This window comes from Ptychodera flava, chromosome 11 (genome assembly GCF_041260155.1).
Source record: "Ptychodera flava strain L36383 chromosome 11, AS_Pfla_20210202, whole genome shotgun sequence".
NCBI lineage: Eukaryota > Metazoa > Hemichordata > Enteropneusta > Ptychoderidae > Ptychodera > Ptychodera flava.
Window position 1 is genome coordinate 34,141,580 of NC_091938.1, and position 144,179 is coordinate 34,285,758.

At 37.6% G+C, this 144,179-nt stretch overlaps 4 protein-coding genes and 1 long non-coding RNA gene across 5 annotated transcripts; 3 read left to right on the plus strand and 2 right to left on the minus strand.

Moving 5' to 3' along the window:
- The first annotated feature begins 15,383 nt into the window (after nt 1-15,383).
- LOC139144507 (tripartite motif-containing protein 2-like) lies at nt 15,384-18,136 on the plus strand. Its single transcript, XM_070715205.1, has 2 exons — nt 15,384-16,265; nt 17,540-18,136. The coding sequence occupies exons 1-2, from the start codon at nt 15,384-15,386 to the stop codon at nt 18,134-18,136; spliced, it is 1,479 nt and encodes a 492-aa protein (XP_070571306.1).
- A 6,755-nt stretch (nt 18,137-24,891) lies between these two features.
- On the plus strand, nt 24,892-26,349 carry LOC139144508 (uncharacterized). The gene has a single exon (XM_070715206.1). It carries the CDS (start codon nt 24,892-24,894, stop codon nt 26,347-26,349), a length of 1,458 nt encoding a protein of 485 aa, XP_070571307.1.
- A 1,729-nt stretch (nt 26,350-28,078) lies between these two features.
- On the minus strand, nt 28,079-100,587 carry LOC139144136 (disco-interacting protein 2 homolog C-like). The gene is made up of 38 exons (XM_070714801.1): nt 100,107-100,587; nt 81,255-81,497; nt 62,154-62,276; nt 53,884-54,006; nt 50,646-50,951; nt 49,979-50,113; nt 49,341-49,454; nt 48,887-48,966; nt 48,486-48,609; nt 47,925-48,016; nt 47,374-47,484; nt 46,803-46,926; nt 46,336-46,439; nt 45,652-45,819; nt 45,119-45,212; nt 44,040-44,159; nt 43,725-43,839; nt 43,126-43,265; nt 42,493-42,629; nt 42,095-42,175; nt 41,776-41,903; nt 41,290-41,374; nt 40,761-40,859; nt 40,008-40,099; nt 39,571-39,724; nt 39,009-39,089; nt 38,330-38,495; nt 37,554-37,693; nt 37,136-37,297; nt 36,589-36,719; nt 36,033-36,124; nt 35,574-35,650; nt 35,064-35,234; nt 34,413-34,532; nt 34,131-34,205; nt 33,403-33,577; nt 32,598-32,721; nt 28,079-31,805 (listed from the first exon to the last, which is right to left on the minus strand). The coding sequence occupies exons 1-38, from the start codon at nt 100,189-100,191 to the stop codon at nt 31,553-31,555; spliced, it is 4,944 nt and encodes a 1,647-aa protein (XP_070570902.1). The 5' UTR covers nt 100,192-100,587; the 3' UTR covers nt 28,079-31,552.
- Nucleotides 100,588-115,511: 14,924 nt separating this feature from the next.
- Nucleotides 115,512-118,908, minus strand: LOC139144137 (adenosine receptor A2a-like). The gene is made up of 2 exons (XM_070714802.1): nt 118,579-118,908; nt 115,512-118,092 (listed from the first exon to the last, which is right to left on the minus strand). Exon 2 carries the CDS (start codon nt 117,957-117,959, stop codon nt 116,949-116,951), a length of 1,011 nt encoding a protein of 336 aa, XP_070570903.1. The 5' UTR covers nt 117,960-118,092; nt 118,579-118,908; the 3' UTR covers nt 115,512-116,948.
- Nucleotides 118,909-131,680: 12,772 nt separating this feature from the next.
- On the plus strand, nt 131,681-139,872 carry LOC139144138 (uncharacterized). The gene is made up of 3 exons (XR_011554756.1): nt 131,681-131,813; nt 136,652-136,738; nt 139,255-139,872. It is a non-coding gene; the product is annotated as an uncharacterized lncRNA (long non-coding RNA).
- Nucleotides 139,873-144,179: the final 4,307 nt, after the last annotated feature.

Genomic DNA, 144,179 nt, shown 5'->3' on the forward strand with positions numbered 1-144,179 from the left:
CATGGCTCATGTCCTCGAAATCGCAATAGGCCTACATGTTGATCATACGGCATGTTTTGTTTCGGGCTTCAAGTCGTCCTTGTTTACGCAATGCATTCATTCTGGTTTTGTCGCAATTGATTGTGTCGTTTGATCGAATACGCATGAATGTGACTGGGTCCCAGGACTGGGTCTGACTGTCTGTGACGTATTGTATCTCCTGCCCTAGAAAGATCTGCATTATGTAGATCTGCATGCAGGACTACGTTGCGTGTTGTTGGGTCGGTAACATTCAGCAACACGGAGTTTATGACCCGAATGCATGCCGACAGATTGTGATGAAAAGATAGCATGTAGGCCCTACTATGGATTTTAAGTTTTTTGTTCGTTGAAACGTAGCGCCTACCATATTTACCATTCTAACGAAAGCTGGTGACGAGCTCGAGCATATAGCACATAGGCCTATTCCCAAAATCTAACAAATAAATAAACTTATTATGCACGACTTTCTTTACTTTATACCCGTATTTCTACTACATCACCATCTGTATTAATTATTGCAATAATGAACCTATCATCTTATCTCTGTATTTACTTAGTAAACAGGGCCTATCTTACATAATTTTTGGTTGTTGAGAAACGGAAAACGTGTATGTTAGTATTTTTCGATTACAATTTATCCCATAGCAGTTAAGCTGAACGGAAGAACTGGCATCAACTCTACGAAATCAACAAAGCCAAACAATACCTTCATTCTGAACTAAAAATTTTTAAATTCCATAATGCATGTGGCATGCGACAAATCCCACAATCCTCTCAGTAATTATGTATATCTATAAATGAGCACGTGTGTTCTCTCTCTCTCTCTCTCTCTCTCTCTCTCTCTCTCTCTCTCTCTCTCTCTCTCTCTCTCTCTCTCTCTCTCTGCAGGGGTGATGTTGGTTTTGTTTCTGAGCGATTACAATCAATATATCTCAATACCATGAGCTTACCAATGTGAGACATTTACAACAATTATAAACGCCATTATTTCGCATGATACTATGCATGTAGTATGATTGCATTAGAAATGATGTAAATTTGTTTTGAGGAATATCGACCAACCCACGCCAATATTCTGGGCTCTATGATACTTACACTGCATAGGTTTTCAAACTGCGGTATTACTCTGGCACGCGCATAAATATTTAATAAACGTATGCTTACACGTCTTTCTCCGGTATTTTGACAGCTAAAACTTTTAATGGGATTCTCAAAAATGTGTTTGATTTAAACGAACGCGTTGTGGTTCATGTGTTAGTAAAGAAATCTCGTTATACGAGATTGTTTCTCGTGATTACGAGTTTTGATTATCGTAATTACTTTGAATTCATTATTTGTCATATTTTTTTGCAGAAAAGCCATTTTCAATATTAGTTACCGACGAATGACTGCAGGGTATCTTAGAAGTGCCCTCTTGAAATCGTGAAGAACAGGGACTTTTGTTTTTACGTGGTAAGTCATGCAATAAGAAACACAGTGACCCTGTCCTAACGGATCGGCCTCCCAATTGATGAAAGATATCGATACAATATTCCGGCTTGACATGGCAAGATTAGCATTTTACCTCAGAATTTGGGATACATCTATATTAAAGCAATGATAATTGCGACTTTTCACAATGTTGATATTTTCACGATGGTGTTTCCTAACTTATGTTATACCATAATTATACTTGTTACGAGATGTATGCCGCTTGACACACCTGCAAAAGTAATGTACGGTTACATTTGAAAGTATAAGCAATAAACTTATAGTAATGCACTCGAGGGTATGGATGTCAATATACAGCTTAATGTATAATACAGACATTAGGCCGCGTTCACAAATAACGGTGGGGGTGGCTGGAGGAATCGCAATTGAAATCTTATTTTTTCAGCCCCCCTCTCAATACCCTCAAAAAATTTCAAGTCCCACCCCGTCGTCTATATGATCAAAATTTTCAAGACAGCCCCCCATTATCATATATTAGGGATTCACACAAAGACAGAAAAACATGTATTAGACAGTTCTACTTGCAAATGTTCGACACTACCTCTTATCAGCAGTTTGAAAAGCCAAATTCCTATGGCAAGTTCTTAAATTGATTCATATTTAAACGCATGCGCATCAGTGAAATTTTTTGATTTATCAGTCAAAGCCAACTTGAGTTAATCCAACTCCGAGGGTCAATGTCACCTGCTGAAGAGCACACAAAATGACGATCATGAGTGAGTATGCAAATTTGGAATTCCTGGCTACATTAGATGCTACTTATATAAGTTTCACAAAATTGACATTACTAGAAGAATAAAATGCTCTATCAAAAAACGTTTTAATCTCTGAAATTTTGGTATAAAATGGCAAATTTAGTAAAATAAAAATAATTCCATTTAGTCACATATTTTTTTCATTTACTGTGCAAAGTTTTACTTTTGTGTTATTTTACTATGAGAATGTGAAAATGTAGAAAATCAAGCATGGTGACCTCATCTTTCTCTTCAATATTAAATTATTCTCATATTCCAGAATTCGAAAACCCTTGATAACTTTCAAGTCTCGTTGTCTTCCATGTGGTTGCTCTCTGGCCTGATATTGTGTACAAGTATGTTTCACTATCATGAGCGTCACATGACCCGAACTCTTCTTCAGCTACTTCATAGTCAAAGCTATCTCTGTCACTGCCGGTATGCAGTGACAGTGACACTGCCCGTAGAGGCAGTATAGCTATAATTTTGACACTAATTTTGTTCAGTTTACACAACTGCGTTCTTGTCCTACTCCGTACAGCACGTGTCGAGCTGTCCAGTATTCAGCTTGCCGACAGCCTGTGAATATGTACTGCGCAATTTGTATCATTGACAAATGACGATCAGTCTGGACTCTAACAATTATGCACAAAAATTTACATATGAAGGCTTTTGTTGACAAACTGAATATTGTGTGTATCAGCATACCGTAGGGAGACAGCAAGAAACTCTATTTTATACATTGCATAGATATATTGAAAACAATATCAACAGTTGCAGCTTCTGCCCCGATACTAGGCTTACTTGTGTGTTTTAAAAAAAATTCATACATTTTTAGATTTTTCGAGACAAAAGAAATGAAATGCAACAAAATATTTTTAGATCTTGTTTAATTATTACTATTATTAGAACAATTGGATGGCATTAAAATGTTATTAAATTTTCATTGAATTGCCCACCAAACTTTGGATTAAAGTAAACGGAAGCAAATATTTTCAGGTCCCCCATAGACAGAACAAAACTTTCAAGTCCCCTCTATACTTCCCGCAAACTTCGAATCCCCCTGAATTCCTCCAGCCCTCTCACTTTCTTTGTGAATGCAGCCTTATATGCCTACTCAGTGAATAACACAAACACTATGTGAAAAACGAATACTCCTCAATTCTCTAACCAACACAGTAATAAAGTTATCTCCGTGGAAAAGATTCTTATGCCAGTTTTCTGGAGCGGTTGCTCACGATGCTTCCATGTGTCAGTCATTCGAAACAATGAACCCCACGAAGGTAAGCTGCCTTTTATACCCAAGGAATGGCTTTAATGCTGTTATTGTATGATGGGGCTCCACGTATTACAACAGCGCTTATAAGTGTTTGAATTTGTGCACTGTTTTCATCTGACGTCTAAATCACGTCAGAGTGGGCCTGGTTGACCGGCTCAACTTACTATTGCTAAACAGATTACTTCAGCGCCGGTTAGAGTAAGAAAAGATGGTGTCTTGAGAAGGAAATGCATAAAGACACACATACTTTTGTTTTAAACGCATTTCACCCGATAGATTTTACTGGTCGTGACGTCAGTATCGTAACATTGCTAATTTCTATATATAGACCTGCATTTACTCAACTTGGAACCAATGCAAAGTAATACCAAGGGGCAATAGCTGTGACTTTTAATAATATTTAAATTATTTTTGTTTTTGGAATCATTTAAGGGATTGAAACCGCTAATTGAACAACCCACATATGCAGTGAGTTCCATAAAGTGCACAGATTTTGCGTTTCGATCACAAGTTTTTGCTATGCTGAGTCATGATTGTCAAAATTTGATTAAATGAAAGGGTAAAAATATTCAAATGCTGCTCTACGGGTATATCGACTGCTGGTTTAAGGTAGTATGCACCTCGAAAGTGAAAGACTTAAACTTTTGCTCTAACTTTCCTCAAGGAATATTTCAATCATTCTCTTTCAAAATCAAGAATAAAAATAGGGGTCACCATGCAAATTTTGGTACTACAGAAACAAATTACCCAAGATTTACCGACATTAGAATTCAAAAATGGTCACTATCCCTGTGTAAACTCCATGGAGAAAAATAAAAATTTTCGAATTTCGAAAAACTAAGCCTGTGAAAAGTTTTCTTTCACCAAGAGCTTTAAAATGAACCCCCACATGTGGTATAGGCCTATCAGAAGAGAATTGTAAAAGTTTGAGAGTCCGAATGTTTGTCCCCGAGGTGCGTTCTACCTTAAGTAAACACTTTTGAGCAGTTATTTTACATTTTTTATTCGAATTTTAATGATTGATGACTTGGTAAAAGTTGCATGAGCAGAACCCAAAACACCAGGCAGTTGATGCGAGCGGGGAGTGTTACGGGTGTGACATCGACAGCGCCACCAGTTGTATACTTCATGTACATGTGACGTCAACGACGAGGGCCTATCAGTGGGATCAGTTGCACGTTCTCAGGCTGGCAGTGGCGCCCACGTCTACAATTTAAATCCCCGTTTTTCCTTCCAAAGTTTCGCGAAGAGAACTAGGACAGCATCCAAGATCATGGCAGCCGCTTGTTCAGAAGGAAACATTGACCTTGACGAAAATCTCCTCGTCTGCGGTATCTGTTCGGAAAGGTATAAGAACGCAAAACTACTTCCGTGTTGGCACAGTTTTTGTGAAGAATGCCTGCGCAAACTGATCGAAATCAGTAACGGTCTGACGTGTCCGTATTGTCGCCGCTCACACGATGTTCCCGAGGGTGGAGTGTCGGATCTTGCTGGCAACGATTTCCTAAATGATATGGTAAAGTCCTGCAGTGGACCAGAGAATGTCACCGGCGTGCAGAAGTCGACTTGTCAAGCATGTGATGAGGGACGTGCCAACAAGATATGTGTCGACTGCCCTTTCGACTTATGCAGTTCCTGTGGAAGCGCACATGCTCGTATCCCCGCAACTAAAAACCATCGTTTGGTGACCATTGAAGAATATCAAAGTTCATACAAGGACAGTATTTCTGAATGCCCGTCACCGCGCTGTAAGATTCATCCGGCCAATCATGAAACATTTTACTGCGACTCGTGTCATATGTTATGTTGCGCAGAGTGCATCATGGCAGCCCACAGGGAACACAAACACGAAGTCAAAGATTTACAAACGGCAGCAGACGAGTGGACAGAATTATTGAACGGTAACTTGCAAAAAATGGGGTTGAAAGACAAGAGAGCTGCCGGTTTAAAGAAAACACTGAAAGAGATGATAAAGGCTGATGATGAACTTTACGAGAAAGGAGAAAATAAGATAAAAGAGTGGGCGCAGCGTACACTTGACCTTGTGAAAAAGAAAATTGAAGAGAATGAGAGAGTGCTACTAGAAGAGTTGAAACAGATACACGATTCCAATAAGACAACGCTGAATGCAAAAATCAAAGAGCTTGATTGCATCGAGAGTGATTCCAGTAGCGTTAAAGAATTTGTTGAAGCAGTGAAGCATCATGGGAATGCAACACACTTAATGTCAGCCAGGAAGCGCTTGACATCCAGAATCGAAGAGCTTTTATCTGTATATGATGACGTGAGTCAGATACAGCCATGCAGCATTTTCCAATTTCTGCCTTGTGGTGATTTTCTAGAAGAAGGCAAACTTGGAGAAGTTGCAATAGACAAATTCCAGTTCAAGGATATTCCAGAGTTTGTCAGAATGGGAGATGAGGTACACATCAAACTGGTCACAGTCGGTCAACAACAAAAACTGAATGTATCTGAAGAAGACATCCAAGTTGATGTTACATCATCCACTGATGAGACAGTTGCTACCATGGTAACCGGTAATGAAGATGGAACATTTTCAATAACATGGCAAGCCGCAACAGAAGGACTTTACAATGTGTCAACATCTGTGTTGGGTAAACCTACTGGGACTGTGGCAGTTATTAAAATTGTTCCAAAGAAGGGTTTACTTCATGTTTTTGAGGGAGATGGTAAAGGTGTTTTTGAAAACACAAGCGGCGTAGCAATCTTAAGAGATGAGGTGATCGTGGTTTGTCATAAAAGAATTGTATTTTTAGGATTGAATGATGGCAATGACATTACCATACCCATTGTAACATTGTCAAAGTCAATTGTACCTCTCTATTCTGCAGTATCAAGTAATGGCTTGATTTTCATCACCTGTGGAAAAATAATAGCTGTCATAAATGGCAACGATACCAAATACTTTGGGAAAGGTATACTCATAGAGGCAGTTGGCATTGCTGTTCATCCACTTAACAGCTATGTTTATGTAGTAGATAATGGCGCACACTGTGTAAGAGTGTTCAGCCAAGATGGCGTGTATGTTTTCTCTTTGGACATGACCTTGAAAAACCGAGATGCATTGCTGTTGATAACGATGGCAATATCATAGTGTCAGTTGACCAGATACACAGTTTGCAATTTTACAAAGCCGATGGTCAATTTCAAAGCGCATTGCCAAGTTCTCTCGGCTTCGGTGAAACAGAAGGTGTAGCTGTTGACAAGGCAGGGTACATCTATGTGTGTGGCTATTGCGATAGTATAGATACCTGTAAAGTATTGAAGGTAGATAAACATGGAAGTATAATTTCCTGTATTGCCAATGTAAATCAGCCTATGGGAGTTTGTGTCACGCAGGAAGTGCCACCTAAAGTAATAGTTGCTTCTGGTGATAACAAAGTCAGAGTGTTTGCACAGTGAACTCTGGAAAAAAGTCCACGTTTTTACACCAATTGAAAGTAGTTGTAACGAAGTGACTCACAATGAAAACTGAATCATGTACCTATAAATAAAGGCTCTGTGAAAAGGCTACTATGTGATCTTGATCATTATCTTTTTAATGTAAAATGTGGAATCCAAATGGTGTGGTTGCTCATGCCCATTCGTGTAAATCTACTTCATGATTATCATCGTTGCCAAAACAATAACCGTCGAGTGTTTTGTTGTATACATGATTTATTTGAATGAAACTATCCCAAGCAACTGTATTGGCACCACTCAAGTGTCGCTTCAAACATATCCTATATCCTTTGAAATGTGGCATATTTCCACATTGTAATAGTTGGTTATCGACTGAAACTATGTCGACTGCACAGGACGACATACTACATGGTGGTATATTCATATGGTAAATATAGTTTTCAGTGAATTGTGAAATTTCGATCGATGAAAAAAAGGGAAAACAATTAACACATGAAATTACCGACGTTGACAATACTAAGTTATTCAAGAAATTCACAAGTATCCTAATATCCTACAAAACAATATAAGTAGTTTCATCTTACTGAAAAACGATTTGACGCATATCTACTAGAAATTCGCAAGAATATCTCTAGCAGAGACAATTTCTTGTTCGGGCTTCTGATTAAAGAACAACAACCATCGTCGTAAATATTCCCTGTACTTCGAAGTTCACAACTCTTCGTGAAAGGCAGGGTATGGAACACATCGTCCGGGAAAGGCAAAATTTAAGGCTTGGTGGCACAGTGGGTAGCCTTTGCAATGATGAGAGGGATAGCGGGAAGGTTTTTTGGTGGGGTGGATTTCCAAATTGTAGTTAATTGCAAACAGCTATACCCTTTGAAAGTCTGCGGGACAAGAAATCAATCAACTGCACTGTTGCTACTGTGACAACTTAAAACACGATAGCCCAATGGTACTCAGCTGAAAACGTGAGTGGTATTCCCGCCGTAAATTGGTTAAAGAATGTCAAATTCGGAACGCGAAGCTATAATTATCATCCCAGCATTTTGACCACCACTCCAAAGGTCTTATGGCGCATCTCTAACTTGAACAGCAATCAGGGGATCCAAACTCAACGCTATGACATATCTAGGTTCGGAAACAGGAAAGTAGATTGTTACTGCAACTTACACGATCAAGATAAAACAAGTTAAATTGTTGCCGGGATGTGGACTTATGAGGAAGAAGCATCTATGCAAAGTTTCCTGTACAAAGTAAGGGAGCTTCATGTTTTGCGGAGAAGGGGTATCGGTGGAAATGGAGGGGGTGACTTTTACAAAACACTTTTTTGGGAGGTCAAATTTACAAATAATGGTTGGGTTGTCATATTTTACAAAGGTTTGTATGGCAAAAACAACATAATTGACCGGAAAATATATAAAACAGAATACAAGCATAGCTTTATTCTGTCTTAACAGGTAATAACAAGTAGAAAATAGCAATTTTTTTATACAAAAATAAAATTTTCAAGTTGACCAAGAACAATAAACGTCATGGCTGTGTTCACGATATAACTTTTATAACATTTTGAATACTCGGAAAAAAGCTCCATTTGAAGATACAGTGTGTTATGTAGTGTTTACAATGGTTTTTGGACTTTGATGATTTAATATAATATATATTTGAACGAACAAGATTAGCCAATATAAGTAAGAACACCAATGGGACAGGTGCTTTTTTAAATCAGTTATTCTGACGAGTCACTTTGACTGTCAAGTTCACTGAGGTAAACTGCATCTTTCGTACTACTCGGTTCTGATGAGTCACTTTGACTGATGGATGGTAAGCCAGTCTATTTTCTGTCAACTATTCATTCACCAGTCAGAGGACAATGGTGTGCCAGTGACTGTGTATCAGTATCAGATGAGATATTGGGACCATGTAAATGCTCCTATTTTTGTCTCCAAGTATAAAGTTGGGGGATATATTACAGACAGAGCTTTACACAGATACTTTGAAACAATACGCTACAGCATTTTTATTTTATTTTCTTCAGAGTAACTGTTTGGCAGTAAAAGATGCAAGTGAACACAGAATGAGCTTTATGTATGTGATTTGTAATCAAGAAAACAAAATAGGAAAGCAAACAAAATTTATACATACAGTACTTTGAATTGAAAACAAAATATCCTGCAGGCATTTCTGTTTTAATTTCTTCAGAGTAACTGTTATCAGATGGAAAAGGAAGGCATGGGGACGAAATGGATACCTCAGATAATAACAAAAGACAGCGGCATCGTCAATATCGACAGTGTTGTGTTTAAAGACAACTTTTTATACTCAATGTCAGGCAACAAAAAGGGCCTTTGTTTACATCACTTCATAAGCCAGAACAAAAAAATCAGTGTATCTTCACATTTTTTTACAATTTTATGTAAGTCTGACAGAAATCAATGTTTGTGTGATGGAGAATGATGAATTAGAGATCTCCTATGAAAATAAACATGTGGAAAAATATACAAATTTTTATGCGTTGGCGGCCATTTCGAATAATTAATGAAGTCACGTGACCCTAATTTGCATGTTTTGGGGACAAGTGATTTATGGTGATTGTAAAGATATAAGGTTTTGCTGCATAGTCTTTGTTTATTTCAGATGTCAAACGTCATGCCACATGGTACTTCCAAATGTCAACTCCACCCCAGGGCCTTGGGTGCAACTGATTATCAATCCAATAAGATAAATAATTGGGGGTCACATTTTACAATTGATGAATTGGGGATGGAACATTTGTACAATAATAATTTGGAGGGGGTCGCTTTTGGCATTTCATTTGTAGCAAAGTTCCATCGCCCCACCCTACCCCACCCAGTAAAAAATACCGCAATTATACGGTGTCGCTCACATTTTATCAGAATTGGTACATACCAGTATGGGTACCAAAGATCAACCAGAAAAACAAGAATGACAAAAGCAAGTAAGGTCTGCAACGTAGGTACTGGAGGTAAACTTTGAAACATGCATACCAACTTCTATAGCAATGGGACAAGCAGATCCTACATACATAAGCAAATGTCAACAAAAATTAGCTAGAGAAGCTTGACAAAACGAAAAGGTTGGAGAGGGGGAAAAAAGAGTGGGAAAAAATATAAAAGGGATCTTTTAAAAAGGAATGCTACCTCATCAATCTTCTATCCCCTACCCCCTCCTGAATATCAAATGTTCCACCCCTTGGTTGACCATGTTTACATAAGACCAGCTGGCAGTATATTTACAACTTTGGGGATGTTTTAATTAATGCTATGAGTGCTATCATTCAAATGTAAACAGCACTTAAATCAGTTACAGATAGTGAAATTCCTTCCACTGTGGGGGGGGGGGGATTATGACATCTGGAATTATCCTGGATCCAAATTTCTCATCAGTTCTTGTGTGTCTTACATGCGAAAGTTGCAAAAATTGGTTCGCAATGAAAAAATTTACCTCAGCTTTGTTTTCTGGATCAAATTTTACTACAAATTGATATTAAACATGACAAAATTATGTTCACAGCCTTCGAAACTGTCTCACAACAAATCCTTGGTTGGTGTAGGTCATTTAAGGTCACAAAAGAAAATTACCTAAAATATAAATATTCGGGGGTTTCCCAACACTTTGAGCATAAAATTTATCTAATAACATCCCTCGGGACTTTTGTACCAAATTACAAAGCTATCAGACAAGTAATTTTGAGAACAAGTTTTCTTGACCAAATATGACAAAATTGTCTTAAAAATACAAATTTGTATATTTCAGGACAATTTCCACATATCTGACTATTGTCATCCCTGGACATCTGTACACCAAATATAAAAGCCGTCTGTCCAGGGGCTTTAAAATGAAAATATTTTTTACGATTTTTTGACCAAAAATGACAAAAATTGCCCCAAAACAGTAATATTTCCAATTTTGTCGTGATTTCAACAATTAGAAGGGTAACACCCTTGCAAACGTCCAATCCAAATTTGAGAGCAATTGGGCTAGCGGTTTCAGAGAAGAAGAAATTTTACTTAAAATGAGAAAAATAACCAAAAAATTCAGCAAAAATATAAAATTCAAGATATCTTCACGATATTCATCAAACTGATTTTGATCAACCAGATTAGTTATTCTTGAATAAAAAAATCGACCAAAAATTCGGAAAATTGCCCCAAAATTACAAATATGAAAATTTCAATTCAATTTGTATACACTTGACTAAGGTCATCCTGAGGAACATGTATACCAACTTTCAAAGCAATCAGATGAGTGGTTTCAGAGTTAAACATTTTTGACTAAAAAATGAAAAAATTACCTGAAAAATAGAAACTAGACACAGATTACTTTATAAAAATCGGCTTGAGCTGTGCTTTTTTTGCATTTTAAAAACGCCGGTTTATTATCGGCGTTTTTCAAAACAAATTGATTTACTTACACAAATTTCAAAAGAGAACAAGAGATTAAATACATGTAAATAGTCAAAGTCATCATGGATGTCCCTTCCTTCCTCTTTGACGTTGAAAGGAACCATGCTCGACGACCTGATAGTTCATGTGTACGTAATGATGAGGACAAAAGTACACTATCTGCGGTTCCACATAACTCTGACAAAACTGGCCAACAACAAGAAGTCATGTCGCAATACCGACTGACGTGAAACATGTCAGACAAGATTTTGTAAGAAACATATTCGATGTAAATAACACATGAAATTCACAAATATCCAAAACAACTATACAAAGTAATGTCAGTAGTTTCATCTTACTGAAAAGATGATTTGACGGATATGTAGAAATCTGCAATATTCTTTTTCGGGTCAGTGACCAATCGTCATAATAAAAATCCTGTACTTGGAATTTTACATCTCTTCGTCAAAGGAAGGGTATGGAGCAAGTCGTTCCTTGCGTGATTTACCGAGTCCGTGAAAAGTAAAAATGAGGCTTGGCATAGTGCGGAAGCTATGTAACGATGAGAGGAATAATTGAAAGTTTTTGCTGGAATGGAGAGAAAGAAATTATTTTTTCAAATTGTATTTTTAGCTGCGAACAGTTAACTTTTAATGTTTGTGGGGAAAAAATAATACATGGCCTTGTTGTTACATTGACAGCTTAAAACAAAATAATCACATGATACTCAAGTGAAACATGTCTAGTGGTATTTCGAACTCTTCTTCAGCTACTTCATAGTCAGAGCCAGCTCTGTCTTTGCCAGTGTGTAGTGACAGTGACAGTGCCCGTAGGCAGAACAGGGCAGTATAGCTGTATTAACTTTGATAATTTTGACAATAATTTTGTTCAGTTTATACAACTGCGTTCTTGTCATACTCCGTACAGCACGTGCCAACACAGCCTGTGAAAATGTACTGCGCAATTTGTATCATTGACAAATGACGATCAGTCTGGACTCTAATTCAATTATGCACCAAAAATTTATATTATGGCTTTTGTCGACAAAGGGAATATTGTGTATTTCAACATACCTTAGAAAGACAGCAAGAAACTGTATTTGATATATAGCATAGATATATTGAAAACAATATCAACAGTTGCAGCTTCTGCCCCGATACTAGGCTTACTTGTGTTTTTACAAAAATTAATACATTTTTAGAGTTTTCGAGACAAAAGTAATGAAATGCGACAAAATACTTTTAGATGTTTAATTATTAATATTATTAGGACAATTGGATGAGATTAAAATGTTATTAAATTTTCGTTGAATTGCCCACCAAATTTTGGAACCATAAAAAGTAAACGGAAGCAAAAAATGTTCAGGTCCCTCATAGGCACAACAAAATATTGAAGTGCCCCTCTATACTAACCCCAAACTTTTCGAGTCCCCCCGAATTCCTCCAGCCCCTCACTGTTTTCGTGAATGCAGCCTTATATGCCTACTCAGCACAGGCGCTCCTTAGCTGGGTAGTCTGCTAAGTAGATCGATTTTCTGATCGATTATTGATCGATATGACCGCCACTGCAACCTAAATATGGCATATCGACTACGGGATCAATCGATCGATCCGAAAATCGATCTACTTAGTTGACTACCAAGCTAAGGAGTGCCTGTGCTACTCAGTGAATAACACAAACACTATGTGGAAAATAAAATAATCATCTATTCTCTAACCAACACAGTAATAAAGTTATCTGCGTGAAAAAGATTTATGCCAGTTTTCTGGAGCGGTTGCTCACGATGCTTCCATGTGTCAGTCATTCGAAACAATGAACCCCACGAAGGTAAGCTGCCTTTTATACCCAAGGAATGGCTTTAAGGCTGTTATTGTATGATGGGCTCCACGTATTACAACAGCGCTTAGAGTTTGAATATGTGCACTGTTTTCATCCACGGTCCCTCCACCGTGCTTCATCTGACATCTAAGTCATCAGAGTCATGTCAGCGTGGGCCTTGTTCATCGACACAACTTACTATTGCTAAACAGATGATTTCAGCGCCGGTTAGAGTAAGAAAAGATGGTGTCTTGAAAAGGAAATGCATAAAGACACGCATATTATTGTTTTGAAAGCATTTCACCCGATAGGTTTTACCTGGTCGTGACGTCAGTATCGTGACATTGCCAATTTCCATATATGTACAAGTTTGGTAAATGCAGGTCTATATATTATATAGACCTGCATTTACCAAACTTGTAACCAATGTCATGTAATACCAACGGGACAATAGCTGCGACATTAATAATATTTAAATTATTTAAAAAAATTAAGGGATTGAAACCGCTAATTCAACAACCTTCATATGGAGTGAGTTCCATAGAGTGCACAGATCTTGCGTTTCGAGTCATGATTGTCAAAATTTGATTAAATAAAAGGAAAAATTAGTCAAAATGCTGCTCTGCGGGTATATCGACAGCTTGTTTAAGTAAAGACTTTATTTTTCATTTCTTATTATTCGAACTTTAATGATTAATCATGACTCGGTAAAAGTTGCATGAGCAGAACCCAAACAAAACACCAGTAGATGTGAGCGAGTGTTACATCGACAGCGCCACCAGTTGTATACTTCACGTACCTGTGACGTCAACGACGAGGGCCTATCAGTGGGATCAGTTCACAGGCGTGCTGTTTTCTGGGTAGTTTCTATAAGTGTAGTCTATTCTACGTTTCGACGTTCTCTTCCGTAGCCTAATCACCAAGGTAAGAAACAGAATTATCCGGCCTGCCAAGAAACTGCACGTTCTAGTCGAAAAATAAACACAAATCCTTCATAGAGTTACCTAGTTAGATGCGGAAGGATCTCGGCTGTCCAAAAAACACACTCATGTCACGATAAAATGACAACTTTCGAAGAAATCTGCCGCGTTTTGACAACATCGGCGTTTCTGATGGCCACCGTTGTAATAACGCAACTCATTAACATAATGAACGGTTGTCTGCACATAGAAAGTGGTGCATCTCAGTCTGATGCCGTTGATGGCGTTGCTCACGGACCAATCAGCGATGCGGACGGCGTACAATTATGATAATGAGTTGCGTTATTACAACGTTGGGCGCCAGAAATGCCTAGTTTGTCAAAACACGGCAGATTTCTCCTGAAGTTGTCATTTTATCGTGACATGAGTGTGTTTTTTGGACAGCCGAGATCCTTCCGCATATAACTAGGTAACTCTATGAAGGATTTGTGTTTATTTTTCGACTAGAACGTGCAGTTTTCTTGGCAGGCCGGATAATTCTGTTTCTTACCTTGGTGATTAGGCTACGGAAGAGAACGTCGAAACGTAGAATAGACTACACTTATAGAAACTACCCAGAAAACAGCACGCCTGTGGATCAGTTGCACGTTCTCAGGCAGGCAATGGCGCTCACGTCTACAATTTAAATCCCCGTTTTTGCTTCCAAAGTTTCGCGAAGAGAACTAGGACAGCATCCAAGATCATGGCAGCCGCTTGTTCAGAAGGAAACATTGACCTCGACGAAAATCTCCTTGTCTGCGGTATCTGTTCGGAAAGGTATAAGAACGCAAAACTACTTCCGTGTTGGCACAGTTTTTGTGAAGAATGTCTGCGCAAACTGATCGAAATCAGCAACGGCCTGACGTGTCCGTATTGTCGCCGCTCACACGATGTTCCTGAGGGCGGAGTGTCGGATCTTACAGGCAACGATTTCCTAAATGATATGGTAAAGTCATGCAGTGGACCAGAGAATGTCACCGGCTTGCAGAAGTCGACTTGTCAAGCATGTGATGAGGGACGTGCCAACAAGATATGTGTCGACTGCCCTTTGGACTTATGCAGTACCTGTGAAAGCGTACATACTCGTATCCCCGCAACTAAAACCCATCGTTTGGTGACCCTTGAAGAATATCAAAGTTCATACAAGGACAGTGTTTCTGACTGCACGTCAGCGTGCTGTAAGATTCACCCGGCGAATCATGAAAAGTTTTACTGTGACTCATGCCTTGTGTTATGTTGCTCTGAGTGCATCATGGCAGCCCACAGGGAACACATTAACGACGTCAAAGATTTACAAACAGCAGCAGCCGAGTGGACAGAATTATTGAACGGTAATTTGCAAAAGATGGGGTTCAAAGAGAAGAAAACTGCCGGTTTAAAGAAAACCTTGCGAGAGATGATAAAGGCTGTTGATGAACTTTACGAGAGAGGAGAAAATAAGATAAAAGAGTGGACGCAGCGTACGCTTGACTTTGTGAAAAAGAAAATTGAAGAGAATGAGAGAGTGCTACTGGAAGAGTTGAAACAGATACACGATTCCAATAAGACAACGCTGAATGCAAAAATCAAGGAGCTTGATTGCATCGAGAGTGACTCCAGTAGCGTTACAGAATTTGTTGAAGCAGTGAAGCATCATGGGAATGCAACACACTTAATGTCAGTCAGGAAGGGTTTGACATCCAGAATCGAAGAGCTTCTCTCTTTGTATGATGATGTGAGTCAGATAGAGCCATGCAGTATTTTCGAATTTCTGCCTTGTGGTGATTTTCTAGAAGAAGGCAAACTTGGAGAAGTTGCAATAGACAAATTCCAGTTCAAGGAAATTCCAGAGTTCGTCAGGGTGGGAGATGAGGTAAACATCAAACTGGTCACAGTCAGTCAACAACAAAAACTGAATGTATCTGAAGAAGACATCCAAGTTGATGTTACATCATCCACTGATGAGACAGTTGCTACCATGGTAACCGGTAATGAAGATGGAACATTTTCAATAACATGGCAAGCCACAACAGAAGGACTTTACAATGTGTCAACATCTGTGTTGGGTAAACCTACTGGGACTGTGGCAGTTATTAAAATTGTTCCAAAGAAGGGTTTACTTCATGTCTTTAAGGAAGATAAGAAAGGAGCTTTTGTATATTTTTGGGGTGTAACAATGTTAAGAGATACAGTGGAATTTGATCGAGTGTCCGTTTTGCCTTGCAGAGCTCGACAAGTCTACATGTTGCTTATCCTTAGAAAAGTAAACATTTGCAACAAATTGAGTATTTGGTGTTAGATTACAGCGCACGCGGCGAACGTTTCCCAGACACTGTCTCGTCTACAATAATGACAGTCGTTTCAGCATGCCACTCATGCACAAGCTTGACACCGCACTATAGCTATAGCACATCATCAAAGTTTTCTTTCAGCTACAGCTTTGTGTACTTTGATTTGGGAAATATAACTCAGACAAAACTCACTGGCATATTTTTCGAGGATCTATATCTCGAGGAAAGTCCTCAACATCAACCGGACTGACTCTCGGCGTTTTATTACAGTGAAACATTGTATTTTTTCAGCAAGGTAAAGAATATTTTGAAGGCAGAGAGATATCATCGTCCCCTCCATGCTAACCCGTTGCCGTGTATGATGCCGTCCGGGAATTAAGTGCCAAAATACGGTGAATTATTTCAGAAACACTTGGTGTGTTATTCAATGGCACAAAATGTACCGTGTTGATTGAATTGCACTTGCCTGTGCAAAATCAACACTTTTCTTCAAGTCTATTTTGTAGCTCAGAGAAGTGTCAATTCAGAGAGAAGTGTCAATTGAGAAAGTTTCATTTAGCTGAGACAAAAGAGAAAGCGGGATTAAAGTTTCATTTAGGAGTGTTTTAGCATTTTCTGGTTGACAATATTCAGTGTTGTATCGTGTCAAACTTGTTGATAGAGTAGACTGCACTCGCAATGCTACAGACTGCATGCTGAAGGAACTGTTGTCGTGATTGCTGACATCGAGAGGAGAAGAAAGGTTTTTTTTTAAAGAATTTACTTGTTTCTTCATAAAGTTCCCAATTTAAAGTAAACACCTAAAGAAAACTGGTGAGGTGCATGTAGTGCAGTGTTATGCTTGTTGTCAGTGACATGCTGAAACGACTGCAGTGATCGTGACGAGACAGTGTATGGGAAACGTTTGCCGCGCGCTGTAATCTAACACCAACCAAAGACGAAGACTCAATTTGTTGTAAATGTTTACTTTTCTAATGATAAGCAACATGTAGACTCGTCGAGCTCTGCAAGGCAAACCGGACACTCAATCAAATTCCGCTGTAATGTGATCATGGCTTGCGATACTGGGCTGAAATTTGTATTTTTCAGGTTGAAGGATGGAAATGACATTATCACTCCAACCTTTTCATTGTCAAAGCCAGTTGCACCCTATTATTCGGCAGTGTCCAGCGATGGCTTGATCTTCATCACTAGTTCAGATAAAATAGCTCTTATTAATGGCAAAGATGCCAGATACTTTGGGGAAGGTATAATTGAATCAGCAGTTGGTATTGCTGTCCATCCACTCAACAAGTGTGTATATGTAGTTGACAAAGGCGCTAGATGTGTAAGAGTGTTCAGTAATGATGGTGTTTATATCTTCTCGTTTGGACGTGAGCATCTTGAGAAACCAAGGTGTATTTGCATTAACAACGGTGGCGATGTCATGGTGTCAGATGAGGGGAAAAACAGTATTGAGATATATAGAGCTGATGGTCAGTATCAATACACATTGTCTAGCAACCTCAGCTTGAAAGAACCAGAAGGTATAGCTGTTGACAAGGATGGATGTGTTTATGTGTGTGATTATGGTAACAGCAGAGTTTTGAAAGTGGATAGCAGGGGGAACTTGATCTCCTGTATAGCCAAGGTAGAACAGCCAATGGGCATTTGCGTTACAAATGACACACCACCAAGAGTGATAGTTGCTGACAATGTTGAAAGCTTAAGAGTAGTCAGGGTGTTTGCCCAGTAAGTACTACAAAAACAGTATACAGTTTATGATCTTAAACAGTGGAGATAATGAATAGAAATGTAAATAAAGCCTCTATGAAAATGTTACTGTTTAGCGTATTCGTCTTTCAATAATTTGTAAAGCAGTTGGGTGTGTTTTCATTATTTGTATTTGCACGTTATTAAAAAATGTGTGAATGCGTTGATGTAACTGAAATTCGGAATACAGCTGTAATTTATAGGTATTTATGACTTGAGTTGCATGTGAAAAGAACAGTCGCTGCTGAATCCACCATGGCTGCCTGCAAAGAAGTGGTGGTTGACCATTGTGAAATCATGCTTGGGATAAGTCCCATCTGCGATGCATTGTTGTGTCCTGGGCTTTTGAAGTGTGCAGCGATACCAAGTATGTACACTTGTACTGCTGCAGTTTCTGGCGAGAGAACAAAGAGTTTTACAAAGGAACTGAAATATCATGAGATGATGCACAGTGCAATAGTTGCGTTCCTTTCGCCAATCCATCTCGAACACAAATTTGTAGAATTACTTCGATAATAGTAAAACAAAAGTTACGTACACCTGCGCCTGAGTTGGCGGTATACACGCTACATAACCTCCTCGTCTGATAAGATAGTTTCAGTGTTTGAAAAGTGAACGTAAATTTGATAGTTAAGTGTTAAGTATTGCTTTTACATCAGTGAACACGAGAATGTTTGAAGACCAAAACTTGAAAAACACTGTCCAAGTTTATTCATAGATAATTTCTTATTGGGTTTGAGATTGAATTCACATGGAAATAGTTTCATGGAATTCCTTTCTCAAAAGAACAAACACGTAAGCACTCATTTTCATGCCTTTGTATCATGTGAGAGTAGTTAAGAAACGACAAGATATTCTTGGTTTGATATTGATGTAAACGTATTTAAGCCTCATGTACGCATAATTGCTATTGTTAATTAATGTATTTATTTTATCTTTGGACTTGCCCCAAGTCTGGGGGTTTATTAATATCAAAACAGAGAAACATTAAGGAATGAACTTCAGAAGATTTTCGTGTTGATTTTGAGGTGATAGCTAAATTGAAGCATAAAACTTCGGCTGAGTGTCGCGTAGAGATGGTGGAGTGAACACGAAACCCACAAGTCGCAACGCGAGCCAGTAACTACAACGTTTGCTCGAGAAATGCCAAACGACTAAAGTGTTAGTCTATTTATTTATTTACAAAATTTCCATTTGATATTTATAAAGAGTACATTTATTTGCGGTTACGCACCTATTAACAACTTTTGTAATGCGACGGACCGAGGCCCTGCATTGGAATTTGTAATGAGCTTGATTGTGTCTCACAGTGACAAACACGTGTCCGATTATGGTCATCGCTGCCCGTGTCACTTAAAGACGTCAACGTCATCATGTCGACTATTTCTCTCATCCTGCAATCACTTACATGAACTAGTTTTCCTTTGAAAGTGAAGCCGGAAAATAATGCAAAACGAACAGTTCATGCAAAAGCCTATTTTAACCTTAACTAATGGGTTTGCATGTCAGCCGTCGATTTGTTTCTGGTCGACAACACTCCAAAGCGTGCGTTATCGTCGCTTTTGTATTCCCTTAAAGGCTAAATCACAATCTATGTGACTTGTAATGTCATTAAATTCAAATTCATAGCAGTCATAGACTCGATATGTGGATCTGCATTACCTCCAGCCCCCCTACCATCAGACCTAGATACAAACAAGGAAAAGGGAGTATCAGTCTGAAAGAAGTCTCAGCGATTGAAACTTATATTTACAACAACAAAAGTCGTAGGCAGGGAAACATGATTGCACCAAGAAAAATATATTTTCGCTTATTTGACTTACCCTACTGTGTAAACCGGCCCAAGCTGGTTTTCCCCCAGCATTTTTAAAGGGGCAGGTTAGTTATCAGTGTTATCGCTAAATCAAATTGATTCACTTGACATACTTTCAAAAGGGAACAAGGGAGTCAGTTGTCATGGATGTCCCTTCCTATCATTTTGACGTTTACAGAAACCAAGCTCTGCCGACAACCTGAATAGTTCATGTGCACGCAATTAATAAGTGACAGGTACCTATTTGTGGTTCCCCAACAACATAGCTTAGAACTTATGTCCAAGCACCGACTTACATTCAAGGTATCAGACAAGCATTTATAAGAACATTATTCAAATGTAAAATAACGCTTGAAATACACAAATATCCTACAAAACAATATCGGTACTTACATCTTATTGAAAGAACATATCTAGAATCTGCAAAGAATATCACTGCCCAGTGAGAGCGGTATTTCTTCTTCAGTTTTCTGAACAAGAAGAACAAATTGTCGTAAAAATTCCCGTACTTCGACTTTTATGACTCTTCATAAAAGTCAGGGTAAAGAGCACGTCCTTCCTTAGTTCGGCAAACCAGTGTTTTAGAGAAATGTTTATATGTCGGCATACGCTGGCTAAATCTTCAAGGTGTGACAGGGCCCTAAAATGGGTTCCAGACTGCATCATCATCATATGCTACGGTTTCGTTCATGATATTTTAATTTAAAATGCTTTCACGGTGTTGCAGTTATTGTGCGAACACCAGTCATGTTCTTATCGTGTAGGCCTACTAGTACTGGAATGACAAGTGTTGTGTCCGACCCGTACCGGTTATTGATAAAATACTACGAATCCAGAGTAGAACTCATTTGCCAACACATGTATTGCTTTATGTTGTGGTTCTGTTGTGTTGTCAAGGTGTATAACTTGTGTTTTCTAAATTTTAGGGAAAGATAAAGAAAACGTTATTTTATGGAAGAAATAACGCAATGTTCTAATAGGAGCACGTCGTTCCTTGCGCGGTCTACGGAGTCCGCAAAGGGCAAAACTGCAGGCCTGGGGAGCACAGTAGGAAGGCTTAACACGATATTGGAACTAATTTGGGATAATTAGATGGTGAAGTAATGTCTTTAAAATCTGCAAATGTAAGCTCATCTGCTTTTCTTTGTACGTTACAAACTTGTTTTTATGGGTAATTTGTAATATTGAGACATTCAGCTATAGGGCACCCAACATTTTTTAGAAATTTAAAAAATACGAAGATCCAATTATCCCAAATTAGTTCCAATCGTGTTGCTTTGGAATGATGATGGCGAGAGGGATGGCGGAAAGGTTCTTTGCTGAGGTGAGAAAGGGTTGTTTTCAAATTGTAGTTAGGTGCAAACAGCTTAAATGTCTTTGAGTTAATATTAATAATATTAGCAGTGTTGCTACTTTGGTAACGTAAAACAAAATAACCACATGATACTCAGGTTGAACATGTCTGGGCGGCACTGCGACCGTATATGTCAAATTTGGAACTTGAAACAATATATTAAAGCATCTGGGCATTTTGATCACCCCTCCTAAAGTCTTGCGGCCCATCCCTAACTGAAACAGCAATCAAGTGATCCGAACTCACCCCCATGACATTATCATATCTGCCTTCATGCACAGGAAAGTAAATTGTTACTGCAACCAACAGGAGCAAGATAAAAGAAGTTTTATTGTTCCCAGGATATGGAGTTAAGATAAATGTAATCTACTTGCAAAGCAATTTGCCCTGGGCGACGTACCTCCCAGTTTAGAAATGACATTATCGGGATTGCGCCAACTGGTTTCTTATATATTCATTATCAAATTACTTTTTAGGGGTCACGATAGGTCAACGTATGTCCAGTCACTTTGGCAAGTCAAAACAATAAATTGAACGGTGATGCCTTCTGGCTTCATGTTACCCGTAACATACAAAAATGTATGTGAATAAGAGACGACATGTAACAGCGTTGGTGAAATAGATTATGAAACCTGCCTACTTTTATATTTTTGAAACGTGTACTCATCTTGATCACGTTTCCTTTATGAATAGTGTGGAGACGATAGTATAATGGGATAATTGTACGATGTTTTCGCGTTGAAGGAAATTCTTGAACCACATTTCTCCCTTACGAAATTTACAAATTGTAATATCATCATGAACAATGCAATAAACATTATTGGTGAAAACGCCACACGTTAAGGAGTACAGTAACATTTCAGACACTGGGTCGTTATTGGATAGTGATCAGTGCAATTCGGTTCAAACCAAAACTACAACAAAAGGTATCGAAGCTACATTGCCCTGCACCTACTCACTACGCTCTACATATTAACGATGATAAAGAACAAGATATCACACGGTTAGATTGCGATAAATAGTAATTGCAACCAGTACTGTCTGGAGAACTTGTAAAAAGGAACACGAACGACTATGTATAAAAGAAGAAATTGATTCCCGAATGAAAGTTGGTGTCTTCTGTATGCCCTTTGAAGACAGGACTTGGGTAAGCGGGTCTAGTTTTTGCATTAATATGTGAACAGTTTCCGGTGTGACACAAATTGAAACGTTCCAGGTCAACACAGCTTTCAGGTCGCTGGAAACATGACATTTCCACTTAAGCGGGATTGTCGTTTGCCCTTATCCCATTCCACACACATAATAAAGTAATACTTTCCCTTCGTCGCTCCTCAGGATCACCATATAGCCTTCGAACACAGTTCGTAATCTTGGTGTTACCATGGATACAGTCGGTAGTATGTCGGCCCATGATGTTAATATATGTAGGTCGAGCCTCCCATGCGTTGTGGAAGATAGGGAAAATTCGCAACATCTGAGATCAGGGCACTAACCGAGAAACTTGTTCACGCTTCCATCACGTCTTGCTCAGATTATTGTAACATTTTGCTTTTTGGCCTGCCTGCTCATGAAATTCAAAAGCTTCAAACTACTCAGAATTCTGCAGCTCGCTTAGTTACTGGAACAAGAAAAACCGATCATGTCACACCTTGTCTCTATAGATTACATGTTTCCGGTTAAGCAAAGGATAGAATTCAAAATTCTTAGCATCACTTTTAAGTTCTCAATGGTCAAGCTCTAAAGCATTTAGGTGAAATGCTCACAGTCCGTGACACTTCGCTCTCATTCCAGTGTTGTAAGTACAGTATATTGCGGTAAAAGGGCTTTCTCAATTTGTGTACCTCGCTGATGGAGTTCTCTGCCATTACGTCCATTACATATTCGAGCTGTTCAAACTGTTACATTGAATGTTTTTCAAAGTAAACTGAAACTCACCTTTTCAATTTTTTTTATTCGTAATTTTCGTAGTTTTTATGGTGAGTTTTTATAAAATGTTGCTTTTTTTCTTTGCTTTTTACTGACAAAGTTATTGGTATATTTCATGGTCGTGACATCGTCTGACGGTCGCTAAAATGGGTGTCAGACTACATCATCATCATATGGTACGGTTGTGTTTATGAAATTTTAAATACTTTCACGGTGTTGCAGTTATCGTGCAAACACCAGTTATCGTGTAATGAAATACCGGTAATTCAGTTAAACAACATATCAGAAAATGAATTGTAAGATCGATGTAGTAGCTATAGATTAACAGCCGTTCGCTGTCGTGAATTCAATTGAAATCATATCAATGAAAGTTACAATGTTTCGTAAAATTCAAAACTCGCTTTAACTTTCGATTTAATTTTCTAATCATGTTCTAAAGTCGTAAAATACAGTATATTTTTCAACTTCAATGATTATATTGAAATACACTGTGTTCGTGGTCTAGAGTCAACACGACGTGCACTGGCGATTATGTGTTTTATGTCCGATCCGTACTGGTTGTGGTTTTGTTGTGTTGCCAAGTTTATAAATTGGGTTTTTAAAAGCTTTAGGGGAAGAAAAAGAAAATGCTGTTCCATGGAACAAAAATAAAGGAATATTCTAATAAAAAAATACAGCGGTATTAAGCTAATCATCCTAAGAAAGTCCCAGATTAACCCGGGCTCCTCGGTTTTGCCCGGATGAGTTGATTGCTACAATTGAAGATTTGAAACCTTCTCAGTGATCAGAAAAATGTATAGCTCTGGTTTAATTTTTAAAATCACCTGGCAAACCTTACACAAAAGTTGAAAGCCGTAGGTATCCGCTCATACTTTTCTGCTTGTCCATTCAGTTTCGATAGCGTGTGACAGCGCCGCCATAGCCTAGCGCCTGCGAACCAAGGACCATGGGGCAGACCAGGGGGCGCTGTTCCCTAAGCAGTCCTACTCGTGTGAATGACCACTGCACATGCACTGGCTCCTTCTCATGCGAACTTATTAGAACTGTGGAAGTCCTTTAGGAAGGTAACGTGGCCATTGTAATCAATACAATGGCAGCCGCTTGCATAGAGGGCAATAGCCGTGAAGTCGATGAAAATCTGCTCGTCTGCGGCGTCTGCTCAGAAAGGTACAAGAATGCTAAACGACTTCCGTGTTGGCACAGTTTTTGTGAAGAATGCCTACGCAAACTGGTGGAAGTCAGCCACGGTCTTACTTGTCCGTACTGTCGCCGTTCACACGATGTTCCCGAGGGTGGAGTATCAGATCTTGAAAGCAGCGAATTTCTTAATGATATGGTGAAGTCGTCGTGTGAAGCAGAGAACATCGGCAGTTTGCGAACGTCACATTGCCAGGCGTGCAACCAAGGCACCGCTGACAAAGTGTGTGTGGACTGCCCTTTGACCCTGTGTGGTACATGTGCACGCGCTCACAGTGGTATTCCATTAACACGAAGCCATCGTGTATTGACCCTGGAAGATCATGAACTTTCAGAATTCAAGGCTAATAATTCTGAATGTAGTTTACCGCGCTGTGATATTCATCCCGCCTATCAAGTGAAGTACTATTGCGCCACTTGCGTTGTATCGCTTTGTTCCGAGTGCATCATGGACGACCACATGAAACACGAGTGTGTGGAGTTACAGGCAGCGGCGGCTGAATATACCGAATACTTGAACAGTCAGTTGGAAAAAGTGAAAGCGAAAGAGAAGACGGCAAGAGATAGAAAGAAAAGATTGCAAGATATGCTGAAGGATGAGGATGAACACTATGAGAAAGAAGAAAATGAAATCAAGGAATTGATGAAGCATACACTTGAAATGATGACGACGAAAATCGAGGAAAATGGAAAGATGTTACTGAAAAGCGTAAAAGATGTGTACGATTCCAATAAGGAGATACTGAATGCGAAAATCAAAGAACTTGATTTTATTGAGAGTGATTGCAATAGTGTCCAAGAATTTGTGGAAGCAGTGAAGCATCATGGGAATGCAAAACAGTTGATGTCTGTAAGGCAGGGTTTGACATCCAGATTTCAGGAGCTGCTCTCAGTAAATGATAGTGTAAGTAGGATGGAGCCATGCAGCGTTTTTAAGTTTCTGCCAAGTGCAGATTTTATGAAAGAAGGCAAACTAGGTGAGATAGCAACGAGCCAATTCCAGTTCAAGGATATTCCAGAGTTCGTCAATGTGGGAGATGAGGTACACATCAAACTGGTCACAGTCGGTCAACAACAAAAACTGAATGTATCTGAAGAAGACATCCAAGTTGATGTTACATCATCCACTGATGAGACAGTTGCTACCATGGTAACTCGTAATGAAGATGGAACATTTTCAATAACATGGCAAGCCGCAACAAGACATTATAATGTGTCAATATCGGTGTTGGGTAAACCTGCTGGGACTGTGGTAGTTCCAAAGAAGGGTTTACTTCATGTCTTTAAGGGAGATGCGATGATGGGGGCTTTGGAAAGTTTAACGGGTGTAACAATGTTGAAGAACGATGTGATCATGGTTTGTGATATCATGATTTTATTTGTAAGAATGAATCAAAGGAATGATCTCACCATACCAGTGATAATATTGTCAGAGTCATTTTTACCTCTCTATTCTGCAGTATCAAGTAAAGGTTTGATTTTCATCACCAGTTCAAAGGAAGTAGCTCTCATAAACGGCGAAGATATCAAATACTTTGGGAAAGGTATACTCATAGAGGCAGTTGGCATTGCTGTTCATCCACTTAACAGCTATGTTTATGTAGTAGATAATGGCGCACACTGTGTAAGAGTGTTCAGCCAAGATGGCGTGTATGTCAGTTGTTTTGGTCATGAACAACTGCAGAAACCAAGGTGTATTTGCATTGATAACAATGGCAATGTTATGGTGTCAGATGAGGGCTTAAACAGTGTCGAGCTATATAAAGCTGATGGTCAATTTCGACGATCATTGTCTCGCAATCTCAGCCTGAAACATCCAGAAGGTATAGCTATTGACAAGTATGGATATGTTTATGTGTGTGATTATGGTAACAGCAGAGTTGTGAAAGTGGATAGCAGGGGGTAACTTGATCTCCTGTATAGCCAAGGTAGATCGGCCAATGGGCATTTGCGTTACAAATGACACACCACCAAGAGTGATAGTTGCTGACGACAAAGACGACTTGTGTGTTGTAAGAGTATTTGCCCAGTGAGTACTACAATTAAGTTCCTTGATGGTGCTAGAATGATGCTACAAAATGAGTGGATACATGTATTTTCAATAATTTGTGTCATTATATATATTCTACCGATACTGAACAGATCCAGCATACATGTGAGAGTGCATATGCATATTCTTCAAAAATTGTCATGGATATAACTAGACATTACTTAAATTCTTTAGGCTGCTAGGATTTTTATTGGTGTTTATGCCTTGCATGATGAGTTTATTGCAAACGAATTTCCACAATGGTTGCCTATAGAAAGGCTGGTTGACAATTGTTATACCATATATGATATGTACAGTGAAAGTCTTACACGTGCGAAGACCGATACTGATCAATGAAAAGAACAGATATATCTAACTTTGGCCTTTTTACAGCCATCAACCGATGAAGGAAGACAATATTCCACTTCATTGATATTACTTTCATTAAGCCTTTCACCACCATGGTTTGTCCCAAATCCATTGTTTTCTATGGTAAAGTTGGACCTGTACTCAGGGAACTGGGGGTGAAAGGGTTAAGCAATGAGATGACAAACTGGCATGGCAGCTGATTTGAAAACAGAAACTGATGCCTATAATAAAGATGACTATGAAATAAGATTTTCACACATAATTTTATACAAAAAATGTGTGGTTTCCTAGGGATTTACGATTTCTATTGGGTTAAATTAATGTTCTGAAGTGTTACTTTATGTCACTATTGGAAGTGAAAAATTGTATCAACTCACACAATACATGAACATGGATGGAACCAGTACAATTTTCCAGTGTTAGTGAGGGTTAGATAACCATTTCAAATGATTTCATACAATCATATGAAGGAGAAGGAAAAATGTTTTGACAAAAAGGAAAATAAAACACAAATTTTTGTTCTCTAATTTAATATCTGCCGTTTGTTTTTTTGATGCATGATATACTAACTCCTATGTTCTAACTTCTCCTAATTTGTTTTCTCTAGATGTGGCCTGTACCAAGTAATATAGCAACACATCATTTGCATTGATAGAAGCATGAACAATGTGCATCATAACATTATGTAGATGCAGTTCGTGTTAACAATTTGCGACACAGCTTTGAAGGGTTGTTGATTCAGACAGGACAGCAATAAACTCGAACTTGAGGTCCATGCTGTGCTCTATGACACACCAGGATAAAGAGAAACCAGTCCTTACGGTCACATCTCACACACGGACACCCCTCTTTTAATCTGTTTGCATTCTCAGTTCCATGAAAACATGTCAAGGGCCACCATTGACAATGGGTTTGAGGTTGATCGCTGTGGTGAAAGAGTTGCTCAGTAAGGGCTGAAAGTTGTAAGGGGAATGAAATTTATGTCTGTATGGATCAGAGCACTTCACCATAAAGGCCAATTGCAAGGGAAAGCCTAGTATACGCCTCAGACTGAAAGACTTCCTACATGTTAGAGTTCCACCTGCAATTGCTAGACAGTTTTTTTCGTAAACTCAGATGCCTTCTCTCAAAGCTGCAATTTATCTACACTTCATGGGAGGTATTCTAAAGAATTTCTAAATTGTGTGTCAAGGTAGCTGTACAGGCAGTTAGCTGATAACAGACACTAACAAAGGTATGATGGAAACATAGTACCTCCAACATGTTCAGTTTTTATTGCATGGTAAATCAAATTACAAAAACGATAGCTTTTGAAACGTATGGAATTGTGTCATGGAAAATCAAATATTTTGGCAATAACCATTTCACGTGTTTGAAATGGCAAAAACAAATAGGTATTCCTTGATGTCAAATTGCATGCCATTTCATGTAACAACTTCACTTATCTATTGGACTGCAAATATGAAGCATATAGTAGCATCACCAGAGGATATAAACGAGCCCTGTAGGCAACTTAATATTTTGCGATATATGTTTAGTATTGAAGAGTTTATACTTCACGTTTTCACTATGATATTTCGACCCAAACTAAAAGTGAAAACAAAGTTCAAATGATAGGGTCTTTTTAATGCTATCAGAATTTGCTACAAAGCCCAACAGCTGATTTCGCCAATGAAGGTGCATCTAAACTATGTATCTGTAACACACATTGAAAATAAAATCAGACACAGAAAGTTGATCAAGAACTGAGAAATAGTATAAGTCGGTGTATTGACTTGTTGCAAAGGAAAATTCACAGGCCGGGAAAAATTAACATAAATGTTACAAAGTATTCTTTAATTCAAATCTGCATAATAAATGGGAGAAGACCACACACAGAGAAACAAAGGATCTTCTGAAATTGTTACAATGTTTGATTTGCATATCAATAGTTGACAGACACAAACACTGCATGCTGGGAATGACGTAAATACACAATCAAAATGAATACTATAATGTGTTTTGTTTGACACGGATTTGCACAATACCTAATTATTTACATTATGCCAAAAAAAAAGCAGACTTGCAATCCCGAGAGAGATGCAGCTTTATTAGGAACACAACTCTTTCACCACCTGTGTGGAAGAGCTGAGATAGCTGTCTCTTTGTGTTGTCTGATTATTGTCATAAAAAAGGTATTTCACAATAAGCTTTCTATTTTTGTAACTGCAAATGTTAATGTTGTTTCCAGTGCTGTATGCAGATAGAAGTCAAGTATATCTATATACTATACTGTCCTATTTGGTTCTAAATGGAGTCTACATCAGGACTTTTGATTCTAGCTTTTTTTGAAAAGACCCCTAACAAATTAATATTTCCCATCTTGTTTTCTCACTCTCTTCTACAACAGCAACAACTTACATGGCTTCATCTAAAAATCATGATCTACAAAATTCTCATGAATAATTGAATTCACATTTAAAACTACATTTGTATCTTATCCTGTCTGCTCTCTTTGTATCCGTGTTATCATTTTCGACTTCACAATTATCTGACATTTATCTGAACACTGCCCTCTAGAGCCAGGACCACGCCACACTGTATGCCCGCATTGGCTGAGTACTCATCCCTGGCAGTACATGTATTACACCAAAAAAAATTTCTCATGGAAAACAAAATTAAAAATTTCAAGCTGGTATCATGTAAATTATGTTGTATCATTCAAGAATTATAAAATAATAAAAAGAACAATAAAACATTCATTGCTATGATTATATCTTAGCTGTCAATTAATGTCTAGTTTGTGTACAAATATTAACAAAAGTACAACCTGGCACAAGTCATAATTCTTCAAGAGGTCATTAATTAAATACATGAACAGGTCAATAACACTTTCTCTCACAGGTCAATATCTCTACAGTGAGGTCAATAATTTTCACTAAACTAACTCTAGTATTTACAATAGTTTCTGTTAACTCAGTTTGCTATTTTGTCAACATAAAATCGTTTCCTCTAATACACTAAAATAACAGAGTAAAAATTTCACCTTAAAATTCAGCTATATTTCTCTTTTAAATTACTCAGATGAGTAGGCTTCAGTCTTAACATAATTCAGAAAGTCTTTAAAAAAATTAACTGTACTGTATTTGTGACAAAGGCGGTGAGGTTTAATTTGCATAAACAATCTGAATATGACTTATTTTCTTACAGACAGCGTAATTGCGCAGTTATCAGAGAATCTTTGAAAATACAACTTTTGCTACAGCATATTGAGTTTTGAATTTGGTAACGGTCTTTTCTATCAGAACGCAGCAATGCGACAGATCATTACAGTGAGTGAGTTTTCATGAGACGCTGCATCATCGTAATGAAACATTATCTGTCCCTGTTGTCTGCGATATCATTGAGTGAGCACATTATAAACCCAAACAACAAAAGTGGTCAAAAATATCTGAAAATAAAAAAGCAGTGTAAATAAGTTGAAAGGAATCAAAAGGCAAGTGTTTGATTTTAGAAAGTTGGCACAGTCAACTCAGCACAGCTCTTTCAAATCTTTAGAAGTTGACATTGAATATTGAAAAATAATATAGCACAGAATAGAACCACTTGCACACACACCAGTACAAAGTCATGTACTGGTCTTCATCTAAATATTTCCATAACAACACAAAAAAAATCCAAAAAAGGAGAAAGGCCCGGAAAATTTAGCATATTGACAGTAACATATAGCTAGCATCTTACACATTAAAATTATGTCAAATAAAATTGCTATTGAGTCGCAGACAATATAGGAGAGTAAAAATCTTACAATAATGGATACATATTGCAGTTTGGAATCTTCAGCATCACATATATCTAAAGCATCACAAATATGTGACACATACACATCCTGACTGTACATTTATTGCATGGGGGGAACCTTAGTTTACTTAGGAACAAGATTTGGAGCAGAGAAAGAGCTATGACAGAGTGAAAAAGCCAGAATTTTATTGATGTTCCTTGGAGACTAAAACACTAGTGTAGCAGGCCTTATCTTGGTACACAGATGTGGACTTTACATCACAGACTGAAATTTCAAAAGTTAGCCTGCAAGGTATTTGCTGACAAAAACTACGTTTTTTAGCAGAAATAGTCTCTTTGACTTATAAACTGAGTGACCATGTGATGCTGTTTGATTCAAGGCCATGTTTCTGCCCACTGAATGGCCTTCACCTTGTAATAGCCCGCAACAATGTTAAACTTGACACAACACATGAATATGGAATTCACTGTAAATATTAGACAATAACATTTTTTGAACACAGACTCAGAGAAAAATGGATATTATCAGTTTATGAGTAAAAGAGTTAAGAGCAGATGAAGAGGTTTTGTCCTAGTGGTTCAATTTGATTGACAAAGCAATACACTGTATACAACCAGATCAAGGAATTAGCATTTCTAAGTGAGTAGTCATATTACTAATATTACAAATGAAAATTGCACAGGTCACTGGACAAATTGTACTTACACAGTAAAATTCATACATACTGTGTCAACAATAACACATTCCACCCTGCACCGTCCTCCAAATTGGAATGTTCTGATTGTTCTCTAAGGTGGCACATTCCATTTTGACTGACATACAGGGGGTGGTTGAAAGAGGCAATGATTGACATGGTTGGTTAAAGTTTATATTAAAACACACGCATACAAATCGGCGCTCCGAACACGCAGGAAAACTGTACAGAATGTTTTACATGTTGTATGCAACATAGATAGGATCCAATTGGTCAGCTAGAAATCCATCTCTGAGATGCATCCTTTGCTTTTCACCCCTGGAGTTGATGGGAACGACTGCCGGGTCCACCACCACTACAACACCTACTATCAGGTAGTGTTCTTCCAGGACAACGTTGGTAACCAGTGGCACCAGATCCAGTGCTTCACTCTCTGTCCCATCTAACTCTACCACTACTACCAATAAATTGGTCCACGTAAATACAGCACTGAAATGACAAAATGTAATATGGAATCTTCAGTGATATGAATCATTCATGCCATTGTAATGGGTATGTATTCTGTTTGCTGAAATCTACTTGTGGTTACTTAGTAAACTGATGACAGACGATGCAGCTACAGCATTGAAGGAAAAAGTTTTGCCATCTACTGGTATCACTTACTTTGGTGGGTTTTTTGACAAGACGTATCCCGTCTAATGATTGATTACTCAATGTTACCATACTATGTCAGATGCATGGTTGATCAACTCAGTGATGACTCATTATCAATGGAGGGCATTCATGCACTACATCAATATGTCAAATACCTTTTTGTAATGATTGAAATATGACTTGAAGCGTGATGTTGACTCTAAGAAAATGCAGAATGTGCCTAACAGACAGTATTTCTGACACTCATCAATTTACTCTAATTTCTTCATTTCTGATGTGCTGTTTGTACTGGTTTGAAGCCAGCAAAGTCAACAAACTTATTACTATTATTGTGAAAATTTACAATTAAGACAGAGTATAGCCTTAATTTTGAATTTCAAATATCAGTAGATTTTAGGTACTTCGTTTCTCCTTCTAAACCACTCATTTCTATTTTTGATTTTGAAAGAAATTAAAGAGAATTGTTTTCAGTTTCCTTGAGGAGTTGGAGGGAAAGCTAAAATTTGCTGTTTTGAGGTGCACATTACCATGACATCCACAAAGTGACTACAGAGTTACTACAAACATGCTTTTATGATATCTGGCTATGCCATTTCCAAGGCTAATACAATTGTACCTGATACTCACCATTCACAGATACTTTTGTGAGCTCTGAGTACACTATTTTCAATATCAATAGGATGGTATCTCATACCACGTAGTATCATGGTCTCATCAAGAGAACCTACAATAAACAGTGCATCATGGCGTCCTGTAACCAATCAAAACAATGTAATCAATCAAAACAATGTAATTAATTAAATGTACTTACACTTGATGACATTTACAACAAACCTATTAAATCCGTAGTTAAAACAAGAATTTACCAGCAGGTTGACAAATCACTGTCTGATGGCCGATAGTCACTTAGATAAGCAACGTCTGGCTTCAACTTCTCTATGATTTTGAATTCATTAGCCGATCAGCTGTCACTTCATTCCACTATGTACCTTTTATCCCATACCTTGATTTTGCTCTTCTTTCAAAACATTTAGTATTCTCCCAGCTAGTATCACTTCTAATGCTCTATGTCTGAATCATTTTCATCACATTTTCTAACACTACACTGCCTTCTCACCTCACACCTACTGTCAACAGAATTTCAGCCTGTATGCCTCATACAATAGCACCATCTTTCCTGTCAGTCAGCTTCTGTACTTGTTTGCCTTTTGCAATCTTTTCATTTCACTTGTTTGATATTTTTCTTTTTCAGATATAGTGCATGTGCACACACACACAGACACACACACACAGACACACACACAATATCCTAAATTGCAGTCTCTCTAATTTTTCACATCAATATTCCTCTTCAAAGGCCAAACTTTGCCATCAACAACAGGACTGTACCATTATTTTTTGAAGGGGAGGGCTGAGATGGTCAGTGGCTTACCTCCATCTGCCTGTGTAAGTTCAGTTCTTTTAATAAATCCAAGATACCCAGTCCTTGCATAGGTTGTGTCTGTATCACCTGTAGTCAGTTTGCTGTCAAAGTGATCGGCATGCAATGAGTCATCTCCATAGATGGTGTAGTAACCACATGAATTGTGTGGACTGCTCACCCACACCTACAAGACATAAAGTTAACGTATACGGGTTAGCAATGCTGACAGATTAGCAGCTGAATGTGCGTTGACCCTGTATTCCAATTTCACTGTCTGAAGGTCTAACTTCACCACTGAAAAAACTGGACTTGGATTGGATTAAACCATGGTGGTATGGGGGTAAACCAGGGGTAAACTACACATATAGTGATAGTAGTACAGACACTGCCAACAGTTACTGCCTGATACTTTCTTTGTTCGTAATCTATAAACCCAGACAATCTACGTCACATTAATTTCACTATAGCTGAAGTAATCCGAGTGATAATTCCAACACAGTGCAAAAGATATTCTCATTTTGATTTCTTTATTTGAACATTAAATAATGGCAAATAACACTCATGCAAGTGAGGACTGAGGCTCAAAGTATGGGCTATGTTATTCAAAACATTATGTTACTGTAATGCTGCAGTCTTGTCACTGTCTGAATTCTGATTATGTCAGTAACAACATTCCAATTTGTTGAGAGGAGCCACCACCACCAGCAGAGCTTACACATCAAATCATGTCATCTTACCTCTCCAAGGTGAGAATCAGCACACTGTCCCTTGGTTTCAGGATTTGCTATCACTACCTTCACACCGGGAAGAATCTGATGAAAAAACATCAAAAGAGACTTTACAAACTGAATTCAAATACACCTGCTGTAGATCTCTTGTAAAAGTTTCTGTTTTACTGAAAGTAAAGCTGGGATACCAGAGGTTTTTCTTCAACCATATGCTTACAGACATTCAAGGACAAACGATCAACGTTTATTACAACTTCCTGACAAACAGCCACCATGACGTGACATACTCACCTTTCCTGATTCCATAAGGCATATACTTCCAGGACTGCCTTTCTCAACCAAGGTTACTCTGTCATTGCGTAAGGCTCTGGTATCTCCATACACTACAGTTGGATCTGGACTTGAAGCACCCTGTAAACACAGATACACAAATCATAGGGTTGGTTTATGTAGCAGATGAATGGGTTAAAACCCAGAAATCAAATAGACCACAGTACAAACAAATCCATATGCACAAACGCACATACAAGTATGTGTATTTCCATACACGTTTACACATGTGGGTTTGTTTAAACCATTATTGTGTGATCTCTTGGGTGTACTTGGTGTGAAGAACACAGCGTGTAATTTTTATTACAGAGTGGAATCATTGACATACCCAGAGCATTTTATTATCACTGGAAACTGCAACAGGTTCATTCACAAAAAGATAGATAACAATTTACTTCAAGTAACACATGTTAAGCAACAAATCATGTTTTCCATGTCAAGCTACACAAAGTGATTAACCAATCAGTAACTGCCATTCAGAACGTTGATTAACTCTCATTTAAAATCATTATGTAGAATGACCTGTGATTGTGTTGCTGTTGGGAACATCTTATCTGTAACATTGAAGAATGCTGTTATCTTTATAGCATTTGAACATTGTTGCCAGCTTACCTGAAGACATATAGCCACATTGACTCTACATCCAAATGAGGTACTGACAGCTCTGGGTGACAAGCCCAATGGTCGGAATAACTTACTGAAGGAATTACAGAGGGCAATGCGAGGTCTTTCCTCTGCCACAACAACACAGGTACGTACGCACGTCAGATCTACACTTTTGGCCTGAGGAAAGAGGTAAAAAGTCAAAATTCCAGTCAGAATAGATCAGCAAAAGAATATCTATAACCATGTAAATGAAAATCACTGTAATTTATGAAAATAATTTGCTCTTATACATGTGTCAGAGTGCCCTTCAATTTGAAACACTTAACTTATGGGGATGACATCTACTACATAGTAATATTTACTAAAGACTAGAATGTGTTCATATATGGACTTGACACATCATACAGATATTATTCTCTGTATGTTTGTGTATCTAAGCAAACTTAAAGGTTTTCTTGTTTTGTGATGAGGTCATGAGATCAGATATTTCTGACTGACACAGCAGCATGTACTTACCTTGAGTTGAGTTGTAGATGTTCCAAGACCCTTAGTACAAAGTTCCATCACCGAATATGAACAGAATGTGTCTCTCACTGAAATGGGTTAAAGAAGAAACAACTACAGTCAGAAGATATTTCTGAAAATTGCTGATGTACTGGGGTATTAATTCAACATTGACTTTGTGGTCAAGATGCACAGTACAGGTTGGAAGGGTAACCTTTGTGTTTTACATGCGCAGCAGTGCTCTCATCAATGAACTGGGGCTCATACTTTTTTACTTTTTTAACTATTGTTGTTGTAGTGTTGTACAAAGGTGAAATGACTGAATATATGACCACAAACTATGACAACACTTCTTACTTTTTGAAGCATATAAAATTATGGACATGGAGAGCAAGAAAGGACAAAATCACCTTCACATTTAATATCAATGGTTTTGAAATGGGTGTTTAACAATGGATTGAAAATACTCACCTTTGAATTGGCTCAAAGATGTCAGCCACAGACCAGGATTCATTTCAACTTCAGAGGGAGGGATTAGAATTGACTGATGCCCTGAGTAAACACTGCATAAACAACACAGAAGGATAATTAAGTATTTGGGAAGTAAGGATCCAGTAATTTGGTGTTTCACAATCTTTGTAGGACTTAGAATCTCAGACTCCAAAGTGTCTGGATATTCTTGCATCAACATACAAATTTTCTGTCCATAACTGCTCATTTACCAATAGTTCAACATTTTGAAACTGTAAATGTTAGAAATTTCACAACTTACTGGTTGTTATAATTTTCCCTTGATATCTACATATTTCCCCCTCTTCTTATTATGAAACAGCTGCCCCTTTTAGCCTCAGTCATGGATTGTGCATTTCAGATATTTGTTGCTTTCCCCCAGTTTGTTGGAGTGTAAAATGGCCCAACCCTCACACTCAGCACCTTACTTCTTAACAGGTCAGAGAGTATGTCTAGTCCCTACCCTGGTAATAGCTGAGACTACTGAAGACACAGATGCATGATGGGATTGCCATACCTGCTTAGCACCCACAAGACAAAGCCAAGGCCACTGTATGGATCCAGACACAGTGCTACAATCCTTGATGGATACAACTCACATTGTAACTTCTGTGATCTACACAATGCTGTGGCTGATGAGTGGGACATCTGAAAATATAGAGTGAAATCAAAGTGAGTGGTAATCATTAAAATGCCAGATGAACATAATTAGTTACTAACACTGTCCATAGACATTGCAGCATCCACTTTTGATCGTCCTGTTCCTGAAAGCAAATTTGCTAGCATTGCCTCAGTTATATGAAAGGCTCCCTTTGTGCAGGTACGCTATCTTTACAAAATATTGTTATCATATACCATATTTGAGGACAACAGGAAGAAATATGGCCATATGAAAAGTAACAGGCAGCATTGAAATTTCATCAAAATTACAGAGGGTTTTTTACTACTATGATGTTGCGTTGGCATGAATACATGTAAGGTAGAAAACCTGTCACATATGTTTAACTGTCTTTTTATGACACAGTTTCATACACAAATATCTTGTAGTCATTGAAATAGCTTACCTTGATACCTGCCAGCATTCCTGTAGTTGATACACTAAAATCTAGATAGGCTAGCAGTTCTGGTGTTGGTGCTCTGTAATAGTTGGTCAGTTTTTTCTTGGGGACATCTTCTGTGTCTACGATTGGTGGCCAGGATTTCACATCCACTGCACCAGCAGCTTCCTACATCAAGTAACAATAGTTATCTTTTTAGTTCATCAGTTTCTTTTCAATTTAATCATTTGCTACATTTATTTCAAATACCTGACATTTTTAGGGTTCTCAATACTTCTTGTCATCTTTAACTAAAACGTAATTTCAAACCAACCAATCAGAGATGTAACATAATCCCATGCTGCTTTCACAGATAACTTTCACCAATCACAACAGCCAAAAGGGTAGAAACAGCCAATCTCATTCAGTCTTTCAAAGGTCTCACCTTTGACTTGAGCAGTTTGATGATAGCTGATGTTGTGAGGACAGCTCTTGATTTGCTGACTTCAACAATCATCCTGACAGTTGGAAGGGTTGTCAGAATATTCTGAGCATGGGGAGGACGAATAGCAACTGGAACAGCACCTACAGTGGAATAAGAAGAATAATCAAAACTCCATTTTGATTTGACTCACTGTATGAATGTCAACCATTTTCAAGATCCTATAGCTGCAACTTTTGGTGTCTTTTCAAGTATTTTTGTTATGTGTAAAATCAAGTTTCTCCGTCTCCTTTCCAGATCATGTTTTACTGCCTAGCATTCAATTTGAAAATACAGCCTGTAATTTCTAGTTGTGAAATGAGGTTATTATTGACAAGTGAATTATGTCAAGACTAGATTTCATTTGTCAACAACAACACTGCATATAATACACTTTGTATTGCATTGACATGGCAAATACTTGTTATTTCAACACACTTCAGGGAGAAGAATATTGAAATGTATTTGGTTTAAAGAACAAAAATTATGGAAAAGTTATGAAAACTTGAGTATTTGTCTTTTAAACTATGCCTTTGGGCTGTGTTAAGAATTTATAACATTATAAACTTTGTTGTCAAATCTTGTAAATAGCCTGTTACGTCTGAAGTTCTCATCAATCCACACAAAATATATCTTATTAACATGACTTCAAACCTGGCAATAAGTTGAATTTTTGTCTTGCCTTGAGCAAAACATTCTTATCACAGTATCATATTTCAAGGACGACAATGTTGACTTACCGATATAGAGACATGCATAGAATGCTACAATCAGCTCAACACCAGGTGGATATATCAACGCTACATGATCTCCAGTATTGACCTTGACCTTGTCATGGAGGAAAGCAGCAACTCTTTCAGATTTCTTATGAAGTTGTAAACATGTCAGAGTACTCCCTATATTGCCCTGTCAAGACAAAGTACAGAATTATTAGTAGATTGGATTCACTTTGTGCATGCATTACTTTATAGAAAACTCTGTTCACTACCTGAGAACTGTCATTGGGTCACATCAATTTGTATGGATACAGTTCTACAAACCCTAATGAAAACAATGAGGATATACCAATAACTGATGGTGAAACTGTAAAAGTTAAAGCATTGAAAGAAGAGTCACCTAGATGATAGGAAACACTGGTCCTAAAGTTTGAATGATTTCAACTCTGTTTGTAACAAAGAAAGTTTTTCCACAACATGACTTCTTGGACACTGACTGGCAAAGCTGTGATAACAGTCCTCTGCATGGGATGTTGTCTCAATGTGTCTTTTGTTGAACTTACATGTACTATCTGTACATGTAACATGTGATATTGGAAACACAGATGCCACATTTGTGTTACTTCTTGTGGTGCTATGATATCTTCTGTAACTTGTCAAGAAGTCTGCAGGTAGCAGTAAGTTAAAGGAACGCCTGGCTTACCTTTGAATTCAGTAAGTTAAATAGTACATGATCTGGTGTTGTCTGTGCTCTCCATCTCAGCACCTCTGACAAAAATTGGTACTGTGGAAAAGAAAATGGTTAAAACTTTAAGTGTTATAGTTTGAGGTAGATTAAAACTACTTGCACTGATAATAGTCTGAAGTTTTATTCTTTTTTAGCATATCTCTGGCAAGAACTAAAAGGACAACATCAATGTCACCAGCTGTACATGAACATGATGTTTGGTTTATATGTGGTATGCTACAAAATATGCATCATTTGACAAGAGTGTGCATGGTTCAGTTGATCAACCACTCTGTCAATACATAATCTGTTAAAATATAGTTGTGTATGTAACTTTCTAAAGTACTCCTCTTTTCAGGGCAAGGAACAACTTCTTTCCAACTGTCTAACACATGTCAATCAAAATTGCTGACTTTGATAGTTACAATATCAATATTATGTTAATTGCTTTATGATAAAGTGCAATTGCTACATGGCTATGGTATTTGACATAGGCTATTGACTCATGAATATGCATATTTCAAATCTGAATACATACCTTCCTTGCAGTATCACTGTCTTCATCTATGAGACCAATCTCTCTACCAGATGCACCGGCAATTCTGCTACCACTGACAAGGTTACCCATGAGAACGGAAGCCGGCCCAACTTCTGCCGGTTTGATCCTGGGCTTTGGAAGATTTGTCACACATCTAGAAATGGAAAAACATAATATATATCGATGATATAATGTGATTGTGCACGGGATAAAATGTTGTGTCCGAAATTTTCAGAGCCATGTCAGAATTTCCTTTCACCGATGTTTATAAATTGAATTTGAATTTGATTACTTTGAGGAAATGCATCCATAAATGTTTGTTTCAATACAATATTTGGTGTTGAAAATCAACAGATAATGTCCATAGTAATTAGGCTGTAGTGAAACAGGTCTGAGCAATATAGCTTGCAGTACGTGGGATGTAGACTGAAACTTACGTATGTGGGCACATGAGTACATTGGTTGGGTGCAGGGTTCCTTCTAAATACTTATTCCTAGTTTCATTGATATGTATTCCACCTAGGGGAGTCTGAAATAGACAATGGAGATGAAATATCAGTTACCAATCTGTAGGAAGATTACAAGGCATATGAATGGCTGACAAAATGTACTAGGAGTACAATACCATGGGAAAAACACTACTTGGTTTATTCTAGGAACCATACACATAACAATTTGAAATATGTTAGATTGTTCAACTGTTTGAATGAAGAGTTTTGATTGAGTGAGATCATTTGATAATGATTCTAATGATTCTAGTGCAGAGATTTTTATAAAGACAAACACACAGCTGCTAAGGTTCTTGAGTAATGTAAGCATTACTTCTGCAAAGATTTCTATTCATATGTCATCTACTTAACACCACTGATCATGAATGGAACAAATATCTCATGTTTTGCTTTCACTGTATCTTTGCCCCTTACTGGGTTCTGCAGTCTGCACAGAGTATGGCTGCTCTCTTGCTCTCTTCAGTAAGAGTGGGAACTGCTCAGCACTAAGTCATTCTGGTTAAAGGTGGTATACAAATAAATGCTATCTGGGTTTTCTATTCAATTTAGTCAGCTCCCTCTGAATATTAATACAGTCAAGATGCAACAAAGCTGTAATGCTCCTTCGGTTTCCTGAATTGTATTCTAAAATTTCTAAACTCCAGCAAAAACTCTGCTGTGTCTGAATTTGATCTACGTTACCTTGGGAAGTGTGTTGTGAGGCACTAACATGAGACAGTAGACACCAACTTGATGAATGCTATCTATGGCTTGTAGAACTCTACTCATCCATTGGAAACACTGTAACATTAACCATCATATAGAAACATTGGAGAATGATAAATCAAAGAGACCACCATACTGGCAATATTTCTCAAACCTTGATGGAATATTTCAATGTAATATTTCTGATATTCCAATATAACAATGTTTTTATAGCGATAACAATCAACAGAACATTGCTTGATTCATAAACATGACTACCAATGAATAGAACTACCATTCATATATAAATTGTAGACCATTCATTGAACATACAGCATTGAAACAAAAGCACAAAACAGAAATAGACACATTTTGTTTGGTCTCCTGTGCTGGCATAATATTCAATAAATCAATTGTTACATCATGAAGTGGTAAATAACTATTCCTACAGACACAAAACTTCAATCACAATTTCCTTCCCATTGGGATTTATTGGTGGCATTTACACTGGTTAAGAAGACCTTACCTCTTCCTCTGTTGCATCTGGTCTTTGTTCAGCGATGACAATGACACGCTCATCCCGCAGTACTTTGTGAGAGAATACTGCAATTCTGAAATCCAAAACATAATCATAAATAAAGAAAACAATTGTGCAGCCAAAAGCCATTTTGAATATTGTCCCATTTACCTAGAAAACTCCAGAATCTTTGCAAGCCATCTGCAAAGACAGTTCTTCACTGATGGAATCACCTGTTACACTTTCCCTTTTACAAGACCCTGTGAATTCATTCTTGATTTCTCCACAGAGATGGCTGTTCAGAACTACTTCATTTCTCCAAAATGTGTCTTTATCTATCATTGACAGAGCCATTCTGGAGCAACTGAGTACAGAGAATTTGAAACAGCAACCAAAATGACATGATGGTACTGCCACTTCAACGAAGGTATTCAAATAAATAGTCGCACAGACACTACCAGCAGACTGTTATCTACATTGTAGAGCATTGCTTACCTTCCTCTGTAAATAAATTTCATGGGTTCCACTGCCAGTACTGTAGCTATGATGTCATCTGTATTATGTCTCCTACCACTCACTTGCATCAACCCTTCTGTCTTGCCACATACGAACACAAGCCCACCCTGTCATGTAGATATACAACAATATAATCAGTTCTCCGATGAAGTCACTATGGCATGTCTTTATGGCTGAATTCACTTCAAAGCAACATGCACATGCTGAAAGTTTGTATTGAACATGGCCATGAAAATATTGCTGATAGAAGTACCTCTAGTGAAAACACAGAGTGAAAACTGCCATGGTGTTTACTTACCGGACCAAGGAATCCCAACAAGCCAGTCCTGACAAATGAATGTTCACTGACCGGTCTGCCATCATTGGCCAATGGCTGGATCTGAAAGCCAAGTTGAAATGGTATGTGTTAAAAAACTACCGAGACACAAATAATAGAAAATTATGAAATCTGTCCTTTAGAGGCAACTTTGGGAATGTTAAAAGTTGGTGTAGCAGTAAAATGTTATTTGACTGATCAAAGTGTGGCTTGAACAACCTGTCCTTACTATTGTGGTCTTTGTTTCGCACTGTCTTGGAGGGAAGATTTCACTGTATCTCTGAGTTGGTGGCCTGGTGTTTAAATCTTTCAGGATATATTTTTACTTCAGATTTTGAGACATACATCAATGTTCAAGTGAAGTATATGATGTTATTTACCTTGAAAACAGCAGTTGAAATGCCAGGTAGTCCCCAGTACGAAGACCCAATAGCACCAGAGTGTATGCACAGTTCACCGACCTCATCTGTTTTGCACAGGTATGGAGGGCCTTCAATCTTGATTACAGCCATAATAGCTGGAAAACATTTATGATTGAAAGATGCTTACCATTTTCATGGCAAAGCAATTAATTGGAAATTATTGATTAAATCAATGCAAGTAGTGCATACCGTAGGTACACACATATCAATATGTTTACAATGAGCTAAATGCATGTTGTCTGTATTTGAAGGCGTACTTTATGCATGTCATCATTCAACCACTTTGAGAAACACATTCCTTGACAGTGGAAACTTCAAATTATAAGTAAAATGATTAGTTTAAGAATGAGTTGCACCTAAACAGTACCGAGCTTAAAACAAGTATCTGGAAATAGCTGTATATACATTGATCAGTATTGTTAATGATAATTGTGCAGGTATTGCTAAGAAAGCTACTGTCTAATATCTAGAAAATCAAACCTGCTGATAACAAAGTTCCTTGTTAATTGTAATGTTCTTAGTTTTGCATAGTAATAGCCTATGTTTTTTCACTTCACTGGAATACTCAATAAAAGATTACTGTATTCCTACCTCCAGGTATGACAACACCAACATCTTGTAGAGTGAGTGAGGTTAGCTTATCATCAGTGTCAACCCTCACTACACCATAACTCAACCCAGACATTGACAAGACTCCACGACCTGTTGCTGTGTTACCAAGCTTTCCTGGCCTGCAATGTCAAAACAATGTTAAATATCATCAGTCATTTTGTAGGTGTTTCTCTTTCTTTTCTTACATTTATACACCCTTATTTCCTACTGAGAGACATGAATTTAAACAACAAAATTAAGACTACACAGATAAGCATGTCACTCAAAACAAGGCAAAATTTCATTTTCTGTCATGGTAATTTTCAGTTCGTGTCAGCATCATTGGATATTAAAATTAGCCACAAAGGAACAAATATCAACTCATTCTTGTGAAGCATCATTCAAATGTTTGAGAGGGTATTGGAAGACATGTCTATTTTTTTATGCCACAAACTGTAATACTTTACGTGACACTCATTGTTCTGCCTTGTGTCAACAGAAAGAAATCAAATCTAGAGTGATGATACTCTTTCACATCCTTTTGTTCCTTGATGTCAAGAGTGTACCCTGGCGATATTTCAAAGCATTTCACGACTTACCTTCTGACAGCAATGGTGAGTGCCTCTGGAGAGCCAGCACAGGGACAGATGGTCTCTGGTTTCAATCCTTTACTCTGGAATGTGTTCAAGAAGGCATCACAGGAAGACAATGACCCTGCAAGTTACAAACAGAATAGATATCAATCACTGAGTTGACACATGTATTAGTACCATCATGGGTGGATATGAGTAGAATGGTGGGAGACATGTATATTTCTCAGTGATAGATAATATGATAATGAGTAAATGTCAGTATCTGTATATTTATATGAAAACATACATCTTAGGGTTGCAATTTGAATACTATATACTTACAAGGATTTGCACCATCAGCTACTAGTAACATTCTCAACGATGACAAGTTGACGTCTTTGTGTTCTTTCTGGGCAACTAATCCCCAGTGCATATCACGTGACTTCACAACCGCTACTGACGCTGTAACAAAGTCAACACGAAGTGGTGTTATTATGATCAACACATACAACAGTCACACGGTCCAAATCTTTCTCTAAAAAGTCCCTTAATGTACCATCAGACTTTACGATCCAATGTCAGCTTTGTTGTCTGATCCCATTTCATGGTACCTAAAGCTAACTTGTTCATGTAACCCTTCGTAATGAGAACTGACATAATTTTTTGTTGAGATTCCCTTGAATATCCATGTCTGGAATACATTTCCTTGTATACAAAGGACATAAACGGCCAACTATCTCAACACAATGCAACAAGACATTGCTCAACATATAGGGGAAGTGCACCAAGGATGATTTTCACATATGTGCCAGCTTTGTAGTCACTTACCCCGGAAAAGCTATTTTCGCCATTTATAACTCGCAAGATTTTTTACAAAAAACGATAGAAATAGTACAGGAAGTTGCCCATGTAATTTGAATCATGGGAAAAAGCGCCAAGCTTGGAGCTTGCATAATGTGATATGGAAGGGACCATTTTCCCATGGGTATGGCATTGTCCACTCACCCATGCTTAAACCAGGCTGTGCGTATTTACATAATTTTTGTTTATACTGTTTATCCTTGCATAAACAATGAATCACTTATAATAAACTTTCCACTGTCAGATTTTGTGTTGCTGTTTACTACTGTGTTACTGTGAGTGGACAATGTGGGGGCCATACCCGTCCGAAGATGGTCCCTTCCATATCACATTATGCAAGCTCCAAGTTTAGAGCTTTTTTCCCATGATTCAAATTACATGGGCAATTTCCTGTACTATTTTATCGTTTTTTTTTAAATCCCGCGAGTTATTAATGGTGAAAATAGTTTTTCCTGGGTAAATGACCACAGAGCTACCACATATGTAAATATCATCCTTGGTGAACTTCCCCTTTAAAAACAGATGATGGTGCTTGGGTTCATTCACTCTGCGGTACTTACCTTTGAACTTGGTGACCATGTGAAGCCAGGATGCAGGGTTGATTTTCATCAGAGAGTACGGTACAAACACCACATGCATTCCATTGAACACAGACTGTGAAGATAGAGAGATATACACTCAGACTTAGAATTTAGGTAGTGAGGTTTGAGTTATGGGGACATTTTGCTTGATATATTGTAGTTGTGGTGTGAGATTAGAAAGTCTGGCATGTCTGCTACAGAGTTTACAGTGACTGTTTTACAGAGGAACTGGTCAATGGAAACCACCACAAGTTGAACATGTAAAAGTAGACTGGTGTCAAATGTTTATTTTTTTAATATTTGTGGATATAAAAGACACATCCTGCAAATGAATACTTTACAATTCTTCAGAGCAGGATGTGTGATAGTGTCTGTCCTTCCACACAACTCTCAAAACTGTCATTTTTATTAATTGCATTGTGACAGATTAGAATTTTCCACAGATGTTACAAGTCACTTCCCCTTGGCACAGTTTCACACTACACCACAGCCATGATCTGATTCCAACTTACTGTCAGTATTCCATGCCACATTCCCACATCTCTCTTGAAATCCAGGACATTGACCATGACTTCACCTTCCGTGTAGTTACAGGCTGCAGTCAGTGTTCTACAGTGACACAGCATTGCTGATCTTGTCACAGTCACACCCATCACACTGCCATCTTTACCTGTCGTGTACTGAAAACACATCACATACACAATTATTAAGTAAGTCAGCCCACAGCATGTAATTGAACAAACAGTGCCATGTCTTGACACTATCTTCACATGATTGATCATGCAATATGCAGTTTCATTTTACATTGATTCAAACCTCACTGAATAATATCCCTTCCTCCACAAAACCGTCTTTGTGAGTTTTGTTTGGATGTTTTTTATCCAAAACACAGACCCATACATGTTACTGGTACCCCTAAACACACGTGTCTCAAACACAGGAACTACACAATCACAACATTTTGATAAATGCTTCCACCAAGTTGAACATTATCAGGAATCATGCGCATAATATAATGATGTACACCATTATATCCTGCAAAATGCAAAAATCAATCTGGGGGGGGACAAACGATCTTGATATTCAACAAAAGATATCTCCGGTATGGCGTGTTGGGATCAATTTCTCCAACATTTTTAAATGATGCTCAAGAATTATTCTTCTCAAACACAAAGCACAGACAAAACTCTACTTACTTCAATGTATGCTGGTGTCTCTTCAGAAAGCCTTGGTGGAAGGGACCAGTCTTTGGGAGGCTTTGTTAAATGTTCTGTTATAAACCATGTTAACCTTGGCCATCCTATCAAATCAAGTCAAATCAAATCAAATCAAAATAAAATCAAAATCATAATTACAGTCATATCATTTTTCATGTCATAAAACGCAAGGTGAAAGCTGCCAGATTTGATATCATTGAAGTTGATAACTGTGAGTAACGTCATTGTGACTCAAAAGCAGGTGTACTGAAACTTTATATGCAAAACAGGCTTTTCTTGAAGGATGGTGTGAATCAACTGTTCCTGTTATCAAAGGTATCTGTCTTTGTCACCTTGTGTTTGTAACCCTGTCATAAAGTCTCATTGAGCGAAATTCCTAAATATGAGGACATAAATAAATCCCTGATAGATTTGTCATGAAGTGAATAGAAAAGTTAAATTCATACCTTTAAAGGTGACAACTTCGCCAGTTTGTGTTTTGGCCAGTGTTTTCAGACAGGCTTCACTGGTGAGTGCTACAGTCACTGAACAACTACCAAGTAAAAACCCAATCTGTTGACTTCCAGCATCCTGTAATATTGAATGACAAGGTATAACATTATGATGAGAATCTGTTATGTGCAATAGGATGTGAGTAAGTCAATTCTTCAAAGGAAGACAATTAACTTGTACAATGCATTCACAACTCTTTTTACAATAGTATGCAACTTGGTACAAAATTCATGAGACACAAGCTCCCAGTTGCACATCACATGGCATCACCACGGTAATTTCCCAACTGCTCTCACCAAAGCTATCGACCCATAGCAACAATGTCTCACCTTTCTAGAAACAGGTACTTCAATGGATACAGGTACAACCCCTGCTGTCAGACAGCCATAACAACCCTACTCAATATCAGTGCATCTGCTGGTCTTACCTTTCTAGAAACAGGTACTTCAATGGGTACAGGTACAACCCCTGCTGTCAGACAGCCATAACAACCCTACTCAATATCAGCGCATCTGTTGGTCTTACCTTTCTGGAAACAGGTACTTCAATGGGTACAGGTACAACCCCTGCTGTCAGACAGCCATAGAATGCACAGATAAAACCTATGGGATCTGAATTTGGAAATACAAGGGCAACCTGCAACAAAAACACAATAACAGTTAACATGAAGAAAACAAATACGTAAGAGAAAGAGTCACACACCAAAGACTTATAATTAGTAATAAGGCATGTATCTGCTCAGCAGAAAGCCTATCAGATAATTTGGATATTTACCTGGCTAACAAATTACAAAATCCATTTTCAGAAGAAATATTGATTCCTTTCTTTGTTAGTAAGAGTATGCTGAAACTTTCATTTCCATTGGAATATTAAATCAAGTATCTGTCGGTGAAAACATTACAATCCTGCACAAGAATGATTTCAATTGTGAAGTTGGCTACTTTGATACACTGCTGATGAAATGTCACTATATCATAATATGGCAATCAATGGGAGGATGTACTGTGACAGAAAACTACATTATGACATTGAGTCAACCTAAGATAAACTAAACAGGTACATGTAGAGAGACTCACCCTATCACCAGGTTTAACACTGGCTTCTCCTTTGTTGCCTATTCTATGCAACAATGAAAACGCTATCTTCTGAGTTCTGCTGAGTAATTTGCCTGTGAAAACATTAAATCAGTGAAACTGTTCAATAATCTGTTGATAGCTTTGCTATGTTCAACTGAACAGCAATTGTGTCAATAGCAAAAGCTACACAAACCAATCTTCTAGTACAAAAATATTTGTAAACTATAGTTTGTTCAACTCACAAATCCATTCCTTTAAAACCGAGTGACTGTGATACTACTGCAGATTTTTTTAATAATTAATGTTTGTCAAGAGGGAATTTACTCAGATATATTATGCCGATTTTCCCCACATACATACCACGTACACTCTGACGCAATGCATAGTTTGATACCCTCTCAGAACTCACAACAGTTCGATGCAGAGATTAACAGGTAAAAAGAAGACACACATGGACACATAGCTTACATACTTTGCAGCACATACAAAATAATGTCACTGAACTCATACTCTGAGTGCTACTGTGAATCAACTACATATATGGAATCAATTCTGTCTTACCATAAGTTAATGTAAATGTTGGTTTTCCATTGCTATCCAGTGACGTCACTGCTGGGGCCTTGTACGTTGCTGAGCCGTACCTCTGAACTGATGCTTCCAGATTCCTGGGTAAACCAGACGGGATCTGAAAGTGACAAATAAATGAAAGACATTGAGTATTAATTACTGTATACATTTGAAACACATGACAAATTTATGTCTATTGAAATATTGTCATGCCTCTTCAATTTTTGACATATAAATGCTACATTACTAGGATAGGAATTGCCAACTTTCGTATTTTTTAAAGTCCTTCCAAGTGACAGCAAAACAATGTGCGACATAAAGACAAATTAAAAGAAGTTTCACGTTAGGAAAACCATGATAAAGAATATGAAATCTCAGAAAGCAGTAGTACTTACAGATAACTGTTCACCAACAGCTGGTGTTATTGTGTTACCTTCTGGTCTAGGAGCATTGGGGTCAATCTGGTTGGCTTTTACTGAAATACAAGAAAATATTTAGTTCACTTTAAGTGTACAAGTTTCTTTTCACTGCTGATTGTGTTGCAGAAAAAAACAACTTTAATGCAAGCTGGGCATACCAAGATCATATATGATTTTCTAATGTTCTTTAAAAATTTCAACAAATACTGCCTCTTCAGATTCATCAAACATAAGTATGGTATTAAAACATCACAACATACTGAGTTTTTCTATAAAGAATTTCATGTCTTGCCTATAGAGGGCGTCCTTCGTTTCATGTACATAGCTCTATTCAGAAAGAACACTGCAGAGGAAAATCAGAGATGCTGGCTGCTCTGTTCTGTTTGCATGAAATTTTACTGTTGAAGAGTAAAACACACTGAAGACTTACTTTCAAGTTCTTCATCTTCATCAACAAAGAATTCTTTAAGAGGTTTTCTCTTGGGTCTCTTCAGCGTATTCAATAATTGCTGGATCTTGGCAGACACTTTGCTATTGGTTGTAGCTTTAATTAGTACAAACCATTAGTTTTTATGCATTCACAGTTTTTCCAAGGTTTCATTTTGAACGTAACATCATGCGAATTTTTTGTGAATACAGAAGTAGCCGTGAAACGTGAAAAAGTCCCATAAAACTTTTATATAGTAACAGATGAAATGTAATGTTTTCTCTCTACACATAATTATTGAGATTTCTAATTTTTTTTGCATTTATGGTAGAATATTAAATTGGGAAAGAAATAGGTATACTTTTGTGAAACAAAGCTAGACTGCTGTGGATATACAAAATCTTCTGATGCTAAGAATTTATTATATATGCCACTGCAGAATTGAAGGTGACTTTCCAGCATATACATTTAAGTTTTACATATCAAAGTTTGTGTCTGGACTTTCAAGTTCCTGTTCCCCTGACCCAACTTTGGTACGTCCCTATTGTTTGTAGTGGGGTGGGTCGACCCATATGCAGTGACTTAGGGGAGGAAGGGTTCATATAATGACTGTGCAGATACATCAATATTTTGAAACTTACGTGCATCTCCCTGGTCATCACCAACTTGCAGCCTGTTCCTAACACTGGGTATATGTGGCTGTGGTCTATCATTAGCACGTCCACCAGTATTGGTTGTCACATCTGGAGGTGGGTGCTGGGGTTCATGCATTTGTCCTGTAATGTCAAGACACCAATGTGTAATTATCTAACTAATCACCAACACAGATCATTTCAACACAAACTTTTAAAAATACTCTTCAAAATGAAAAGGCAGAATAGTTTCATATATTGCATCTAGACTACTGTAATCTTTTCTTTCACGTCATGAAAAGAATTGGCAGTTTTCTTAACCATCAATGTTAAGCAATGCTGGGTGTTGTTACTATAACTTACAAGCTGTCACCTGTCTCTAAAGGCAGTTCTACTGTTAATCTCCTCTTAATATTACAATAATGGCTGATACTTGCTATGTTGAGTATAACAACACATGACTGCCTTTGTTTTTATCAATTTAGAAGATTTAGTGATGGGAACACAGACATTCAGAGTGAAACCAGTGAAAGACATATGTAATGTTTGTTTGTAGTAATTAATGTTTAACTGACAAAGACTGATAGCCAAGATACACCTAACGGCATACATTTCAAATATCAATAATATTTGTCAGTGATATAGAGGAACATATGACATAGAAATGTCCACTTACGACTAGGGCTTGGTGCAGATGAATTGGCCACCTCAGCTAGACTATTAGTAGTTGTTCTAGGTGGCAGGACATAAACACCTGTGGGGGCGCCATTGGGATGGGGTCTCCGACTGTCCTTGGGGGACTGGTGTGAGGGGTGTCTGGGGACATGACTTGGAGAGGGACCGGCAGAGGCAGCTCCACCAAGACTGGAACTGGATGAGCTGCTCTGGTTGCTGGCTAGGGAAGGGGAATATTCCAGGAATGGTTGGGATCCACCGGCTGGGTGCCCGCTGGATTGGCTGTCATCCTCATCTGATGATGAATCTGCAAGACAAGTGACTCAGACATGTTATGGACATGAACTTGACACTGAGATGATACTGACAACCATACAAGTACCTGTATGACAATTTTCATGTAATGATGATAGGTATGTTATTTTTATATTTGGAATGAATTGCCATGAACATTTAGCACTAACCACCACTGGTACATCAACCTTTCTTGGGCACTATGAACTATGTGTGTGTGTTGTACTAATGTACATTCTTCACTAAGATCATCATATATTTACTGAAACTGTCTTCATTTCAACCAATAGAGGGCGCTCTTCCAAAAATTGCTCACTGTTCAATGGCATTGGTACCTACTCAGGTATTTTCACATTGTCATAAAACTGATATTGAAACAGTTTTACGAAAGCAAAACATGCTAAGATGTGTGACAGAGTTTCATGTTTCGACTTGCTCCTTTCTCACAGTACAGAACCGTACTACATGACACAAGAATTGTGACAAAACTGCACACCATCCAGAACTGCCTGGAAGGCAAAGATACCTTAGATTTTCAAGCAACACTTGTAATTGAGCTTTTACCAGTTTTTCAAACTACCGGTATGCTCTTTCAGCCTTCATTGCAAAACACAAATATCAAACTACGGTAAAACTCTCATTTTCAGACGTTCAACGATGCCTTGATGTTTGATAGAGTTACATGAGTACTTAGCATTTTGTTTCCGTTATCATGGTTTATACCTAAATTCCACACACACACACACACAGTGAAACCTCCAAGCATTTACTTCAATCAAAATGTACAGATATGATCTATATATGATCATCTTTCAACCCCTCTAAAAGCTGAGTAAAATAAAATAAATTAGAAGTGGAGATTTCCAAGGTCTGAGAGACAGGACAACCTTATTGACATGCTAGAATGGCATTCTGGTCTGAGTTAAGTAACACTCAATGATCAAGAGACACTTCAGGAACAGAACTGTGAATCAATGGGTGACCTTTCCAGCATTTCTCAAGAGGTCGCAGAAATTACAGATCAATGGTAACTATGGGCAACCGTAATGCTATTCGGGAAAGAACATTAAAATTTTGTCAGCACTGAAGAAAGCGGAGTGGAGCTCTAGGATAATCTTTTAATTCTGTCTTTCAGTGAAGAGCTCTGATAATTTTTACTCATTGTACATTGGACTATTGCAGGGAATTAAGCTGTTTAAAGGGAAAACCAGAACTGCTTAGTCAAAAATGTAATCTCAATATTTGAACTCTCTCTTTCCACCTTACATGAATATCCACAGCCTGGGGAATGATGATGGATTACGGATCAAGTAAGTCATCACATCTTGGATGTGGTGTCAAGGAAGGCAATTTGCTTCAAGGAAGTTAACTCTCCTGTGTAAGCCAAGCTGAACTGCTCAAGTATAACACAATCAAAGCAATGCAGTTTTGCCTCCAAAAATCTTGAAGTTAAATATGATACACATCTCATATTTTATGACTGTATCTCTGCACAGCAGATACATGGCTTTTCAATATTTCACATGCATCAGCAGATCAACATGACAGATGCATTGCTCATAACATCGGACTTCAGAGCCGTAGAAATAAAATGCAATGATGTGTGTAAAAAGAAATATCTCAGAATAAACCTATTGCACTCTAGATTTGTTACACAAATTGAAACAACGCCTGACTTCACTGCTTGCTTTTAAGACCAGAGGTCCATACATCTGTCTTGGTTTCTACTCTGTTGTCTTGTGTTTGCAGTTTTTCTGTAAATCATTTGTGTTTGCACATTTTGGAATAAGTATACATGTGACTAAGATTTTCAGACTTTGAACTGGTTACCGTAAGTGTAAATTAGTTTGTTTTGTTTTCATGAAATGTGTCTTTGCTGATATAGTTGTTTTATGTTCCACTGAAAGGGAACTGAAAATGACATTGTTACTGTTGAATCATTGTATCGACAAAGGCAAATAGCGGCATTATCTCACTGAACAATCTGTACATATTCAACACTGTGTATTGCGATTTCTAAAAGGAACACAGACAATAGACATAAGAGGTGTTTAACCTTTTCATGACCAAATTGTTGGACAAAACCTAGGGTTCAATGGTCAGTACCTAGATTTCAATGCTTTTTGTCAGATCTAAGTACAGCGCATTAGGGTAAATGGTTGAGTTTGGCATTACTGTAGCTATATCTGATTACATCTGTGCCTTGGTCCAGCTCTATTGTTCAAAGCCATGAAAGATAACTGTGTGTGGGAAATGAGACAGAAGGCTTATCAAGATTACCATAATACCGACAGATGCACCAAGAAGACCTGGTGTTGATAAATTTGGCCATAGGACTCATGTCTTGAAAGGTTAATGAACTTGGCACTGGCAGCCCATAACAAAATCACATGCAAATACAATCAAAATAAATATAAAGTTGTTGTATCAGTTAGTATCAGCTGGGTATGAAAACAAAACCAAAAGTAATACAATGCTTGTGTTTAGTTTGGCTACTGGTGCATGACTAATATCTGAGTAAAACAACCTGAATTACATTGTGTTGTGGCTTCAGTGAGTGACATCATTGGCTGTGTTCCTCTACAAGGTGTTCAGAAATTCTTTGTAGGGAACAACCAAATTTAACACTATCACCCCATTTCCCTGTGGAGAGGTCCAACTTTACAATAGAAAACATTAAGATGGGACCAAACCATTGTGGTGAGGGATGAAACAGTACACCCACTGCCAGACGACTAATCATTGGAGGGTAGTGTCTGAAACCTGGACAGCAATACTGCCAACTTGACTCATGGGTTGGACTCAGGGACTGAAAACAACATTCCAATTGCGAAAAACAGTCCAGAATCCAGTCCAGGTTTTAGACACTGCCCACTAATGCTGTGATTCAGGTGTTGTTTTGACTCAGTTGTGTTGATTTGGAAGCATACATTGATATTATCTACCTGGCGGTGTCTCCATAGCTGTAGTGTTTGCCATTAGTGATGTTCTTTTAGACGGCATAGGCACTGCATGCTGCATCTGTTTCTGTCTGGCCAAAGCCTCTCTAACAGCCTCCTCTCGGACATCTGTTACAAACACAGGTTATAAAAGTTAGAATCACAATTACACATATGCACAATACACCCTTGCTTTACCGGGTTTTGTGTTGTTCACCTTCCTTGCATCATACAACCATGACATCCCCTTTTCTTGATGAATGGACTCAACCATCAGAGGGTAAGCAATGGGGTTAAACCACATTGTGTGAGGTGGATGACACATATATACAAAACTATACATGTATACACGTACACCAGCATGGTACCACAACAACTCAACTCATTTCATAATGCACTTTGATTTGACTTGAATATAAGTTCAAAGCAAAGATTAAGGAACTAATTTGTTACACAGGGTAGAACTTGAAGTACTGTAGCTTTTTCTTTTGCGCAATGTTGTTTTCTTCAAGATGAGCGTCAAGGCAACAGTACCGGTACATGTAATACTTTTCAATGGAGCAGGATGTTAGTATTGGTTATGAAACCCTGAGGCCATGAAACTATTCATAAGCTGATCTCAGCATGGCAGCATATGACACATGAATGAAATTACACCATTTTCAAATACTTGAACACTTACAGACCAACTGGTGTATGGAATCACTTTGCTAGGAGGGGAAACGGCAGAAATACAGACTGCATCAGATCTTTTGCAGAAAATCAACATATACTAGCAGTCTGTTCCAGGAAACTGGCAAAAATAATTCTTCACAATGATATCAAATTTTTATGTTTTTGACTTGTATTGACTGTCTTGACATACAACGTAACTGGTATCAACTGTCTTGACATACGACGCAACTGAACCTAGCATGATCGTATTTCTTGTGATATCCCCTGTATAGTACGATTTTCCAGGACTGAAAAAACAGAAAATTCTTCTCTGATATCTGGGTACTTCAAGATAATCCTGAAAACCTTTCTAATTTCAGACTATTTTATCTATGATATACCAGCTATTGTAGTTTGCAATATGATGATATTATAGAGCTATACTTTCGGTGCTACGACTGTTTATAAAACAATATATTCAAAAGGTCATTTCAGGACAAACACATCTTGTATGGATTGAAGCTAATTTACAGACCAATAAAAGGTTTTACAATAAGTAATTAAAATAATTGTCAGTGTAAAATATATGACTCCAGTAACAGAGTTTGAAATCACACAACAATCAAAGCATTATGGTGCATACATCAAAGAATAAAGCTTTCTGACCTTATGACCTTTGGTAATACTTTAATATCAGCTGACAGTGATGAGGGCAATGTGCCAAGATATTGTGTGTTTTATGCACACTGCGTTATGCTTATTTTGTGTGCTAATATTTCTAGTTGCGATGAAACCTTTTAGTGTTTTTGAAATCCAACTTGTGATCAAATAGGGGAACGGATCTGTTATCTTTGATCATTTTTCTTGTTGTTTTGTCACAGAATACTGAATGTCAAGTCTACAGCTGTCAGTGTACATAGAATACACATAAATTGTACAGTATATACAATGTACCTGTTCACCAAACAATATTATTGTTGAATTTTAATTTATTTGATTTATTGTTTTTCTTGCTAAGATTAGTTAAAACATATCAGTAGTAGTATGTTTACTGGAAAACCCAATATTATTTTGTTCCACAATTATCAAAATCAAATAAAGGTATTGCCCTGGACTCTTATTGAATACGTTATCACCTAGCAGACATGTACTGTATGCACACTACTACACTAAAACTATATGTACTGTGAAATTATGAAGTTTCTGGGAAATTTTATTGAACTACTTTGACATTTGGTAATCAATTTGTCAGTATAACAACAGAATTATTGATGTACACATATTGTTATTGAACCTTTTCACTAGGATTCAATTTAGCAGATCCCATTGAATATGTGTGTGCTGCTTTGATAATTTGGTTGAGTTAGACTTATTTTGACCCATATGTTTTAAAATATGTATGTATTATACAATCTTTTATACATATGATATGATGACAGGATTTATATTAAGATTGAAACAATAACTGTCGACTGAGTTACACTTTTACAGTGTGTAATTGTCAACACAAGGAAAATAGCTGTAACTATTGATAACATTTTCATTATTTTATTTCATAAACAAAAATATTTTATTCTTCACTTTAAAGTTTGCGGAAATACATAAAATATATTAACCTTGCCAAAATAACAATAACACAATGTACACTACCGGTATATTATTGTTGACACATAAATTCTAGTCCGAACTAGAATTCACTTGCCCACAAGAACAATGATATTACACTGTGTTGACAATTAAAACACTAGATAAGTCTGCATGATTTTGGGCGTTAAACAAGAAACTGTATTTACAAAAAGAAATCAGAGAAAATAGAAATAAAAGGTTCAGCTTAATGGAGCTTTAAATGACTGACTGACAGCACACAGGGTAGAAATTTCACTCTTTGATGTAAACACCATGGGATTTGACTTCACTACATGTAAATGCATACACTGACGTCAAAATTCAAGTAAATCTTTCTTTGATCATCACTTGAGGAAGCATATTACATCATTCTGGTTATTTGATCTGCTGAGGAAGCCATGAGGGACATGTAAAATGACAGAACACTGACCAAGGTCTCACTAAGGTCAGTTATCAGCAAATGCTAGGGTCAGCAACGGTAGTTCACCATTCATAGATTACTATTCTATAACTGTAAATCAAATATTTGAAATGTACAGAAGGATGAAAAGTTAATGTAGGTCTTGGGTTGGTAAAGGTAGATGTACTTTTTACGCTATGGGGAACTTCCCTTGCCGGTGACCTCAAAAACGTTCAGCTCACTGCTTTGGGTCCTTGCCAAATGTATCATTAAAACTTCACCTTCCTTTGGGATGCAGGGCTGTATTTCCTTTTCAAAGTCAGTGAGAAGGTTTTAGTTGAAAATGTCACGGGAAGGATGTGGCTTATTACCATATGATGGTGACACAAATTTCCTTTCTGCTGACTTGGTCTGGCTAACTTCAAGTCAGAGGGGTCAAAATAGCAGGGTACTCACTCCAATGTCTTGAAGGAGGACAGAATGATGAGAAATCTATTTCCTAATTAAAGCTTATTTATCCAGCTTTTTTGCAAGTTGTACTGATAATTGTTTATGCATTAGCAAAGAACTGTCAACTAGCAAATGGTAAGGTTAGTCCCTGCTAATGTTATTTCATCAAAAGTAGTGAATTTAGATACAAAATAATTGTTTAGCAGCATTCATAAGTGTGTGTACAATTGCTGATAAGATAGGAGTCTGTATGCTCATAATGGTTAAGCCAAATGAAATAAATATGCAATTTCCATTGCATTGTGGGTATTTACATTGGTTTTCTCTGAGTCCAAAAATAGTGACATCATTATAATGCTACATGTAGTAATAATACATGCATTATTGAGCTAGTATCCTAAAAATGTCCAGCAAGTTACAAAGGAATCAGTGTGCCAAAGGTTGAATGCTTGACAAAGGACAAGATTGATATATGAAGGGACAGTTTTATAAGCATTGCGGTAGTCACAGGTACGGTACTGGTAGCCCTGACTGGATTCTGTTTGACAAGATGTCAGAAATTAGCTATTTTCAAACTCAATCAAGTAGTGTTTATCAATACATCACACATACATGGATGTATATCCTTCAAGATAAGAGACTGAATTATTTGCTTAGACGAGGTGTTGAAAGATTGTATTTGTCATTGAGTCAATTATTTTTTTTTAATTTTATTTATCCATCATCCAACGGACGAACCTAATTACAGGATGAGGTACATGTACCCATAACCCACCACCCAAGTGCATTGCTCAAGGGCACAACACCGTGCTGGAATCTCAAATTCATTATCCTCTAACAGTGAGTCTAGTACCCTAATCACTGTGCTTCCAAAATTCTCTGATGCATGAATGTTCAAATTAAGTATTTATTTATTTAGTAAGTTTTTCATTTATTTATAAGAAGTTATTATAAGAACACATTTCTGGCAAGAGTCATGAATATGCAATCTATACTTGCACAATTCATTCATTATTCTTGAAAACACTGAACAGTTAGTGCACAGTATGCTTGACATTCTACATTTTACATGTGCTCTTTTACCTTGGAGGTGATCCAGTGTCTCAGACAATATCATGTGCTTACTATGAACAGTCTCCTATTCCTTAGCACATGCACTATAGTATGACTGTATCTATATGTAATCAGGTAAACAGTATCAAGACAGCATGTGTTGGTAATTCTGAATGGTTGATACCAATGATAGATAGATGGCATTATCACAAGATACATGTATAACCAATCAGAGAATGCATTAGTTAAAACTACAATGTGGGTATTATTACTGAGTACCAGGGGTACATGTACATGTAGTACTGCGTTATTAGGAGAGGTGACCAGACTATGGCACATGCATGTGTCAACACTAACCCCCAGTTTGTTGATGAATAACATCATCAATAAATACAAATTTACTGGTTGTGCTCAATATTTAATCAAAGTTTCAAATCCCCCAGAAATTTGGCTTTGAGCCACAATGTGGTTACATTTAACCTAATGAAACATGCAGCTCATTATGGTAATAGGAATATTACTGACTTTACATCAACTTAAACGATAATATATCAACTTCCTCTTCTATGTTTATGGACTTTTTTGATTGTTCTTAGTGAGCTAGAAGGAAATTACTTTGACAAAATAACAAAATAAATTTATATAACAAACATTTTGATTATAATGAATTGTACAAATCTATATCCATACATGGCTGTGGTAAATAAGTTCCTTTTCAGAAGATACTTAATATTTTGATAAGACTTAGCTGAAGGTAATGGTAATTTGACAGTAGTGTACATGTAAATGATGTACAGTTTGGCGAGCTTTTATAGTGCGTGTACTACAGCCCTTCAACCCTTTAAGTGCAGTAAATGTTCCCACCAAAATTTTAGTGGAACATTTTTACCACTTTTTATGAATTTTTCTGTTATTTTCTGATAATTTTGGACTAAATGGACATCAGATTTCATTGGTTACAGTTTGTTATCAAAATTTTGACAAAAATCTGAAAAAAATTTACTGGAGCATATTTTCTAAAGGTGACAAAAATTGACTTTGGCGCTCAAAGGGTTAAGGCTCGTAACTTACTCTTTGGAGCATTTTTTAAGATTTCTATTCCACATGACCATTTCAGTTGCTTGCTCCTTACTACATGTGTAGACACCATGAGTGTTGCTTGGCAACAGAGCATTTTACAAGTGTAACATGTTTTGTTAGCCTTGAAAACTGAATTGCTGTCCAGACTCATTAATTAATTATGAATTGTGAGAATTCATTTCTCATATGCACAGGCTGTGTTGACAAGCCAAATACTGGGTACTTCAACATGACTTGAGAAGTGTATATTTTGAGAAGCAGGACAAAAGAAGTGAAACAGTTTTAATAAAGTTACAAGGCTCAAGAGGAACTTGATGATAATATGAAACTTGATTAAGAAAGAAATTCAAGGAAAGCTCAACAACTGGGACAATAACAGCTGATGCATGGACAACAGTGAAACTTCACTTTTACAGGAACACAAGCAATTTTATGTTACACCGTCTGCACTGTATGTCAGAAAGTCAGTAGGTTTGGTAATTATACTGAATAATGAAGTAATTGCATAAAGAAGAATTTGAGTGTTTGAAGTGGGAACACCAACCATGATGAATTAACTTTGTTGAGGTTGTCCAATGATCTGAGAACATTTTGGTTAACATCAACATTTTGGGCGACAATGGAGATGTAATGTTATTAAAGTTGTCAGATGAGAGAAATTGCATTAGACATCCCAAGTGATACCTGTCTGAGTCTATTAAGTGTGATGTCGCCGATGAGTCTTCTAGACTGGGTGTGACTCTTCACATTGTGTTAGTAATTGTACTTTTGTCTGAGAACAATTCAGCAAAGATACAGTGAAATTGTTGTGTGAATACCATGGCCTTGCTTTTTCAGCTCTGTTGAAGATTAGAGTGTTATGACGTTACCATTCTGTTGTTAAAAGGGTGAAAATTACATTTTTTTATTGGACACTTCATGATTTGCCAGACAGATTATTCATAATGTCTGCCATATTGTGCATGGTATTTCTGAGACTTTCCAAGGAAAATCACAAAACTGGCTGTACATCAATTTTCCGTACCATCATATCTTACCATCATATCTTACCATCATATTTTATGTGTGTTCACCACTCTTTTTTCAATGTTCTTCATGAAAAGAGCAGAAATTTGTCTTCAAGGAGTTTAATTTTTCAATTTGTCCCATACTTTTGTACATAAAGTATACAATGTAGGAAATTTGAAATTCTGCCTGAGGACTTACAGACTAATTAAGTGAATATTCCATTACAGATGAAGTCATCCATTCCAATATTACTTGCTTTCACACACTGACATAGAATTGACATCAATACCATGGATGGACACACTATACCACAATGCAGTCATGACTTCATACGGTAACTAAAACAATGTCCTCTGGATTTAGAATGCTAGCATTTACATGTAACATGAACAGAGGGGCTACATGTACATGTAGACCCTATTACTCAATTTTTTATCTTCCAGTAAAAAGGTTTTCTTATGCCTGGCAAATCTACTGAGGTGTTAGAATGACTCTTGGACTTTGGTGAATTAATATTTAACTTTATATGTTTTCTTAAAGATTGCTGAAAATATTTAATGTTATAAACCAAAATGAGCAGCAGTGTTTTGACAATAATTCAGTATTTTGCTGATGTAAAGAAAGATAATGAAAATACTTCCTTTTTACTGCATTATAATCATTTTGTATGCCACACTTTTGAATCTGTTTCATGTTTTCAGTGCCATAAATATATTTAATCAAATACACTGTCAACATTGAATTACATATCATCTGAACTTAAATTAAATTGTCGTCAATATCAATGCAGATTATAACACAATGACTAGAATTACAACATAATTAAGAAAGGTAATTAGAAACAGAAGATGAAACAAACACAAATGTTTCCTGCATTACATGTACCACGGTCCCTCCACGTTACCCTAAGTCCTTTCCATTGAATTCTGGCGATATAAATGGTGATATGTTTGGATGGAGTCATACATACATAATCAAATAATTCACTGCTTTATGACTGTCACTCAGTTATTCTTCAAATGTCTATCACATGTTTCTGGTAATGTATTTATAATGATCATTATTTTTTCAACTTTGAAATCCTTTGCAATGAGGCAGGGGCTACGCAATAATACATTCAATGCTTTAATAATTAACACGTAATCCATTTTTACATATGGGAACTGTGCAATTTGCGGTACATGTACAAAGGATTGATCCCAGTGATGATTTTTTTCACTTCCCACATTGGTGACTAATCTGCACTGTGCCAGGCACTGGCCTCTCATTCTCCTTTTCAACAGAAAAAAAAATTTGTCAAGTCAACAAATATAAAACCACAGATGATGGATGACAGCAGGGGTCTAGGTTCTAGTTCCAAAGGCAACGACCGCCATATTCCATCGAGTTCATTCAAATGCACATTCTCAGCGTTTTAAAAATTTAATCACGCCATTTCAGTCACCTCCTCACAGAAACTCTCAAAGCCTCTCCTTTCTTCATTTTGTAAGAAAGCTCAATCATACTGCTGACGTGAGGTACATTATATGCTGTAACTGGATCACCTCTACGTGAATTGTTAAAGAGTGCTAGCAGCATTGACCTTTGACCTTCAAGTTTCTAGGGATATGGGTCAACACTTTAATCCCCGAAATAGAAAGGGAAAGTCTTATAATTATCTCCATCTCCATGGAATGAAGTGATACTCCCAGACTGTTCTCTACACTTTTCCATGTAGGACATTAATCCATAATATGTTACCAAGCATTGATAGTCAGGTCATATTTTACTCTGTGACCTGATTGTTCAGGCAGAAGCTAAACATAGTGTTGACAAAACCTATTTCAGGGTTGATCTTTCAAGATGGTATATTTTCAGGGACAGTACAGCAGTGATTGACCTTCAAGACACTGTACCATGGTTTTTTGACTTGCCTGTGACAGACAAAATACAAACACACCATGTGTCTAACCCTGCGTAGCAGATACACATTCCTAGAAAAGAGAATTTCTTCCGTTCAACTTACCAGATCTGAATCTGTCGGCATTATCCCGATGTGAAGGCCGGTCTCGCCTACGCCTGTGTTGTGCCCGCTGATCCCGATGGTACGGAGCATGGATGTTGCCGGGTTGTACCCTTCCTCCAGGACCTGATGTAGACATGAGCAGAGAGAGAATACAGCACTGTGTTAGCTAAACCTGAATCAAACCAAATGAACTCACTGGGGTCACTGACTCCGCAATATCCAATGATTTGATGGTGATTGTACACACACACACACAGAAACACTGAGTACCAGGGTCATAAATGAAGCCCTTGTAGGTTTCAGATTTCAGACTTCAACTCAGGCAGATTTCATTTCATGAAGGGGGAACCCAAGGCAAAGTGAAGCAATGGTCCATTTCATATTATCTATTAACGCCATCTCCTGCACAGATTTGAGCTGTGAGTTCCTTGATTACATCTAAGAATCAATCTTCTCGGAGAACAACATTTTTTTTAGTACAGCAAGCAGCACAATAGAGCAAGAGACAGTAACAGCACTTGAATATTGTATACAATGTATGCAGGGACACACAGAGTAGACAAATAGTTTCTCACAATACACTTCTATGAATGGATGCCTGAGGAAAACGTTTTTGCTAAATTGATACTTTTTTCTCGTTGTTTTGGTAGAAGTGAGGTAAATGCTATGCTGAGACTAAAACCTGGGTACATCTGATGATAAGAGAAAAGGAAAAAGGTCTACACTTAAAAATATTTTTCGAAGTTTGAAATAAATATATGAGGTCTTTATTGTAACACTACAAAGTGTATGCACAAGGACATTAGCACAGCATTCCACAAGACACCAAGCATAGGATGATGTGTGGCACTTATGTTCTAATGTATATTTTGCAAGACTAGTGTTTTTGTAATAACCGTATTATCATACATCATTATTCACCACTGGGGAGTGAAATGGGCTGAGTAGTGACTATATCCATGCAACAATTTTCTTTCAGTTTCCACTGTAAGTATGGCGTGCAATCTGAGACTGCCTTGCACTACATGTACCCATAATTGAGAGTGAGAACAATCCTGACAATCATGAAATGGGTTCCTAGAACCGTTCAAAAGTAACCATGCAGAGGTAAACCAGCAAAAGGCAGATGTGCTTTGGACACCTGGAAACAGTAAAGGAACTGGCATTCTATAGGACATGATAAAGGCATTCCTAATAGGTTTTTAAATACGCACACAATTCTGTTATATTGTTTTTGATGGTTGACATATAACACTGTAGGCAGGGTTACTAATCAAAGTGTTGAGGCCTGTTTATGGCAGCACAGGGTACATTGATTCAATTTTAAAATAAAAGAAATAACAGAATTCTGAAAATTTCAATGATTACGAAGTTGAGAAACGAGAATCTTGATTGGTTTGGCTTTACAAAAATGTCTGAGCAAGTTGTCTAAATCCTGTCACATCTCCTCTGTATTGGAAATGAAACATTTTACGTGTGTACCATGCTTTGATTGCTTTGGTAAATTGGAAATACTTGTAGTACAGATAAAGACTGCAGGACCCTTTGTTGGTGCTGATTATGGTGCTAAATTGAAAACATGAAATGACAAAACGGAAATTTGAAGGAGTATTTGAAATCTGGAGATGGGAAGAAATTTTCCCTGCAAAGTGTTAAATTGTCACGTGTTGGAAATTGTGTGTGTTGAGAGTGTGGTGAAATGAGGACAATATTTGCATACATGTGTGCAGTGTTCCCTGATACATTACGGTTGTTTCATAATCCTGTCAGACCATCCATCATGTTACTTCTAATCTGATCAACATGTAAGCCAAAGCAATATCTATGGATATGCCGTGTATTACTAAATGGAATTAGAAAATTATGAAATACAAGGCAATCATAGAGGAAAGCTGCAGTGTATCTGTGCCATTAACATTCATGGACATCAATGCAATTCAGTTTACTTTATTAATACCCAAATCTTGCCTGGGTTGACAAAAATAATGTATTTTGCAAAGGATTGACAAAATCGATCAAGGAAGGTGTAGTAAAATCATTATACAACTACATGTATAGAATAAAAAGACACTTGTTTATTATTGATATAATCTATATTTCAACTCAAATTGACAGGTTAAATATTTATGATAACCTTTGTGGGGTGTGATTTTGTATGAGGTACCGTAGAATGGTAGGTAATATATTGTACTACTTGTAAAACTTTTTTTCACTCAATGTACTGCAGCTTTACGGTAAGTGACTTTTTGTGTTATAAACCTGTACATGTACCAAGTGATTCAAAATATTTTCCTACTTGTATGCACGAATGAGATAAGAATGTCTATTTTTGAAATATGAACTGATGAAAGGAAAAGAGGATTTGAAAAGGATTTTGCCTTGAGGTATGGTATAATATTGATAGCAATGGAAAACACAAATATCTTAATATACATTTCATGTGAAGTCTTTACTGCATGTTAACCTGTCGAAGTGTCTTCCTTCATTTCTTAAGTTTCCAATCTCAATTAAAATCTTTCCTGACTCCAACCAAATGAAACTAATGGATAATCCATGCACAGTGAAATTAAAACTGGAAAACTGATGCTGAAGGGAACATACCTTTCTATGAATGGATGTGAGGCTTGACCTTTGACCTAATAATTATTTGCTGAAATCCATCCTGTTATGCTATAACAAATTACAATGTGTGCAAAATATACCAAGTGACAGGACTTCCGTCTCCAGTTTTCTTGTTAGAACTATTGACATATCAGTCATTTGAAAACTACAGTATTGACATTCATGTGAATTAGGAAATCTGTTCTACAAATTGGGCCTCTATCTCTACCCTGGTAACAAACTGAATGTGGGTCACCGTGAGGTCACATTCAGGTCATCTAAGGTCACACAAGGAATGATAAATATTTGGGGTGATAGCTTGCAGAATAAGCCAGAATGTGTATGTTTGTGTATCTGGTAACACTGGCATGAGCACTTACGTTGCTATAATAAACCTAGGAGCAAATTTTATTACCATTAAAACAAAGTATGCTTTGAAAATAAATCCCCAGTCGAAATTCTCAATCTTGATTAACTAGGATCAATAAATCACTGTTATGCACCAAAGTAAGCCAGGATAATGTCTTCACACAACACAGTATTGGAACATCATTATAGCGTCTGAGCCTGATATTGATTATATCCAGTTTTGTCAGAAATGGTGTGTGTATGTAATGTTATTTTGGATTCTTTGCTTTGTGAGATGTGTTTCATAAGAGAGTGGTTCTTTGTTTGTTAAATCGATAAAGGGATGATACGGTATCTTATGACTTGACTTGACACCAGCCCTTGAACTTCATCTTGGGTTTCCATTCAATAACTGATTGCAAAAACACTGACTGACACACTATGAGCATACATGTATTGAATACTGCTGGATGACTGGCACATGTTGGCCAGAGGTTTGTTTACAGTCCAGTTTATCAAATAGGCCTTCAAAAACCAACAGTGATGTAAATCTCCTCTGTGACTGCATTTTTTATAAAAGCCAGTGGTATGGGCTGACCTGCTCATGCTCATTGGATGGGAAACCTGTCAGAGTTATGTCTCTTTTAGAAAACAAAAATACCAATTCTGTATGATCGAAATCACTCAGATTCCTAAGACACCCGTCTTAAATCTTAGATTCAGGAAAAATTTGGGAACTGCCTAATTTGCTTTCACAACAGACCATAATATGAGATAATAATCAGCATTACTTGACAATGTAATGAACAGTAATCCACCAGAGACTCAAAAGTGTCAGCAAATCATCAACTTTCTGGGATGAAGTGATAGACCTGGGCTATTGTCATAAACACATGTACATATCATTTTTCACCTGATCAGTTTTTCAGATGTGAACAAATAGAAAATAAGGGTTAAACACTTTGGTGAGACAAGCACAGTCACTGGGCAAACTGATCTGGTGATGGCATTTCTCATAACAATACACTAGTCTAGGAGTAGTGCTGCAGAATTCAATGTGAGTGCTGTACTGTGTGTCGCTGTCTGAACGCTGCCTATACATAGAGTATACAAAGTGATATGTAGGTGATTCATCAGCAATGTGCAAGAACAATAGAGGGAGGGTCATGAAGACAGCAATGATCAAACATTACTGTACTGTTCTAACATATACTTGATAAACACACATGACAAATGCCAGCATTTTGCTGCACTACTACATTTGATATATGGACATATCCTGTCAAAAGAATCCATGTAAACACTCATTAATTGTCTGTTGGTGTGACAGCATGGAGATAGCAAGAATGTAGAGAACAAGTCTTACGACAGTTTTCATCTCATAATAAACCATCAAGATGCATAAAGTGATAAAACACACAGTGCACAAGCATGACAAAATGCACCACAAACATTCAGGAAGTGTGCTCACTGCAATGCCTGAAGTTTGAGAATTTGTTCCTACAGGACTTCCAGCAATACGATAGGGGTGATACGCTCATAATGTACATGATTGATGGGAAAGTACTTGTCTTAGTTCAGCAAAAACCAGAAAAAAATCCACTGATCCATGACGGCAAGGGCTGTATATGACAATGATATCCATTAAAGTATGCACATCAATTTCCACAGGGTGACGACAACTTCCTATTGTCTACATTTTTCTCACTGACATTGCCAGACCTATAAGTAACTGAACCATGAGAACACCGTAGGTGCTCCATATCCTGGTAACACCTTAGTGCATGCATATATCACTTTATGGCTTCTAAGTCATGCACACCTTCCGCTAACTCGTAGAAATGATTCCATATATCATGTGCATATGGTTTTGGTAGATTTGCGGCGATGAAAGATGACCTCTCCAGCCAAACAATAAAATTCCTGTGGTGAAACATTGCGCCGTAATTTACAACCTATTGATCCATGCAATCTATATTCATTCTTTGTCACAGGTATGCGATCGTGATTTATATGCAGTAAGCTGTCTCCATTACCTCAGTACATTCAATTAACTGGTGCATATACTGTGCAAAGATGCTAACAAGAGGTTACGGAATGCCAGGCCTGGACATGTTGGAGTCTAAGAATGCATCTGTGTCAACTGAGATTTACACATCCATGATGCACTGAGCTGCAGGTATCTTTAAATGTACATTAGTTATCAGGTTGTATGTTTACGGACAATGTAGACTTTAATCAACTTGATTCAGCTGAGGGAACAAGAATGCTTTTACTTCTGTGATTGTTTTCTGGATTCATGCACAGGAAAACTAACTTAATTAGCGTATGACTAAGTGTAGCTCAAAAAAAAGGAATGGACAAATTGCAATACATGCACATTCACAAACACAGATTAAATGGAAGTTACTGAAGATTTCCACTTTTACAGGTTTCATCTAGATTTTTGATACTTCAAGTACAACCACACCATACAATATAGCAAGTGCGACTCAACTGTAACTTATGTGAACAAATTCTCCATTCTTGATCAGATACTGCTTTTTTATCACTGCTGATGTTAATTAATTTCAGATGGGCATGCACACAAGGTGACACTGAGGGCGCTGTTCTGTCCCACTGAAGAGCTACATGTAAGCATTGTAATTTTGATGTATTCACAGTTATGTAGATTTGTTTTGTTTGCGAATATGTTGAAATAAATTTATCTTTTTCAAAAAAAAATACATGTAAGCACTCTGCAACAATGTGAACTGTGTACTGTAATGAATACAAATCAACGTCTCCATGAATGTCACATGATCACAGTAAAAATCTGATATGATCTGTGAAACAACCATACTGACTTGGGTCCAAAACTGTGTAATACACCGATATATAATTTTCGTTAAATGCAATAAAAATTTTGCTCACATAAGTCTCACACACTGATGCACAAGAACCACTTGTAAGTTGTACTGGTACACACACACACAGCCATACAGCCTATGTCTGTGACATAGGCACCTTAATAGTGCTAACAATAAGGTTTTCCAAAGACTGGCATGGTGCTGATTAGGTTGCATGTGACTGCTACAAAATATTCACCAGAAGTTAAAGTCATTGGAATTTGAGATCTGACCTCCATCAAATGAGACAGGCAAATGGCAGGAAGAATGGACAGAAATCTGAACTGATACTGTAATGTTGTCACCTACACCATTTCCTTGGCATTGTACTTGGATCAGTTATCACCTCACCATATGCAATAGAAATCTACCATCACTTTGCCATGTGCACTAATGGCTGCACCAGCAATTTTAACAGATGGCAAATTCAAAAGCAACATGGAAAATCTCAAATTTAGAATTTTGACAATACAAGCTACCTGCACCATATGTATCTGTGCATCAAATGGTACAGATGGTTGAAGGCACAAAAGACGAAACCACCAATTTACAACGGATGGTGCATAAATGTATACAAAACAGAAAAACATGTGCAGTACATGTTACAATACATGCTGGTTTGTTAAATTTGTCTTCTCGACAGAGACACAACAGCAGTTGATGTTGGAACTCAAATATGAGTTATGAAATGCCAGCACAGTATTGTCACAGAGAGCATATGTAAGATTAATTTTAAAATTTGGGTAATATTACAGTATCCACAAATTGTGAGGGCAATTCAAGGTACAAGGTAGATGTATTATTGAGGCAATGCAACATGATATTGTTTGGAAACCTAGTCGTAGTGCACATGGTGTACATGTACATGTACTCAAGTTGACAAATGTCACTTTAAAAAGGCCAGTACCTTACGGTGTCAGCGTGAAAACAAAACCCAACCTAACTGATGTCATAGAGATCAATATGGTAACATCTTCATCAATATGGAGTTCGTCATACCAAGAACTCAATACACTGCACATGCAATTAGTCCCCTACCTGAGGAACCTAACTACTGTACATGAATAACTGATCCAAGCACTCTGAACTTTCTTAAAAAGTTATTTATATTCTATTGTTATTTTTAATCTGTACAAAATTACTGTGGTATCCCACACCAAGAATATTAACATCCTTTGTTTTGACCGGGTAAGCTATAACCAATGGCAGCCATGCAAACCTGCTGACACTATGCAATCATGAAAATATTATACTTTAGAAACAATTGCACACATGTGTATGTAATGTATAAGGAGTTGGTACTCCAACAGTTCAGATGAGTATTTACCTGCACATACCACAGTCATGTTTCCAAGTAATTACAAAGTCAATGTTATTTAACACTATGGTTAGGGAATCACCATCAAATTCTAAAGTAATAAACAAGCATTCTTAAAACTAATTGAATTATTAATTCAGTAAAGAGAAACGTATACTACAATCACGTCTCATCACGGTCCCTCCACAAAAATGGCGAGACCCTGGTCTCGTACATGTTATAATCATATACCAATACATGTAGTGTACATCTATCTCCTGCCTGTGGAATGAATGCACACCTTTTCCTGGTCTTTTCCAGATTGACACCTGCAGAATGTCTTGCTTTTTGATGCATACATAGATCTGAGTATGTCTTCTCACCTTGCATGACATTAATAAATCCATCCCTGCAGCTTGAACAAACACTGATCATTTAACCCTGAATCCTATCCTATAACACTCTATATGGTAAGATCCGTTTCAGCTTGAATTCAATGTCTCATCTTCCTACCCTCAAGGCAAGTCTACACACATCTAATCATCAAGCAGTTTGCAATAGCTGTATTACAAACCTGTTTGTTATGGCTATGAACACTAGACCACTCTGGTTTATCACCCTAAGGCCATTCATAATACTGACTCAATTACCCAGGTAGGCAGACCTACCAGTATATTGCCGAAGATTCTTTGCAACTTAAGCTCATGTGTGTGTATGTACTGGTAGTATTGATTGTGTAGGTTTGTCACTGAATATAGCAGTGCATGGTTGATCTCAATTTGAAATTTTGAACATTCTCTGACAGACCGACATCTGTGAATTACTCCATGGCTGTGTATGCTCAAATAAGACATGGTATTGCACTGGTAGGGTAATATTGGTAAGATTGGTGACAAATTAGACACAAACCAGTGTTTCAGTCCACCATCTTTGTGCAGTTTTTAGATGTATGCTTCACAATTCAATGAAATCTAGCAGAGTAACAGAACAATTATAACATTATTTTCACTATAAACGCAATAAAAATAAAGCATTGAGTTAAGTATCAAACAGTGTAAATGAGGAATCTATGAGTGGCCTTCATGGAGGAGAGACCTACATTGGCTTAACATAATTCAACTAAATCTGCACATTAATTTGCCTGCAATGATTACCATAAAAGGAAAGGTTACAGGTATTATAATTTCCTCCTTCAAACTTCAATGTAATGCAATAGTTCCATGGCACTGTAACCGACAGACAATAGCAGCATCAAGGCATATCCTTGAAAACACACCTCCATGGAAGTGGTATTTGAAATCTCTGACTGTATCACCTTTGGAGCTAGCAGGTGCGTAACCCACTCACTTGATGGCTATTTTTAGAGTTAGCTGCCGGTAGTTGTAAAATGACAACAGCTGCCAAAACAAGGGACAGCACCAAACACCACATCTCCTCTGACCTATATGCGCAACCAACAGTATATAAAGAAGGAAGTCACACTGTTTTCTAAGCACATTGTGGTCTTACTAACTTACTGTGTTTGTACAGCCAAGGCAGAATGTGACTACATTTGTATTTGCTCACCTGGGCTAACTGTATGTTCCAACTCAATGCCTGGATATGTCTAATTACTCATTTGTAAACACTGTTTTATACAGCTGAAAATATCTCCAGCACCTTCCAAATCAAACCAAGTGGTTGAAATCTGACACCGATATCCATGCTCAAGTTGCCATAGTAAGCGCTATGTACATTGATGGTAAATATGCAGGTATATCAATCTTCCTGATACACTTTCAAATGGTGCAGTTTAAACAGGCCTCCCATAGCATTAAGAATGACATGAAAGACAGCTGTTCTAGAGTTTGATATTGGTGTTTGGAAGTCATGAAATTGAACAGGAAAAATGTGTAAATGTGCACTATACTGTTGGAAATATTCACATATGTATTCCTGGACATGTTTGTACTGGTATGCAAATATATGTCTAGCTTATAGAGTGTTATATAGTAATACAGTTCATTAAAATTCCTAGTTGGAATCAGGTTCTGGTGTGAGATTCTGTACAGTACTGATGTTTTGTTTGCATAGCCAATGAATTCTGGCACTGGCATAATAGCAAAGGATGGTTTATAGTTCCTGTCACCGATGGCATTGAAGAACTATGTAACTTGGCCCACTGCCCGTATAGATAACTGAACAACAAAATTAGCAAATGACCTAAAGTGACATCATTTCCATATTACTAATAACATTTCCCCTTTTTATGACAAATGTCATGAGAACAACCCTATCATAACTTTCCAGAATTATCTTTCCTGCCATTTCTAGACAATTTGAAAGCCAAATCAGGCTGGAATAACAACATTCCTAATGAGATGAGACAAAATCAAAAATTCATGAGAAAAGGAGGCAGCTATTACTTAGATATTGTTGATAAACCAAAATGAGATGACATGGGTTAATAGCAAACTGAAATTGGTCCAAATTATTATTTCATGGTCTTACTGATTTACTCATTTCAGAAAATTATCAATGGCATACAGGATGTTCCAATTTATGATGTGCAAAATGATCTCATTACCTGTGTACAGTAGTTTTGAATGTTTGTACGTTGTGTGTGTATTTGTGTGTAACTGTACATGTACCAGTATAAGGATGCAGTGCAAATTATTCTCTGTAATATTCTTCAATTCAAACACAGGTACATATACATTACATGCTTTATGATACCGGTACAGTAGTTGAACAGACATCAACAAGGTGTCCTTCCAAGTGGTGTGATTAATCATCTAACGCATAAATTCTGGAAATTACAGACCTATTTCCACTCAAAATAAAGGTACAAAATATGTCAGTTTTTCTATTTTCCCCAATACTTTTTACAAGGCCACCAAATTTATCATGTGTCACACATCATCACATAAAAGCTACATTCAAACTATCCAAGCTAATGGCATACTGTACAGTAAGTATACTGTATGCCTGTTTTGTTTGGAGTTGCATTCTTACAAGATGACACAGTCAGTCTATCCCATTGCATTCCCTACCCACATCAATCTCTTTTCTCACAACAGCTCTTTCATTTTCAAGTCTATTTTTACCATCTTTGGAAAGCCATCATCATCTGCTGGCCTGTTATTCTGTCACTGCTTTACTTGGCAAATCATAGTCTCCTTTGTTGGCAAGTTTGATCCAGTCTGTCTGTCTCTATCAGTCCTTTTACATGTACATGTACTTGTCAATTTTGTATTATTATCAACATGTTCTATTTTCTTCAATTTCAAATCTGTTCACTTTGAATTCATCGCACAAAGCACAACATGTTGTTTCCATGACTACAGCATGTCTAACCGGTACCCATGTCTATCTTTATGCAAGTCTGTCTAGCAATCTATCTGGCATGTAAATGTCTCAGTCAGAATCTGCACCTCCCTAATGCCTATCCATCAGTCTGATTGTCTATCTATCTATGTTGCTGCCACACCTTGTATTAGCAGTACAGTACATGTACATGTATGTGAGCCAAATCAGAGACAGTAGAGCTACTGTATGTGGCCAAATTAACCTGTCCACCCCTAATTCCAAGTAAACAAGTCCACAATTTCCATTGTTGATAATGGAGAGCGTGGGCCAAACCATGGTGATAAAAGGGATCATGGCAAAACTAACTATGTGAAATACATTGCAAACACATCAATACTTGAGAAGCCTAAGAGCTTATGTCTATTTTGAAAGGGAGTAACCCTGTAAAGTCATTGACGTAATCCACATTGAAGAATGACATTTTTACACTCTGACTGTGCCAAAGACAGCAGGCTCATGGTATAACCAAGTTATTCAAAACATGCAAGTCCATCAAACCAGCAGATATTCAATTCAAACCACGCTCAGCTTTGCCAATTCATGAGATCATTGAAATTCAATGCGCACAGACGGCTGCAGATGTTGAATGTAGAAATGCACAGACTGGGATATCCTTGACAGAATATTCATGAAACATCTTAAAATTCAAGAATGACAAAACCGTATGTACAAAATATGTTGAATGACAAGAATAGAACCCAATACTTCATGTATTAAGTTAAATTTTTGAAATTTTTCTCAACTGCTAGTAATTGTGGTCACCAATAATTGTATTAAAGGAAGCAAATATGTATGTACCCAATACAGTAAATGTGTATGTAAGTACTGTATATCTATCAATATACATGTATACAATACACATACCGGTACACACACACACACACACACACACAGATACACACACACATGGTAGATACACATTGGTGTATACATTTATATCTATATTATCGTGGAATGATATTAGATACATATAAACACATTTACCAATATTGAATATAGATATATACTGGTGTACATGTATATACCGGTATATACAGTATAACGGTATGTGCAGAGAGGAAGGAGAGAGAGATGGAGAGAGGAAGGAGAGAGAGAGATGCAAACACTGGTATATGAATAAATATCAGTATTTCATCTAGTGTTGTACAGCCAATGACTGGCTTAGCTTGGTGACAAGTCTAGTTTTCAGACAAAACGATGACAGGTGCACAGTGTGTTGCTCCAACAGCAAAATACTGTCTATTGAGATACCGCTGAGAAACCAACTGCTTTCCTTTTCAAGCAGTGTGAAGAATTTCTGTGCATTAGAACTTTATCAGCTTGCACCAGTACTTTACTGGTTACGACTGTGATGTAACAGTTTTACTGGAATACCCTATCATATGTTGTTAAACTGCAATACGCAGTGGACATGGTGATTTGATCTGCAATAAAATACCTAAAATCAAATTGCTTAATATGTGACATTTGTATTGGATTGTGTCAGATTCGGCACAAATGGATCTTAATAAAATTTAGGTCAAATTCGTAGTTCAAGTTACAGCTGTCAAGATCTCACTCCCTAGAGTGAGGTAGTTAATTTAGGATTAGGCATGCCGGAATATTATTTCCGGACATGCAACATGGCAAAATTATCATAAATTAGAGGCTGCTATCATGTGATAATCGTAATCTTGTGAGAAATGACTCGTCTGCTACGTATAGTGTACATGTATGTTTGCGCTGTTGTATTGTGGCCAACTCAACTGACAGACATGACAAAAACAATCTCCAAAGACTTTAAAGCCCTAAAATTCGATGGGTTTGAAATTTTCCAAATGCAGAAGGATGACAGGGTCCAGTCATGGCATTGAAGCATACAACAGATGGTTGGACACCAAATGCACAGTGCAGTATTTATGTGTGTGTGTGAATGACTGACAGAAACAACAGCTTGCCAGCATCTATCGGCAGGACTCCGGAAACACGACTGTCAACTGTTGTAAAATCAAGATTATGATTATTAAAGAGAGAGATATAATTCAGTGGCTATCTCAAGTGTACATTATAGCTATCACTATCTCATGTACACTTTACATGCTAGGATAAAAAACATCTCCTCCAGATACAGAGCTCCTGATCACTTTTATAACTTTTGGTTCCCACAGAATTTTTCTACTGTAATGAGATGTACCTTGAAAGGACTTTTGGTCACACATGACATTGCTTATAGACCTTTAACTATTCTCTTCAAAAACCAAGAATAAAAACAGAGGTCATTTTAAAAATTTTGATCAAAAGAAGCAAAATTATATCAAATTTAAAGATGTGTGAAATCAACACTAACCACTCTCTGTTTCATATGAAAGCAGCAAATTTTGAATTTCTACTTCTGTCATAATCAATTTTCCGGATGGTATGCAGAGTGAAGCCACACACGCTGAAAACCAGCAAAATCTATCCTCAAGCCACATTCATTTTGATGGCCTGACCCCCATTTACCTGTTCAGCCATAGACAGTGACTATACAAACAACCGGCGCAATGGGAGGTTTCAGCTGTACCATTGTCAATGGCTCAATGAGCTTAAACTTTTCACCCCTATGCTACTGCTTCACTGCACTGTTTTCTTCTCAGTTACTGGGCCTCTATGTACACTGTAACATACATATGTACATGAAGCCATACAGAAAAGTAGGATCTTTCTCCTCTGCCCAACACACTGTCTATTTTCAATGCTGACAAAGGATTGACACTTGTACAGGAAAGACTGCTTGAAAGGGTTTTGCTTCTCTACCATCAATCACTTGTCTGACTTAGCCTACTGAATTCACAGGACTGTTAGCCAAGTCGACCCCAGGTCAGGCAGGTTCTCTGCACAGCTTAGCTTCTGTATCTGTGTTGCTAGGCAACATCTGAACTCATTTGTAGCTGGAAGATCAGTAATAGGTAATTAGAGATTCAGTATAGCAATCCTTTCACTTTATGGACACTAGGGACACAGTCTTTTCACTGCCATTCTGATGGTTTATACTCTTGCCATGAAAAGTTTTTTTCTAATGTCCTGAGATGTCAATAAAACTTCAGCACCTCTTTGCATGTGGTACTCAAGGGCTTTTAAGATTACATTCACATCACTATCATGATGCACTGAATCAGCAACAACAGTGGCATGGGTCATGACATGTAGGACAACATCAACTTCTTCTCAGAGCAAAATCTGTACCGTAATTGTGCAAATTTACAGTACTATTGCTCATGCATTCCTGCAGCAGTCACACATATACATGTACTTATTTGACTGGGTGCTGATGACAATCCTGAACTTTTTGCCTGGCAGAAGTGATCAATTACCCTTTGAAGATGAGTTGATATTTAGGTGAAACATCACATTATGTATGTTTCCCTGCAGTTAATAGTATTGTACACCATTTCAAGTTAGCTGATTTAGAAATGTTTTGCACATGAAGTAGCCAGACTGAGACAGTTAAGTGTACAGGCAGCTATATCTACTTTTTCTTTGCCTTCTGTTGTTTCATTATTGTGTATGTACTGTGGTGCATGAATGGCAAACCTATTGAATTTGTGTACACACGTGTACCTTTATAATGGCCTTGACTTGCAGGAGAAAAAATATTGACCAAAGTGCACAATTAAGCTGAACATAAAGAGTTGTGGCCAATACCAGAGAATGACTACAATGAATACACGTTTCTGTTCTATACACTGCAACAAGATTGAACACAGCACCCAGTTCAAATAATCATTCAACCACACTGCTCAAAGGGTCATGGTTATTCAGTTATTGTGGCTGGCTGGCCAAGTCTTTGATCTGAAGTCTTTGTCAAATACCTACACCAAACAAATAGCCGACATATTTCTTTATATGCCCCATTGAAAGTAAATGTTGCACACCAAAAACAGTCTGGGCTGCCCACGTACATGTTTTAAAAAGAAACTATGAAGGAACTTATGCTAAAAATGTCATTACGGTCAAATAGCTAGACTATGATGTACAGGCATTTTTCAATGCTACAGGAATATCATTTCCACAACCAGTTCCTTGAAAACTAAAATAGACATGGCCATCACATAGATCTTAACCCTCAGAAGTAATACTTGTAACTTCAGAATGTAATAGTTGCAAAGCATTCTACGGCAATTACCATTCCAATAGTGTAAGGTGTGAAATTTCAGTTCTGAGAAGTGATAAATAATAAATGCAAGTGCATTCAATGCATTGGAGGGGCAGTTTTCTGTGATTCAAAACACTGGCAAATACATTACGCCTTCCATTGTGTGAAATCTATAAACATCCAGCCATGGTGTGAAATCTATAAACATCCAGCCATGGTGTAAAGATGAGTCAGTATATGACCTCATCCTATATACATTTCTTGCGGTATTAACAGTAACAACACATGTCCATTCATGCTGTTGGCATGTGGAAATTGTTCATTTCTGGCGTTAAGTTGGGTGAAAGTGATCACCAGCTTGAAGGCTTCCATGAATTCATTTGACGTGGATGAAACTTACACTAAGATAATTAGAAGACAAAACACACAGACACACTATAGTTCATGTAGAGTCTATTGTAAAGCACAGTGAAATCACTGACAATGTTTCTGAGATGCATGTTGGGGGATGCTTGGATGAACGGTAGGAATGACCCTCAGTCACTTTAAACCCTGATCTATTTGGACACCTGAGGACATTTCACTGTGTTGAGGTCACCAGACAGGAGAAGGGGAGAGATACTGTCCAAGGACAGAAACCTTGAGAACTGTTTTAGAAACAATGATTGAATCCCCTTGGTGTGCTTTCATCTTCATTCTACCGATTGTTACCTGCACACAATACTACATTATGTAACCAAGGTCCGCTGTTTAGAATACTTCACCTTGAAATAATGGCTGATAATTATGGTTTAAGCCTGTGATTTTGGGGTACGATGATGAAAAGAGTGCATAGAGAATAGAAACAGTCTCAGACTATATGAGTGAATGGTTTACAGGTATATTTATGATACAGACATTTACTTCAATTGAGTCTCATCAATTTGAATAATGTTATACCCATCGAAACACATAATGGTAAAACTCTGGTGATTTGTGCAAACAACAGCTCAACCTGGTAACCTTTAACAGGTTGAGCTGTTGTTTGCACAAATCAACATCAGTGTTCTCCCTGAATAAGGTAACAGGGGCGTGGCGCCCTCTTGTAAATTCCGAGCGCCCCCTTGCCAGAAATGAAAAAGATTTATTTTTTTGAAAAATAAAACAATAAAATGTACGGGGAAAAAAAGTTGACAGTGATTTACAAGCAAAATGCGAGTTTGAGCGTCGATCCTGCAGATTGCAAACGTAATTCTCATCGATCTTGCAAATCTCGCGAGTTTGTGATGTCATCCGAGATCATACACCCATGTGCAACTCATCGAAGGCAGCCATATTTGCATGGCTCAGTCCGTAACGTTACGTTAGCCACGGTCCCTCCATAGGGACCGTGCATTAGGTAACCGACTTAGCTGAGTAAACATGGCAAGGAGCTTGAGGGTAACCAAGGACAGCAGAGTACACTGAAGTTTTTATAGGAGGTTAGAATTTCGTTTGTGTATTCCTTCCAAAAGCAAAACAACCTAATTTTAGGCTCGGTCGGACTTGTATCAGGATGAGAACACGTGAGTGTTATGGTGATAATTTTGCCATCGATGAATAAATGTATGTCTCTAGACTCGCTATGTTTTCGTTTGTATAAAAGTTATGGAACACTGATTCAGATCTCTTTTCCTTTGAGTTTTTTGTACGAAAAAATCTGAAAAATGCTCCCCAAACCTGAGTGTTATGGTGATAATTTTGACATCGATGAATAAATGTATGTCTCTCGCTACGTTTTCGTTTTCAAAAAATGAAATCTTCATAATTGAAATCAGTGAACTGTAATAAAAGTTATGGTACACTGTCTCAGATCTCCTTTCCTTTGAGTTTTTTAATTTTATACGAAAAAAATCTGAAAAAAATACTCCCCAAGTGCCACCAAATAACACCATTTTAATCGCTGTTTTTCAAAAGCTCCAACGGCAGGAGGGGGGACACCCCCCTCCTGACCTCCCCCCGCGACCGCTGACGCGGTCGCTTTGGGTGCTTCGCACCACGTCTTCGCCCTCTTCTCAAAAAATCCTGGGGAGAACACTGAAAGGTATACTGTCCCTGTTCCAATTTTGCCACAGTTACCATGGAAAGAGAAAATCTAACCAATCACAGATTTTAAGTGGGTGGCCGCTTTTTAAAAACAGCCCCCTCACATGGCATTTTGAATACCTAGGAACGCCCCTTTGACCATATATGGGCATATTTAGATTACAGGTGATTGTATACCTTTAACCTGTTTCAAGTATCATATTCATCAAGATGGCCCTGATATGAGGAGAACTGTAAATGCCCATAACACTGTCAGCATGGAATTTTTTGGAGTGTTTGTGTTGGCCTGATTGTATTCAAATGAGACTTCCTATATAGATACCGTACTGAGATAATGCTGTTCAGCTAATAACCTTGGGATAGATTTGCCAAACAGTAATATGCAAATTAGTTAATCATACTCTAAAAATATAATTGTTCTGAAAGATTGGCGCTGACAACAACAAGAACAGCTGGGTCATCTTTGCTCTAGCAGCCTTTGTGTGGATGTGCAATTCTTTCCACTTCATGGGATAGCCTTTGTGGATCCAATTTGCATATGCAAATACACAGCTGCAATGAGCCACTTGTTTTCAAGTGATGCATTTTCATTTTCAAAAGGAGTATGGCATGTAATAATATCCTTGTCTGTGACTTGTACCAGTGTAATAGTCTTTTCTGCAACATGTATATCAATGATTTCCCATACACGATTGCCAGGACCTGGCAGGTATAATAAAGAGTAGTGATATTTTCATCCAAAATTGTTCCCATTTCAACTATAGATTTTAAATAGCTGAACTCTGGCAGTCTACATTCAATCCGATTCACTGTCTTTATCTGTAATTTGCTTTTAGACATGTAGGTCCACTGCAACAGAGATCCATAGGATCAGAAAAACCATGGTGGTGACAGGCATGTACCATACAAGCTCTGCTTCAGCCATGAACACCTATCTCTTGGTGGAGGCATTTTATGTACATTAATTATTCCACTCCACTGGGAATGAAATTGGGAAAGACTTCCTTAAGGCCTCAACCTGCTCCCATTTTTTGACGCAGGATATACTACATACGTAATTAATGCCAACCTTAAAGCAAACCCTAACCCTAATTCTAAACCCTTTCAAGGTTATGTTTGATGTGCTTCCTCGGTGGAAAGTCTAAAGATTACAGTGATTCAGGTATGAGAATAAAGGAAATCTTGCCTGATATTGTTTATTGACAGTGGCACATGATAAATATTTTTGATGGACTGATTCAAGATTGTATGGGGAACCATTTTGCTTGTCTTTCAATCACAACACCATTGACAGGATATGTGTATATTAATGTAGTATACATATATTACTGTTAGTGACCTATGTTTACCTATACAGTGGCACAGCAACTAATACCTACAAATTATGAATTTACCAGAATTGTTAATGGGAAGTTATAGTTTTCTGAAAACTGCATGTAAATTTGATGCTTTCATAGATATTTATTATCTGGATAAAGACATGAATGGTACTGTACCTGTTCTTATCAGTTTAGAACACTATAATTCATCAACAGTCTCTAAGATACAAAACATTACATCTTTTATGTCATAAATTCTACAATATTCAGAATCAATATGTTGCATTTATTATTTTCAATACTTCTGTTTTTCAAAGAAAGGGAAACGAGAGTTCATATCAACTGTGTGGTATCCAATTAGTGTAAAACTTGTCAACCTGTCCAAATAGTGCAAAATTAAGTAGCCACTTTTCAAATTCCTAAACACAATATGGTTGCACATCTACACAGATACTTGTAAACTACTGTATAAATGCACTGCACTGTTCACTGTGGTGTGATTGGTATCGCCATTCTATGCTGTATATTATCATTTATTGATCAATATATCAGCAAACTGCCATAAACAAACAAAACAATAGTTCAGTTCTTCTACTCATAATATCTGCATTTTGCACCTGTGCATGTGGGAAGCGATAATTTCACAAACATGACACTCCTCATTTCCTGATTATTATTACACAGATTTACATTTGTGGTAGTTTCTAGTACAAGTAATGTGTGCATCACCTTTCTATCTTCTCTTCACAAATATTTCTTATGGCCTCAGATTTATTTGATATTTTGGGTGTTTGGGGAGCAAACAAGGGGAGCAAATAAGAGGAAATATACTTCTGCAAGAGCATGAATTTTCACAGGATTAAATTTTTTCCATTCTGATATTGATACATTTACACTGGAATTTCAAATTCACAGATTTGTCACCAGTACCCTGGCATCTATTTTTAACACGTATTTTCACTAGCATTCAATTTAGTAAAATTCATCTATCAGCAAAATAGCAAAATTCAATCCTGATGAATAATTAATGCTCTTAACACAGTTGTATGTGAATATGCATGTAGAATTCTTAATGAACAGCATGATTGAACAATCACTCTTCATCAACAGGATATACCTTACCTGAAGGTTTTTGCTTCGACTGGTGATCTTGGTGTTGCTGTTTATGCTGCTGTTGTTGTTGTTGATGTTGTTGTTGATGTTGTTGTTGTTGCTGATGTTGTTGTGGTGGTTGATGTTGACGATGATGTTGCTGGGGTGGTGTGTTCTGTTTTTGCTGCTGTTGCTGGTGTTTCTGTTGATGCACAATAAACGGTGCTAATAACTTGGCTTTCTTCTTCTCATATCCTTTACGAGTTATATCACCTGTGAAAATGCAAAAAGGAAAATGATATCATTGACAATTTATTTCACAAATTGCTACGTATCCCTAAAAAGCAATTTTAACTGTTTTCTACCAAGTTAACATTAAGCTTTAAATCGCACTTTTCAGCAACAATGTCAACCAACACGCACAGTGTTGTCAACAACTAACTGCCTTTTCAATTTCACCATTCCATGTAGACTTGTGCTACTTGTAGAGGTTCTGTTTTCTGTACTAGGCGGTGTACTTGTAAACTGGGATACACAAAATACCACATGGACCAGTTTTATATCTGGATGATGAATTTTACTGATATTATAAATGAGATGTGATTACATCAAAAGAGGGATTGTGGTGATGATAAAGTAACATTTCTCATTGGTTTGTGTCTTCTATTAATTTGTATGAATGTCCCTGGAATACATGTATCAAAGACAGTGTTAGTTTTTCAAGTCCATAGAATGTCGCACACAAATTTGGACATGCATTGTGATACTAAAGGTTGGGCCAGGTTAGCTTCAAACTCAAGGGCCGATATCGCCACCCAGGCTTTGCTAATCCTGAAAATCAAAAGAGACAGCATGTACTTCTACTGGTACATGTACATTGTGTAGGTACTACATGTACAGTCCCTGCAGTGATGCAAGCTGTTACGACAGAAATTTCAGTTTCATCGAATCAGGCCTGCTTTCCCGATAACAAACATTACTGTACAGTATCCAAAACACTTGTATACCAACACAGACACATGTCTACAGGTATTGGCTTGAAATCAAAAGTCAGCAGACTCCTTATGTCTTCTATTTCAATAGACGGTTTTTAAGTCTTTGAACAAAGTGTCATGGTACATGTACATGTAGCTGTGACATGCAAAAAGAAAGTCAGTGCAGAAAACTTTGTAATGTAGGTGAGAGTCATAGACACTTGAAAAAATTGTCTATGACTGTACATGATGAAAATACATGGACTGTATGGGTATCAGTTGATAGGAGAATCAGAGATCTGATGTACATGTACCTATCACAGAAGACACTGATGCAGCCATTGTTGGACGTCACAGATCTTTGGTCAACGTCTTTGTTTGGTTGAAACAACCTGGTCTTTCTACCACACAATCAATACCAATGGGTCAGTTTTATCAATTACACACTGCAACTGACCAGAAGTCACTCTCCTGTGAAACCACAACTGAATGAATGGTCAGTCTCCATCTCAAGCTGTTTAGGTTAATGACTTACAAGGTCACAGTTAAAAGGTCACCCTGGAGGTCAAATATAGCCTTCAATTTCACTACAATGCATGTTTATTCACTGTATTCACATGTTTCAAGGTGGTAAAATATGTCACTGCAACATTATCAAAGTTGCAGGTATACTTATTATGTAAGCTTAGTTCACAATAATAAGTGGGGCGGTTCAATGTTTGATTGTATGTGGCAAATGTGCAAATTATAGTGAAATTCTATTACAGTAATTGTCTTGGCTGATAAAGGGGCACTTCAAGGACACAGTTCACATAAGACAATGCCATTTTCAAATAGGATGAGGCTGAGATTTAGAAATTAGAAACAGACAAATCCACCTTATGGGCAGTTATCTTGACAACCATCATTTTGAGAGGTTTGGGCAAATGATTTTTTTATGTGAAATCTATCATTCAATTGGTTATTTTCTTTCCCTGACAGTGTATGGCAAGTATCAAGAAACCATACAGAAGATTGTTATATTGGTCTGTGTTTTTTTAAAGTTTGACATTTTTAAATGAGCAACGGTGCAAACTTTATTTTTCATTTCATGATTTTGATAAATTCTCTGATTTTGTTGTTTCTTACAGTTACAGTTTAGACATGTTGATTTTCAATTATCATTGAATTAATTTCATTATCATTAAAAAGTCTTAATTCTGCACTTTCACTAATTATTCCAATTGATTTACTAAGTGTGCCATGGTATTGACTGTAAACACTGTAATTTCATTTTGTATTGCCATAATTGTCCATTAGTAAATTTGGATGAATTACGCCACCAATTATGTCCAACACATGCAACACCAATTATATGTAAATTACATTAAATACATACATACATACATGCTGTGATTACTACATCTGAACAAAGTGTACTGCAGTTATTTCAGAGTTTAGTATTTAATTGCAATCAGAAGTCCAAATATTTCTGTGTCATCTCAATTCTCATCTCAATTCTGTTACACAACATGTCACACACAATGACGCATACCCTAGTGGTGCACAGCTGGTGTAGTACATGTACATGTAAGTATGTTACACATAAACTGAGTGAACCTTCCGTAGCTGGAAATAATTCATTACAAAACAAAATATAGACACACAGGTCAAGTTCAATATACTGCAAGAATTTTTCTTTTGATCTTCTATTTACTTTGTGATATGCAGGATGTACAGTGTACATGTGAATTGAGATTTACAGTATTAAAATATTTCCCTTATTTGAACTTTCAGGCATGAAGCTCTGGAGACAGAGAACAAAACAAACCTACGTGAGCTGGAACAGTCTAAGTAAAGACTGGGAAAGATGGAATCAATATGATATGCTGAGTGACTATGAAATATGCCATACACATAAATCCATACCTACATGTACATTGTACTGTAGACACATTTGGAGTGCAGTATGTTGATGTGAATATATAAACCCTTTGTATACAGCTTGTACATGTCACTCTCCAATATTAATTATTGCAATACTTTCCGATATGAATCCTTCTTAAGTACGACCAAACTCAGCCATGAAAAAACCCGGCTGGACAACTGAGAATTGTGACTGAGTGAATTCTATTGATTGCTTTTGTCTTTGTTGTCATGTAACACTGCACCTAATTACTTGGTCACCTTGAAACTTAACTGCTTGGTGAAAACTAATCGTCGATGACACTTCATAAAACAATTTAAGGACATTTACAGTATAATCATTTTAACAGACAGTCATTAGGCTTGTTGATATCTGTATGCTATAGCCATGAAACCTTACATGTACATGTACAAGGATGACATATACATGTACCGTATCAGACTTCATAACATTATGTGAACGGGATTCAAGTACTGGATTTGTTTTCTGTGAAAAAAGTGTGCAGACAGACAATGGGCTGACCATGGTCTTTGTAATATGCACAGTGTCTAATAATGTTCACAATAAATGTATTAGTGCATGAAATTGTACAAAGTAATGAACTATGGAGAGCAGATGTGGGACGACGCATTGCAAGTATTTCCCAGCTGGCACAGCTATGAAATCACTTGGATGAACTGGAAACGAAATTAATGACTGCCAATATTTTGTGACATAACTAACTGGATCAGGGATTGCAATATATTTTGTGAGAGCTTGAAATCACATCTGTCGCAGACAGCTGAAAATGACAGCGTAAATTGATGCATTGATGTTAAATCTTGTGTGCAAATTGAATGGACAGAAATGTACTATCACAAAATTCAAAATGCATCATTATGCTTGGACCACTTGTGAAAAGATTTTGAAAATAAAATTCGCGATGTCAAAGGTCATGATTGTTGAACACTGGCGGATACTCAATTTTTCATTTCAAATATTGGATAGCTTTGAAGCTCCTTATCAGCGCAAAAACTATTAAAGAAACTGTCAGTGGGGACAGCTTGAGATACTAGACATTCCATTGATGGAGGTCAGACAAGAATCCCTACGGATCTGTGGTAATTTAGTTTAGAATGATGTCTTGATGGTACAATCCAAACTATTGTTGATCTAATTCTGACTTCATCAGCAAGCACCAGATCTCTCAAAGTCCTTCATTTCATCAGCACTTTTCCTCTCAAAAATAGTAAAAATAATTGCTGGACAATGGAATTTATTGTTGGACTCGATTTTACATGGTTGGGCAAGGTCAGCTTGAGGTCATCTAGCATGGGTGTTTATTTAGCAGACAGTGAAGAAGGATGTCCCAATGACACAACACAAACAAATTGATTTCATTTTAAAAGAGAGTGAAACTAAAGGATAGCCATACTCTCATCGATGACATCGAGTTCTATCCATGAAAGTTTGTTGAATTGGAACCCTGCATACCATTAGTACCAAAACCAACGAAAACAATTCTTGGAATTTTATCTCAAGTGTCCGTCAAGTACCAAAGAGAGACGCTACCATGGCAACAGCTGTAGATTTTCTCCCACAGCCTGGAATCTAATACATTGCTTTTACAGGCATTACATTGTAGAATAGTTATTGGTATAATAATGGATATGGGCAATGATTGCCAGACCATAGTTGTAAATTAGAAAAAAAGTCTTATCCTCACTACATACAGTACTGTGGCATAAATTACAAACCGTGTAAAACTGAACTCCACATAAACTGTTCAATTACAGTTCAAAGGTAAACTTAGAATGACAAATCCATAGATTTAAAATATATAATACATGTACTCAAAACAATGCAAAAACATTATTCAAGATGACAAACTGAAATTGAAGACAATTTACAGTTGGTATATTTCTATTACAAGTATTAGATATGCCTTGTTGTCATCAAAATAACTGATGGATATTCTACATGAATGTGTCTGATTCTTATGACAATACTGTACTTCCCTACATTTCTAAAATTGGAAAGACTACCAATGCATGTACATGAATTCACATCTATTTGGTCCAAGCAGTTTGAGTTTGCTATGAACAGTGATAAAGCAAGAGAGACATCATCATACCAAGCACTGCTGGAGGATTTGAACCTCCATGTATCAAGCACTGAGGCATACAATTTACTTTGTAATACAATTACCTATTCACATGCTATTATTTTTTACCTAGCAACCTGTACCTATGCGTTATTTACCCTTGCTTACAGAGCCACATCTCTGTTGATAATTTATAAGGCACAAAAAAACTGACTCGATGACCCCTAATTTTTGAAAAAATGGTGGAAGATAACGCCATCATGCAATTACACTGTAGGTATACTACTACAGCAGACTCCGTCTAGACTGAATAAAGAATACATTTACATACAAATAAGAGAATCTCTACAGGGGTGGGGCACAAGTTCAGTTTCTTGATCAAATAACGCACTTGACATTCAATAAATCAACTTGGTTTATTTTCAACAGACCAAACACAGATGCATATATTCATGTATCCATCTAATTTTTTTCAAATCCTTCCACTGACCTCATTACAAAACCAGCTCATGTTCTTTCAAAATACAGTCAACAAAATTCTTACATCATTCTCTATTTCAGTTTTATATTACAAATAACACCACTTTCTATACGTCTGAGGACTCTTAATTGACGTCAGAAATGTCAAATTTTTTTCAACTTGAAAAACATTATGGACTTTCAAATGGAACAAGTATTGATTTTTTAACACATGATTGGATCTCAAATTGCATTTGTGTCATCTTCACTGTCTTGTCACGGAAAATGTCTTCTACATTCAAAGATGATACTATTAAATTTAAGTAATAGCAAAGAAAAGATGGATCTTGAGTAGATATGTGGTATATGTTCTATGTACTAGTTTTTTAATTGAAAACCCTGTGCATCACGACATGAAAGCACGTTGCATATAATTATAATATTTAACACATGATTATATCATATTTTTAGATACTTTTCTCTTCATTTTGAGGTACAGTAGGTGTATAATTTCACTTTTGGTTTTTGACCCTTGATGTGTAGATAAATTGTGATTTTATTTCTAATACCAAGAGACTGCATACAGTATTCCTGAGTATTATATTTATAATACATTGACTTGCTGGAGGAGGCGTTTGTGGAATAGTCTAGCATAACAACCAAAGCTGGATAGGCTTGGAGTCACATGACCAGACATACGATCTTGACGTGTTTATGTGTGTCAATGACACTGCATTTCTAATGGCATGGGTATTGTACAGTACACCACACCTCAGTGATGGAGTAATAGTGTATGCAGACATGGGACTTCAAGGCAACATGTACATTGTATGGCTGGCATGGATCAACAGAAACCCACTCACTGTCACTACTGTTGATATGGATGAATATTGAACTTGAAGTGCAAGATGAGAAATCTGCAGTTGCATCTAACCACAATTAAAGATCATATTTCATTGAATGAAAACTTACACTTTGACATTGTTATATTATTATCATAATCATACCATATGTACCAACCATTACATCATTGGTAAACTACCAACATTTCCAGTTCTAATTACATGTAGTTGTGAAATACGGATTTTTTGGGGGTCATTTACAGCAGCACAGGAAATTGTAAATCATTTCAATACAATAGGAATTCATCAAACACTTCAGTGCTCAAAAAATTATTCAATAATTAAAAGCAATGAGACAATTACAGGATATGCTAATTTTTTAACACTAAATTTTACTTGTGCTTTTAAATGTACTTGTACATCAAAAGTAAATCAAAAAACATTTTTATGTCACTGTCCAGACTTGGCTCTGTACAGTGCGTACATAAGGTCACATAATGATATGAATATCACAGTGTCAGAAAAAATGGTCTTAAACACAGTTTATTTCATTGACTGTAGAATATCATTGACTGTAGAATATCAGAGACATACATACATACATACACACAATTGGATGAAAAAGCTGTATGCTAGTAAAAGTAACAGATATATTGGACTGCAGACAATTTGATGAACATGTATGATCAACATTACTGGTGTTCATATGGAGGACTTGTTAGAATCTTGATTGGAAAAATATATGAATGAAACAAAATGGTCTCCATTTTCATAGGATCAAGATATTTCTCATTACAAGGTTTGTGAACCTGATGCATGTATGCTTTAAAGTAACAGTTAATTTATCTTTCCAAAAATCATTTTCAGTACTGTACTGTACATCATATGTGAATATTGGATGTTGCACTTGACGTTTTGTGTGGTCATCAATATATGCAGAGTGGCTGGGAAGTGTATCAGAACACTGCTAGGCTGCCTAGGAGTGTACACAATAAACACTAATCATGTAGAGTAATGGTATAATGTCATTAATTATTTATACTTTATGACCATTAACAATTGATTATTACAGGTGTAATTTTACCATTGTCAGAAAATTACTGAAAGGCTTAGAAACACCCAAATACTTCAAATTGCTTGCGTACATCACAAGGGACCATGGCATTCAGGTACTTCAAGTCAATTTTGGATTCAGTCTCCACTTTGTAATCTGAAGCAGGTACATGTAGTGCACCAGAGGCTTGCTATGACCTTTGAATCAGTTACTGCATTTCCTCTTGGGAATAGAGTGATAAAACTCACTGATGCGAATCATGAAAATTCTTAATGTGTAAAAATTTATGAGACATGTTATGCAAACTGTACTATTTTTATGTCTTTTAGATTTATGACAGCTGCAATGACATTGCAAAATTTCATATCTATATCTATATTTTGCTCAAATTTTCTGTAAACTTGCTGAACTTTTATCAATTAAATTATACTTCAACATGCATTTTGGACTTTCCAAAAACTGGCTACATGTATGTACATATACCACTAGGAAGACAGTAATATTATTGGCATGCTTATAATTTACACTGTGTTTACACTTCTATCCATATAACTGTAAACAACTGATTTGGTTTCTGCTATAGATTAAGTTTTTGAACTCTTATTTGGATTGAAATGCCACAGCTAAGCATGTCTTATTCTATATTGAAGCCTGCACAAGAACCGCACAGTATTTGTTATCATATATGACTCCCATACAAATCACAGATTGATGGCAAGTAGGAGCATAATCAATAGCCACAGCTTTATTTCTGCTGCACAGTATTAACCAGTACACTCTAAATGGTTCTTTTTGCAAACTATTCATTCATGTTTGTCCTTTCAAGCAGAAAATTTGCCATGAAATTAATAGCCAGTGGTGTAAATTTTCACCATTAAGATATACTGTGGACAGATATGTGTGACACAGGTGTAATACAAACACCACAAATCTTCATTTCCTTTCATACTGAATCATGTGTTTTGTCTGACTCAGGTACTGTATGGCCGCAGGGCTGGATATCTTTGAGCTGGAATAATTGCTTTCTGAGATCCATTGACGAATTGTTGTCATCATGAAGTAAAGAGATATCTGAAATAATGCAAGCAGCTGAGGGGATGAGAATGCCATTCCTTCAAACAGTACAAGTACGCAGATGTGATATCCATAATTTTCTCTTGGGGAAAAGAGAAAAATAAACACAGTAAATCCATAATATCTATGACTTCCTTACTTTTGCATTAGTTTCTTTTCCTGTTACTAATCTGAGTACATAATTTACACACTGCTATTACACTTGTGTGGATTTGGTGAGATGAAATCTCCATGCTTTATGATTACACACCGTCAGGTATTACATACTGTAGTCTAGGAATTACTCAACTCAGTACATGAAGATTTGAATGGATTACCTGGATTCCTAGTCACTTGTCTTGTAGTCAGAGAATATTGTCTGTGCACATCACATTTTTTTTTATTTATGCATTTATTTATTTATTCCCATACATGTACCTTTATTTACTTCTACATTTCATTATTTACTGAACTGTCCATGCTTTTCACCAAGCTATGCATTGCTGTATTTCCATATGTCCTGTACATCATTAAGATGCTGCTATTTTAAAATTAGGGGATTAAGACTTTAATGACGTATTCTGTGTCTGACAAGCAACCCTGGTCTATAGATGCACGTACATGAAGAGTCAAACATACATACCTGCACAGTGTATATGCATTCAGGGACTAGGAAGATTGATAGAGCTACTACTACTGTTTTTCAGATGTTAATACTATCAGTATTAATTTAAGTCAGTATATTTTGCCAAGATCAGATAAGTGAAATTACACCAAGATACAATGTGCCTGTGGGACACTTTTTCAAACTAAATTTTTTACAATATTTTTTCTGGTCTGCTGCATGCATAGAGTCATTGTAAAGCTTGTGGAGTAAATAAATTTGAACACATCATCTTCCTCATAGAGTTAACAAAGGCTGAGCGGCCATTTTGACTTTCAAATATCGGTAGGTTTTAAGTAATTGTTTTCTTTGATCCTAACATTTGCACCCTGATCACTGATTTTAATTCTTGAAAAAGATTATTAAGTTTCCTTGCGCCAACTACTGATAAAAGCTTTCAAACTTTCACAATCGAGGGCCAGACATTACATAATGATCTAGTCAGTCTACCAGCAACCTTAACATTATTAAAATTCACTACTACCAAAATTATAATCTCAAACATTGCTGTCTAATTACTGAAATACAATTACGGTGATACAAATGTCTTGGTTTTAATTATCATCAAAACTCCATTTGTCCCAACTCATGAAGCCACTTTCCAGTATTTTTGTTCTCTGCGTAAAAATAATTTGTGTTTCAATACTTCTTCCAAAGTTCTGTCAAGTGGATGGTGTTGAACTTTGTCAACACAGAAGACAAGTTGGAACTAGAATTCTTTTATCAACAATGACATGGCATGTATTGGACACAATGCAACATGTTAAATTGTGATGTGCATACATGTGCATGTATACTTGCAGGAAAAGAATATGAAAATACACATATTTCCAAAACAAAAATTATGAAAATATTACCAACAGATACAGCTATTGTCCCTTCAGATGTGCCAGAATATTGTAGAGATTTAATCAATGTAACTGTAATTTAATACATACAAGTCATTATTGTCTACATGTACATATCACACACATCAGATACTAATGATGTCCATGAGAAAATGATCTTGATTCTATCAGCTCAATGCTAGCTTTTGTTGCATTTCATAATCCCCTACTGGAAATGATCATTATCGCTTCATACAATGCTCACCATTTACGTGAATAGATGAATTAAACAAAGGAGTATCTCAATGCAATACATTGTCTTGTTTTTTTCACTAAAGGGATCTCTACAATACTTAATTTTATGATGTAATTCAAATTAAATGTTCATTTCAGAGACACAATTAAGTCAAATACTGGAAAGACAGCTGTCTACACATAACATGTCTCATAATACAGAACACAGACCTGTTCCTTGTGATAGTTTTGTTTACCTTGTTTTTGTTTTTTTGCTTTGAGATGGTTTTTGGTATACTTTTCTTGGCGTGCATGTAAGCAATATTATAACTCTGCTACATGAGACATAATGAGATCAGTGCAATCCCTGAGTGTTGTTCACCATCTGGAAACAGGATATGTCTGGAGATTGTGAAAATAAATTTCACTCTCATTTGAAATGCACTACAGTATACAACAGAAACAATCAAATTATTTAAAATGTATTGCCTGTCTTTGCAAGCTGGAATGGATTTCACTTTATGAAACAGACAGAGAAACAGTATCGCTGAATTGACAAAAATTCAATAAATATTTTGAAAGTGTATCAAAAGTTACAGTTTAAAAGTTACTTTAATTCTAAGCTTTTCTGTATTGTCAGTATATCAAGGGCCTGAGCTCATTGTGAATGTTATGTTTTCTCATAGCATAGTTCACAGCATCATTAAGACCTAACCCTATCGCACTTGGAAATATTTTCTACCAGTATTTGTACGTATATTATTATTAACAGGCAGAATTAGAATACAATAGCAAAATGATATATGGTTTGACCTACATAGTACTGTACATGTACAAAAGACATAAAACCCTGCCAGCACTCACATACTTGGATTTTGTCACCACTTTGAGAGATACTTGTACATTGTAAGTACAGGTGTAATTTCAATAAATAACTTTATTGACGAATATTTGGGTGCAAATTATTTTTGTAACAGAATTAAAAATGTTACACTCACTGAAGTGCATTTTACTTCAATCACATTAGAAAACAGATGCACTGAGCACAATGATTGTACATTCTTTTCAAATATCAATCCTAATCCTTGACTAAATCCCTTCTCTTTCTTCAAAGGTATCATACACAAATGTAGCAGTAAAATTACTAACAATTACTAAATCACACCACACAACACTGAAGTACAGTAATCCTGTACACACTACCTACTGTGAAACTCTCAGCAAATGCAATCTATCAAATTATTCATAACAAATATACAATGCATATTGTCTTTCCCCGCTGGACAGAGAATGTTTGGATATATTATCATCCATTTGATCTCACTTCAATCTCCTATGTACTTGTACCAGTAAAAGGCAGTAAAATTTGCACAATTCCCACAAAACTTTGTAATGATTTGAATTTCTGATTTTTATCTCGGCACACAGACCTCTTTGTCGAATCCCAGGGCATGTGTGGGGGCAATTATTTTCTACTGCATACCAGTATCAAACACACTTGAAATGTTTGTAGAAACAGACTGATATACAGTGATCATAAACTAAAAATAGATCAGTGTATTATGTCAACACATCCTACACAACCACACTTGGCAAGAGGTTAGTCTCTGACTCAGAATATGTACATGTGCATAAGGGCTAAACCATTACATCTGGGCAGGGGGGTGGTGCTTAAAATAGAAAAACAAAAAGTAGACAATAGCTAATTATGAAAAAGATGATAATAAAATGAAGGTTAGGCAAGTTGAAAGAGTTTAAATTTTGGGAAAAATAAGAATGCATCGGTGAAAATAAAAAAATATGTATGAAATTTTTGAAAGCAAACACACTGCATATCAGTATCCTGACCACATCTCCTCCAAAGATTATGTATAATTGTCAATTCTCAATTCAAGGCATTTTACAACAAGTTTAAGAGCTGGCATATCATTTCATTTTGCCAACATAACACTACTTGCAAGTTATCCAGTATACTTCTAGCGTTAGACACTGCAACACTTTATTATACAGAGAAGTGCCAATATTTGAAACTTCAGCCATTCTGTTACAGCAGGAGCCAACCATATATATCAAACATAACCAACCTCCCTAACTTCACTGAAATTAACCCCTTTCCAGTCAGACAGTATCACTTCCCCATCCGCAAAGTCAATACTGAGCAATATTGAGCCAAAACCATACATATTTTCACCCACTTGGCTCGGTCTGTTATAGAAGCTTTAGTCTGTAAAAATCAAGCTTACATCTACAGCATTTCTGATTTCAGGGGCCTTCGTATGTTCAATTTTTTGTTAAAATTTACCATATGGGACATGTTGTGCTTCACTAGTTTTAACCAACTAGGATTGATAATGAGATATGAACTTGGCAGGATAAGGAATCTAAACCTTCATGTGTGACATACAAGTACTTGGCTTTGTTCTCCTGAAATATTTACAGGTTTCAGCATATTGCAAGTTCTGAGCAATGTAGTGTCTGGTATGATCATATCAATGAAACATGTACTCCTGTCAAATGTGAACACAACGAGCTTAAAAACTGGTAAATCAGCTTTAAGTAAGCTACAGCCAAATTTAAAATAGTGACAATAATCACTGTTCGCTCCCATACAGTTATCAAAACAAACCAACAATTGTATGAAACATGGACATACACATACAGACAGACTGACATTCACAGAAGTGGCACAGAGTGATGACATTGACCCCAAGTGTGCCTTGGCCCATGAAGAGTGATATATAACAAAAAGCTGAATGTAATGATAAAATAGTTAAGTATAGGCCTACAGACACTGGGGTGAATATGTTACAGCAATTTGATTAGTTTCTTTTCGTTTTCTACTTCTGTGATAATTTTTAAGACAATCAAACTGCAAGGCAGTTTTAATATGTATTGACAACATGTTATCTTTTACAAGCACACAGCAAACTGTTCATGATTTTTCATTTACAATATTTGACATAGACTGAATACATAACATGCAACCGATATTTACATTTTGCCCATGCACCAGATACATGGAGAGATTTCAACATACAATCATCAACTCAGAAACCCTACAGGGAAAAGTAAACATTGTTTTCTTCCAGAACAGCTGGTACATCCACATCTGGAGCAACATACAAACTTAACCAATTACACAAGGATGATGACACAAGAGATAAAGTTAAACTGTGGTGAACTTGACTATTCCTTTCAAATCCTTACCTAACTTGATTGACATCTTAAACTAAGATACACTGCATGGTTAATTGCACACAAAAATACATCAGGGGTGTACCATTTGATAAAAGGGGGTTGTCTGGAAGATTGATGTGGAACATTATCTTTTTTATCCGATACATTGTACATTCTTTTTTCCCACTATCCCACCTTTTCTTTTTGACAAACCTTCTGTGGCTGATTTTTTTATTGACATTTGTTTGGATTTTTTTCAAAATCTGCCAGGACTCTTTAACATTGAAAAAAACTTTGAATATATTTGTTGGAAACCAAACCTGCTGAAATCACCTCAGCTATGTTTTCTCATTATTTTTTACCGCATTTCAACACCAAATACAGTTTACCATTTCAAATGCTTACTGAATCACCGCATTATCTTGAACATAGGGCCAATGTCCCTGAAGCTACTATAGACATGGATACAAAATTAAGTATTTCCTGACTGTATGAAATCATCTCACTAAGGTCATCCTAGGGACCTGTTAGCCAAATATTAAAGCTGTCTGACCAGCGGTTTTGAAAAAAACAAGCGACCCAATAGTCGACAGAGCTCTGCTGTGTTATGTAGAGAGCGACTTTTCGTGACATGTATTGATAAGAAGGTTGAGATCTTTGATAGCTCATTGCAGGATGGCCTGACCTAAAATGGCAAAATTAGCTGCAAAAATACAAAATTGATGATTTCATCATAATTATGTATAAAAATGTATACCAAATATCAAAGCTATCACATAACTAACTTTTGAGAAACAAATATTTTGACCAAAAACGGCAAAAATTGACTCAAAAATACAAAAATTGAAGATTTCATCAAATTTCACTATATCACACTAAGAGAACCCCTAGGAACCTGTATACCAAATATCAAAGGCATCAGACAAGTAGTTTTTGAGAAACACATTTTTTGACCAAAAACGGCAAAAATTGCACCAAAAATACAAAATTGCAGATTTCATCATATATTCTATATATCATATTAAGTTTATCTGTAGGAACCTGTATACCAAATATCAAAGCTGTCAGACGAGCGGTTTTGATGAAATAAATTTTTGACCAAAAATGACAAAAAATTCCTTAAAAATACAGATTTGCATATTCATCACAATTTGACAAATCCAAGTTGGGTTATCCCTAGGGATCTGTATACCAAATATCAAAGCTGTCTGACCAGCGGTTATGAAGAAGATTTTTTACCAAAAACGCCTTTTTTGGCACTAATTTGCATATTTTTGGCAATGACAACTTCATTTGAACAAAATCTCATCTACAGCCCATCATCCATGTACACACCAAATATCAAGATGAAATGTGCAGCGGTTTTGGAGTTTTTGATGTTGACGGACAGACATACAGACATACAGACATACAGACACACAGACATACAGACATACATACATACAGACATTTCCCTAGCCTATAAGAATAGCTTCCATTGCCATATATACTATGGCTATGGGAGCTAAAAACTCCTATAAATACCTATTTCCTAAGGGACAACCAGACGAACGATCATTATGATTGGAATAATGAATTATACTGGATTATTGCTCATGAGAAATTTTCATTTTATATTGCCATGTGTTTAATACAGTGTAAAATACATTTGTCAGAACTCATGCTGCATGTGAAGGTACAGTACTCCTTAATTTTTGACAATTCCCAGAAGATCCCTGAGAACTGATAATTTATGAACTGTATGCAGTGTATGTACAGGTACCCAGTCACCCTAAATGATCAAATAAACATGTACATAGTACTTGTAGATGTATATTGTGTACATGTATACATGTATGTTCCTACCGTACGATTATCATTCGAGACATATTCAAGTCTTGTCACAGGATAATTGCACTTTTCAAAACTTTCCTATCCAAAAACACCACATTGTAAATGAATTGTACTACTGTTTGAAAGAATTTGCTATTTATCTAGAAAAGAACACTAAAATTGCAAAGTGGCCACTGGCAATCCTAATGAAAGTCACTGATTGGCCAGGAGATACTGTACATATGAACATTTGGTCTGAATATATGAACACAACTTGTGATGATACAGTAGACTGTCCCAAGTTGATAATAACTCTGGAAGCTGACAATTACTCTTAGAATTTTATCAATCCTACAGAACATGAAAAGTGGATGTTATCTTGTACGTACACGTGCCATCAACACAATTGCTGAAGTCAAATCTGGGAACAAGGAATTGAAAATTTGATTTATGCTGTTTTGATCTTTTGTACATCATGCATCAATGTTTGAAATATGTTAGTACTTCTGCTCATAATTTGTGGTGGATTGATGTCAAATCTTGGCAAAGTTAGTCTACATGGTTCTATGCCTACATTAGCATCCACAATGACTTTATAGATAAACAAATGAGCATGTGAAAGAGTAGGCGACCTTGTATTTCCATTTTGAATTGGCCTGTGACGTTTGTTTACATACATTTACTTTGATGAGTCAAGACCACGATCACCTGGCAAACAAAAAACCTAACTGTGAACTTGTATAAGCTACAATTGAGCACAGTTGTCTGACCTAACCAAACCAGTCTCTCTGTCACAACATTGGTGGGCAACAGAAAATAATCATGAATTTCAATGAATGTTTGATTGCTGGCCCACATCATGTACTGTACATGTACCACAACCCTGGATGCTCTTATTGTATGCAAATAACAAACAAACCCAGAGCCTCCTTGGAGGGGCTGTGATGGAAAACAAAAAAGTTGTTAAAATGGGATTACAGGCCTCTGTGATGTATCTGCATTAGGCTCTATAGACAGCGGAACTTCTACTGTCTATGCTTGCACATTTAAATTATCAGTTGGCAATGGTGCATTTTCACTTCCTGCACAAGATTACCAGAGCTAATGATCATTACACACAGTGAATGTGAGCTAAAGAATGGCCATGGTGATGTTTATAAATAAAGCAAAGGTCGTAACTCCTAACTGTTTTCAATGGCTAGTTAGGAATTAACAATTAGACTTAGGTTACCAGTAACCTTGAAGTCTATTGTCTCATCTTTCAGAAAAAGCTGCCTTGATATTTTTTGTCTTTTATTCCTAGGAGAAAATATGACCCTGGTGTCAAAGCTGAAAGGTTAATTTGACAGGTCTCTTCTGCACACAGGGATTGCAGAAAGGAGACAGTAAGTGGAATAACCATTGTCAAACAATCTTTTTTCACAAAGACCCTTTTATAGTTCCTAAGAGATTTCTAGTACTCAGGACAAGATCATTGCCATTATAAGCAGCTTGTTTGACGGTAATAGATGATGATTCTTACTCCCTAGCAAAGGATTTGAGAACTTCAATTGTGCAAGACACACACAACTTATAAGTGGTTGCATTTCGGCAACTGCCAATTGAATTGAGAAACAAGGGTTCGAAAATGGCGATGATCTTTGACCTGTGGTCAATGTATCACAAATTAGCATTACTGGTGGTCCACTTAGACAAGCTCTGGCTATTTTTCTAGGCAGGCAATGAAACTATAGATGGACAGAGATTACTATGTAAGATCACATATGTGTCAAGAAATGTCAACAATGTTGGCAAAGTTCAAAATGTCCTTGAAGCTCCTGTTCTTATTTACATTCAATATACAAGACATACATTATAACTGTACATTGGGATTGTACATGTACCACTTATCCACACATTCACACAACTTAATCCAATATTGATTTTGATGATGTCATCAGTAGCTGGTTGACAGACAAATTCCAGTGGTTTGCCTTGACTTGGACAATCATTTTATGAGTACAAATCTGGCAGAGACTTCTTTACAATGATAGTCATTCAAATACCCCAACCTTGCAATGTAATTGCAATGATAGATATTATGTTTACAAGAAGGTCACTCCATAATTCATTTTTTATCACATGAATCAGACCTTGACATCATAATTTACAATGTACAGTGTACATCTCACAAGGAATCTTAGACTTCAAATCACAGACTACCAAAACAGTTGGTCACTTTTCCTCAAGACCCTGGAGTCTTTGGTAATCCTTCGGGTACACTATAAATAACCCTTACGGTACAAAAATGCAACAGATGGTAAAATTGCCTTAGCAGAATAGGGAAAGAACACAAAGTTACTGCAAAAAGTGCTCACATACTTTCAAACTGGGGTCATTCTGCACTTCACTCTCTTGATAATCTTTAAAATTTATCACCAACCTGAATGCAAATGAGTACTTATCAGACAATTACTAGGAGTAGTGGACTGCTGCAGTGAAATACAAAACCAAGGCTTTGACAACAGGAGAGACAACTGCAGCCTATACAAGATATGGCCAATAGCAATGGGTCATGACATCCTGTTTTCAAGACTACCTAAGCAAATCATCAGCAGTGCATCACATAAAATCATGAAAGTTCACTATTTACCCAACAGTAGAAAATCAAACACCATGACAGTTGTGTTTCACGTGTCAATAAAACAGTCTGACACATAAGGCAGCTGTAACGACTCCTTGGTTGTAAATATTTTCACGTAATTTCCTTGTTAATGACCGACTGTCGTGTAAAGAATATGAATACATGGTGAACACTTGTCAGTAATTAAATTGCACAGAACAATATGTCAAAAAAGAGTGGAATGGTGCGCTTTTTATGAAATTTTTCTCACTTTATTTGGTTTACTTTCTGTGTTTATTTTATGTCTCAGTTCACTGAGTGCTATACTGATCCGGTGATCATATTATCAGCCGTCATTGACGAAGTGTGGCGACAGCGTTCACAATTAGATGAAATATTTGGGAAGGAATGACAAATTTTCACCTGCTTTTTTACCAATCCGAGGTGTTCCATACACTTGGTATGTTATAAATTGTGTGGAATCACTGGGAGACGAAATTGAGTGCAAAGTTTTAATATGCGAAGCATGAGATTATGGAGACCAGAATTGCGTTTTCATGTGTACATTATGCCCCCGTTGGCCCAAAAGACAAAACAAAACTGGGTCCATGGATCCATGGCGCCGTTAGCCTCCTTAATCAACAATATACAAGTCGTAGTGGCATCGGGATTCGATCAACCATACCAAACATTCTGACATACAAGTACAACAACAGTACAAATCTCGAATGGACAAAATCCCTTTCTCCATGTTTTGTGTTTGTCTGCCGACAACGCGCGACCATTTTATCATTAATCATCGCTACACTTTGGGTTTGACGGCAAACGGACCGTTAAAGCAGCATAAACAGTATGGTAACAAAGTCCAGAAACTGATACAATAATGTTTAAACATTAATGATTGAACTCGTTTATGTGAACTATCGTCGGAATATGTCATACATGGGTCAACAGAGAGAAAACGTTCAACATTTGGCTGAAAATATGATCGCATTCTCCGAATCACTACATTCCATCAAAAAGACCCTGGCGGGTAGGAAGAAACGAAATATCCAGCCAAATGTCACAGTTACATATGGACGAACGTTCTTCTCAGTGCGGACAACTCTTGCATTTATAAACAAAAACACGAGCCCTCACATAATGATACGGGACTATCTCGTTGTCGCCGTTTCCTGTGTGTTATTCTACGTACCTTCGGCTAATTCTTGATCGAGTTCCACCAATTTGTTCTTGATCTCTGGCGGCAGAGATGCTGAGGTCACTGCCCGCTCTGCCATACTGCTAAAACTTCGTCAGCGCTTAAAAAACACCAAGGATTCTGTAGTGAACTTGGTCTAACGGCAAGTTTCACTCGTCGGCCATATTGAATACTCTCCACACCTAGGGTCACGTGACTTCAACTGAACCTCGTACAAGAGGAGCGACGTCACTGCAGTCAGTCACTAATTATCGCGGTATATCACCACAGAACGCGAGAAAGCCCGGTCAGCGAGGCCTACTTTTTGCAACTCGCGTCAAATTTGCTCAGGATTAAATACGACGTGTTGTCTCAGTTCTGTACATCTAATCAGAACGGATAGCCTTCATTCACTATCTACTTTTTCGATCGCAAAGGGAGAATAGGACCGTTTAGGGGTCAATGGACGCATATGTATACACATGATGTATGCATTACATGAGAGTGGTATTTGATTGGTCTGCACTACTCCCCCAATCACAGAAGTACCATTCCAGTCGTTTTAGTCATTACAATCGGAATAAGAATATTACAGATTACCGCCCTAATGCATGAATGAAACACCGTTAGGGACGTCCGTCGGCCACCGTAGGCGAGTCGCGAGAGACGATTCTAAGGCTTTAACACATGTTATATTTTCCACAAGAATATTAGTGTTGCCTCGCCTACGGTATCAGAAAAAAGATAAAAAAGTCTATTAAAACTGTGAGTGTGTTTTTATCAATCAATCAATCATTTACCCATACCAGATCAGATTGAGAAAGGGAAAAATAAAAGTAAGTTTGCTCCGTTATAATGTGCTTTGCAAAGGCGGCATTTACTTTGAAGCTTTTTATAGCCTAATTAAAATGAATTGTGTCACTGGAAAAAATCTTTGCGTTATGAAAGACGGGAATTATAGAGCTTAGTTGCGACTAAGTGAATAGCAAACATTACAATGAAAAGCAGTCGAGCCGTGAGGAAGAACCTATGTAAATTTAAAAATTTAGTGATTCCATGCGCCGCAGACAGTTTTTTGAAAAAGATAAATTTTATTCCAACAAAGCTGGCAAATAAAACAGATCTATATAACTGTGAATGTGCCAAAATTAAAACCAGTCAGTCAGACAGTCATCTATCGCATCGTCGTAAGTGAGCCCTCAACGGCCCACTTTGTTCCAAAGTTTTTTGACCACATATCAGTGCAGCGCCACGCCAGTCAGTCATATCCTGTGGCTAGGATATTGAGGAGTATAGTGGACCAATTTTCCTCTAAAGCTTCTCAAATAATTTATTTCGGACTGTTGACAGCAAAAGAGCTTTATAAAAGTTGAAATTTATCTATTCGTAGAGTACCTGCACACATCTACATCTGAAATGCGAGACTACCAACAAATACGAAAGCAACACGCGTCACGTGGGAAAAATATTTGCGATAGTTGTTAATAAACACAGCAAGCTCACTTCTACTGTCTATCAATAAACCCACTGCAAAAGAAAAGGTTACTTGATACGCGGAGAAGGACCGTCATAAATATTTGCAAACTAAGCAAGTGGTTGATGGTACGTGTAGGCAAGGCGGCTCCTTCTATACTTCTTTCAATCTTTGGCGTAGGCACACAAACGTCACGTTATCGTGAACTTCTCAACAAAGACTAGCCACCAATTATCAACTACTGACTGAAAAATAATTCTATATAGTTGTCAATGACATTATGTTCGGAAATGTTTGGTAACTCTAATAATACCGGTAATAGGGAAATAGACCCGCGTCCTAACTAAGTTTGATGACTCATTTAGTTGTTCAGGAAATGTTATGTGATGTTTGATTTTTTCCATGCTATCTTTTGTTGACGTCTGTGCAATTCCTCAGTTTGCCCAATGTAGACAAGTTCGAACTTTCTATACGTGCCTCGGTATCTCCGACCAGCTGACAAAAGAACAATCAACAGACTCGGTGTTCCTCCGTATATTTGATCTGTTCTATCGAAAGCGGGTGTGTATTGTGCCTTGAATGAAGAATTTGTTGGCGTGAAAGTCAAGGCCGTAGAAGTACTTGTATAATATTTATTCAATTGTGCATGAAACAGAACAAATACGCAACAGATATATATTTTCTCTACATTTGGAAACAAAAGTTTATTCTTGCTTGTATGGACAACAAGTTGCCATCACAGCCGTGGACAAGCAAAGAAAACACAAAACGCAATCGCGCAAGAAAGCTGAATTAATGAAGAAAAAAGAACCAGTGTACATTATGTTAATGGTGTAGCTAGCACTTTATGCAGCAACAAAAAAGAAATATTAATGGAGGTGCTCAGTGTTCACTAGACATGAAAATGTTGCCGTAAAACCTTCACTTTGTTTTCATCTGCCAATATAAATTACAACGCATTTACCCATAATAAAATGAGACGCTACGCTTCGACTGCATTATATGTAATTTACAACTGAGGAAATTTGCTTCTCGAGGGAGCAGCGCTCCGAGCATCATCACACCAACGGAGTGTTTTGTTGTTTTTACTGGTTTAGTGTTTTGTTGTTTTTACTGGTTTAGTGTTTTGTTGTTTTTACTGGTTTTTTGAAAGTTAAAATTCATTCATAAAATCAAGCTTTGATGGCAGATATGAACATCATCAAAATTAAGCGCAATGTCTTAATACTGTAAATAAGAAAAAGTAATTGAAAACTTTACAATAGAAATTGTTACAAACAAAGTGTGTGAAAGATAGGAAAATGTTGATAGGTTCATGGTAAAATATAGAAAAGCGCCCCCAATTGCCTCGTTTTGGTTTTCCGAATCGAAGGCAGTATGACAACGTATTAAAACGCGGGGTAGTTTGTTTGGTTGGGTGTAGGGACCGTGCTTTGAAATTCTCAGCGAGTCAAATGCGTTCAGTGATTTTTCACAATTACGTTCCATGTCTTCTGAGCAAATAAATCCCTATGCTATTATCTTCCTGACGTTGATTGCCTCGTTATTAATGCAAGATTATACAATGGGAGAGAAACACGATGCTAAATAGTTTTCAAAAAGGTAAGCTTATTCATTGTGGATGGGCACCACAAGAACATGTTGTTGTATAATCAGTATCGACTAAACGATGAGTTCAAAGAAAGGTGTTTGTATTCTACCCATGTCTTGTGGAGAATTCTCTCACGTCTGTCTGTATACGTACCTGCCCGCAAGGTTTCCGGAACATCTCCATTTGCTGATGTTCAGGATTGTAAGAAAAGAACACGGCAAATTGCAATAGCATTGCAGGGGTCCTTTACAAAACCAGTTTCTACACGTGACAGAACCTTCGGTCGTAAATTTTGTTTAAATTATAGAGCATTATATGACATACAACTTTTATCGATAAATTTTGCGCCGTCGTTATTTGGACAACTGTAGGTTGTTATCGATATATAACCACTTAAGAAAGAGCTATGTGCATCGTTGAATAATTCATTTTTACGCAAACTGCAGCATTCTCGATCAAGTACACTGGGCCCTTGATAATATGAATATTTACTCTAGAAAAGAATTGACCCATCAGTCTTACACTTTGCCATATTCTACAATAGTCAAAAGAGCACTTCCACTTTATGTACGATAGCACAATCGGAGAGACCGGACTTCGCTTTTTTTTAAGATTTTCCAAATGAATCCAGTTGTAAAAATTAATCTCTGCCGTTCAGTCTGTTTCTATCCCAACTTCTTTCTGTCTCCGTCATCAGTTCTCCTTTTTCCCTGTCTGTCCCTGTCTGATTCCTTGCCTGCCTCTCTGCTCTCTCTGGCTCCCCCCCCCTCTCTCTCTCTCTCCTCTCTCTCTCTCTCTCTCTCTCTCTCTCTCTCTCTCTCTCTCTCTCTCTCTCTCTCTCTCTCTCTCCATGATCATTTACACAATCATCTGTCACCTGTTACATGTGATATTGCACTGTAAATGGTATTAATTAATAAGCTGGTATCTGTTCACTTCCGCGATGTAACTTAACTAACTTCTCTTTTGGCCTGTAGTCAAAGCCAATTTCCTCTCGATGCGGAACCTTCACCTCATTTTGTTTTTCTGTTTTTCAAAAGTACAATTTGATGGGGACTTTTAAAACTATAGATTTACGCATGTCTTCAAGCCGAGTTTGGAATATGGTGAGGGCCATATTTAAGATTGTTGTCCACAAACGCCGAGGATGCTGATGTGGAAATCTAAAACCGTTCATCATCAGAGTTTGGCCATGGACCTATTCATGGGGCATTGAATGTGACAGGTTAAACCTGATACTATTATAATTCTAATACTATTTCCAAATGTACTGATTTATTTTGACGTGACATTTTCGTGTGATTGACAATGTATCACATCGGTGTCTCCATTCAGCTTCGGATCAAATAAAAACAGGAGATGGGAACCGTGGAGTTTAGAAGATCGAAACATTAAAATTTTGATAAATCAGAGAATTTACAAACTTTGATATGATAGAAGCAGCATGTACACTTCCCTTTGGAGTTTAATTTAACTGGGGTTAATCTCAGTAACTATATATAGCACAAATGTTATCTATTTTGGGATTTTTCGGACATCTTCCGCTTTCGCCGAGTAACTATTAGTGTCCAGTATATGTTTCGATACATGTATACGCATTTCAATGGCATAGACCTGTTTAAGAGAGATACAGATAGGGCAAGGGTCAAATCGTATTGACAGGCGACTGTGGAGAGATAATGTCATTATGGTCGACGACAATGCTCGATCGAACGAATTTCAATTCGCAGCGCATTTTGAGTAATTTCATTTGCTAGGTTCTACTAGGAGGAAAACTAATAGAGTTGTACACATGCAGTTGTGGCATTCTTTGAATATTTCAATTCTGAACATGATTGAACTTCTGGTACATAGAGACTTGACAATGCAACGGACGTGTTGTACGCAGAATTTTGTTTGCTAAAAGTCAGCAGTCACATTATTACCTCAATTGCTTCACGTCAGGAATATGGAGAGTAAAGGGTTATATGAGATACCAGAGAGCTCTTCGTCGTAACACTAAATGACATCAACAATGTTACATTTTAGTAACTGTGTGATCGCAAGCAGAATTCAGAAGATAAGACTGGCTGAACTCGATCAGTTTGTGTTTAATAAAGTTAGCGAGTGCAGCTTTCAGCTGTCACCGCTTTGCTGTGCATACATGTTTTCCTGAATAAGGCATTCAGTCAGCGATATCAATGACACTTAGCAGGATAGGATCGCGGGTTTTTTTAATTCTTTGGTCACGTAGTACATTGATATGAACTTTGAAACATACAGTGAGAATTGTCGATAAATCATTAAACACACCTGCTGTAACCTCGTCTGCAAACGGAGATGAAAAATACAATAACGTAGTTTCTATAATATGAAACATGACAGTGAACCATGGCAAGGCTACATATTGAAATCTCAGCGTATTGTACAGTGGGGTTTCATTTTTGTTGATTTTTAGATGATAAGTTATAAGATAACAAAATACAAATATCATGTTGTTCACTATAATCGTTAGTGTCAGTCAAAGAGAGCCATTTACACAATACATTGTGGAAATAATATTTAATACTTTTCCAAAAAGCGCTCCAGGGTGTGCGAACAAACGTAAAATGTTTGCAGCTATTTGTCACTTTGTGAGTTCCACCTTCACCACGTACAATTAGGAAGTTTCAGTCGCGTCGATCAAGGTATTCTTCGTATGTTGCGAATAAAATAGTAATTAATTGTAGTGAACTTTGCTTGTAAAAGTATGTCACATGTAGTCAGCGCAGACACAGATTTGCGAAGGAATAACGTTTTCGGAATTCATTTACTTTTAAATTTTATTCGTATATACTGCATCCACCAGGAGCCAAATGACAGGATCAGTAAAAAAACCAAAAGTACTCTGTAAAAATATTACATGAGACAATAAAAATTAACAATAATGACTTGACTTAATGTTTCTTGATGGTGACAAATACTTCGACTGAGCAAAGAAAGATCAGTTTGATCTCAAGATAAAGTTCAGGATTGCAAAAAAGGTAGGATGGCAAAAGTGAACTACTGTTGAGAGAGTCCCATGCTTTCATCCATAAAAATGAGCTGAACCTAAAACTTTACACCACTGTATACATTGCAAAACGTTTAAGCTAAAAAGATCCTTAATAAAATCATTTTGTCAAGACGCTTAAAATGTGGTACATTGACAATACCTTATTGCCCCAATATAATACAGAACACATTTTATCAAAGGAAGGTAAAATGAATAAGTTTATCCAGTTATATTGAACAGTTCAACCGACAACGCTTCACATTTCAGTGAAAATTATATATTCACTTGCTTTTCATTACAAAGCGGAAATAAATTCCAGTTTCATGTAAGTATGAGCATAAGTTGATCAATGTAAATGCTAATACTTTAAATATTAAGAAAATATACACTTACACATCGACTTAGAAGTTCAAGACTCATTAAGAGTCAGTTTCGACACGTGTTGAGTGTAAACGTCTGTTCAATGTACCTTCTGCAGTATCTTCAGTCTGGTGCTTTGGGCATGTGTTGAAATACCGAGTATTCGTCACTCTCTTTAGCCCATCATGGTTGCGGCCAATTAGCAATGATTTTGTTGACTGTTACATTTATGTCCGGACGTGAACTACAATAACAAAGCACGTCACACATGTATCAGCGAATCAATTACTGCAAGATGTGAGGTAGATTGGCATTCATTCAAACAAAATTATTAAGGAGAATTATTTCGACATTAAGATTACCGTATATGCTTCTAATTCATTTTTATCTACCTCTCATCTTGCAATGTATAGCAAAAATTAGAATTGTTTCTGGACGCCGTCTGCATCACTTCTGGACATGCGCATTTTGTATACGTATTTTTGCTGCTTCGGTGTGTTCAATTTAAATAAGTGACACAAAACATAACTGAATAGACGCCATGTTAGGGACTGCCTTTCGTCAATACACACAAAATGATACCATAAGGTATTTTATAGTCATTGAAAAATATAAATTGTGTTCACATCACACCGAAGTAATCGCGTTAATTTTGCCAAATATCAAAGGCCACAAACGGATCAAAATTAGAGGAAGATGTTCAAAGGTTACACGTATTTGGGTAGGGATCGTCCTGAAATATGTCTTCATTGTGGCAAAGCCCTCATGTGGTTGGCTGTATGACTTGCCTTCTTCGATGCAGTCTACAGAAGCGCTTTCAATCTTTACCCTAAATCTCAAATTCAATATAGTTAATGTTTGTTAATATTTGTCCAGGGCTATGTTGCACCAAAGTATGTTGATCAATTAAAACGTTTTGTGAAATCAATGAGTCACATTTTCAGTCGTAAAAAAAAATATTTATAGATTTGTAACGGTACACACAAAGCAAGGAAGAGCATTGATGTACAAAAGCGTCAGTAAATACCAAAATGTGGCTGTAAGAACTCTGAAGTAATGAGTCTTCCGCGAATTTGGAAAAAGCAATAACCAAGCCCAGGGAACACACTCTGAAACCACAGGGGTCTACGATAGCAACAAGGGAATGAAGAACCTTCGACATTTGAATAATTCAATTTCTGTACATATGTTGGCACTCAAATGTAATAGACTTTCCCATTTTCTAATTGAAAGCGGTAAGCCCTCACTCTCCACCGCTCACGTGACCAGTTCAAATTTTCCGTCTATATCCCAAGTGGCGTGATAATACTGATTTACTTAGCACAGGGCAGAGAGGAGGTGAGTGAATGGCGCACTTATTTTGCATAGATGCGATTGATGTCCGTATGGGATGCACTGTGCAAATATACTTTCCATACAGACTTTCATAGACTAGTATATTCTCAGTGCATCGAGATATCTGCTTTCAAATCTATTGGGTAAATATCTCAGGTAAACTCGTAATAAACGTTGCTGCTCAAAAAATTATCCCCATATCGTGAAAAAGAATTATGTGCAGTGAATCATTGCATTGCGTTCTTTGAAATGAAACGAGTCAGTTTTATTGTAATTGCTCGGTACAGCTGCGGCCCTGAGATTTTACCTGACGATTTTCTCGTCTGCATCTGCTTTGACGTATGAATGAGACTCCCTGTGTACGAGTTGAACTGAAATGTTGGCATTCGCTGAATAAAATTTTTCTTCATTGAGAACAACACACGATGACTGAATGCAGTTAATAATGTCACGTGCTTTGGTTGTTGTGGTGCTGAAAAATAGCTAATTTAGAAGCGACAATTTGAAAATGATACGAGTATTTTCGTCGTTGAGCACTTGATTGAATTACGGTTGAATGTAACTTTTCACAGGTTCCCAACTTATGGCAACCGATAAAATCTGAAAATGTATATCGGTACGTATCGCTCACGGAAACTGAATTACGGTTGTTTAGACTGAACTTAAACCTTTAGTCTATCTCTTATGCCCCGATTGCATGTGTCGATGATCCACAATATTTATTGGAGTAGCAGTCGGCCATGACCCTATCAATACTTGGACGGGCCTCATCAACCATGGGTCTGCAAAGTGTCAATATCTCAGTCTTGACAAGTACATTTTAAACATTAAATGATCAAATGCACTCAGATGCACCCAGACTTCTTGAAAAGTTTAAATATAAGAATGGTTAAAACCTGCCACATGCCTTATATAACATGCTTCCTTCAGGAAACATATTTCTCGCGAATTACAAGATCTGAATGTTACTGTTTTTCCATGGTGTTTTCGCTCATGTCGCAGAAATGTTCCCCTACACATAGTCCACTTTGTTCTTGCTTACTGGCAACTTGGTTTTATGTTTCGGACTCGAACGTCCAGATGACGTAATTTTTATCCTTCTGTTGCTAGAACGAGAGCCAATGCTTCCGGTGTCGCTCTGTCGTCTCGTCGTACTCACCCGCAGCCTTTCTGAGCATATTCTTCCCACCGTCTGGCGGTACTCACGGTGTCGCAAAACCGAGGTGATGGGTCCCATTGCGGCACTGCCCAGAGCCACCAGCATACCGATGGCGATGTGATAGTTTCCAATACAATCCGGACAAAGGAACGTGATGTGCAGGAGAACCAAAAACGGTAACCAAAACACAAGAATGAAAAACAGTATAACCAACAATGTGATGGTGCTCTTTTGGCTGGCTTTGAACTTACCAGTGGCCGAGTTTGCTGACTGTGCACGCGTCCTTTCTATATGTCTGACAGCCCGCTTAGCGATGTAAATGACTCGGCCGTTGAAGAACACAATGAAGACGATACAAGGAACTATGATGACATACAGAATTACAGCAAAGAATGAAAACGTACATATGTATTGTTGAGAGCAAGTGAAATTCGTGTCATTGACTCTTTGCCAGTAGTTATTCCATCCCAAAATTGGGGAAAAGCTTATCAGCGATGAAAACATCCATATCACAACTATCAGAGCGAAACTTCTCCTTTTTGTCATTTTTCTGTCGTATTTAAAAGGATGAACCACCTTGTAGTGGAGGTCAAACGAGGTCACCAGCATGTTTAACATGAAAGAGACCAGTACAAAGGTTGGGAGAAAGTTACTGGCACGCAACTCCAGTAGCCGTGGAACTTCTCAGGATTGTTTGTCAATGCTATTAACACCGGCAGCGTCACCAGGCCGACCAGCAATCCAGCCAGAGTGAAGCTGGCGTAAAAATAATAGGACGCACTGTGAAGTTTCTTATTGCAGACAGTCGTTATCAGAATCGCTGCGTTCAGGAGGACGATACCGACGCTAACGGTTGTCATGACGACGGTGCCGACTGTGCCAATTCTCAGAGGTTCCTCATTTGATACGTTGTGATTCCTGGTTGAATTACTCAACGCTTTGTCAACGATGCTGTAATTCGCAGCAAGCATCTCGTTCAACGGTTGAATAAACTCTGAGAGCTTTGCCTCTGTCGTGTGATGAAAGGCTGTCTAGAACTGCCTCGTTCAGCATACCCCGGCTACGGGTGGAACCAGATTTTGATGCATCTACTATCGTCTTATCAAACAACAGCATCTGTTTCAGTTTTCCGCCCGGGGAAATTTCCACTTTTAATCGTTTGAGTAGAAAGCGCCGAACATAAACTCAAGGGCTCTTTCATTCCGGTACGTGATGCGACTGTTGATCAAATACACCAGGACAGAACTGCAGTGGAGATGCGCAACTCGGGGAGACATCCATTCCCATCGGCGTATCGTTGAAACGCGGATCGATGGCATTAATTGGAAAGCTCTATCTTCACCTGTTTCTTCGCCTCTCACTCGAAAAAGAAAACGTTTTGAAGTCGTATCGCTGAAAACGCTTGGCTGTAATTCATTCACATCGGGTGCTTCGATTATGGAGCTTATAAATCACCATGGTGGGCAGTACGGCGAGGTCGCTTCACAAGTGTGGGCACAGGACAAAATGTGATGGTACGCAGGAAGCCAAATAACACCTTAAATACGAATAATCGGTCACATGACAAAGCGAAGCAACGACTTCCCTTATGAGTAATGATAACTTAACTTGTCTGTCTGTTTCACGATGGCGCTAGAATTCGAAACACCGCTGTGATCACCCAAGCCCTGATATTAAAATTGTACGTACTGAAAGCAGAGCGCAACAATTCTCATTTTCTGGCGGACGATTAAAATTCTCCAGCGGAGTCCTATAGATCATGTAGTCGAGGATTACGGGTTCACATCGCGAAAATATTTTGATGGGGTAAAAACCAATTTTGCTCCGCTGAATTAGTCCAAGGTACGAAAATGCACTCCAAATTGTCGTTTGATCGACATCTATCGTTTCCGTTAGTGCCAGTGAAGACTTGACGTCGCCAAGAGGCGATGACACTGCAGTGCATTATGGGACTTTTCCGCTGACGATAAATATGCGATGGGTATCGGGAGAGGCAAACCAGGTAACATAATTATTTCCTGATCAGGAGTTATTTTCGTGGGTACGTTTAATTGGAAAGGATTGAATTAACGGTCGGAGAGTAATTCAATCGAATTGAACGTCAAGCAGAGGCTGACCTGAGCTAATATTATGCTAAGGGCATTTTCATTATCTTTATTAACTGGTCGCTTTAATGTACCAATTAAATGTTAATTTCTCAAATCGATAACTAATATAAACACATCTCCAGGCAGTTTGAACCTCAAATACGCCTGCATTAATTGTACAATAACACATTTAGCAATTTTCATATTTCACACATCCATTGATTCAATAATTGAAGCTAACCTGCTATCCCAAGGCATAGATACCCACGCTTGAATTATTATCTTCATCTGCAATATCCGTGGTTCGTACATATTGCCATAACGCTGAAATCAATCAAAGATATCATAAAGTACGAGTCGCCTCGAAATCATATTCATAAACCAGATTATTATGAAGCTGGGAAATGCAATATTCAGCCGAAGAAACAAAATTATGTATATGACATTGTCGTTGAATAGTAATCTGGATGAAACTATTCCACAACAGAATGATGCTGATTCCGATGCAGACATCATTATCATAATCGATGATTTTAGTGTCGAACCGAATTATCAGTTGGCTGAACGTAAATGAGAAAGATTTCCCTCCAGATATACATCAATCTAAAGAGATTTTCTTAATACTATTAATAAAAACTGCAGACGTGTCGTGTAATCACCGCGAGCTTATTTTAAAGTTTGAAGGGCTTTGCAGCAGACCCCGCTCAAGCCGAAGTCATCATTCACTAGAAATTCAATCTGTCGTCACGCATCGTGAGAGCGCAAAATAATGCTACCGTTGCTGGTATCACGATGAAATTAAAACCTGGAAACACATCTTCATGTCAATGCGACTGTAGTTTCTGACAGGCAGGCGAACATGTCGACATGACATTAGCATAACCAGTCTATCAATTTCTGGACAATGCAGGGAACTCCTGATCCATTTGTTGTTGTTTTGCCTGGTGTTGTTTAGATTTAATAGGAATAAAATTGACTTTTACAAGAAAAGGTTAACAATGCTATTTTTATTTTATGTCAAGGCTACTCCAAGCAGTCTTCGTTTTTCGAGATGCCAGTTTTCTGCCGAGAACCACAACCTAGTAGAAGGCGAGACCGTCAGTCTATCTATACATACCCTAATACGCTTGTGTAGTTCCGTGTATTCAGAGCCGATATAAAGGGCAAGGCAAGTACAAAGACAGTGTACAAGGCACTATGAAGTGTGCCTGGAACAGTTAAGGACGAATAAGGACGAAAACAAACTAACTTTGTGAGTGGGATCCTGTTACCATTTCCAAGAAGGTGGCAGATCCGTAAGAGCCCTGCAATTGGCACGCACAGTCTGTTAATAGAGCGCTGTAGTCTTCCCATTACGAATCATTGAGTCTAAGAGCATTCGTCAGCTGATTCGTTTTGTATGAATACAGTGGCGATAGCGATATCCAATGTCCTCTTGCTTTATTCACTTGCTCAAAGACAAGCAAATATAAAGAAAAGAATCAATTATGTCGCCAAAAGTCGTCCTGTGTTACTCAAATATTGATATGCACTCCGTTCTTTTCTTTAATTATAAATTGTATTAAATTTAATCATTAAAAGAGCGACATCAATATTCAGGTTCTTCAGGCTGTGTATTACGTGTACTTTCGTTTCATAAAGCAAGTTATATATCGCGAGATGTCGGTCGTCTTAACCTCTTGAACGGACGAGAGCAAAATTAGAGAAATGGTGGCTATATTTTACAGAGTTTATTGGAAAACCTACTCCGAACAAATTGATAAGTAATCACACAATCAGGTCTGAAGATTACTTAGTCCACAATCCGCTTACTTCATGTTACTTGGCAATATCAAACATTGGTAGATACATTTATTTGAATTACTTTGCGAGTCTTTCGTCTTATGCGTCGCTGGGGAGTCAAAGGCTAGCTAAGGAGGAAAAACGTCATACTTGCGATTCTTACATCATACTCTGATCAAGCTAGCGATGTCCCAGGCTACTACATGCGTCATCTTAAACACGGTTTGGTACCGTGAACTTGAAAGAAAACTTACACTTGTTTACTTTTGAAGTGTGTTCGAACGCTGAAAGTGTACTCAGATTTGGCACTGTCTTCGTCACGACGTCAAAATGTATAACTACGCTATATGGGCGCATAACATTAGAGGCAATAAAGTCACTACATCCGGAACGGTGGTTACCTGACCGCAGGGGATTTCCAAGGTTAATAGCGCAAGTGATTTAATGACAAAGGGAGAAATTCGTTCCAAACCTCTCGTGACTGTGTCATTTCAAAACAGAGGCAGCTAATTTACAAACGCCTACTTCGGGTAACGACTCGCCCTTGGGCGTTTCGTTTCAAGTTTGGACTCGCCAAATAACAGATTTTCGTTTTCCAACCATAAATCTGGCAATACCAATGTTTTCTTTCATTCAGATTCAGTCGAACAGCTGGCATACGTTCATTGTTTACAGAGTTTTCCATCATATGAAAAGAAGGAAATTGTGAAATTTCAGTGGTATGAGCCTGAAATAACCAAACTGCGATATCGTACCTGTCAGCCAGGTAATTTATGACACCAGTGTTTTGCAGTGTACTCACTCACCTAATTTCACACTCACAAATCATATGCCTGTCAACTAAATTAAAAAAACAAATACACGCCCGGCGTCGATCTTTAAAAAGTGCAAAAAAGATAACGCATATCCAAGCCTAATCTTCGTTGAAGAGAAAGCTGCAGTTATGTGACAGTGAGTAGTCTCAGTCTTCGATCGAGTTACCATGGTTACGACAGGAGGGACCGAATGGTTCAAAGATAACCAGTGATCGTTTGACTTGTCTTCAGATGAACGGTAGGATGGTATAGTAAACTGCGTGGAGTGTACATTCAAATTTAGCATCGAAATATCTCTGATCAATAGCAGAGGCATTGCTCTATTTACTTATGAAATGCCAAATCTTGATGGAAGTAGTTCTTTAGCATCGCTCTTGATGACAGTTGAAGTCATCTCCATGTTGTTAAGTAGCTACTTCAGTGGAGCAGAACACGGTACAGCTCACGAATAACAGATTGTCTGCATCTGATGTGAAACCCAGCTTTACGTTAGAAACACTTGAATTGACTTCATATGAATTTAAATTGATACTTACATTCACTTCAATAGCGATCTCACCGTAACAAAATTTAGAACAAGATCCTACATATATGATTACGAGCATCACAACACACGTCTGCAGATAATCTGTTCAATCTTTATTAATATTAATTTCCGATCAGTTATCTGAGTGTTTTAGGCTTTTCTTTTCTTTGCTTTTCCATTTGTATGTATGTATGTATGTATGTATGTATGTATGTATGTATGTATGTATGTATGTATGTATGTATGTATGTATGTATGTATGTATCGATCTATCTATCTATCTATCTATGTATCTACCTATCTATCTATCTATCTATCTATCTATCTATCTATCTATCTATCTATCTATCTATCTATTATCTATCTATCTATGTAGTATGTATGTAGTATGTACGTATGTATGTATGTATGTATGTATGTATGTATGTATGTATGTATGTATGTATGTATGTATGTATGTATGTATGTATGTATGTATGTATGTATGTATGTATGCATGCATACATGCATGCATGCATGTATGTATGTATGTATGTATGTATGTATGTATGTATGTATGTATGTATGTATGTATGTATGTATGCATACATGCATGCATGCATGCATGCATTCATGTATGTATTCATGTATTCATGTATTCAAGTATGTATTCATGTATGTATTCATGTAGTCATTTGTATGTGCACTGCATACTTTGTGTGCGTGTCTCTATCTACCTATCTCGACCCGTTCCTTCGTTTGTCACCCTGTACGTCTATACCAACCAATGGCTAGGACACGGTCCCTCAACGGGGTGATCATGGCTAGGATTACGTATCCTCGTTTTACTTTCCTTACCCTCATCTTTCTGTTTCTGTTTTGTTTTTTGGTTTTTTTTTGTTTGCTTGTATCTTCATGTACTTAACATATGATGCATATGCATTGGATGCAAACGCGAGATGGAACACTCTGTCGCTGATGTCAAGAGAATGTTCGCATCGTGTGTAATACAGAATTTGGTGACAGCAAGAATTGGCTAGCTGACTCTGTCGAGGGCATTTCGCTGTATGGTGGATGTATACTTGTATGATTGATATGCAGTGTGTTTCCTGTCACAGAAATGTCGACCTTTCGACAATAAAACTAAAAGTAGTATGATATCGTTGTGCTATATACTGAACATTACATTACTCTTTATGGGCCACTTTCAAGTTATATATAGAAACTTATACATAGCACCATATTTCCATAATAATTCACCTCTGTCGAAACTAGACCATTTGACATTCTAATATCGTGTTTTGTACAATGTATAGATAATAATTCACTTTAATTCTCTAACTTCTAAAATCACGGTTTATGCTTAATTGAAATTGCCAGTTCATGTATTTCTTTCACACGAAGTGGAATTTAACAAATTGTAGCTTTTAAGGCAGACAGTAGGTTGATTGATTAAACGAGTGTTCACTTGCCTCCAGCCTCGGTGACTATCTTTGAAAGACACGCTGTTGCAATTCACTGCCCCTTTCAAAACTGATACAGGTATAACAACAAATCAAAGGGGTGAAAAAGGGGGTGCGGGTCAGATTTAATATTTACGAATTGTTTGCGCTCTTTCACGGATTCTGAATCAAGATTTAAAGCAGGCATCTAAACACATCTAGAATATTATGTGAGAAACTCTGCATGTGAGAAACTCTGCACAAATGCATTAAATTTACACCCTACATAGATGTTATCGTGATTCAACTAATACGTGAAAGGCAGTAGGGTTACAAACGCCACAACTCGGCGACTTCAGTCATAAATACACTTGCTTAAAAGGCAAAAACCGTGATACCAATATCATTCATAGTTACAGTATAGTAAGTTTTTCTTGAGATCCCTGAAGCCCATAAATGTCAAAGTCTTATTCCACACGTCCACAACTCGTGCAAATATATGCTCTCGTATTGTTATTGAGCTGTCTTGAACCCCTACTCAGGTAAGTTTGTGAGCTTGCGAATCAAATAGAGCATTCATATTTGGGAAAGCCTTGTAGTTCAGGAACAGTTCTATGGGTTTCAAAATGTTAAAATACTTCAACAGTAACAAAAGTCACAGGCTTTAGGCTACTTTAAAAGGCCTAATAAATTAGGACAAGCTGTTTTCTTATCCACATTAATTATGTTCATAACAACTTATACCGATAAAAACACAACGAGTGGTTTTTTGTGACCTTATCAAATTCAGCCTGAAGGAACAGCCAATATTGTCAAAGCGATTCCTTATAATAATTTACTAGGCCAAGCCTTCTTTTGAAATGTCAGTTTTTGCGAACATAAAACGCCGTCGCGGTTTAAATTTTGTCTAATACATATGGTTCATATTGACTATTTCTGACTGGTTGTCTGTTCGGCACCATTATAGCGCAGTTAAAATGCCACTGAAGTGAAATTTATGAATTTGACAATATGTGATGCTGTGTTTGCAAATCGTTAAACTCGTACGTAGTCCTGCAATTCTACACTTTGTTCGCTTGCAAAGTCTGAATAATGTAAAACTGTTGTCGCCTGTCAATGATTTTTTTGTGGCTAAGATTTCGCAAACAGCTTTGTAAAGGCGGAAATTTCAACAACTTGAAAACAACCAAAGCTTGAAAGAGCTTAAATGTAAATATACACCAATATTGTATCAATATAACCGCATCCTCTTGTTCGCTTGATTATGGTGAACTGAATCTATGAAATATGCTACCTATACTGAAGTCGCCCGCCGTTGGTCTGCCGAAGGCGCCCTCGGACAGAAAACTCTAGCTAATATAAGCCTGATGGTCGTTCTGTATTCTTCTTGTCGGAATCCGTAAGTGAGCGGTCCCGTGGCCGTGCTGGCCAGGGCAAATAGTCCCGCTACAAGGGTCGATGAATCCTTTATACAATGTTGACAAAGACCAGCAACTTGCAACAGAATCAGGAACGGCAGCCAACCCGACAACAGTATTCCCAGCATTATCAACAAAGCTATGGTGCTCTTCCGACCAGTACGAAAGTCCGGGCGTTCGTTTCGGCAGACGGCTGCCTTCTGACTCCGTATTTTCTCAGCTTCTATTTTTGCCATGTACACTATTCGAGAGTTGAAGAATGTGATGCCGGCAGTACAAGGAAATAAGATGCCGTATATAGAAATGCAGAGATATTCCAGCGTTGCAACTTGCTTAATGAGACAACCTGAAGGGCGTCGTTTGAGGGCGATGTTGTTCCAGCCGAGCAACGGTGCTGAGCTGACCGCGAAGGCTATGGTCCAAGTCACAATGCAGATGACCAACGTTTTACGAGTTGTCATGAACTTGTTATACCGGAATGGATAGAACAGTTGATAATACTTGTTGAAAGATGTTATAAGCATGTTCAGTACAAAGCTTAGAAGGCCGACTATTTGCAGCGTGGCCATCGTCATACAGGACCAGTAACTTCTGCTCTTGAGGAAAGGCGACAATGACCACGTGATTACTGGCATGGTAACCGTACTGATGAAGAGACCAGCTACTGTAAGGCTGCCGTAGAAATAGTTCGCAATTGTGTGTAAATTTCTATTCACGACAATCGCCGACAAAAGCAATATATTTGAGACTGAGAGCGCAAGGCTTATCGCTGTCAGAATCATAAGACCGGGAACGGAAACGATCACTGGTTCCTCTTCATCGGATGATGTCAGATTGGAGTTCGACGTTAATGTTTCCATCGTAGCGTTTTCGTTGATCGACTCCATCTTCGTGATGCCCACAATCAGGCGGCTGTGTGAACGTGACGAATGGGTGAGCGACACCGTCGATCACGTGATAAGAGATCTAATTCCTGTCCATATGATTGCTCTGGTGTCGCTGTATCACCGAGAATTATTTCTGTGACGGTTTAAAGAGAACGATTATTCAGAAATAAACGCCGTGGTGATGACACGACGAAGTCAAATCTTTCCCATTGCTTCAAGTCATAGACAGTCTGTATCTCTTACGTGTAGCCTTAATACTGCTTGGCTCCCGTTAATGCCAACGCTACCGCGGCAAATGTCTCGATATATTTGATTTATCGGCTACTAATGCGCCAGCCTACTCTCAAACAGAAGATTGCGTGTTTTGAGTATGTCAGGGAACTTTCACAGGCACGGATCTTCTGAATGGTTCGGGCGCTGCTACGAGATTTTCTGTCTGTTTCAACTTGTTTACCGTTTATCCGCACCGATAAAATGCATGTTTCCGCAAGCTGCTTGGCGATGATATAATAAGTACGTCATGACCTGGTTGAATATACACGTCTACGTACATGCCATGTCAAATAAGACTTGCCGCTTTGTTAAATGAAGTGAAAGTTTTCACAGTGTCTCAACTTACAGTTTCGTAGATTCACATGATAATCCGTGTTCTGGCGCAATGCTGACATGAGCTGATCTGACAGCCGAAGAAAACGCCCTGGTAAATGCGTGATTTTCGGTTCAACCTCTAAAATCTTAAATCAAAAGAGTGTAAAATGCACGCGAGTTTCACTTGTTGCAGATGAAGGTCTTCAACGGGCGAGCTATATGTGTGTATCCTGCAGTGGAACAACGGATATTCATGTCGTAACAGCTGACCAAGCGGTATCCCGTCGTCATCTCAATACCAGGAATCCGCGGGATGAGTGTTCTTTGTGCAGCCGAACGTCAGAGCATCCGATCTTCAAGTGAGCAGCAATATTCAATGATGCAGCGAGCACTCGACTTTATCGAGTCACATTAGCTTGTTAATCGTAATTTGTTTGGGGCGACCTCTACAAGAAGGTCGTTTAAGGAATGGCGTTCATAAATAAAACTTTTGATGTTAATTGTAAACTCTCACCCAATGGGATGTTCCACTTCTGGGAAATCGGCGATGAGTGGTGAGCGCATGCGCATTTGAAAGTGTGTAAACATCGAATATTTGCCGAAGTTCACCTCTCTCAAAAGGGTTATGAGAACGCTTGTACGTGTTGCTAGGGATTTTTTCATGACGTCAACGAACTGGCTTACCTCTTGTTCGCAATTGATAATTTTATTACAGAAGTGATCATGTGTACAATATTTTGTCAAACACAAACTATTGGCCTTCTAAGCAGACGCCTTATAACTTTTTTTCGTCAAAACTTTGACAATTTCTCAATGTCAAGGTCAGTGGATGTCTATTCAGTAAATTCCTAAATGATGGTGAAGGTACTTCACTATGATTGTGAATTTCAACTTTAAATGCGCAACTTGAATTGCTAACAAAGGGTCTAGTCTGTAGATATTATTTCACGGTTACTCTGCCCCACCGTGATTATTTCCTTGTGTTTCATACCAGAAAAGATCCATTCCATTCATCAGTCTTAAATACGGTTAGTCACCTACCGCCTGATGTCTGGCCGTACCTTAGAAGATGTGTCTATCGCACTAGCCTAGCGGACATAGTACTTCTCACGGACATTATGTAGCGAACGAACGCCTGTGGTAAAAATACACTCAACAAATCCAGACTTTTTTCAACAAACTTACTACCTAATTAACATAGGGAACTACAGTAAACAAAGCTGATATCGTGTTCAGTCTGATTTACCCGTTTTGTTTAACGTTGAAGTATTGCTTCAAACTATGGCAGTGTACTTGGGAAATACCAAAGGCAGGATAGAGTGATACATACATACATGCCTACATGCACACACACATTCATACATACATACCGTCTCCCTCTTTGCTTTTGTCTGTTCGTTTATCTGTCTGACCCTTTTCCATCTCTTTTCCATGTGACAATTAGCTCGGTTACTTCTTATATGATAGGGATTTAGCCGAGCAGTTCTGACTGTGACGTTTTCGCTAGGTGGCTTGGTGCCGTGCGTTATGAGTTCGGATCTAATCAGGAATTTACTAAACTGTCCATCTGAGTGTGTTTGTATGTGAACAGGTACGTAAACAAATTCATAGAGGAGGAGAGGTATGACGTAGGAGAAGTCTGGTGTGTTTTATCAGTACAAAATTCAACTTCGGCAACAGCTTAATCCTACATAGGCAATAAATCTCCACAACTTTAATTACTGAATGGATGTACATTGTTGGTTGTTAAGTACGAAACAAGTGAACACGCTCCGTTGAAACTGACCTATTTCTATTTTCCAACTCGGAAATATCTTCCTACAACGTTTAGTGTCGTCATCAGAATTATCACCAGCTGTCATCAAAAGTTCATTGACAACCGACGGCCGCTTGCTACTTCCAGGCTATATCGTCCATTTGTTAGACTGTTATGACGTGATATTTCAGTACAACGGCGGGTAGGAAGGGTCCCTTGCACTTGGCACATTTCAAGCAGTTTTATTGACGGATATGTGGCCTTTGGGCAGTTAACTTAATCGCGCTGAGTCGGTCTCGTTGTAAACAGGATTTATCTGCCAATTGACTTCAGTTGATCTGTAATCTATGTGTTAATCACCAGTTCTTAGGTCAACCACGGTCACTGGCTTTGTTGAGTGACCATGGCATGGGGTGAAGGCCGGTTTTTTTTTCTCGACGAGGTGTTACAGGTGAGATCACACCTGTATGTAAGAACTAATAATGTAACAATGTGATTTGAGAAGGCCTTGAATTTTTGTTTTCTGTCGCAGTTTCTTTCTACCTTCCTCGTTTTTTGCTTTAATTTTCGACGACATAGATCTACTGATACTGACAGCTGCCACAAGACATTGAAGTATCCAGTAAGTAGGTCTCCTTGTCGTGCATGGAGGCTCCGAAGTGTGGAGTGTGTAAGAACCAGTAGCTGGTCTGACCCTCGTCTGATACTTTCGTAATTTTTACAGTTTATTTTGTTTCAAGCCTGCGCCCGTTGTTTGTGAAATGAAATCTCATAATGAACATTGTAACAAAACTGCAAGTTTTCTATGAACATGGAACAGACTTGTAGCATTTGACACTTTACTCAAACGTTTTGTGTGGCATCAAAAGCTGTCTACCTGAGGACAGGTATTCTGCAGAGACATTCCTCTTTTGGAGCAGAATTACCTCTGAGAGTAGATTGGCTCGACAGACAGACAGTCAAATGAACAGACGACCAAGCATCGGAGAGTTGATAGAAACACCCATAGACCCTCGAGAAAAACCATCGAGGTCTATGAAATACTCTAGCGGTGAGCTAGTACCCAGTACCACATAAACTTAAACAAACAATCAAGGTGTAAAGATAAACACTTCGACCCATAAATACATCTCACCTTGTAAAAGGAAAGATAAAAGGAGAAATCCTTTAGCGGTCTATCATCATTAGATCATGAAGAGGGTCATTGGTCAAACGGGTCAAAACTTTGCGGACCGAAATTTGCTTAAATTTTTGCAGCCATGTGGAATTCTTCTTGGAAGATACACATATAATGGCCGACCCAAAAAATAAATTATTTATGCAGAAAACTAAATAGTATGCATAATATGAAAAATGCCAAGAATTAAAATTTGTCAAATTTTGGATCACGAAAAATGAGCATATCAGCGTAATAACAACGCCTCCGGAGATCTAATGTAACTTTTTACTAAAAATTGAACAATTCGGCCTCAAATTGTAATATACGGAAATCATTGTCTTAAAATCTTCTTAAAAGTGTCTTAGGAAGTTTGTGGTGTTTGCCACTCTTCATTGTTTTAGATTTATATGTCTAGAAGTATCCAAAACATTGAAGTATAGAATAGGGGAAATGGCTGTGATTTTCAATGACCATCCTTTCAAATTTACTTGGAAAGCAAACTTTTTAGACGTAGCATAAGATGTATCGCTGTCTCGTCAACAGAGTCCAGGCCTTGTATTGTCTACATTCAGATCTTATCCACAGATCTAACTGAAACTCACGGATTGCTGTGTAGGTGCGGTACAAAAATAATCTCTGTAACACTTGTAAATAAAATACGTAGAGGGAAATATCAATTTTAGCCTCTCTAAATTGTCCATTTTGCGAGAAAACTAGACCTGAGTTAAACAGGGAGGGTAGATTAGATGTATCGGAAGTGGGCCTTGGTAGATTTTTCGACAAAAGATCGCGGTGAATTAATTTGACTCTATTGGCATTCAGTTAAAAGAGGAACCATCTCAATATTCTATAAATAATACACCCAATCGCATATTGCATTTCACATTTCCTCTTCCACTCTTTCTGATATTATCTCCTGCATGAGAAAAATGAAACCCCGTAAAAGATATACATATCTCACAAACAAACAATTAGTACCATGCTTGTTTCAATGCAAATTGGTTTTCATGACATGTATTAGCCTTAGGATTTTTTCTCCACTAACATTAAGCTTCATCATTCAATGACTGTTTAGTATCAATACTTCAAAATTCAGCCAAGGGTTACAGTAATAAAATATCAGTGTGTGAAAACTTTAAATAAATGATATATACAAATCAAGAATGACGTAGCCACTCTGGGTGTTACAATCAAGTTCCCGCTGAGGTAAATGGTAAAAGACATAAAGAGTGGCGAGCCCCTTTCCACCCTCCTCTTGTGTACCTAATAGAAATTTGCTGGGAGGGAGCTAAAGATATGGTTGGACTCTTTTACAAAGTGATGGCGCGAATCGAGTAAAAATAAGAATCTGAAAATGTGTTTGTTACTCTTGTAAGCACTATCAACTGGAAAACTGAGAAAAAATAATCACTGTGACTTGATGTGATAAGGAAGTTTCCGTCCTTCCTGGAATGAAACAATATGATCGTGAAGAGACGATGGTTTCAAAAATTACCGCAGAAAGTATTTCCCGATCGCACCACACTTCAGGATAGAACATGGTTCACATTGGCTATCAAAAGACACATTTTCAGTTCAACAAAATCCGCGGATAGCAATCATCAACGTCAGTTGATAGGGTGAATACGCGGTTCTGTTCTCACATTTACACCAGTTGAAATACGCTACGAATGGCCATTGTGAGGAAAGTTGTCATTAAAGTGTTTCTCTTTAGGTCGGACCTTTGCAAGCTAGACCGACTAAGTATTTAGTGTTTGTTAGACAAACTTGCCTCTAATCACAGAAGTCTTTCATTTTGCAACGAGTAAAGTATAAATCTTCTTCGAACACCCTGACACCGGGATCGTAAAGTTGCGATTATTTAAGATTAACACCATACATTTATCAAATAATTAAGTAAAAAGCAGTCTGTAGAGACATCGTTAAAGCTCAAGCTAAGTAGAAATGACTGTTATAATCACTTTAAGTTTGTTTCGTACACTTCTCGCAACAGTGCGGTATTTTTGTGGGAAGGAAGTAGCCCTTTTATCAGACCAAAACACACTAGACTTTCTTATAAACATCACACTGCTGTGGTGATGCTGCGTTGATATGCGCAAGGAGTTTGATAGGTTGGACTGAGCACGGAGAAATTTGAATGATACGCTGGTCGTACCTCGTATTCGAAACTTAAAGCTATTTGTAGATTTACTTTGAAGTGCGTTTCAGGGGGGATATTGCAAAGCAAACATGAAAAGTAAAGACGGACATTCCGGGGATTGAATAACATATCTCATGGCATTGCAGTACCTATATTCGTCGTCTCCAGGGTACGAATGGCGCCATTACTGGCAGATTTCCACACCTAATGCCGTCTGTATCTCAACGACGAGTCGTACCAATCCATCTCTACGTTTTAGTATGGATACTCCATCGTTGCGAAAGACTCTTTGAGAAAAATCATAAATTTGCATATCCTGTTGAAAGAAACAAGCATTCTGTAGAGTTTCCGTCATGTTCTACGTGAAATCCGCTGATGTGTTCCTTCAGGACACAATGAAGTAAAATTGATTTTTTTCCGGTGACATGCCTCCGTGAAATAAGCATCGTTATAAATTTGTGATTTTTTTAGGTTTCAACATTTGCTAGGTTGGTCGAATGAAAGGGCAGATTTTCGACAAAATCAACATTAGTGTTGAAAATGCGGACAAACGTTCAGCGGCCGTAAAGTATGCGTGGTCACCGTATACAGGAAACATGCATTTCATTTTGCCCGAACACTATTAATTTTCTTAGCTTTGTTGGTAATAAGTAAACGATCGACATGCATGTGAAGAACATAAGCCACTCTTACAGGATTATGACAGTAAAGGTTGTGAGAGGAACCAAACTAGTACAGGTTGTTCTACAAGCAAACATGAAGCAATTTCTGATGTATACTAATAACATCTCTCTCTCTCTCTCTCTCTCTCTCTCTCTCTCTCTCTCTCTCTCTCTCTCCGAATCAACAGCAACAAATTACATCACATAGTTGTTGAAATACCAGAAGGCAGGATTTGAACAATATTGCACACAGCAGACTGAATAATTAACGCGAAAAGGAACTATACTGTAGGCTAAATTCAAACGAGCCGCTAATTCAAATTTGTCCACACTTCGTACGCAGAATACGTTCATTTACGCTACCTGAAGGGTAAGGAGTGTAGGATGGCGATTTCAATACCCAACATATACATACATTCGCAACTTGTTCGCGATCGAGTAACTGTCCGTATTTTGCGCCGAGACTTTTGTCCGAGAAGAGGTCTAACGTGGGACGTATAAAAGTCTCAAGGGATGCCGACAGCTTGATTGAATTATCTTCTGTTACTTCCACCATAATTGGGTTTCTTATAGAAATTATTCTGTGAGTCTTAGATAGGTGTGGTAGCATACTGTAGCTGACGATGCATCGCGTCCCATCTTTAGCTGTGAATATCAATAGAAACAGAACACTGACGTATATTTGTCGCTGTCAATAGATTATCGATGATGGTAGATTTGATCATTCTGATTTGCTCAAAGTATACTCATTGAAACAGTGATGTTTTTCGATTTTTGTACCATGGTAGCTTAGGAATTTCTCAGTTGCTACAGACATCTTTGTAGCATCACGGTGTACCGTACGCTCTGCCGATTCAGCGCGCAAGAAAATCCAATTCTGTTCCGTTCGTCGCACACTATTATACGATCTCATGCAAAATGACTGTTCTTAACACGAGGTGAAGTTAATACTCAGTCATTCCATAGGTCTATTCTAGTCAATTTAATTCAATGTCTGCCTAATAACATCCGAGTATTATATCTTATAATTTCGTAAGGACTTGGAAAGAAATTGTCCTTGTAACATTTAACCACAAAGCAATTTCCGTGAATGAGTACAATATGCTCAGCCGTTGGATAAAACAAAAACAAAACTAGTCCAAAACAAAGCAAATTAAAACAATCAAGGATCGCGTTGCTCTGTTTAATTCGTAATAAGTTCCGTAGTCTTTATGATTAAAGCCGTCATTTCTTCCCGGGTTTTATAGGGTTGCATCAAGAGAAGTTACTTTAATTAGGATTCGTTATCAAATGTTATGATGGTAATTTCAAATTTAATGGGAAGGTGCTTCTGACCTCTGATACTACATTTAGTGGAATGTATTATATTTCTCACTTATGGCTATCAAAATTCATATCATATAGGCTATGCTTCCCGGGTCGTGCAAGATTACATTATCAGTGTGGCAAAATTTACGTCCTTGATAATCAACAGACAGCGTGCAGGCGCCGTTTATCAAACTGCTGAGGCAAGATTGTTCGTATGCGTGCATCTCTCTGTCACTTAGTACCGGCAATAATTTCCTGATGATGAACTGATGGACAGTCGTCCTCATAATAGATCGACCATTCTATTATCTTTTGACCTCTGAAATTGGTTGAGATGTATCCATGCGTTGAAAGGGGAGAACAAGAACGACCAAGTGCAAGTTTACTTTGTTCTGCGTACATTCATGCTGTAGTAGTCGGACATTCTTGATACAGCGTCAGTAGTTTATTACGAATCTTCAGTTGGTGATAAGGTTTTCCTTCGTTGTTTTAGCGCCATGAACACTTTCAATCCAGATTTGAAAGTAAATAAAAAAATAATGTCACAACACTGGATTGCTTCCAGGTGCTCGTTAACATCTGCCGTAGTGTCCTCTTTCGGGGTCGGATGATGTTACAGATGTTTTTATCCCTATGAATCTAATGATCTGAAACTCTGTAAAATAATTAAGAGAAGTCGAAGGGAAAATCTCGTACTTCACGAGATTTGCAACACGTTAAATAGTATGAAGTCACCTAAACTTTTCCGCCGACTTCACTGACACTTTCTAATGTCCCTCTTCCCCTGCATTTTATATGTTATTGTCCTACGCCACGGATCAATTAACGACATCCGGATGTCTCCCCAAGGTGTGAATACACTTCAGGATTGACGGAATGCCCGATTTGCTTGAGAAACACGCCAATATAAATCTGTTCATTCTTATTACACCCATTGGGACGATTTTCTCGACAGTGTTATTGCTTTTAAATTGTTATGAATTTGTATCGGTTCTGCGACGACTCCGTTTTTTTTTTCTGTACGACATTAAAAAGATTGAAATGAGTTTGAGAGCTTGGGCAGCCGATATGCGTGGCCATGAACTTAATTGTGAAAACGTCTTAAATTTGAAGAAATCCCGTGTGTCTCTCAATATTACTGCCATGTCATCCAATAGACACCCACTTTTTCACACACACAAACTCAGCATGTGAATTCATTTATTTAATTATCTACTTCATCATCCATCAAGCCAGAAGCCCCTAGATGGGGAACCCATCACCCACTGGCCGATGTGCACAATGAGTATAGTACAATGCCCTGCTTAAGGACAAAATACCATGCTATAGAGTCGCGAACTCACCAAGAATTTTTTTTACTTTAGAAGACACCTTTTTCGTTCTTCATGGTGTAGCTGAAATTATGCCATGGATAGCTGAACACACGAATTGACAGACAGACAGACAGACAGACAGACAGGCAGGCAGACAGACATGCAGCAACCCAGACAGAGATAGATAGATAGATAGATAGATAGATAGATAGATAGATAGATAGATAGATAGATAGAGAGAGAGATAGAGAGATAGATAGATAGATAGATAGAGAGATAGAGAGATAGAGAGATAGATAGATAGATAGATAGACACAGACAAATAGATAGATAGATAGATCTATTAGATAGATAGATAGATAGATAGATAGATAGATAGATAGATAGATAGATAGATAGATAGATAGATAGATAGATAGATAGATAGATAGATAGATAGATAGATAGATAGGTAGGTAGGTAGGTAGGTAGGTAGGTAGGTAGATAGGGTTTTTCTGTATAAAAGAGCCACTGCTCCGTCTGGTTCGATAAAATCCTTCCAAGAGGACAAGTTTGAATGTTTTATTGTAGCAAAAAGCACAGTTGCATAGCTAAGATGTTGCCTTGGGAGCTTTGTGATTGTAAAAGGAAAACTCAATTTTTACGCTTAAACAATAAGTATTAAGTACTGCAATCAAAGTTATTTCTTGGTTTAATCACATCTCTTAAACATTACAAATCTCCTTTTAGAGTGGGAGATATCTCGTTACAGCAGCATTGAATACAGGGAAGAAGTCTCTTGAGAAACAGAGCATGCGCCAAGCCATGGTAGCCAGCCCGCCGGCTAGATCCTGGTTTCACCATCAACATTAATGCAACATTAATTCTAGTAGTCCCAGATGTTGACTGTTTTTGTTAATTTGAAAACTTTTGCTAATATTGTTTCCAGACGACACTGCCGCTTTCTGTTTACACTAGAATGATAAATATCAGCATAAAGAACGAACCACAATTTTACGTGTTTGATTAGTAATTAACGGGCACCTCCAAACTAAAATGATTTTTCTACGACTTCTGGTTTAAGGTAGCACGCGCCTTAATTAAGGCTTTCACATTTTATCAATTCTATTCGGATCTACCACTTGTTGGGACTCATTTTAAAGCTCTTGGTGTAAAAAAAGTTTTCACCGTCTTAGATTTTCGAAAATCGAAAATTGTATTTTCCCCCATAGAGTTAACACCAGGATGGCGGCCATTTTGAATTTCATATCGGTAAATGTTAGGTAATTTTGTCTCTCTGGTACCAAAGTTTGTACGGTGACACCCTAATTTTTATTTTTGATTTGGTAAAAGAACGGTCGAGGTGCATACTACCTTAATTTGATGCATTCCGATAGAGTGCCCGTAAATCAGTCGACCTACAATGCTAGTATAAAATGACCGAGTATTGTAGTTATTATTTATTGATAAGGTATTATTGCATCTGGTAGCTGCTTCATCATTGAAATCATTTAGGCTCATTAAAACAATTAATCATAAAGCTGCGTGACCTGAAACTTTTAATGTATTGTCCGTAATATCTTTGTTCTGTTTGTAAATTAAAATGTCTCGTTCTTCTACCAAATATAATGTCAAAATGCGCAGTGACAAACTTTACAAGAGAGTTTGTGTAGAGTTTGTGTATGATGTCTTGTGGTGTTGTTGACAATGAACTCCAACCCGGACCGCGATTGTTTTGTTAACAAAGCGAATTGTGTACTCGGTGCATTTTCTTAGCGAGGCCAATACTTTATGAAAGACATACTTTATGAAGATTATAATTTCATCAAAAGTTACAACTGCTCAATGTCCCTTTTAACTATAATTTGATAGTCCGTTCGAAACTACATTTTACCACAGTTTTTTTTTTAATTTCGGCGCCTACTTCCAACGTGCAATCATCATCATTACGGTATCGATCTAATTCATGACATGGATGAATTAATTTGTGTCGAGGGACATGACATTCAAGTTGAAAGATGATTTTCTATTCCCCGTACTGGGATGAAATGGCAACGGACTCACTGATCAAACAAATTAAACCTCTCCGAAAAGTTTAAATAACCGTTAATCTTGGGAATTAAGTGATATACGTTTGGCGTTATACCTTTTGGTTGTACTCGCATTTTGATCGTTGTCAATGATGTAGTAGGTACAGGTGACTATGACGATTTGGGCACAGCCGAGAAATTCAACACATAGCGTGTGAATAATCGTCGTATAGGGAGTTTAAAAGGCTGAGAGACATCTAGGAACATTTGACTGGAGAATATGAGCGTCCTACATGAAAGTCAAGTACTGTGCACAGGGTATAAGGAAGTAAACACGTGTAACATGTTTTGCGAAGCATTGGAAATTTAGTGTTTCAGGCGGCTAATCACTAACCACTGAAAGGAGATGGGAACTTTGTTCTACGAATTTAAACAAGCCCTTTCCGTATTGTGTGATATTGCGCTGATCCGGTGGAAATGACGTCAGTTTTCTTTCTTTTTTTAATATGCAAAAATAAATATTTGTCCCCATTTTTGTTACGAACGACGGAAATAAAGCCAGTTAGTGTTACAAACGTTAATAAATAAAAAGTCACACTAATTCATGGATCAGACTACAACAAGGGCAACAACAGCTACGTAATGCAACAACAAAATTTGACCGAATTTCAAGCAGTAGTGTCCGGTGGCGCACGAGTGCAGCTATGCTTAAAAGCAAACCTGAAATCGCTATCAGCGCTATTAAAATATAGGATTAATGTCTGTTAATCAACCCTTTTCGTTTGATCTTTGTGTAGGCGACGATGCACATTTCTCAAACTAAAGGACACTTCTCCGATTTTCTCGTCTCGCACTAAGGCTATTTCACACTAATTTAGCACCCAGATAAACCTAATTTTTAATAGCGTATTTCGTACATCAGTCGTGGAAGGGGGACAACCACACAAAAACTATTTATGCCGTAGCTAGCATTATCGATTGCCTTGGAATGTATTTTTGTACAAAAAAAGGGAAGAGCTCGAGGAATGAGTGATTAGATTTTGTTTTCGAAAATTTGAAGAAATTAGAGAATTATTAGTCATTTATTCAAAAGCTGTAATATTTCGCAATATTTCGACATATTTATGTTTATTGTTTAATATGAAGTTGAATCTGTAATTACGAAATCCTAAACTTTAAGTAGTTCTATTTATTTAAACTTTGAAGAAATAACATTAATTACATGAAGTTTTGGGAATAAAATACCCTTTACAGCTACGTATACCCTAGTCTTTGATCACCTGACCCGGACCCCCCTCCAAACCTTTAAGTTTGGTGTCATTTTATAAAACGGGTTGTTGAAAAGTCTTCATAACCCCAGTTTCGTTATGAGTTACGTCAGAGATTCAATATCGCAATTTCCTTTTCCACATCAAGCAAACATGCCAAATCACGTGACAATCCATCATAAGCGGTAACGGAAATTTAAAATCGAATGTTCCGGTGATAATAACATGTACATGTACCATGGACCGAGACAATGGAATAATAAATCATAACACGCTTACGTCGAAATTAACCAGATCAGTGATATAATTGTCGAGCTGTTCAGCAAATGATTCCTTGATCATGGACAGTGGTTTAATGTTCCCGACGAAACAGTGTTAGGCCTACTTTCCCAACAACACGAAAAGATAAGTCAGTGCACAGTCCCTGGAGGAACCGGGGGGGTCATGTGGTGATGCGTAGTTATACAATCATGAAAAGGCTGAACGAATAATCACAGGGCTTCCGGTAAGTCAACTTGGGCTACCTTTACAGTTGGTAGTCCAGTGACAATAGCTGGTAGCCCATGCATATTTTAAGTCAGGGATATCTTTTTTTTCGTGAACTAGACAAGAAAAGCAACCAGATTCTGCATGCCCGTGAAGTGAATTTTCTAGTCATTTGATATGAATACTTGCACAACTTAAATACCCACGGATATAATAATAATAATAATAATATTTTATTGCTTGCTTGTAAATATAGGATTTAGGCTACATCACACTTGTGGCAATAAAAGTGTGATAAAAAATAAGTTAGGCCTATTTTCTTCAATAAAGATAAAGTATTAGGCCTACAGTATAATAATAGCAGCTAATAATAAATATAACTAGGTATTTCTTTGTTTTTATAAAGTTAAAATATAATCTGCAAGTTGTTCATGAAAAGATATATGATATATGTATAATAAAAGATATATGTAGCCTACAGGAATGGACGATAGTGATAGGCCTACTCCCTGTCAAATGCAATGTAGGCTAAATACGTTTTCATTGGCCATCATTTCCTGTGCCTGTCATGTGCTGCGCAAATGGGCCACTTTTTCGCGGAAAAGCAATAGAGCCTAAACATAAGTCGACTTTTCATCTATAAATAAAACTTAAGCTCACACGGATAGGCCTACTATGGGAATGTCCTCATTGCTTATTCTTTTCGGAAACCTTTCACATGATAGGCCTAAATGGTACCTTTGCCTGAAGTCGAGAAATCCTTCAGTTACGTTGAGTGGATGTTTTCAACTTCGAAGGCACAACCCCGTAAGAAATATATATTTAGGCGCGCTCCCCGTCCCATAGGGCAATAACCTTAGCTCAGGCCTGACCCTGGCTAGTGAGAGGCGACTCGGAAATCGCATTGGAGGACGGCAGCACAGCGCAGCGCTTGCCTGCAAAGAAAACGATAGAGGCAGTTCCCGAGATAAGGAGACAGGGCGTTTTCATTGGTCGCAATGATAACGCCCAGGTCTAAAGCGTTGCAGAGCGCATGCGCAGATTGTCGCCATGCTGCCTTGCGTTTTGAGAGGACCACAGTGGATAGAGGGACTGTGAGAGGACGTACATGTAGGCCCACGCTCCCTGCGTTTGATTGATTCTTCAGGAATCCTGCCGAATCACGGTATGTTACAATTTTTCAGTGTACGAAGTGTTACCCAAGCAGCTGCACGTCATGAAATCGAAAAACTGTATACGATCTTTAACAGTGGACCGCAAGTGTAATGTAAGCTAGCAAAACCCACAGGTATAAAGTGGAGTTGCCGTGTACGCATAGAGACACACGTACGGTCCCCACATTTGTGGAGGGACCGTGATAGAGAAACTACTACACGGCAACTCCACGTACCTGAGGTATAACCAGGGTCCCTCCTCAAATGCCATGGGACCTAGCTATAACGTTGTGCTACATCGATTCTCAGAGTGCTGTTCTGCGCGGTAGGGAGAGAGGCGGTAACATTTGATAATTTTTAACATAATGATGGGGTTGAGTGGGTGTCGGACAGTGAAAATTGTCCGTAAACGACAAGAAGTCAACACTGCTGAACAGACTGTGTTGATATTTGATACAGATGTTTAGACCATGTTCAAGGTTCTGATTCCTCAAAATGGGGCACACAGTCCATGTAGCCGACAATGAGATGCAAATGATATGCGGTCAAGGTCTCCTCGACTAACTTTCAGCTACTTGCTCACTTTCTACTATTTTTAGCTATTATAGACTATAGTCTATAGAAGCTATTGGATGGGTATCCGTCCGGCGTCCGGCGTCAGTCTGTATGTATGTATGTATGTATGTATGTATGTCCGTTTGTGAGGCGTCCGTCCACTCAAATATCTTGAGAACCGCAGTACTTACTGATTTGATATTTGTTGTGTAGATGAAAAATATGATTTAGAGAAACTATTTTTTTTAATTTTTGATATTGTTGAAAATAGGCAAATTAATGCCAAAAAAGGTGTTTTTGGTAAAAAATCTTCTTCTTCATAACCGCTGGTCAGACAGCTTTGTTATTTGGTATACAGGTCCCTAGGGATAACCCAACTTAGATTTGTTCAAATTGTGATGAAATATGCAAATGTGTATTTTTAAGAATTTTTTGTCATTTTTGGTCAAAATTTGACTTACATCGTATGTAATTCTTGTACTGTATAAACCCTATCAATTCACCCGGAAAAAATAATTAATATGATTTTAAATAATTGAATTAATTAGGAAATCATCAAAGCCAAAATAATGTTAGTGTGGAATTATCAGAAAGTTCAACATTTTTGACAGTTCATAGTGAAATGCTTACCATCTTGGAGGATTAAAACATGTAAAGGCAACTTTCCTGAATCCCAACTTTGATATATTCTGAACCACCATTTATGTTATCTAAAAGAAATTGCTCACAATGATTTGTCATGATAGGATGGTCAAATAAATAAAGATAGAGAAAGTTCTAATTTCCATTTATGGTTGACTTGGTAAGGATAAAATAAGATTACTTTTTGAGGAAAAAATAGAGTGGTCAATTAAAAGAGTGGTCAAAGTGATAGGGTTTTTATGGTAAAGCTGGGCTGTAAGATTCCTCATGTGCTATTTATAGCAATTATGCAATCTGTGTAAACAGTGCAATGAAAGTGTAACATGATTCCCTATATAGCTTTTGATGACCTTGAACTTCTTGAGTTTCAAACATTTGTCTCTTCAGTGTGCTTTCTCTGAGTACGTCGAGTCTCAACTTATTCAACAGAACTTACAATGTTAATTTGAAAGTTAAAATGTGCTTGGTTAATAGGATGAAGATAACCAGCTCAAGATTCTTTATAACCTGACAGATATGCTGTTTTTTCATGACGTAAATCTTGATTTAAGCAAGTCTTGTTTACTTTAATTAGAATGTAATGAACTCTCGTTTATTGCTATTATAGACTAATATAGTCTGATGAAATACGCAAATCTGTATTTTTACGGAATTTTTTCCATTTTTGGTCAGGCCATCCTGAAATGAGCTATCAAAGATATCCTTCTTCATCAATACATGTGTCACAAAAGGTTATTCTCTACATAACACAGCAGAGCTCTGTCAACTGTTGAATCGCTTGTTTTTTCAAAACCGCTGGTCAGACAGCTTTAATATTTGGTTTACATGTCCCTAGGATGACCTTAGTGAGATAATTTCATACAGTCAGGAAATACTTAATTTTGTATCCATGTCTATAGTAGCTTCAGGGACTTTGGCCCTATTTTTATAGTATTTTATACAAAGGCACAGACTTATTCTACCTTCAACTTAAAACTGATATTGATTTTGTAGCTCACTCTTTACTATTTTTCATAGTTTTTGGTAGCCGGTAACAGACACTTCGTGTTCGTGTCGGCTACATGGACAAAATGGTGCCAAACGAATCAGCGGTTAGATAGATATGAGAAATTGTTGACCCTCTTTTTCAACTAATTTATTTTAGGGGCCTTGCATATGTGTATTTTGGAAGGTACACCAATACTGCACTTTGGACTGTTTTATGAGTTATGGAACAGAAATGTGTGTACTGTTAGATGAATGCTAGAAACATGGGCATCAAAAGCGATAAAAAATAACATATTTCATATTTTAGTTTCTCACATTTGAGACTACCCTAGGCATTTGTTATATTATCTCATATCTGCTCACTTCAGTCTTGAGTAAACATCCTTGAGTCAATATACAGACTTTGACATTCACATTCTAGAGATTAGCCTGGTTCCCTGGAAACAGGTCCAAGATCACCATTCTGATAACAATGGGTTTGGGTAAAACCATTGTGGTGAAAGGGTTAAGTATCCAGGACATCACATGTTACACTCTTTACTCCTACACAATGAAGTTTCAAGTTTTAGGTTAGTTATCAAGCTAGCACCAGCATCTCTACTGAGCATCTGTCAGTGTGTTCTCAAAGGGACATAGTGATGATTTATCCGTTCATATCCATTTAGTTGAACTTGTCTAGGAAATGTATTACACAAATTTCAGCATATGTTGCCTTTGGAATGTGCCATCTGTCAGACCAGAGTGACCAATGCTGAACCCCTGTGTGCTTTCAAATTCTGATTAAGTTTTCTGATTAACGTCAATTATGTGCTTCCGAGTGTTCTGTTTGGAGTTTGCTTCAATATATTCTTACTTCAAACACTCTATTGAACTTATCTAGAATATATATGACTGGAATGTACACATAGGTTGGCTTCGGAGACAGATTTTATTGTTTATGAGAGAATGGGCATTATAGTTGCAAAAGCCATGCCCCTGTCTCCTTTCAAAATTAGAGTGTTCTGTTTGGAGTTTGCTTCAATATATTCTTACTTCAAACACTCTATTGAACTTATCTAGAATATATATGACTGGAATGTACACAAAGGTTGGCTTCGGAGACGGATTTTATTGTTTTTGAGAGAATGGGCATTATAGTTGCAAAAGCCATGCCCCTGTCTCCTTTCAAATTAGAGTGTTGGTTTTGGATTTTCTTATATATATTCTTACTTCAAACACTCTGTTGAACTTATCTAGAATATATATGACTGGAATGTACACAAAGGTTGGCTTCGGAGACTGATTTTATTGTTTATGAGAGAATGGGCATTATAGTTGCAAAAGCCATGCCCCTGTCTCTTTTCAAATTAAGTGTTCTTTTTGGAGTTTATTCAATATATTCTTACTGCAAACACTCTATTGAACTTATCTAGAATATATATATGACTGGAATGTACACAAAGGTTGGCTTGTGAGACAGATTTTATTGTTTATGAGAGAATGGGCATTATAGTTGCAAAAGCCATGCCCCTGTCTCCTTTCAAATTAGAGTGTTGTTCTTGGAGTTTATTCAATATATTCTTACTTCAAACACTCTATTGAACTTATCTAGAATATATATGACTGGAATGTACACAAAGGTTGGCTTCGGAGACGGATTTTATTGTTTATGAGAGAATGGGCATTATAGTTGCAAAAGCCATGCCCCTGTCTCTTTTCAAATTAGAGTGTTGTTTTTGGAGTTTATTCAATATATTCTTACTTCAAACACTCTATTGAACTTATCTAGAATATATATGACTGGAATGTACACAAAGGTTGGCTTCGGAGACGGATTTTATTGTTTTTGAGAGAATGGGCATTATAGTTGCAAAAGCCATGCCCCTGTCTCCTTTCAAATTAGAGTGTTGGTTTTGGAGTTTATTCAATATATTCTTACTTCAAACACTCTATTGAACTTATCTAGAATATATATGACTGGAATGTACACAAAGGTTGGCTTCGGAGACGGATTTTATTGTTTATGAGAGAATGGGCATTATAGTTGCAAAAGCCATGCCCCTGTCTCTTTTCAAATTAAAGTGTTCTTTTTGGAGTTTATTCAATATATTCTTACTTCAAACACTCTATTGAACTTATCTAGAATATATATGACTGGAATGTACACAAAGGTTGGCTTCGGAGACGGATTTTATTGTTTTTGAGAGAATGGGCATTATAGTTGCAAAAGCCATGCCCCTGTCTCCCTTGAAAATAGAGTGTTCTGTTTGGAGTTTGCTTCAATATATTCTTACTTCAAACAATAAACCAAGACAACTTCACAAAAGGACTGTAGGTGTGTACCCAAAATTAAGCATGCTTTGGTCAAAAATGAAACTGTTCTATCTTGTCATATAATTGTGGTATGCTTTTGTGTACATGATAAAGACTTAATTATAAAATAAATATTGGCATCCGCAAATCAGGAAATTGATGAAGAAATGCATTTACCTGTATGTATGTACAGTTACAACAAACATTTCGGGATCCAAATTACATAGTACCAAGCATGGCGTTTAAAGCAATGGCACCCAGTCCAAAGGTCAAAGGTGAGAGCCTATCATTTGTACCACACTAAAGTATTTGGTAATGTTAATTGAGTATGTAAACTTCAGTCTGTAAAAGTTTTGCACTTTTTCTATCACAGTCTGTTTTCAGGATGGGAAGTATGCATTACTACAAGTGACAAGAAAACTGTACGTAGTATGGAGGAGCAATCCATGAACAACATACTGTGAGTGTTTCATACTGTATTTAATATCATAGAAATATGTTCGCTTTCTGATGTTTATTGTACAGTATTTTAAAATTTTTCACAAGGAATTTATTTTCACATGTATTTGCTGACTACATGCAAAATAACGGAAAATAAATTTTTCACTTTAGCTTCATTGGACTGGAGGGACTGTTATGTTCTTGTGTAAGAGGGCATTGTGTATATTTTCTAATAGCATGACCTTATGTTACACCGGAGAACACCACATTAACCTGTCAAAACCATTTAGCAAAATGCCTAGTGAGACAGGGAGTCATTTGGCCAGATAACAAATAAATTGGCGATCAACTTTACTGGTTGGGTACAGCAATTGCAAACACTAAAATCAGTGGGTAATCTCAATCGGTGTCAATTGTGAATTATTCTTCATTCAGTTCAGTTTATTTTTCTAAGATATACCATGAGAGAAATGGTTTGTACCACTGTGCGATGTTTACGCAGCCTGTAGTATCAGTATCAATTTTATGGCCAGAGTTGGGCTTCCTGCTGACTTTTGTATTACAATCGCTGTACCAGACCACTGAAGTTGACCGCCAATTTACTTGTTATCTGGCCAAATGACTCTCTGTTTTACAAGGCATTTTGCTAAATGGCTTGACAGGTTAATGTGGCGTTTTTGTCCAAAAAACACTGAGAATAGATTGTGAAGTTCAAATGTTGAAAAACTCATAAGTTGTGCCATGGCCATTCAAATGCCTCTGAAATGGCTCTGGTCCAATAATCGCAATCATACCAATCCATAATCCAATGACACTAGGTCTGAATTCGTAAGACAATAGTTGTAAACGTTGACACAAAACAGCACAGAACAGACAGTAAATAGACGGTACACAAACAAGGTCATAAATGGATAAACACGGGCACAAAAGTTATGAATGGATGCTCACAATTGCTTCTGAAACGTTTCAAATGTGAGACAGTTCAGCCGGCCAGACCTGAGCCTGTGTAGGTATTAACTCTATCTGCAACTCATTGTGTGGACGGACTGACCCGCTTCAGAGCCGTTTTAAACGCCCATACGCAACAGCTAAATGTAACGTATAACAAACAACAACCAACATTCAATTTCTTTCGTCACGGCTGCCGAACAGAGCACTACATTCCATGACAATAATTGGTTTGACGATCAGTTTGCTTATCTCAGTCTGGGCAGATGAAAGTATACAGAGAATGCTGGGTGGAACCTGTAGAGACAGCCTTGTTTACAAAAAAAATTGCTGAAAGGGCTGTACAAAAAGATTTAAACAGGATAGCTTATCAGTTCCAGAGCAAGATAAAATCACTGAAAGTGAATTACAAAAAAGTTGTTGACAGCAACAGGCAGTATGAAAGTATGACAGCACTCACGTTAGCCATCTTGTTACAATGCTGTATGCTTGGCCATATACACCTTTTGAACTCGAGAGAGAGCATTAAGGTTCCAAGACAAGAAATTGACCTCGTTAATCTAACAATTCTCTGATAGTTAATAAGCTCAGAACCCCCTTAAATTATACATTTTCTGAAGGCCAAGATATAGGGTAAGATTTTGGTAACCACAGTGTCACCATTGTTTACATAACTATCATATGGCAGGTAATTTGCATAACCTTTCAAAAATCGGTTTTACCCATGTTTTGTCTCAATACTTAAAAATATCTGACTCAAACTTGCTGGAATGCAAGCTGTCACAACGCTCTTCCAAATTGTGTCTCAGATTTTTTATATCTTACTTAGTTTTTAGTTGAGCACAATTTAAAGATATCAACCAGGGTTAAATTCACTGCTCTGTAAGTTTTCCTGGCGTAAAAATTGTTTAAAAAGGTTTAAAAAAATTTTCTGTCATCTCAGGATGGTGAAAAGGCAAATGTTTGATCTTTGTGACAATGTTGCATATTTAGATATAGTAAAAGGCGACTGTGATTTTGCTTTCTTGAAAGTTGAATAATTACACTGACTCAGATCAGGGAATAGAACTAAAGTCACATACAATATCAACTGAAGATTGTGGCTCATTCTATGTAGTACATGTCACAAGTTGTAAACAGTCACTTACAACCACTGGTTAATGACAATGAACTCATTGTTAATGTATCTGAGTAAAGTAAGAGTGAATGCTGAGTAGCATCACACAAATATGCTCTGGCAGGCAAGAATGTGTTAAGTCAGAGTTAGCAAAGTCGAAACAAATGTGTACCCTAGTAACATGACCAACACAAGAAAGAGCTGCAGTCCCTGAACATTTTTCTCACATTTCGAAACAGGTTGTGTGTGGTTCTCATGCATCTTAAACTGTGGTTTTACAACTTATCTGGACACCAAACTTGCTAATTACCCAGCAACTTCGCTGATGATATAGAAACTAAGGTGTCCGGATAAGTCGTAAAACCATGTAAAAATGTGCGGCTTTGATGTAATGATTGATTGATATTTTTCACCAATCCTCAAACGAACACATTAATGATACATCCTGTAAATTTTCTGATTTTTTACAGATTTGTTCCACAGTACATGACGGAAATCCTATATAAAGAAGCCATTACATTTCTTGTATCAAAAAATAAAAGAATCTCATTGAAAGATGCAGACATGCTCTGCCGACAGACAGAAAAATTAAGTGCCTTAAAATAAATAACAAAGTATGGTTTCTCTGTCAGGAGTCTGGTGATGCAGATTAAGAACATTACTACTATCCTCATGGTATGCTTTATAGGGTCACTTGTCAGTTTTGGTCAAGAAAATGTGTTCTCAAAATTACTTGTCTGATAGCTTTGTAATTTGTTACAAAAGTCCGATGCAAAAGCTCCCAAACTGCTGACCTACCATCTTAGTATTTGGTGTACAGGTAGACCCAGGGTTTAGATGTTCTGTTGTTTAAATGAACATGTCAGTGTCAAAAATATGCAAATGAGGTTAGAAAAAGGGGAAATCTTGCAAATGTTCAGGAGTAGTGGTATTACACTGAAATTCGACCTTCCTGCAACACTCTGTCGGTTGAGACGTTGTTTTTATTGATAAGAGTAGCAGACTTTATTGGGGCGAACACAGCAGGGATGTAATTAAATCTGTGTTTATTTATATCAAAGCAGGCATCCAGTCTCAATGAGATAATAGCGGGAAGATCATTCCGCAACTGACACCGAGTAAGGCAACTTCAAGAAATCCTAAGAGTTTGCAACTCTGCCGTTGAGTTGATGTGAAATAAAAACAAAGTTTCTGTGTAGAACCAAAATAATCACTTCACATAATGATGCATACATTCATGCTTGCATAAAACTACTTTATATGTGAACAAATCAATGCTGTGGGGATATTTTGTCTTGTGATACTTAAACATTTCATTGCCGTGGTACTTGTAAATAGCCAGTCGCGGCAAAATAATCAGACGTGTCGTTTGGGGTAATCATCCGAACCGCATTGTACACTGCCACTGCTATATTGTCGTGTAATAGTTCACGGTAATAGTCTTTTTTAAGAAGTGACTTCATCTTATTGAAGCAATTTTACTGGGTTGAAATCTGGTGAGTAGGTTGGTAAAAATACAATTTCGACACCGATATCGTCTAATAAATTCCTAACATGATCACCTGGTCATGGTGATGTATTGGGGCGTTGTCTACCACAACAGTGTCTCCTGGGTTTAAAGCGGCCTCACCATCATCTGTAAACGCCGTCGTAGCTTCAGTGAAGTATCTAATGAATTCATTGCCATTAGATGGCCCATCGATCACAAAGCATTATTTTACGCCATCAAGTCCCACAGAAGATTCACCGTGTTGTTTGCCCCGGTCAAATAACGCCCAATTTCATAGGTCTTCACTCCTCGCTGTGAGTGGCCGTACACACGTTGTCCTGTTTGTATTTTCACCCCACTTTCATCCATAAACTTCACTCTTGCCGGATTCTTGGTAGCCAAATAGTCTAAATATGCTTGCGTGTAATCCATATTTGTTTCGGTAAAACGATGCTGATTGATGATCGACATTCGCTTATATGTCCAGGGCCCACCGGTTAGTTCGGTGCGAACTGCTCTGCCAATTGTACTGACGCTGACTGAGTTAACTGAGCCATATTGCAGGAGTTGCTCCGTAATTTCTTTGTAGGTAATGGAGGGTCGTTCTCTTTTCAACACCTCGATGAATTCTAAGTCCGGATCGGTGAGTTTGTTTCGAGTCTGTCCACCAGGAGTACCGGGTACGATTTCGCCAGTTTCACAAAAGCGCTTCCAAATGCGGCTTACTGTTGATTTGTTCACTTGAATCTTTCTGCGACTTTCCTCATACTACCAGAGGGAAAATAACCAGTCATATTATTTGCACCAAGTGACAGCATCTCCGTTCTGATCATATATCTCAAGTCATTTGATAGTGGTTTTCCACGGCAAAATGAACGTCCAGTCTGAGACACCTCCTTACTTGTGCGCTATAGATGACAAACCGTCGCAGGGAAGTGGCCAAAGTGAGCGCGGGAAATTTTGCTCCCTACACCGCTCACGCTGAGCTAGTTTGGAACATACCATATACCCTAAAAAGGGTCATGAACAAACCAGTCGAGACTTGGGAAAGATTCACGATAGGAAGGGGTGTGTATATAATTGGTGACGAGGAAGGTCAAGTTCAAGCAAAAAGCATGACAAAATCCGCCAATTGTGCAATATGATTTATTCACCACATCGTTTCTTGCTCCAAAGTCATTACGACGCGGAAACTTTCGTTTACTGAATGTACACCTTGACCCACCCATCTATGAAATGTAGCTAGTCGTTCCAAATCTTCACACCTTGTCAAATTGAAAAGTTACATATGTTACACTGTCAGTGAACATTGGCACACGCGTCTACCGGACAAAATTGTGATAATCTTTGGCCATGGAATCAAAGTCTCCAAGTAAGCCCAATATCTCAACGCTTGAGAACTTTCTAGTTTCCATTAGCCCAGCTCTGCTCAAATATCGGTCGGATTTGAAGAACTTGACTTCACTTCCACGACTTCGCTGAAGTTTTTCAGAGAATGTGACTTTTCGAAGTTCAGAAACCGTGTCAGCGAGACTCACAAACGGATGATTATGTATGGCGTTGATAATCTACCGACTCCTCTATCGAAGAATCGCACTGACCAGAAAAGGAGTCCTGACACTGTCGTCGGTTCGAGTCGTGGACGAATTTCTAAAAGACTCTTCCGAACCCGATCTCCCCGACAAAGAGAAAGACGACCAAGTAGACACCGCGAACCACGAGAGACGCATCTCATGTACGTGCAATGGCGGAATCGGACACGGATGACGACTCCGAGTGGGGAAATTATACTTGGCAATCGCCGAGCGAGCTCATGATGGAAGCAATACAAGGTGAAATTTCCGAAATGGAACTGGAACTCAGTGAAGCTACTAGGAAATATGACAGTTTGAACAATCGTTACAGACAAACTGATCAACGCAGAGAAGCGGGCCAAAAGAAATGCACCAACTGTCATCTATACGGATCACATGATAAGCGGAAGTGCCCATTTCGTACTTGTGTTACCGTTGAACAGTGCGGTTCACTTGGCGACCATCCCATGGAAAGGAAAGAAATTACATCAGCAAATGAAATAGTCTGCAAACTGAAAACTGACCTAAAGAAAAAGAAATCTGCGCTTGAGTTAAAGAAAACTGTTTACGAAGCAACGGCGACAACGTTTTACTCGCGCGTGTACAGTACCTTACTGAATTCTAACAAGAGAAAATATTTGATGCGCACGTCGTCAGGAATCATGCCGAGGACCGCTATGATCAAGGAAGACTGTGCAATTCTTGAGAAACATTATAAAGGCAAAGTCCCGGAAAACATTGCGCAGGCTGGAAAAACGTTCCAAACTGTTATTGACAATTTTAATAGTAAACACAATCGTGCAGATAAATATCGCCCAGGCTCACGATTGCCAGACCCTATCCAAGAAATGTTGAAACAAAGGAAAGTCCAAATGTCACCGGGACGATCCCACGATCGTGATGTGACAGCGATGGGGCGCGAAGCACCGGGTCAGACGAATGAAAATCGCCGTGTCTGTTCTCCACCCAAGGTCAAGGAAGCCTCAAACAATGTTCATCGCGCAGACAATCTCCATGTATCAACAAGCAGTTCGACAGTCTCTGGCATATCTGGTACTGTACCAGCTGACATATCGCCAGTCCCGACCCAGTTTTACAGTCCATACGCACAGTATTCTTATGGAATGGGATACCCCTACCAACTCTATCCATATCCATGGAATGCTGATCATACACTGACAGCTCCGACTACGCAGTTCAGTCCAATGTATACGCCATACGGATATAGCTACGTGCCAGCAGACGGGCATATGCATGGAGGGATTATATCTCTGTATCTTATCCCACGGCAACATCGACGTCGGCAAGCGATGTTCCCGCGACAGTACAGCCACCACTTCGAATCGAGTCGCCCCTTGAAAACTGTGCACCGTCCCCAGACTCAGACGAGTAGTACGCATTTATTGAGTGCTGCATCATTGACATTGACATTGTAATTTCTCAGAGCGCCCTAGTACATTTTCTATAAGCAAAAGGCCTGAACTCTCGGCTATTAGGCTACACCTTTGTACAATCAACCCAGTTCTGACTCTTTAAACTTTGCGACATGGTAGAGTACGAAATTCAGTATGCATGAACTGAACTTTGTTGCTTTTAGATTGTTTTGGATTTTTTTGGTTACCTTTGCTAATATCTTTGTCGTTAGTATGGTTCGATACAAATTACCTTACCTTTTGTACGTTTTGTTCAAGTTGGCAAGTGTTATGTGCGGTAGATCTGCATCAAAAGAAAATGTGACTTCCGCCTTCAGTGAGTTATTAAACTATGATGAATGACACACAAACTTTGTCGTTTTTATTCAATATATTATAAAGCACACAGAGAGTCGGCAGCGGAATTCTGACGATTTATCTCTCAAGTATAAAACTGACGATTTCTTGAAGTTGTCTTGCTCGGTGTCAGTTACGGAATGATCTTCCCGCTATTGTATCTCATTGAGACTGGATGCCTGCTTTGATATAAACAAACACAGATTTAATTACATCCCTGCTGTGTTCACCCCAATAAAGTCTGCTACTCTTATCAATAAAAAAACGTCTCAACCGACAGAGTGTTGCAGGAAGGTCGAATTTCAGTGTAACTTAACCAGCTTACACATCTCAGTCAGAGCTTCTATAACCTTTAACCTATTTGTATCCAGTGTACTTATTATGTGTAGGAGTGGTGGCAGTGACTTAAACAGCCTACTCCACTGACCTCAAGTCATTTCCTGTCATTGTTCATGAACTGATACATATTGACAGACCTGCTGAAACCATGAAGGACTGTGTTGAAAGATTCCTCTGCTAAGCCTGTTCCTAAAGTTGACCTCCAGTACCTACAGTTTCAGACT

Coding starts and splice junctions, on each gene's coding strand:
- LOC139144507 (XM_070715205.1), top strand. CDS start 15,384: ATGGCAGCCCACAGGGAACACATTAACGACGTCAAAGATTTACAAACA. Junction 16,266..17,539: donor AAGATAAGAAAGGAGCTTTT/GTATATTTTTGG, acceptor TCATTGTCAAAG/CCAGTTGCACCCTATTATTC.
- LOC139144508 (XM_070715206.1), top strand. CDS start 24,892: ATGGACGACCACATGAAACACGAGTGTGTGGAGTTACAGGCAGCGGCG.
- LOC139144136 (XM_070714801.1), bottom strand. CDS start 100,191: ATGGCAGAGCGGGCAGTGACCTCAGCATCTCTGCCGCCAGAGATCAAG. Junction 43,840..44,039: donor AGCTGATGGTGCAAATCCTT/GTAAGTATATAG, acceptor TGTAACTTGCAG/GGTCATTGTCTTCCTGTGAT. Junction 40,860..41,289: donor CAGATGCAACAGAGGAAGAG/GTAAGGTCTTCT, acceptor TTAATGTTACAG/TGTTTCCAATGGATGAGTAG.
- LOC139144137 (XM_070714802.1), bottom strand. CDS start 117,959: ATGGAGTCGATCAACGAAAACGCTACGATGGAAACATTAACGTCGAAC.